This window comes from Suillus discolor, assembly GCF_016758755.1.
Source record: "Suillus discolor strain FC423 chromosome Unknown F5147scaffold_103, whole genome shotgun sequence".
NCBI lineage: Eukaryota > Fungi > Basidiomycota > Agaricomycetes > Boletales > Suillaceae > Suillus > Suillus discolor.
Window position 1 is genome coordinate 1 of NW_024541350.1, and position 143,213 is coordinate 143,213.

Genomic DNA, 143,213 nt, shown 5'->3' on the forward strand with positions numbered 1-143,213 from the left:
GCCATTGTAAATAGCAGCTTAAGAACTCTTCCATTGTGTGGCTCAGGAAGGAGATGGTTGAAGACAGGTATGGAACACTGCACATTGGATCAGCTCTATCCGACAGTGATAAAGATCAAATCCCACCTGGAGGAGGTCTTCAAAATCTCGAGCTGCCATTTGTTTCATCTCTGAGGAGTTGGAAATTTTTTTGTGAATGATAGCTTGCCCGAATGTCGGAGTCTGCCTGTATCTTGTAAAAATCAGTTGAATGCGGTGAGTATATTAGAATATATACTATACCTCCTGTCTAATTCATGGATGAGGCCCTTGTCCTCCGTGCAAATAATGTGTAACAGGTGAATGAAAAGTGCCTTCCAAACGCCAATCTCAAACTCATATAACAGATTGACTACAAGTGCGCGAAATATATTAAACCCTAGAGCACAAGGCGATCTGAAAATGCATTCTGAGGGATTGTTTAGCCAGTGTTCGTGACAAATATTCAAGGCTCACTGAGGTAGGGACCCAAGACTGTGGTTTGAGAATATGTTCCACCAGAACGTTGCTGATAGCGTAGTCCTCCTTGTAAATCATTTTGCAGGCAGAACCTACCATAACTTGTCTTCTCGAGTCGTTGCATTCCAGAGTTGTGTGTTGCCATCTATCCTGAGGCATTCCCATGTTCTGAATCCAATCCTTTCATATAAGGCATCGAGGACATGGACATCCTCCTAGGTTTCGAACTGTAGCAATAAGTACTCTGATGAAATAATAAATAAAGATATTCATCTCGCTGAAAGTGACGTACTTTTCTGGATAGTCTGCTGAGTAGGTAAAGATTCTTGGGTAGAATCTGTGCTTGAGACCATCACAGGAGGAGATCATGATACCATGCTCATATGCTGTAGGTGTACAACACAGAGTGGGGCTATACAAAGATGGCTCCAAACTGATATCTTTATGTTGTGGTCTTGCACTGCCTATCTGCTATACTTGTGGACAAGTGCGTTCGACCCAGGAGTCTGCGGTCTGGGAATAGTTTTGGGGGTCAGTGGGTGATGTGAGGTCAATAATCCGAGCGTGGGAAACAATGTCCGAAGGTATAATTATGATGTCAGATGCAAAAGCATTGGGTCCGATGTTTTTCGGGTTTCGGGTTATCGGGTTCGGGTTCGGGTGTATCGGAAACTAATAGTAACACTATAGCGAGCGTTGGGGAAGCGAGCGGTGTGCACAATGATAATGATGATGGATATGGATGGTGAAGGAACGATGATATTCACAATGTCAACTAAGAACTATGAAATATCAGGTTTGACCCCTAAGCGTCGGAGACAATTCTCCTCTACTCGGATGATGATGATGCTATGGGGAGTCCAATATTTAAGTAGATACATAAAAATCCGGAACCCTATAGGCGAAAGTAGTAGCGCAATATTTCGGATCCGATGTCCTATGTAATAAGACATGAGGTACTGCGGACTATGGGAATACATGTAATAACACAGTCGACAATGTTAGCGATGTGAAAACAAGTAACTACACACCTAGTGGGGCTAGCACAATGAGACTGGCCATAGGTAGAACAAGTGCGCGCAATATCCAATCGGCTGATGCGAAACCTGATGCGAAACCCGATGTCCGATGTCTGATGTCCGATGTCCGATGTCCGATGTTTTCGGGTTTGGTGTGTATTGAGTTGGATATGATAGGGAATGATTTGGGCAATGATTAGCATTCACATGCATCGGAAAATAGACCTCTACGAGGCCACAAGGACTCCAAGTCCTACAACGCCTCGAGGAACTTGTGATCTAGCAAGATCTTCCACTGTTCATAGAAGAATTCTCTATGACAGTGTGTTGCGCAGTCACTAGTCATGCCATTCCCACCTGTAAAATCCTTGAACGAGTCTGGAAGCTGCAAATGCAATACATAATTAAGTTATACAGTACAGCCGACAGTGTGAAAAGACATACCGTCTCGAAATATGCCACGTGAGTGCTCAGATTGCACGATGGCTTGCATTGCCGATACTTCGACTCGTTGCCAAAATACATATAGGTAGGCCACAGCTTAGAATTGCTGAATGAAGTAAGCTGTGTAGTGTCGGACCAAAACATAAGGCCAGCAACGATCCAAGGTAATTCACAGCCAGGTTCTGCGGGCAATTCTTGCAGTGCGGTATTGGCGTCGTAAAACGCTGGGGACATGTACGGGTCACCATATATTGAGACTTCAGCATCTAAGTGGGGAGGCGTCCAACGCAACTGGTACAGCTCATAATGAAACAGCTTGTCATCTCAGGGATTAGCAAGCTTCTCCCTCAAAACAGCGACAAGGGACCGATGATATAAATGGGCAGCTGCTTCATAAGTATGAGCACCTGGATTTTTGGTGGTGCGTGATGAAGGCACCTTGATGGAGATCAGGCTTCTACGCCATCCAGCATCTTCATCCTCCCATTCTTCTCCATCTCCCTCCTGGTACTCATTTGAGCCTAGAACATAATTGATGTTCTTCCATTTTGTGGAGCTCACATTGGCAGCGTTGAAAGAAGGACTGCCCAAAATCTCCAGCAATTCTTTATAGTCTCATTGTGACTTTTGCAATCCCCGATTCCAATACCAGTCACCAAGCTGAAAGGACAATTGATTAGGATAGGGGTAGTAACCACGGCTAGGAGGTTCCTGAGTTGCCTCAATGACTTGAGAGGTGCTAGGTATGAACGAGAGGTCTGTCATAGTGACGTACTCCTCCGGATCATGTGATGGTGGTGTTGCGGAGAAATATTGGCGAATGAGGCCGAAAATGTTTGGGGGTGTGCGAAATACTGTGCGCACAGGTAACATTGGCTGGACTGCTGCATAAACAAGATGTCCTACATATTCAGGAATTTGATCCCTGAGTTCAGCAGGAATGGTAGGTGGGGGTTGGGGAAGCATGTCCCTGAATCTCAGAGGCAGCTGTTGATTCTGACGCCTCGGCCTGTGTTGTGTTAAGCTTAAGTCCTCTCCAACATCGAGAGGCCTTACTCCCAATTCATCAATTTCAACCTCTGCTGGATGATGGAGGGATGGATTCGCCAAATCAGAACATGGTGAAGCATTGGCTTCAACGGTAGACAAAGCAGATGATAGAATGGTTGATGTATTGTCAACTGCAGCAACAGTCGCCTTCTTTGAGATCCGCAGCTTTTTCTTGCAACCAATGAAGTCTTTCAAGGACGAGATCGCCGATGATAGACACTTTTTCGTGGCTGAACATGAGTGCTGGTGTTGAGTGTAATAATTCTGAGCAGTAAAAGAGCGCTTGCAAATGCAGGTGTAACTGGACATGGGCCTGAAGGAATAAGACCATGAACACTGACGAATTAATTAGATGAACTTTATGCGATATGATGGTAATTACTGGATATGGCCAGGAACGCATGGCGCTGGGATGACCGGACACAAAAAGTGCAATGATTCCTGTATGGTTAGCAAGTCAACAGCACCTTGGATGACGGGATGTGATGGCGCAGGGATGATAGGATGCGATGGTGCAGTAATTGCCACCAAAGTATATCAATACATTGGACATATAAACCCTCGAGTGTATGAGGAAGCAGCCGCCTTCATCTGCTCTCAAATGTCTGAGCCATGTTCTCCCTCCTCTGAGGACTCGAGCCTCGAATCTGTGGAATACGTCACAGACCCCAATGTCTTGAAGATGTTGGTGGCAGTCTTGACTGCACATCACAGTATACTCCATTATCATGGCCAGACAGGGGAACTGACGACATTTCAATGGTTAGTTGCCTTCATGCAAAAAGACTACTCACTTACGTTGACTGGAGGCCAACCACCCAACAGGGACACAAGATACACCCTGCACGGTTTGAAGCTTATCGTGACGCACATATATTTCGCCACCCCTGCTGCCTTTGCACCACAGGAGGGAGATACATTGAAGTATCAGTGTTTCCACGAACTGCAGGAATATCCATTTAGTAAACATTGAAAAGTTCTTTGGGAGAGCATGCGTACCTGCGATGTATTATCCTCAGAGGTAGGTGTTCAAATCGGCACCAACTTAAAATGCTGATCACATTTTAGATGTGATACATGTGACTACACGCTTCAAATATACAATTAGAATTTTCGTCACCAGTGATGAAATTTGAACATTTAAAATGTACCTTATGTATTCTCCAGACTTGAGACATGCTTCGAATTCTGTCCAATCAAGGACAGGTCTCAATTACATCAAGAATCTATATTACCAATGTGAGACTTAAGCATAGCGTGGCAGAGGCATTATTACCTTTGTTCTGAGGCCCTGAGGTACTGATTTGAACTGAGCGGGTACGGTGACCAAGATCATGATCTTGGTAGACTTGTTAATACAATGACTTATACAACTACAGCTACAGCTACAGCTACAACTAATAGAGTATGGAATACATCATGCAAAGTCGAAAGAAGAGAGGAAAACAAGTGAGACAGATTTATATAGTGACTGACTTTTGAAATTAAACTCCGCCAGCATCACCCGAAATGGTCACAACAACGACTTGCAGTGGGTTACAATTGCAGTATGTGTTTTTCAACTAGGCACTGTTGCCGGCGATGACCTTGCTTTGTTTGGTGTTGTTAACTCATCTGTTGTACAATTCAATCACAAGCGTGTAGTCCAATCAATCATCCAAGTTCATCACAGCTGCCCATGGCCAGGCCACAAATCAAAATTCTTTCTGGCAGTGTGTTACGCACTCAAATAGATCTGTTAGGCAGAGCCCTAAGAGGGGCGTCGTCCGCTAACGTTCGTGACGTAACCGGAAGGATCCGGTATGGCAAGTGAGACTGGCGACGACGAGTCGGCAGCGATCACAGTACGCGCGTGTCACGTGACTTCGTAGACGGATGTCTTGAGAAGTCACTCAAGGTAAGGACAGTCTTGTCCGAACGATGAGGTCGATCGAGGTAGACTTAGTCGCAATGAGCAACTAAGAAAAGATACTAGAGACTGAAGCTGAGGGGCTTCAGAGAGGAGTATGTTCCAGGGAAGATTGAGTAGATTCAAGTTAGAGAATCTAATACAGTGTGACCGACTACTTATACTAAGTGGAGAGGGTTAAGGGCAAGGCTACCGCACAGTAGGTAAGGGTAAAGGGGAAGCGAGAATGGTATAGGTGCGCTGGCATCAGAGCCGGATTAGTGGTGGATGGTCGAATGTGGAATGAGACCGAGAAACGTTGGAACGGACCAACGGTAAGAATACAACGTGCGGGAATCCGCAGTCAGAGGAGACAGAAAGAGGAAAGCCATATTGGTGGCACGAGTCAGACCGAGTCAGAGGTGCGGGACCACCTTGGTGGTCGAATCAAGAGAGGAACGTGCGTGCACGTGCATAGAGGCGAATGATGCGAGGGACGGGAACGGTCCCGAGGATCCGGTCAACGGAAAGTCGGTAAAGGAGGACGAGCCGGTAGATGGTGAGGGCGAGGATGAGGGGAAAATGATAGGGGGGCCACGTGACCGATGTTACTTGTAACACAGTGGTCAGGAAGAGGATGCGGAAAATGCTGTTATTTGTAACTGTGGACAATCCGCAGAATTATCGGTTTGGCATATGACCTTGCAAGCAAGTTTCACGTTAGACTACCCGTGCTTCACTTCCACAACCGAGATGGTGTCTTGTTGCACCTCAGAAGTCAAGAGGACCCAGACAGTGCCAAGCATCCTAAAGCAGCTCGAGGCCATGGGCAACCAAGTTAAGTTCATCTCAACATACCTCCTCATCTCGCTGACCACATGCACGAGATTAAGATTAACTGGATGATTGACACACTCGACTTACTGTAATACCTTGGTCTCGTATTGGATCACAGGCTATCATGATTGGCCCGAGAACGCTCATGAAGTCAAAGTTCAACATAGTGCATAATTCATCGCCTCCTAAATGTCTCATTAAGCTCCAGCTGATGCTTGAGGTGCTCATCGCTAGGTTTCTCAAGGAATGCAGACAGAACTATAATCCACCAGGCTCGGTATGTAAGTCATTCACTGTCTGTCTTCAAAAGTGCTTGCTCATATGCCATAGCTCTCTTCAACCACAGTTACCATTTTTTTGTGACATTCCCCCTTTATGGAAGCAAGGGTCATTGGCTGAACGACTAGCTGAAGCTACAGCCTGACTTCAGCCATGGCAAGCTGTGATATATTGATGTGACTGGAACTTTCGACATATCTGCCATGGCCTGGTTGAGTCTCGCAGACTGTAGACATTTGGAGGGGGTATTGACATCTTATTGGTCGTGAGGCCGACTTGCAAGTATCTATTGAAGCACGCATAGTGTTTGGATGCAGGAGCATCATTTTGCGAGATCTAATATTACAGCTATTTGCATAATGGTAGCACACTGCATGTTGCCTAAAATTTTTGCTCGCAGAAAGGTAGCAGAAAAGTAACTTGGGCCTTGTTTCTCGACCACATTTCCGCCAAAAGGTTCCAACATCGGAGAGATGGCTGTTTTTTTGCCTCTCCACCAGTGTTTGGACAGCTTTCTGGACTCTGGGTATCCACCAGCTGATATCTTGGATCTGGACAGGTATATACATGCATATTATTTACCAGCAGCGCTGCAATGCTCTTAAAAGTTAAATGACAATTACAATTGTCTTAAAAATCAATAATATTAATCATGGATTAAATAACACTTGCAATTGAACTGGTACCACCGCTAGCACGCTGCACATCGACGTCATTTCATATTTGTTTGCTTCATCTGCACACATATCAGGCAACTTAGATGCACAATAATACATATTATGACCTGTGACTACTGTATTATCATACATACAAGTATATCCATGGGCTGATCCAGAGACAGTCGCTTAAGCACCATGGTGGACGTTTCTAGAGATGCACCTGAGCTCAGCGCTCATCAGTAGGACATATCAATAGATTGGTAGATGGACATACCTTAACATGCACTCCCCTCCAGCACAACAGCAACAAGAAACGTCAAACTGTCTAGTAAAGCCCGTTAACAAGATCTGGTACATGAGACACAAAGGGGGTACACACTGTGATAGCAACAGAATTTCCAGTATCATATTAGCTAACACGAAAATGAAAGGAACAAATGGCATACCTATGTGGATGCACAAGTTAACATAGAATCTATCTGTATTAAGTAGTCAGACATCAAAGCTAGCATGTGGTATGTTACTTACCAGTATTTTGCGAATACATGCATCTAGATCATAGACCTGTGAGGACCATGATCGAGTCAGACTAAGAGCCTACACAGTGTAAGGGAACACACCAGATTCAAAATCACAATCTCCCGCTGTTCGCTCAATGTGTGTCTAAGGTTATATGGGTTAAGTCAGTCACATTCCCTGCTTCTGTGCCACTGGACCCTTGTACACCAGAGGAAATAGAACAGTTTATTAAGACTGGAGAGAAGGTTGCTCCATATGTTCCATTTCTGCCATGGTTGTTCCTTTATCGCTTCTTGATACAATTTTGAGACCTCAGTGTCAGACAGACTATGCAATGGGTTGTATTACGGTACATAATTTGAACATCGTACTTGTCTTGCCAGCAATATGAAGTCTACTAGAGCTCATCACGGCAAAATTGACACAGCACGAGCTTACCCAAGCGACTTATTCCCAATGCATGTTTAGTCTTTGCCATGATTGGTCTGATCCTTGATCGGCACTTCACAAAAATGAGTTTCAGGGTATGGGAGATGAAACTGGAAGGATGACATGGTCTGTCAGGTTATGCAGCTGCAGGTCATGCAAGATAGGAACTTACTGATTGTTCGGCGACCACATTTTAAACCAAGCGTCTTCGACCAGCCTGTGAAATCTGATATTGTATTAGACACCTGATCCATTCATAGAAGGTAATGAAGATTCATTGACTATTACACAACCGATCAAGCTTATCGCTGCCGCCTGGCAAAAATCAAATAGACTGCTTGACTCACAATTCTTCTGCACCTGTCTTCCAGTGCTATAAGTGCAATAAAATACCTTCGAGACTTGATCCTGTTCTAGTGTTTTGATGACTTATTCAGGAACTCCCTCCAGCAATGCTCACTGAGTAAGCGATCAAGTTTGGGGCATTCACGAGCTATTTCGATGATAACCATGTCACATGCCTGATATTGAGGCGCCATAATGGGAATGGAAGGTCAGTCACATACACTGCAGAGACGATCCACACCACCACTTATACTGGGCTTGTAAAAGAATGTGTAAAAGTACTTAGCATCAATGCAGCACGCTACCCAACACGCAAAATCCTGTCTATCCTTGGGCAACTCCATGTTGCAATGACTGTCAAGGATGTAAGGGTGAATGACAGTGAGGTAGTGAGGTTCATCTTCTCCAGGAGAAGGGGTGGGAATACACTTTGGCATGGTGGAAAGACAGAGAAATAGTACATTTGAAAATGCAGGAGATTGAGTTATTTAAACAAAAAAGGATGGGCATGCAGCTAACGTGCTGAATCTGCATGTCAGTGGCGACTCTTAAGGATCTCCCTGGAAGAGTTCACCTGAAAGGGTACGAGTTGCTATGCTGTTCCAGTATAAAGAGAGATAAAAAGGTGAGGTCATGGCACTGGCCCTGATGATAATAACAAAGATTGTGTTCCTATGTTTGTATTAGTTGTCAGATCTGGTCAATCCCTGAATATAATGAACATTCAAACCAAAGAGATGTTATTGAAAGCTTGAGCTCAACAAGACTTTTCAAGGTTGGTGGGCATGAAATATGCAAAGAGTGCTTTATGAGATTGTAGACAGGAGTGGGTCCTCGAAGCCGAGAGAACAACTCCAGATTCGAATCACCTTGCTGATGTAAGACTGGGGATGGTTCGCCAGTCAGAAGCGAAAGAAGTGTGGTTGTTCCGTAACCTGTCGAAAGTGATTAGAATCCTAAAGCATCAGTTTCATGCGAATGTTGATGCACCATTGGTGCCTTGAAGATGCCAGCACTGGTCTTCATGGATGGTTCAATTTATGTTTTTGAGCACCTAGATCAATAGTGTCATTGAAATGGACACCATGAAGAACAGTGTAGTAACCTTGTGTGGTCCGTATGATATGTTTACGTTCTTTATGTCAACTACTGGCTTTCCATAATCAAGGGCAGACTGCAGATATGACTGAGTGGTGCTTGCCATTCTATGCTCAGCTCCCTTTGCGTGATGTTCTGCATCCTTGGACATGATTTCATCTTTGATACCTGTCAGGATAGTTTCGCCCATCACTAGAGCGATGTGTGAAATCTAGTCAGGAACAGGGTCCTGGATCTAGAGATCCATGATGATGTGTGGACTGCGAGACTCATGCAGTGACTGAAGGACATTCAGCAAGATTGGGTGAGTTTTAACATCAAGGCTGGCTGGATTAAGTACAGCCATTATACTTCACACTCATTGAAAGTAAGTTCAATCACTCACTTAAAGGTTTGTTGAGTATGAGGAGCTCCAGTTCAGACAAATTAGCCTTCACAATGCGTGCTCGACATGTCTGGCCATTTGATAAAGTGATCAAAGGTAGATCCAACAGGGAGGAAAGACCTAGTCTTGAAGTTAGGTCCTCAAAGATGCCCTTCTTCACTTCATTGTGTGCAATTTCAATGGGAGTCTTCACCTTTCCACCTTTTGGCTGGATGTTCAGAAAGTCATATTCTCCAAACATAATGTCCTGAAGGGTGATACATATTACCGTCTTCTTCTCTGACTGCGCCGTATTGGGAATTGTAGTTGTAGAAGGCACCACCTGCTGTGCGCGGCCGATGCACAAATGATACAAAAGCCACACAGTTGTATGGGTCGCGTGGAGGGTCTGAGAGAAAAGGAAATAGTCCTCCAGGTAAGGGTGGAGGAGGAGTTATGCATAGGTGACCTAGGAGTGTCTAAAGCGCTGTGAAGAAGTAATAGTGACTGGCCAGCAAGAAAGCTAGAGCACTAATGAATCCTACTGAGTGCGGGTGTGCTGTCTCGACCCAAGAGGATTGCTATGAAGCACTTCCTTCAAGTAATATGTGAAGGGAGCAAACGCAGAATGGAAAAGGACTAAGTCAACCTTGGAAAAGCGAGTCCGCTGGTAAGAGCGAAAGCGAGACCGCAGGTCCGGTGAGTGCGCGATGAGAAATGAACAAAAGCGAGAGGATCCTAGGTAAAGAGCGGCGGGTTTCTAGGTAAAGCATGGTTCCGCGAGTAGTGGCTAGGTATAAACGAGGTTTGAGGCCGAGGTATAACTAGGTATGAAGATGCTAAGTCGGAAACCGAGAGCGGTTCAGATCCATGCAGAGCCTAGGTAAGGAAACTTAGAGGCACGTTCTTGGAGCAGTCAAAACACGCGGGTTCGAAGTGAGAAGTGAACAAAGCTTGTCGATTGATCAATAATACTAGGAACATCTAAGTGACTCCGCAAAACAAAGGTAGTGTCTGAGGGAAAGGAAGTACTGTACTGTATGTAGTGTGCAAGACTTTATCCTACTGCGTGAGCATCCGGAACCTGTAGGTGAGAACTGTAGCGATGAAACAAGGCAGATAAGTAATATGTAAAGAGAGAGCGCGCAGAACGGAATATGTGGTTACATGTAATAACCCTTGATAGCGTTTAGTCAACCCGAGAGAAAATGAACATGCACCAACAGAGATAGGCGGACACGGAAAGGACATGGACAGAGGACAGATCCGAGTGCGGGTGTATGCCAGTTGGCTATTCGGCCGAAGGAACTTCTAGGGTAGGACTGGAATGACATGGATCCAACGAGTTTCTATAGACCTTGATATGAGTATCAAAAGACACTCAGTTCCCGCCCAGCGCACGGGTCCGAGTGTCACAGTGCAATCTGAATTGGTCAATGTAAACACTTCAGAATATCAGCATGACACACCTGATCTTTTGCTTTGAGCCTGACATCACAGCCCAGCTCTCACCCTCGCCAATAGTCCATTCAACATCACAGGAAGACCAGCACTGCGAAGTTTGGGTCACCAAAGCGAGAAATGTTGGAATGTGAAATCTGGACAATAGACTTGGTGTCTCTGTTTGCTGCTGCACGATCACTGTAAAGTGTAGATACCACATCAGAAGGAGGCCTGCGAATATAGTATGACCTGATCACTTGCCTAGCTTATTAGAAAGGCGCTTGCCAAGAATCTTCAATCTTGCAAAGAACAAGTTCTCAGTGAGTGACAACTTATTTGAATTCGGCGGTGCTTCTATTGATGTGAAAATTCTCGCATTTCCATCTGAATATAAACTCCTTGTTCTCCAACATGAGCAGCACAGCCCATAGTTCTCCTGTAACTCACTGGCAATAGCATGCTAATGCCCTCCATCTACCTTGGGAGATGTTTTCATTTTCCTCAATTTTGCTACCTACTACTTTCAAAATCAATACTTGTCCATTACATATGTAAATTGAAGGCTTGTGTCTGCCTGGTTGCCAGGTGTCATAAATAGTTTTCTCACTATCTCACTACAGCCCAAAGTGGCAACTGGCAGTGTACATGAGCTGTAATAGAAATGTCTAGGAAGATTATACTATTATACAGAATCTATTGCATCGGTTCCAACAGATATATCTGATCACAATGAAGAGTGACAGTAACTGTAGGTGTTATACTGATATTGACATCACTGCTTTTGATGCTACATAATGCTAAATGTCGGACAAGACCACGATGAGGCCCATCCAGAATAACGCACTCTTGATTTTTCTTCCGTGGAGGTGCAGGACTCAGGTAAATGGTGGGGATATGGTAGTGCTTGATTGCAGCACCTGCACTGTTTGATGTGCAGAATGCTGTGGCACAACCCTCGGGTGCGGGTCCATTCTCGCCGCAGAAAGGGTTGTGACAAGTGGTTGACACAAATCACTTAGAAAGTGATGCATCAAATATCAGCGAGACCTTCAACATCACGTGATATTTGAGGAAAATGGAAGAAAACTCTCTCAACCAAGGTAGTGGGCCTGAGATAAGTTAGTAGAGATTGTAATGGCCCTATTGAGAACTTACCACTGTCTTTGATTTTCTCTGCTCTAGCATCATTGTTGTCTTGGATGTCGAACTGATCGATAGTCCACGCCTGGTGTGTCGATGAGATGGGATTGACACTCAATGAAGGGTCTTGCATCACATCAAGACCCCCAAGCTTCCAGACCATGTGGACCATCCGCTGGATGACGAGGGAATGGGACCTATGTTGAACGCCAAGGAGCTGGATGGAGCTTTTTTGGGAGGTGGGGTGATGCTTCGAGATGATGGCGCCAAGTATGATTTTTTCCACATGTCACAGAATGAAATTAATTCCGGGCCTTTGAGGATTGCACCATTAAGCCTCTTTCCAAACCTGAAAACTGTAAACCTCACAGTTGATGTGAAAATGTGTCCTGTTCACCTGTTGACAATGTCATGCAGTTTAATTGTAGTGTGCTGCTGACTGTGCACAGCAACAGTGCAAGTCTCCGGGCCAAGACCATACAGCACCGCTCTGAAGCCCTTTCGGTTACCCCCAATGATGAAAACCTCTTGCCCAATATCCTTTTTGCAGGAATCCAAGTTAGCATTGCATACTTTGATGACAAACATAATCGGAACAGTGATCTATTACAAGTTAGAGATGCTCAAATCGAGGTAAATCATACTTACTATTGAATAGTCCCTGTCACATAGCAGGGTCAAGCAAGTGTTTGGAAAGTCTATGCTTTGCACGACCCCTTTCGTGCCATACTCCAGTCCACAGGTGACAGTAACGACGTCTCCTGGCCTGATATCATAACCCTTATCCTCCATGAATTGGAGCGTCTTTCTGAGGTCTGTCTACTGAACAATTCCAGCTGGAACTAAGATACTCCCCAATGTGCCATCAAGCTCTGTACTGTCTGCAGTGAGAATATCCCGGAACCAGAGACTAGTGTCTCCCTTAGCAAACCAATTCACAATGCCATGTCTCCCCATATGTTCTCCCTCCAGGACTTCTATATAATCCCCTATTTGAATAGAGTCGGACTTGGGGGGGGCTCGAAATATTGCTGCATCAGCAGGTGTGATTTCAGCGTGTGATTCAATGGACGCAGATATAAGTAGTATTTTGACACTTCGGCCTGCACACCAAGCATTAGACAGTTAAAAATAAATCGTACAAGACTTACCTGCTCGTTGGTAACACTTTGACAGGCGTGAAAGATATCACTAGACATTTGAATTATGTGTCCTTCCAGACCTAAGTATGAACTGGCCACCACTCTGACAGCATCACCAACTCGAAAAATGCGGTCTATGTCCTTCAGTCAGACTTCCATCTCTTTCAGACGTCCATCAAAGGCAGATTCCAAAACAACAATCCCAAGAGCGTGGTCGGTAGAGATAACCATACTGAGCTCTCCATGAAGAGAGCCTTCGACGACCCTTGCGCAATCACCCTGCCCGCAAGAATTGTTTCAAGAACGCAACCAGAGTTTTCTTCAGGAAGGGTTTGTTCCATCTGGAATCTAGGTGCATCCAAATGTCGTCAATGTGGGGGGACACGATAAGTTCTAATCAGTTGTGGGGGAAGGTTTTCAGTAGGAATCCCTTGTAGTAACTCTCTCCCTTGTACTTCCATCCTACTACTTCATCATCCTGAATGAGGTCATCCATGGTTTGGTTTTTCGGGAGGTGAGAATGCTCAATAAGTGCTCAAGACCCTTGAGGCATAGGATAGGGGAAGTCTTGTGGGCCAATCAAGACCATGACAGCACCATTTGGGAGATTCTCGAAAACCTGCGCAAGGTTGCCCCTGTACTTATCCTTTTTAATCCTCACCCATGCTGGGATGGGAAATTCAAACTGTGGACGTTCAACAGCCTCACGTTCTTCTTGCATGATACAGATATAATCTTTCATGGCAAGATAGAGAGATGTGGGCAGTGACTCAGTGATCGTTTTGGGGCTGTCCGCCACCACATACAGCTGACTTGCCACCCAAGCTGACATGATAACTGGAAATTCTTTCTTCTGAAGGTGCATGGCAATGCATTCAGTAGTAGTTCCTATGATACAATAAGTAATATACCATGCAAATCAAGAGAAACCTACTTTGAACATTGAGCAGATACATCCCGTTTTCAATGGTGGGATCCTGGTGACCTTGAGACGACGAGTTTTGCGGATTCTGTTCAAACCAAGTTGCCATATCATCGAAAGTTGTGGCCAACCTCTGTTTGGCCGATGGTCCTGGCAAATGCATAGCCTTTGGCGACCGCGCAGACGGACCAACTTCACCAACCTCTTCCTCTTCCTCATCATTCTCATCATCCTCCTTAGCCTCATGAAGGATAAACTTGTATGCAGCCTACATTTGTAGTTTAGTTTATTAAAACATAAGTTGGTTGAAACTTTAACTTACTTTCGATAATCTTTGTGATTTATGAATCTGTGACTTTGGCAAGTGGCTGGCTGACCTCAATGCAGGCATGCCCATGGAAGACTTTTCTGGTGGATCCGGTATGTACATCTTCCTGAGAACCTTAAGGTTCTCCAAGGATTTGGCATTGTCTGCATTGCCGGAGAACAACAGACATCTGGGTTCCACCCAGTCATCTTCAGAGTAGCGATCACCGAGGTATGCTTCAAGTGCGTCATTCATCTCAGAGAACGACATAGATGTGATCAGGAATTTCTCAAGGATATTTCAAGCACCACTATCACACAGCGCCTGATTTCCTGTAGTGTGCTCATGAATGAGCAATGTTTAGAATATCAATTAAGACTGCTTACCTTGAATTGTGCAATGATGCTTTGGCAGCGCTTTATCACCATCAGATGCCGTGCGCTTTGACATGATTCTGAGCCTGGAAGGTATGATCAATTCGAAAATATATAATGAACTTTGAAGCTTTCACATACTATGATATTTGATGGTCTAGTACTGTGTTATCTCTAGTACTACTGACTATCATATCCAAGTCATATTCGAGGTCATGGTAGGAGAAAGAGGGTATGTCAATGCCTGAAGTCTGTATTTATAGTGAACGACTATTTTCAATTAGCTAATACTACATACAGTGGTATGAACTGTGGGCGTGGACAGGCAAGTCGGGGTACAAATTATTGACATTATGTGACAGTGCAACAATAAGAATTGAAGGAGTTGTGGTTGAGTTGTGGACCAACGACCTAGCAAAAATACTAATTATGGTCAAGTCAAGCCTGACTAACATACTACATAGTACTACTAGGTGGCAGTGAAACATGAAAATTTGAAAGACCCTCCTGCCCACCATACACTATTAACTACACGGGCTGCATACACTGCCAGCCTCAGTACCATACTATACTTAATCACATGGGCGCTAAATATATCTAAGGCTACTGAAACAGAAAGAGTATATTATGTCAAAGGACGGTTGATATGATGAATGACTATATATTCAGACCCAGCTGGCAACACCCGATTAGTAAGTGTTTGGCGCCAAATGCCAGCTGAGTTCAAATATAGTTGTTCACTATATTAGCACGCTCCTTGCATGAACCGAACTTCTTTCCAGCATTCATCATACCTTACTACCTTACAATAGGCTAGCTACTATACTTTGACTTTTGTACTATGTACTCTGATGTACTTTGATACTGAAGTGGTCTTGACATCATGCAGTCTGTGTCGGTAATGGATAGTGTGATAATGCAATGTGTATAGCTGATGTCCCAGTGGTATCATTTCAGCCCCTCAATATCGCACATGTAGTAAGCATATTCTTAAGTATCTTCAGTATGCTACTTTAATTCAGAACTGGTCATTAGATATGACCGCACGGTCGCGCCCCCCATACCATAAGTGCTAACTGTTAGTTAATATTTTCATAATCATTAACTTCCTCGTTCAAGGACACAGCATCAGTTGTAGCAACATCAGTCGCTGAAGGTCTTGACTTTCCCAGAAGAATTTTCATTCTGTCATGCGCCAGCTAAGTTTCTCAGACTTTTAACCTATATTTGTTTGGACCCGCTACATCATATTGGTAGGGTACTATGTACAGTTGCACTGTCAGGCACACAACAAAACATCTATTTTTGTTGTTATGGTGCAGGACTGGTAATATGGCACACCTCAACTGTTACAAGGTTTTTGTTGACATGATTCATCTCCTGAAGCTTCAGCATCAAATATCAAAAACTCTGATGAGAAGCCGGGAGAAGGAGCAGCCTTCTTGAATTTGAGCAAGGTGGGGTATATTGATGTCATCCGGCATATGGAGCTCAAGGTTCTCGGTGCAGTGATATTCTTCCAGCCATCTGTGTCTGTACACCTTCACCTGTTCTAAAATGTATGCAATATTGATTTCCACATTGCTTAGCTGTTCCTTGACGTGACACAACTCAAATTCCAGTTCGTCCTTGCATCTATTGGTGCCTATGACATGTTTTTTTTAGATCTGCCATACGGTTTTGGGTCTCTGAATCGTCAAATCTTATCTGTGGCCTGGATTCCTGTATGGACCAATTGCTTTATTTCAAGGAATTGCCTGGAAGGTAATGTTAGTTGAGTTGTTTTCTGGAACCCTTGATTACTCACTTGCAATCCGTGCTGTGTAGCTTATGTACATCAGAGCATCTCAGCATGGGCATCGAGGAAAGTTTGAAACTGAAGGTAATTTCATACATTTGTTGCAGAATATCATTTAAAGAGCTTACTTCAGTGTGAAAGTGCTTTCAACGTGGGTGCGGGGTCGCGAACCCTTCGAAGACGGTGAGTATGACATTTATGAGGCCTCAAATGATGGGTTAGTTGCCTGCAGTGCATGCAGGCTTATATCTGCCTGCAGTGATGACAAATTGGTCTTTGTTATGACACCTATGGTGCTCAGTCAGAGAGGCTGTTAATATTTTAATAATTACGATACCTATGGCGCCTGGATGGGCAGGCTTTTTCCTACTATGGTGCTCGGATGGCAAGACTTTTTCGTCACATGTGATTGGACATTTAAAGATATAAAGTACCTCGTGTAGTTCTGGTATTAGAACCCCAGTTCAGTTTTATGAGCAGTGACAAGAATAATCCCTCTTCCGCCGATCTTTTGCGCAAGTGTAGTGCTTTAGCCCTTCATACAGGCCCACATAAAAAGGCATAAGTCTCATTCTGAAATATTCTAAAATCCAAACTACTACTTTTTTCTTGACCTGCCGCTTTCACCAGGGCTTCATCAAACCCACTTGTCCTTCATGGCTGACATTTTGGCCGCACAGTCTTTTCCATGTGCAACTATCCTGCTCTTCTGACTACTGGTATACTTCAACTTGAAGAACTGCAGGACTCTCACATTGAGGATTACCCAGCTGAGTGAGTACAATTCTGATAATTGCATGGCCAGGACTTGAAAAAAGGCTAATGTCAATCTTTGGCAGTGTTCGATGGGAACATAGGGTATTCATGAATTTAATAGATTTGTATCCGAGTCTTTTAGATCGTCTGACGAAGGGTGAGGAAGAAGATGTCATTCACATGGGGGAATTGGGTTTTTTCTAGTTTTTTTTTAAAAAAAACCCATTATACTCACTGTTTGCAGTTAGGTAAAGGAGCCTCTGGTGCATGAGGCGATGATACCAAGACCCTCAAATCTGCCATCCTCAAATAGCTTGTACCCAGAGGGCAGGTAGTCATACTGCCCCTCTCCCAGAACATTAAGTCTGGCCGCAGATTCAATCATGAAGTCACCGGTGCGTTGCTTTGCCCTGCAGGCCTTGACTGGTCAAATATAGAGTAAGTCTTTCCAGCTTCATATTAACTAAATCTCATACCCTTCCCAGAATAAACAGGGTCTGAAGAGTGGCGAAACCATGGTCAGTGGTGACCAATGGCCTGTATTCTTATATGCTGGGTATAAGTATGATTCTGAAGATCTGTGGAAGGGGTTACTGTGCAGCAAGATACTTATCTTCGTGAGGTTGTGCTTGTTCTATTAACGATGAATTTCTCAGTTCAAGTTCTTTCCAGGGTTACAAACATGTCTTTACGTCTCCAAGCTCAGTAGATAAGGAGCCAAAGGCCACGCACTCCGGCAATGCTTACCTTCATGGCATGAAATGTGTGACTCAAGGATCCTTAGCTTACATTGCTATGCAGGCACACAAATTTGATTGTACATGCTTTCCCTCGCTGATTGTTCCTTTAGGTACGGTTTTCGTTAAGCTCTTCATCGGTATTTTTGCATACCGACACAGTCACAGACTCCGAAAATTTCTACCATAGCATTCTTGATTTGTTGGAGGATCCTGATGAGAGTGAGGAGGTGGCTGACCTTATGACATGGTGGACTCAGTTTGTGATTTATCTCATCAACTTGAAGCTATCTGAGTTAACGCCTTACATAGTCTCATTTTTCCTAATTCTTCTTCTTCATTGTGCAGTATCAGTAAAAACAGTGCGCTGTCAAGGATCCAGGAAAAATGTGCTGCCTTGTGAGAACAAGCCGCCACTGGTACTAATTAATTTGTTTATTTTCGTAATTGTACTATATCCTAATGCAATTGATGTGGTTTCCCTACGCGAAACTATAATTATGAACAAAATGTCAGATCTCAATCCAGATGGTGGTTTCCTCCTCAACGGAAGCTGTGAATGTAATTGTAGACATCCTCGGCTGAATACCAGCACCTTGCTATGACTTCCTAACCTAATGTCAGCGCTCAGCCAAGTGTTGTTGATGGTAGCTCCTGCCATCATGATCAAATTGATAGGATATGATGACTCAATGTCATCCCCTGACACACTATCATAGATGATGTCTTGCGCCATCGTAAACTGCAAATGTAAGGGTAGACACAGTGGGTTGAAGACAGTTATCTTGATAGGGTTTTGCAACCCAATGTCAGAGCTTAACTCAGTGTCCTTAATGGTAGTCCCTGCCATCATGAGCTTCCCATGCATCACTAGATATATTCGGTTAAGAGTAAGGAACTTTATAGAGTATGATAACCCAATGCTACCTCCCCCTCCCCCTACACATTGTCATTGATGGTGACTTCTGCCATCAAAGGCTGCCTATGTAAAGCCAGACATGGTTGGTAATCAATCAGCATCTTGATAGGGCATGGTAACTTGATATCATCTCTGGATGTACTGTCAGTGGCTTATATACCTTGCTATTGGAAGCTGCCCCTGTAGCAGCAGACATGTTTGATAAGTAAATTACCATATTGATGAACCATGACAAATCCATATCACACCCCAACACACTTAGAAAATCACCAGACTGACAGTGCATTATAGGTCAATATTATTCATTTGTCACAATGTTACTCATTACATAATTTGCCATTGGAAGCTGCCTATGTAAGAGTAGATACATCTGACAACAACACACCAGACTAATGATGCATGACAAGTCAATACCATCCCTTTGTCACAATGTTACTCATTATACATTAGAAGCTACCTATGTAAGAGTAGATACATCTGATAACAATACACCAGTATGCCAGTATATTGCAATTTGATACCACAGGCCTGTCAATATTACAGCTTTGGCAGATTCCACCTACATAGTCTACCTATCTATTCCTTTGTCATGTGGTCTACAATTGTGATACATATTATTAATATTATACATTAGCTAAAGCTTTGTCATACTGGAGTTAAATATCTGATGAGGGTGTCAATATCAATGTATGCATATTTTCATCTGTTCCAATATGTGCTAATCATCCACCAATCACTAGAACTCCCAGGCATCCACGTACTGCAGCTGTAATTTGTGTGATCTATCATATTCATCCCCAAATCACCTGCAGCATTACTGTAGGACATGCAAACAGTGGTTCAATGAGTCCTGCTTGGAAACTGTTGCTCAGAAGATGGATAGGAAAATAAAGGCGCATCTACCATGTGATTATGATGCTGTGAAATTTGAAGCAGATTTTCTTTCAATGTTGACCATGCCCATTCAGCGAGGGGGCATTGCGGAGTGGTCGGAAATAGTGCTATCTTAATCAAGATAAAGACACCTCTGGATGAGGCGATGACTCTTGGCAACCTTCTGGCTGGATGGACTGACAGTTTGCAGTCAATAGGGGTGTCTACAGTCGGTGATTTTGTTTAATGATACTACTGCCCCGTTTGTAAACACATGGTGGTATAGTACCCTGCTTTGGATATACAGATCTTTTCTCTGCAAATGAAAATACAATGTGTGTCAATCTAATCCATTGTTTTTGGAACATGTAAACCTGCTGGCTCAAGGTTTGCATGTTACATTACTCCTGAGCCACTAAACAGAATTGCAACATGTAGATGCATGCTCTAATTCATTTCATTCATGCCAAAGATATTTTTGTCCCAAACATTATGGCAAGAGGCTAAAACAAATGCATGTAAACCTTGATTTTCATGACTATGGATTGCATACAGCATTTTCTCCGAATCCATCGGCTTCAAATATAGTATAGTACTACACTAGCTCACCTTAAACCTTTTAAATGAACATGATGTGATTAGCGCCGATCTGAACATGATTTTCAATTTCGGAGCTTAAATGACTTTGTGGAACCAATTTTGCAGCTTTTCGCTTCCAGGATAGATCAGCCCAGGTGTGATCGATGCCTGCCATGGGAATACCACATGTCGGTCTCCATGAATCCGCTGTGATGCTTGGACCTGCTGTAGCACTCGGATCGGCGTTGGGCTCGTATCCTGCCAATTCTATAGGTATCCCACACACATATTCCTCGACACTCCATTTAACTTCCGAGAGTTCCACGCGCATGTCCAAGTCATCTGAAGGTCATCCGTCCATTTCCGAGGCCTGTATACAGTTCCGATCCTCCATACCATGTCCCGTCCGTGTCCGTTTGACTTCACTGGTGCGTTCTTCACCTGGTTATCTGTTATTGATTATGTCTAGGGGCACATATGTCATCGGCCCGTCAGTTATACATGCCTTGCGCCTTATTACATGCATATCTCTGTAGCGGCTCGCCTTGAGTCTTATTACATTTCGGATGTCTTATCTCGCTACTGGTTTCACCTATGCAGTTTCTGGACTTTCACGCTGTAGGATATAATCTGCCTTGCTAGCTACTCGCACTTCACTTCACTTTTCCTGCTACAAGTCATAGTTAGTAGAGTCACTTTCGGATAGTCGTATTTTGCGCAATCGATCTTTGTTCATTTGGAATGATTGTTTTGGCCTGACCGCTGCCATTTCACTCTTCACTGTCTCTAAGTTCTCCCGATAGGCTTTGCTTAGTTATACTTCACGAGTCTTATACTTCGATACACCCGCCATACTTCTCTCGGAACACTCGCTGTTCATCAGAAGCTCTTCGGACGCTTCGCGCAACCTCGGACCTTTGTTTCTTGACATCGGACCATCTTCGGACCACCTTCAGACCACTTCGGATGCATCCTCGGAACATTGAGCATGCTCTTGGTACCTTTCCTTTCTCTCATCCTCGATCTTAACAAGATATCCCTTGCATTATATCAAGGAGTATTTCTATAGGCAGTCTCTTTGGGACGAGCATACCACTCGCACATGGAGTTCTGAAGGTAACACTTTGTAGAGCCCACACAGAATCAACTCTTTACACCGCGCTGGGCAGGAAAGAGTCTATTTTTATATTGATGTCAAGGAGTATAGAACACTATCGTTTCCCTATCCTTATCCGACCCTTGTACATCAAGTAACCCCTGTGCGAAGCTGAACCCGCACTTTCCCGTGCATCAGCCATATTGGACGCGCATTCCTGCGCTTCAGACACCTCAGAAATGCATTAGGAAGGTCCCTTGTCTATCCATAGTCCATCCAAACCCCATTGGTATGTGAATTTCCTTACCTTGAGGCTTGTAAAATGTGTTGCAGCCTTATTACATGTCCTTACATATTTACTATATTTCCTATCCCTTCCTTCTCCAAGTGACAGTCTAGACAGTATAAGTTGACCATTGCTTGGGACTACTACTACACTTCCCTCGTACTGGATACCTCTCCCTATAGGTTTACCTTCGAAGTAGTCCCTTGTAGTGTGCGCTTTTTAGCCCCTATTAGGTTCCTTATACCTCTCTATACCTAGACTTTCCTTACCTCACAATATACCTTTGCCCTCACTCTCTCCAAACCTCATTCCTTGACTTTCCTATACCTTGTCCACACTTTCCACACCTTTGGCCGCGTGTTCCTGCGCTTTGGATAGCCTTGGATACATTCCTACACCTCGCGCATACCTTGTCCGCTATTTTCCCGCGCTTAACACACTCTCGGGTTGCACATATCCATCATCATTCTAGTAGCAATTCCCTTTAGGGTCAAACATGTCTGTTTAGACATAGCAGCTAGGCATTAGCTTGACCCAACCTTTTCTTGCCACCCAGCAAGATTGTTGTTTCCACACCGCTGTGTCTGATCTGTTGATGGAGTCCACAAGATATGCATCGCTTGATGAAGTGCAAAGGCACAATTCAAGATGTTGATGGAGAATGTACCTTCAAGTTGTCTGAACTGTATGGAAAAGCTGCCCTCTTGCTCCACACTATCATATGCCCCTTCATGCACTAAACAAAAAATTTGGTCTTTACAGGCAGATTGTGGCCCACCTCGATGTTTCACCCCACACAAATGCTCCTTGCAAGTGTGATACATATTTGTTGATCATGGACTACATGAACAACATCCAAATTGGATTTATGCAGGATGCTTCCAGATCCCCAGATGCATTGCATAGTGACTTCAGGTCTCCAATACTTGACTATTACCTATGGCTGGATCACACAGTTGATGGCTTTCATGCTGGGTGCTGTCGAGCTTTGGAAGAAACCTATGGTATCACCTTCAAACACCTACAGAATGCAACGTGTCCTAACATTCTTGTTTTTCATTCGTATTGTGTTCATTAAGTATCACCAGCACTGACATGCACAATAGTTGATTGGCATTCTTATCACAATAAGGAATGCAATGAGCATGATTGCTGCAGTGCAGTGTAGACTGGTGGTGGTGGTGGTGGTGAGGATGTTCAGCACTTGCTCAAGGTGGTTGATGCCTCTCTTGATCCACCTCATCCCAAAGTAGACCCAGAACAAGCTATCGAGCCTATAAATCCTATCGGTATGGATGATTCAAATACTCCCATAGCGACTGAGTCAAATAATGCAGATGTGGTACATCTCTCTCACTGTACATTGTATTACTTAATGGTTATCTATTTCTCCTAGCCATCAAATCCATTTCCACCATTTTCACTTCCCTTTGATCAAAACTGCACAAGGATTGCTCTGCAGACTCTCAGTGGGCGTGCACGGGAGGTGCTTGTTGGCGGGTTTGGTAAATGGCTTCCCAGCCACATTGCCATGCAGTTGCGAGAAATCCAAGGATTAAATCACACTGAATCATGGGAGAATCTTATGGAGAATGGGCTTCTCATCATGGCAAGAAGTTATGATGAATCTCTTGAGATATTTGGAATGGTGGAGATGATGATCAAATGCCAGGACTTATGGGTTGACCGTGGTGGAATGGCATGGTTTTTCACCACAGCTGGTCAAGCACTGTACACATCTCGCCATGGTGCAGAATGCACCGTCGAGTATGGCCAAGAGTTTCCATTCTCAATTGCAACACAGGAACAATTTGAGACACTCACTTCAGTCAAGAGCGGCTTGTATGTATATTGTGGTGTAGCACGACACAACAAGGGTGTCCATCACAATTCAGTTGATGCTCAATCACAAAACAACCCAGAATTGGAGCAAGACACTCATACACACAATGGACCTAAGCTACACGAGCCATGGTAGATGAGGCATCTGTGCGTGGTGTATTACAAAGCATCTGGGTGACTATATTCACTTTTCTGTTTGGCGAATTGTTACTGAAAGGATACATCTCATAATTCAGAATTCCGATAATGGAAATAGTGTAACCGCAGTGCTTCAATATTTGCTACACTCTTCTCAGCCACATGATAAGGACCCATATGCGCCAGGGCTTCAAGTTCTTGACCAGTCAGAAGACGTTGTAGTCCTTTCATATTAAAATACCATATATAACAGATCCAAGAAACTACAAGCAACTACTGAATCCAAGTGGTAATTGACCAAAATGACCTATATATGTATAGATATATCTAACTACAAATTTAGCTGAATATAAATTTGACACGGGAAAACTTTAATTTTCTGCATAACACAAGGAATCTTCGTAAAGGACAAAAAATGCATAGATTGTGACATTTCAATTTGCAACTGCGGAGTGAACCTTTCACAAATTTTGCACAAACTTTGCAGATCAACATATTCAATGCAGCACCCATATGTATGTATTTGTGATATATTTATTACTGGTCAGTGCAATGTTAGTAATAATGCAGATGAGGAGTGGTCTAACAGCTACCTACCACACTCAAATCGAACATTTTAATAGCACGAATACACCTAAAAGCCATTTACAGCATCCCAAAATCTGATTGAAGCATGAAAAATCAGTTTTGTCCAGACAAGTCCTACAGTTTTTAAAGAAGTCGAAACATTGTGAAAACATGGTCATTTCAATGTATACCTCCAGGTATCTATGTCATTCTGTATGTATTGACTGTGACTGAATGGAAAAGCGATGGTCTATTTCTATTTGACAAAGATTTTGTGTACTTATGCGATACCAATGTCTCATTTTTGCTCTGCAGTAAGTGGCCACTGGTACCACACACGTCCGTAGTTGTGTGACCTGGCTCCATGGATCCAAGTTGGACAAGGAATCCCTTTGACAACTCTCTTGCATTCTAGACACATGTATTTCATCTTCGTTTCAACCCAGTGTTTCCCATAGTATTGCTTTCCATGGGGATGGAAGATGATGTTGTAAGCTGGGGCCTGGCATTCAACATTGAAACATCAGAAGATATCGAGTCCCCAAGGCCTGCCATCTTTCAGATTTGAAAATGCCAACACTCTGGTATCAACTACTCGTGTTCGCTTTTTGTTGATGTCATTTTGGATGTCTGCAAATGACAGGACCACTGGCAAGTGATTGAGAGTGTGCCTGTCCTCCCAAAATGACTCTTCAAGGGCATCCCATATCTTTATGTTGTAAATGTAGACATTTTCTATGGATCTGTTCAATGCAGGAACAACAACTGCATCCATGGTAGATATGCCTGTGAAAGCAAGCATGAAATCAAATATATCCCTGAAGGATCATCAGTTACAGTCGCCCTAGGCGCTTGAAATCAGATCACCTTTCAACCATACACTTCAACAGTTGGGCACTTTCCATGACCCTCCTAGTTGATCCACACGAACATATCACAAGTCCATGAATACATGGCCCTACTCCAGGTTTCAAATTCTGTTCATCGATATAATTGTCGAGTAGCTTGGTGTGACCCATTTGAGCTTTTGACAATGACTTGGACATATATGAAGGGCACTTACCTCAGTAATCGGCAATGTCATTGGGTTTCCTTCATTCCTGGACACAACAAGATTGCCAGATTCAGTATCAGAATGAGTATTGATGAATAGTAAGAGGTTCCCCTCATATTTGATGTCCCGCAGCCATTCAAAGTGTGGTGTCATGGCGCTCGGACTGTTGTTGCCAGCTTTCAGTGCCCGTGTTGCTATATGAAGCTGTGAATATTCAGTAAACATATTACAATTAGCTTTAATACATATTCATCATGTACCCTACTTGGGTTCACTCAAAAGTGCTCCCTGAGTGTTGATTGGACTATGTTGGAGGCGTATCGGCTACCAAATCCACTCCATGACAAAAATACTGCAAGAAGTGGGAAATAATTACGATACAAGTAGTCTTGTCTGACTGAATATCCCTGTACCTTGTACTGTTCAAATATCAATATCATGCAACATAGATGCAATATCAAAACCAATATACTCACCTGAATTGCTTCATTAGCAGTGCGATGACATTGAGGGCATTTAAAGGTCTGTTCCGTGACCTTCCTTTGCCCTGAGTGCTTATCTTCTGAGCAATTGATGCATCCATAGTCGCCCTGACCCTTACTGACACAAACTGGGATACAACAAGTTGGCTGAATGCACCTCCAAATGTATGATCCAATGTCATGACAATAAATACAGCACTGAAAAGAATATCAACAATAGTCTGGTGTGTAAAGTGCTAGATATCATACAATTGTAGGATCCTTCATTTCCTCTTTCAAGTTCTTCGAAATCACTGGCTTATGATTTTCTTCGTCAATGTCCATCGGGACCATCTGATTTCCAACAATTGGAGTCATTTCAACGTAAGGTGCAGTTAATGACTGTCGGTTTGGGTTACATCATAAGCCAGGTTTGGCCGGTTCTATCACAGCTGTTACAAACTAGGATAGTTCTAACAATGACAAAGAGAACAAGATAGTGGTTGTAACAACAGCTGCAGGTGGAGTCTGTGTCCTGGCAGGACATTTTGATGCCACTGATACATGTGTTGGTGCTGAGGATGGCGCTGGTGCAGGTGCTTGTACTGCTATGTTGCCCCCTATAACAACCTCCACAGTGTCCTCGCCATCCATCTCATAGTGATCCACTAAAAGCATATCTAATGTTTAAGAATCATTTCTGACTACACCTTGATGATTGGAATTGGAATCAGGATGAGGATTTGAAGTTAGAAAGATGAACATAATCGATGGCACATGACAGACACATGTATCTATTTTTGATTCAGATGTTATCAGCCAGATCATCAACCATGGCCTTCCCAACGTCTGACCCAATTGCTTTGGAGATAAAGCCTCGCTCTGAGGATGACATCAATCATATTCTATGTACATTCCCCATAATCAAGCAGAGTGACAACAAGAAGATATTGTTCATGAGTGATGCTGATGAATCAGTCAGTTCCGATTCAACATTCAGTGGCGCTACTGATTATCTGTATGTCAGGTAACGATTCTGGAAAAGTGTATCGATTGTGTTGATGTACTGGCACATCAGCTTCTCATGTATTGCGAGATTGCTTCTATATTGCTCAAGCTTCCCGAGTCTGCTATCAATGCCAGGCAGTCTAGATTCTATTTGTCTCTCGCATCATACATGAGTAATGTTCTTAATGCATTCATCGGCGAGGTAAAGCAAGAGGGACCCAAAGGTATTACATCAAAGTGGTGCTCTGCCCATCTCGACTTTCACATCGCCCTCACATTACACGACAGTGCATTCACTGTGGCACATCAAAAGATTGCCTTGAAGAAGATGAATTGGACATGGGCTCAGTTTAAAGAGAAAAAAGTTTACAGAAAAGTTCAATCGCATAAGTTCTTCAAATAAATATCGTTCATGTATTAATACTTGACATACATGATATATAGTGACATACAAAATGTTACACCAGGCATTGTGCATAGATGGGGAAGATATGTGTGGTGGCTTGTTCCTACACACAAAAAGCACAGAGGACATGATTGACACTCTGCTCGCAAGTATGGGGAAACCGAGGATAAAGCCAAGTGACCCAAAAAACAACGAGGAGGCTGCATCTAAGAATGGTTCAGAACAGAAATGTGAGGGTCACATAAGTCAATCACCTTGGTCCAAAACACCAGCTGCACTTCAGTCAAAACATGTTAATAAAGATGATGCTGACCACGGTTCTGCATTAGATGTTGAGAGAGGCACTCTCAAACTAGATTTGGAGTCTGACCACGAGGTACAAGATCCTGCGGACCTGAAATCATTTTACTGACTCTACGCAGATGAGTGATACAACACGCATGGCAAATACATTCCAGAGGTGGGAGGATGCGAAGAAATCACCAAAAGGTTGATGGGCACCACGTAAGTCAAAGTTGGTGAAAGGAAAGGGGAAGGCCACCAACAATAGCAAGGGAAAGGAATGGCGAAACACGGCAGCAGTGTTATTTCCATCCAAAGATGCCAAGGATGAATTGGAAAGTTCTAGTGATGATCAGCTAGACATTCCACTCTCAGCCATGAGTGATTCATTATTCTGCAAATAATCATGCTAAAATTTACCCATCGCCATCTCAGTCTTTAAACGTCGAGGTAAAAGACAAGGGCAAAGTGCGAAGAGAGGTGGCAGCACATATGGCATTGCCAGACATTAACAAAGATAAATTGGACTCCTCCAGTGCTATTGAGTCCTTTACTGACAAGTCAGATGTTGTCAGTGATTCTCCATCATTTAATGTAACACACTGACCTCTAAAATATCACAGCCAGCGAAAAAAACACAGAAACATGACATTATTGTCACAAATGTTGGTTGAAGTGCCAGGTCAGTATGAGATGGACATGCAGATTCACAATGATTCAGATGTTGAGTCATCATCCTCTGTGAGTTACATGTTCTTTTCCTGTTATCTTTGCTAAAATTAAATAAACATATAGTGTATGGTGTGGTCAATTCTTCATAATGTACAGATCTAAATGCTTACACTTTTCAGGTCAACGATGAAGACTTAGATCCAAATGTGCTCCCTTCCACGCTTCCGGAGTGGGATATTTGGACCAGGATAGCATTTGAACACAGCAACACACAAGTGTTCATGAAGCTTGGAACCTGGATGCTCCTATGATTTTGACAACTCACAATGCTCAACCTTGATGAAGATGTGAATGGAATCATGATTCCCAAGGATCTCAGAACTTTATGGTTTGACCACGAAGATCAGTTCCTGGAGGCGTTGGGAATGGAACATTTATATTCCGCAATTGTCCATATGGAATCACACCCTCTCTGTCTTACTCACCTGTTTCATGCTTTTAGCAGGGTGGCCAATGATACAGACATGGGCACCAGCAACCGACAATTCTGGCCTATACCCTCTCCACCACGCATGATTCCCAGGTATGTATGCAAATAAGACGTCTACACTAACCATATGATCAGCATGATGTCGGATATGAATATACCTTGGCTATCTCTGACCAGAGAGGATACAGATGTCGCAGATGAGTTTGACAACATGGAGACAGGTGGCGCTGATGAAAACAATAACATCGACCCAGGACTGAGTCCTCAGATGGTTGCAAAGTGTAAGCAAACACTGTCGCATGCCTCACCACCAAAGGTAAATTACTTCCTAGTCATTCATTGTATTTTATGTTGAAAGAACACAGAACGATGGTGGCTGAGGTCCGCCAAAATGGCTGAAGGAAATATCCTCTGCTTTGCCATCTGTTCATTCTGTGCCTCAAATCTCTCACTCTACACCAAACATGGCAACACCTGTTGATCTTTCATTCACATCGCCAGTTCCATTAGATCCTATTTCCTCTGACACTTTGACACGCAATGAATCGCATGAGACAACACATGCAAATGAAGATGTTTTGATGAATCCTGATGCTGACAATGCTGATCGCATTGGTCCAACAGCTGCAACTATTGAACCTTCGTTGTCACAAGAGCAAGATGTTTTCATGGATGTGTGCCCAACCATGGACAATGAGGTAGATAACAACATGTTCAAACATGGTGAAATAATCTTGGATTGTGATGTTGCTGGCCTGTCCTCTAATGCCCCAACCCAAATCATGTCACTAATACAACCTATTACAGACAGTGCAGAGGTAAGTACTTCCCACTCATTGTTGGCCCATGTGAATCATCAGACAGGTGTGGTTGATGAACATGACTCATACATCCTCATTATGTGATCCTGATGTATTCCGGCTGAATGGACTTCTTTACTACCACCTCATGTGGGTCTTTGTAATTCATACATATTACAATCACAATTGATTTTTGGACCCTGCCTAACCTGTGCGATCCTACATGAGTCCTGTAAATTCAATTCTCACATGATATTTCATTGTGAACATACATAAAATGTTTAATTAATTAATTTGTTTAATGCGTGCTCAGCTAGGACTCAGTTGATCAATGGATGTTGTCAGGTGCTTCCGGGTGGAGTGGCATACATCAATTTCATGATTCACGTTTTCACTGATTAACCATCAGTACGATACTCTGATTTGTACCACCATCATCCTGACCTGGATCTTATAATCGGAGTGTTAGGAAAACATGTTCCAAACACCAGTAAGACGATCACATGGAAGGATGGCCATCTCACAATTCTCCCTACTGTGTATGATGAATTGAACATTAATGTTTGCGATTCCGTGGACATCCCCATAATCAAATTCATTTCCCAATTTCTAATATCTACCCCTGCCTCCAAATATGTTATTTATCTCCCCACTGATACACTTTCTCATCACAATATACTTGATGCAGTTGGATTGGCGCTCAGTCAGAACAAACCTGTTGTTATCAGAGGTGTTGGGCCACATCAACCATGGACCAATCTCTCTCCCAAGTATCTTGACAGAATCTTTGCCCTCTCACCATATCGATTAGTGTGTATTCATGGTATTTCATTGAATTCTTGCATTCTTGATGTTTGCTCAATGATCAATACAGACTTGAAGATATGTTCACAAGATCATGTCAATCTCATGCTTTCTGGTACCATCGCTTCCTTCTTTGAATCCATGATAGATAAGACAAAGATCCAATGTGTCCTGGACTTACCGCTCGCACAAGTAGCCCTTCCGGAACCACTACAGTATGATATCCATGATTCTACTCTTTTTAATATATGTCCTTCATCAAAAATCAGAAACATTGATCATGGACTGGTTCACGGATGGAACCAAATGATGCACAGCATTCCAATTACATCCAAAGTGCACCCTGAGAACTTTACAGTTAAGGGATGGGGATTGCTGCACCACACTGGATTCCTCACATATCCCCATCATGACACTGAAGGGATGCTTACCTGGACAAGGATGGAAGTTGGTGTGAAATTCTGGGTCATTTTTAGGCCAAAGGATCAACAAAACAGTCATCTTCACTTGCAAAACTTCATCACAAATCTAGTTGACTTTACATTGCACAAGGGGTGGGTTAGGAAGAACTGCGATATCAAAGTAATTGTTCTTCATGCAGGTGATTTGTTGTATGTTCGCTATTATTTTTATTGAAATGTCTCACCTTACATTGACTTAGAATTCTGCCACCCAGTACGGTACATGCCATCTATACCCCGGTATTATCTGTTGCAACTGGTGGTCATTTCTATCATTACATGTGCATGCATCTTACGGAGCTCATATGTTATATCGATGCTGAGGTCACTGACTGTACAACTAATCAAGATCTCGAACATGCCCTTGAAATGCTTTGTCGGATGATGATAATGGTACCTTACCTTTCCCTATGTATAGGTAAGACATCGTTATTTAAACACTCATATACATCTCTGAAGAATATGAGTCCTGTACAGGAGATCACGAAGTTGCCTCAATATTGCGCTGAGGGTAGTAATGTAAGGTCTGTAGCAGCATCAGAAACTTCAAACCCAAGCATTGATGTCGCCAATTCAATTTTTGAATTTCTGGGCATATCAAGTAAGATGTGTCCTGGAGTCGCCTTGTACATGGGAAATCAGTTTATGCCTGGGTCCAGAGTAAACAGATATGATCTTTATAAGGCATTGAGACAGTCACTGCACCTATAGAATCACGTTTTCTCTTATATTCTCGATAGCCACCTACATTCTTCATTCAGAAATTGATTTAGTACGGTGCGTGTGTTACGAATATTTGTTGCAAACACATCTACATAACTATCTGAATGAGTGACGACACACTCCAGCACTGGCACTAAATGTGACAGCATAGCCCTATTTAAGAACATTGTAGCATAAGACAACCAAACTCATTATCGGCAGCCGTTCTGTCCCTATGACATGAATTTGAAGAGGACTCACATTTTGAACTTTACAGACAGAATAGAAAGAATCAAGCTAACATAGTTTATTGGTGGTACGTAGAACATGTTCTGAAATCTAGCAAGTAAGAGTCAGATAGACCTTGTACAATTAGGTATTGATGTACGGAGATATTCTGTTATGATATGGAGTGCAGTTGGGCATTACTTGGCAGGACTACACTGTCACATTTAGTGACGGTGCTGAAGTGTGTCATCACTCATTCAGATAGTTATGTAGATGTGTTTGCAACAAATATTCGTAACACATGCACCATACTAAATCAATTTCTGAATGAAGAACATAGGCGGCTATCGAGAACATAAGAGGATAAATAAACTGCATACTGTATATATTAATTGAGGTTTAGAAGCTTAGTAATATTCAGCATTCTCCTGTACCATACATTGTACCACATAAGGTTTCGAACTCCGGTGGTGTGTGACAATCACATGATGTAAAGTTCATATATTCAATTTTCTTTTGCAATTATTCTTTCTTCTTTACTTCCACTATCATGGGTTCCATGCCTTCATGGGTGCTTCATCATCACTGACGGTGGCCCTCTCTTGTTCGTCGCTACTTGTTGGTTCCGCACCTTTATGGGTGTCACACTGACGCTGTCAGTGGCCTTCAAGTGTGATGATTGCTTGATGTGTGGGAGCATGCACTTTGTTTAATTGTCGGTCCTCCTCGGTTCTGCACCTTAATGGGTGCTATGCTCATGCTGTCAGTGGCTTTGGGGTGCAATGATTCTTCCTTGTCTGGGACTTATGGGTGTAGACTTTGTTGGGTTGTCAGTTCTCGTTGGTTTCGCACCTTTATGGGTGCCACACTGACGCTGCCAGTGGCCTTTGAGTGTAATAATCATTTGTTGTCTGTGACTATGGCTCTATTGAATTGTTGGTCCTCCTTGGTTTTGCGCCTTCATAGGTGTTACACTGATGCTGTCAGTGGCCTTTGAGTGCGATAATTGTTTGCTGTTGGTCCTGCAGTATGATATTTGTGCACAGCTTCTGGCTTCCTTCTCTCAGTCTTGCACTCATTTGGATTTCAAGTTCTTTCTTCCTTCAATTGCATCTTCTGATTTCGGCTTGTTACAGTTTTCTCATTGGCTGCACGTTGTCAGTTCTCCTCACTCATGCTGGTCTTGCACATTGCCGTTCTGACTGCCAAGGTCCCTCCTGCACGCTGGTCTCGCACATCAGTGTTCATATTCCCAAGGTGCCTCCTGTGTGCATGCCTAATCACATCTGGCACTGGTGATGATTCTTTTCCTGTAGCTTTTACTCTGTCAGTGACCTTGATTTGATTCTGTGGTCCGTTCTGGCACATCTCGGTTTGGCATGTGTTTCTTCATACTCTGACACTGATGCTCGCTTGCCTCATTTATCTCATGGTCCCCCTCAGTAACCTCGCATTTTTGGTCTTACTGTTGTGCTTTAGTACACATTTTGTTGCCTGTGGCTATCTACCCACAACCTCCATGTTCTGAGCAATTGTATTATCTTATGTAGTCTTGCTCATGCCAAAGTTTTAACATAGTGTTGTTCTGACAAATTAGTTATTTATGATTTGTTGACTTTATCCAGCTTTGAATGCCATTAAAAATGACCATATCGACTGACATGCTTATAAGAAATATTGTATGTCTCAGATTGAATGTTCATATACTTATCAGTTGTCTCATCCTTTCCTTTATCACTACAATACACACATACTTATGATGATGGACAACGTGACACAAGTCCCTGGCTGTCCACATCATCTCTCAGAAACATTGCGTGGTGGCATTGTGTGTTTGACTGAAACAAACACAGGGCCGCCAACTTTCATATGGTCACAGGGTCCTGACTGGGCATTGCCGATGCAGGAGTTTCAACTTTTCAAATTCCGAATGCCATCCAGTCTCTGTGCAACAAGATGCTTCTACTACATCTCATCCATCACAAGTCATGCCCACTTTCTTTCCACTTGAGATCCAGCAAACAATTTTGACTCTTGCTACTTGCACCTGATCTACCGCTGCTGAATATCTGAGGGTATCATCAAGAACATATCCTTAGTAAGCTTTTCATCCTGTAATACATAGATGGACCATTACTAATACAGTACTGCTGTAGCATGGAACAATTGATGTACAAAAAGATTAGTCTTCATGGCGAAAAGAACGTCAGGAGATTTCTGGAATGTCTTTATCGACATCCCACACATGTTCAATTCGCTCAAAAATCAGTCGCATCCCTCTTTTTAGTGGGTTCTCTAGAAAAATTGACTTTGATGGAGATCATCTCTCTCTGTAATCATGTTACTTGCCTTGTACTAGTCTCATCAACAAACGACCTCCAAATAGATGGATCATCACTGTGGCGCACCTTGGATGCCCTCCCACTGCAATCCTTAGTACTCGCTATGGACATCAAATTTACACCCTCGATCAGCACATTCAATGTGTTCAAGAACCTCAGCCATCTTGATATCAATGACCATTGCTTTCTCACAGAACCACATCCAGACGTTGTATCCCTTCCAGCCTTGATGCACTTCTCTGCCATGCTGAACCTCTCCACCGCTGACCCAATTGTGATATCATCACTCATTAGCAATTCACGCCTTCATCTGCTTGCTTTTCACATGGATGTTGGGCATTACCAGGTAGAGAGATTCTTTAAATGCAATGGAATAGATGATCGTAGAATTGTCCTGCTGCCTATTAATCTAAGCAATTGAAGTGACCTGGGTCAGGGTGACATGCTGTTCTGGGAGTTAGCGGAAGAACAGGTCAAGCTTGCCATCACTAATGATTGTGAGTAGTTCAGTTCCAATCAAAACAATCCATGACACTCAGTACACAAAAAGAGGGTCATTGATGCATCTCACAAAGGAGTATTAAGAATGTATATGCTGATCATGATGACGTCCAAGAGGATCCAATATGGGAACCCTGCACAGAGCTAATGTGCATGCCCAGGACAGGGACTTTGTCAAGGCTAGGATGAAGGGTTGGGCCGTATAGCCATAGAAACATCTCAGACAATACATATTCGCCATATGCTCAATGTATTTGTTAGTTTGGTTATTTATTTGAAATTGATCAGAAGAATGGCATAGATGTATGATGATGACAAGAATCCAATGTATATATGTGTTACAGTAACATGGCACGAGTCCCCCGCCAGCAGACAGCCCTCTGCCACCGCACGGCTATAGACGATACTGGAGTCTCACCAGCTCTATGACGATAGATGACGACAGACGATGATAGATGATAAGCGGCAACTGCCGGCTTAGATAAGCAGTCTGGACCGCATATGACGACACATGACGACATAGGTCTAGAAGACCTATTTATGTTATCAAGATAGAAGGCAAGCCTCGTGCTGCCTCATGTACCGATAGAAGGCAAGCCTCGTGCTGCCTCATGTACTGATAGAAGGGTGCCGCATGGACCCTATCTACGATAGAAGCCCGCCTCATGGACGCTATCTCTGACTCATGTAGATAAGCAGATTAGAACCCAGCTTTAGGCTGAGCTTAGATACGAAGAGTAGCCTTATATAAGGTCGAAGATCAACAGTAGACGTTCCTTACTTTAATCTTACTAGGTTTACCCTTGAACTCCTTGTCCCGCTAAAGCTACCTGCTCGACATCGACTTGTACCTTCAGTGACGCCTCTCACTGTCTGTAAACCCTGCTATCATCTCAGCGTAACCCCTCATTAACCACCACGAGCTACGTTCGAGTACGCAACCTTTGCTTGTCTGTAAAGGCTGACGACTCTCAGCACTCGGTACCACTGTCGTGGTTGTCGCTGTTAGATTATCCTAGTCGCACACGACCGTTTGTCGTAACAATATGCCAATTATAATGACATTGAAATATGTCCACAATAGAATAGGTACTGCATCCAATTCATGCACATACCGAGGGTAGAGCCCATGGGGCAATACTAGAATAAAGTGTCAAGGTGCATAGCTGTAGATACATGTAACATCATAGATATTCGGTGTGCACCCCAAATAGTCCATGTGTCTTTATGCTTTGCACCCAGTTCATATAGAATAAAATTGTGATCCTTCGTACAAGGTTGTTGTACATTATATCTCAACAATACCATTCGTGAGATACATGAAAAAAACCCGGTAGATACTCGACCACGTGAACAGGAAACAAGTATATCTGAATTATGTCAACATGTCAAATATAAGATGATTGGTTTCGCACAATGATGAAACATTGATCAGAATATCAGAAACTATTGTCTATATAGCATTTGCACAGCGGCTGTGCTTGATGATGAATCCAAACAATGCACATTTTGAGTTGCTGACATAATCTTTACCACAATGGTACTAATTATGGCATCTTGCATCTTAACATCTAACCACCACCATGTCCGATATTTTCACGTTATACTGTTGGATACAAGGTACCGAAATCAACCAACCTGTCAGCTTAAAACTTTCACACTTTGACACTGTCGATGCCCTCAAAATAATGTTGAGGGATAATCGAGCTCTCGATGTGCCAGCTTCAACTCTCCAATTGTACAAACACACAAACTCTGTCCCTGAGCGACATGATGAGAACATTCATGGTCTTGTCTTATCGGAGCTTGGAAAACCATTACTAGCAATGTGACGACTATCACGTGTGTTTAAAGTAGCACCTCCCAAAGATCACATACATATTATTGTGGGTATGTAGCAGCAGTGATCAAATCATATCCCTGTGATTTATTCTTGTGCTCTATAGATACACCCAAACTTCTCATTCATTTCTGGCTACAAGGTAGCACCGGGGAGGATCGATTTGACATCTCAATTAGGTCAAATGTGTCAATGGGAGAACTGAAAGATCTGATCAGAGAAATGGAACCACAACTTCAAAGCATAAGCCAAAGTCACCTGCACTCATACAGCATATCCGAGGATGAGGACGACCTCCGAGAGACCCTAGATACCCTTAACGCGGGTCACTTGCTCGTGGTGACTCACAAAAAAGCGATATTTGAATACTTCATTGGTGTGCCAGTTCTTGAGCCTTTGTATCTTGTTGTCCAAGTGTACTCTGACATGAATAGTGCGTTAATTGTACATTCACATTGAATCATACTAATGTATGGTTGGAAGGGTCAACTAATCCTCCTTTGTGTGTGAAACATGTCATTGATGAAGAGGACCTGATCAAAATAGCACGGCAATCCTTCCTTGAAAATATAGACAACTATTCCAAAAAGAAGAAATCAAAGTCAAAGTTGAAAAGATCACACTCACCTTCAAATGCTTTGCATCCATCATCGTTTTGTGAAAGATAGCGGGATGAAAAGTTACAAATAGCTTGTGGCCATCCTCACGAGCTCAAGGAAACTATTCCTGCTACACTCCTGCATCCAGTGTTTGGCCAATTCATGGATGACAGCTGGACACACACAACAACTGAAGATGATAACAATCTCGTCCATGAACTTGGGAATGTGATGTCAGCATTTTATGAAACAGAAAGCAAGCGAGTGGATGCTGTCAGTGTAGTGCTCACAAGGTACAGCCCAGGTTTTCATCTGAATAGCAAGGTGCAAGGGACTGCATACATAACGGATGCAGATATGTCCATCGACATTCATAATCATCATCATCCTTATGTTATTGCCGAATTCAAGAATGAAGCTGCGACATCTAATTCAGAACCATACATCCAGGCTTTGTCGTACTACCTGGAATCAACGAGAATGTCTGTGCTTAGGATGTCAGGGTCTTCTTTACCATGTTTTCTGCTGATACTTTTTGGTCAGTTCTGATATTTCCTCTGTCTCAGAATATCAAATGGAAACACATATTTTCTCCAGGACCATATATTGTGTTTGCTGGGGCTGTTTGGACATTGCACCCTGCTGTACAGATCCTGTCAAATCCTCTAGCATTCAATTATTGTTCTACAGATATGGATAACAAGATCACCGCCGCACATCACATGGCTGCATTCAGCAAAGCGGTCAGATCCCTGGAGAAGTATTATGAAACACTCCCTCCTGAATCCAAACTTGCGAACACCCTATATCACTCAATAATCTTCCCTTATCCCACAACCTTCACATCTCTGGATGAAAACAGCACGACTGTTTTCAGTTACACGGAGCATCTCGAAGAAGAGAAGGCAAAGTCGAAAAGACTTATCTTTTTCAGGACCCTCACTGGAGGACATGTGGAGGTTCCGATATGCATCAAATTCATCAGATGCTATTCACAGAAAGCATATTTGCGTTGTGCCCTGTTAGGAGTTGCCCCCAATTACGGGGATTTGAACAGCTGCCTGGAGGTTGGCTCATGGTGGTGATGGATAGACTTGTGGCCTACAATGTATTGGCCGACTTGCCTCATATTGTTCACCTGCCCCAATCAGTTTTTGAGGCTATAAGAAAGGAACTCAAGACACTGCATGCTCGCAAGCTGGTCCATGGCGATATGCACGATACTAATATACTGGTGAAGACTAATGACCAGACAAAGTTCATGATCATTGACTTCGACTGGGTGGGTGTTGAAGAGGTCGTCCAGTATCTGCCATATATCAATTACACCGACATAAAGAAACCAAAAGATGTGAGGGATGAACTGCCTATCAAGGTGGCTCACGATATTGTGATGATTGATTTCATCATTAACACGAGGGTTCAGAAGTAATTATATACTATATGGCTATATATTATATATATCATCACACATTTTCCTATTGTTTTTGGTGTCCTATCTAATGAAATGGATCACTGGGATTCCATTGCACCATGTTTTAAGGAATTTGGTGGTCAGGAACATGAGTTATGCTCATTTTACTGAGTATCATCTCATGTTACTGTATTACCATATTGAGATGATGTAACCCAATTGAAACACCTAGCATCCTTCACAAACAACTGTATATGCCCTGTAGTGTTATAAATACATTATTTCCAGCCATTATTACAAAATATTAATATGGTATGTACTAGAGGAGGAGGAGGAGATGGGCTACAACCTTACAAAAAATTGTTAGTATCCCAAAACTTGGTCCATTGAATTCTATGACCTTACAAATAGTAGGGAGAAGCTTTGCTTGATGGTTGATGATGTTAGAGACCAATGGTAATAGAAAATTGCCAACTACTATACTTGCCAAGTCTGGTATCTCATAAAAAATTCCTAGTAGTTTACAACTTAGTGCATCATCTTCTGTGATCTTGAAAAGAGTGGGAAGAAGTTGATTTAGATGATTGGTGATGTTGGTAATCACTAGTTGTAGTTAACCCTTCACTAGCATATCCACCATGTCTACTACCTCATAAAAAATTCCTAGCAGTTTGTAACTAAGTGCATCATCTTCTGTGACCTTCAAAATGGTGGGAAGCAGATGATTTGGAAGATTGGTGATGTTGGTAATCACTGGTTGTAGTTGACCCCTTACTAGCATATCCACCATGTCTATTACCTCATAAAAATTTGCTGGCAGTTTCAAACTTGTTGCATCATCTTCTGTAACCTGGAAAATAGTGGGAAGCAGTTGATTTGGATAATTGGTAATGTTGGTCATCACTATTTGCAGTTGACCCCTCACTAGCATAACCACTATATCTAGTGTCTTATAAAAAATTCCTAGAAGTTTAAAACTTGGTGCATGTCATATCCCGTGTTCCGGACCCAGACCAATCTCACACATCATTTCCGGACTTCCGGATCTGGCCGACTTCTATCCATCGTCCGGATCCGACCCACGTCTAACTTCCGTGCCTTATCCCTTTGTACGTTCCTTCTCCAGTTAGACTATACTCATTTTCCGTACCTCGTTTCATTTCCACCTTTATTTTCCTATGTCTTCATCTCCGTCTTCATTTACTATTTTCCGATAGACTAGTGTTTGACTTTTCTATACGCTCCGTCCACAGCCTCGCATAGCTTCGGACTGTGCAGACTGACTCTCCATTAAGTCCTCAGTAGTATATAAACCCTGTAGAATCTTTGTACTTCCTCAGTTCGAATATTATCTTAGACTCTGCTCATTCCCTTCTCCGCCCGACTTGAGTTTCTCCTCTCGTCATCCTCCGCTAGTCTTAGGATCAATTCCTATAGACTTCTCACCTCCGCCTCTACCTCTGGTAGTCCTCTGCTGTTTCCTTTCTAGTTCGGACATCGTCCGGATTAGTCTTATCCCTCGTTCCCGAACGTCTGCCGGAATTCCCACGCATCGGACATCGGACTCCGGACTCATCCGACAACCTCCGGACATTGTCCAACAGCCCTCGGAAGTTAGGGGCACGTACTCGGGTAAGGGGCGCAGCGCACGAGCTGAAGCCAAGCCCTTCAGATCCGACCCTTGAGCACGTTCTTAACAGTGCATCATCTTCTGTGATCTTGAAAATGATGGGAGGCAGTTGATTTGAAAGATTAGTGATGTTGGTGATCACTGGTTGTAGTTGACCCCCTAACTAGCATATCCATCATATCTAGTATCTCATAAAAAAATCCTGGAAGTGTGCATCATCTTCTGTGACCTTGAAAATAGTGGAAAGCAGTTGATTTGGAAGATTGATGATGTTGGTGATTAGTGGTTGTAGTCGATCCCTTACTAGCATATCCATCATGTCTACTACCTCTTAGAAAATTTCTGAAAGTTCAAAACTTAGTGGACTATCTTCTGTGATCTTGAAAATAGTAGGAAACAGTGTATTTGGATGATTGGTAATGTTGGTGATCACTGGCTATAGTTGATTTCTTAGTATTACACCTACCCAGTCTAGCATCTTATAAAAATTCCTAGCAGTTTATGACTTGGTTTGTTATTCTGTGTAGCCTTGAAAATGGTGGAAAATAGTTGATTTGAATGATTAGTGATGTTGGTAATTACTGCTTGTAGTTCACCCCTTGCTAACATCTTCACTATGTCTAGTATCTCATAAAAAATTCATAGTAGTTTAAAACTAGGTGCATCATCCTATATGACCTTGGAAACAGTGAGAAGCATTTAATCCAGGTGATTGATGATCTTAGTGATCACTAATTATAGCTCATTCTGTACTATCATGTTTGGCATCTTATAAAAACTTAGTGTATCATCTTTTGTAAGTGAAAAGGAGTTTGTTTAGATGATGAGTGATATTGATGATCACTAGTTGTGCTGGACTCCATGCTATCATATACTAAGTCTAATATCTAATAAAACTTACTAAAATTTAACAAATAACTAACAAAACTTGATTCATCATATTTTGCCATCTTTAAAATAATAGAAAGTGGTTTGTTTTGGTAGTCAGTGATGTTGAAAATTGCCAATCACTAGCCTCTAACCAACTAGAAAATCCTAATAGTCCAAATTCTATTCAAGTCTGGCATGTCATAAAAGATCATTGATGGCTCAGTATTTTATTCATCATCTCCTATGACCTTTCCAATAATGAGAAGAAGTGTGTTAAAAGATCATTGGTAACAATTAACCTTCAATTATCATATCTATTGATGATATAAATGTCACATGGATTTTTCACTCAGAGCATGCATGTTCATGCTAGTGCTCATACATCTTGAATACAGACTTTTATAACCCTTAACTTGAACAAAGTTTGAAGATACATCATATATTCAATATGCATAATATAGTTTTTATCATCTTTCAGATGGTCTATGCTCTCATTGTCCAAGAAGGTTCTAGTGGACTTGGTGCTTTTGCTGCATTATCTACAACATCCTCCACTATTTCTGAGGCTGTCCTACAGCTTCTATGGAAGAAGCTATCTTCTATGCAACCTCTCATCTATTTTCTACCACATGATTTCATTCAAGAATACAAAAGTTCAGATGGAGTATTGAAGCTGGTGAGTGATTAATTATCATTTTACAATACTTTTGATTTCTTATAAGAATTGCTTGATATAGAGATTTCTTGGGACTCCAAGGCAGTCTGATCTAGAGAGATTTCACTCATATGCCACAAGTGTCAAAATGATCTGTGCTGTTGATGACAAAGCACTCCAGTCTAGTCACACACATGTTTTTCAAATCCTGGCAACCTTGTATGATAGGATCAGATCTGCAGGCTCCCTTTTTCTCTATCTCTATCATGTAGAATTGATGGACAAATGTGACTGTTTGATCCAATATCTGGATAGATTTTTGCTTCCAGGATTGCAGACTTTGATACTGCCTCCTCATATGATCTTGCCACCAGATATACAGAATCTGCTGCCCCATCTGCAAAATTTGGTCTACATCTTAGATGCATTTTATACAAGCATTATTTTAGACGCTTTGTCTAACTACACTTTCATGTGCTGCCTCACCCTATCCTATATCCAACCTTCCTTGATGACATCTTTAGCATTTCTTCACCAGCTCAACAGCCTAACTCTTGTCATCATTCCTGGAACATCTATTATGCAAAAGACCAACTCTATTTCCAATCATCCCATTCATATGGAGGTTCTAAATATTCAAGTGGAACCTGACCTACATCCTTCAAATGATGCACAATCTCTCTCTGTCGACACTGGTTTTTTAGCTATTATATCTCTTTTATCCAATCATCACATCACTTGTCCGGGCCTCAGTATTAATATCCACCAAGAATATTGCTCTACAGATCTTATTCTGGATTTCTTCAACATCCTAACATCACTTCCATCAGTAGATGATGATGATGATGGATTCCTAGCTTGGGAGAATCTGGCTGGTTTCAGATTGAATATGTCATGGAATGAAGATTTCTTTGTGCTAGATGAAGAGAGTCTTCAGATTCCAAGAAATGATTTGGAATCTTTGCACAGACTAGTCTATTTGACTGCTCTGGAGCTAAAGGACTTGAGAATCTGCAGGCTTAATGATGATGCTTTGCTGAATTTGGTCATTAGTCTGCCTCATCTTCAATGTCTTTTATTGGGCACAAGATCATTATGGAAGGAACCTTCAAGGGTCACTCTATAGGGGATATTTTTTATCCTACATTACTGTTCTCATTTGGAAATACTTAGTCTTCTCTTCAACTGCAGCTTAGGATATCACAGCATAGAATCTGCATATAGCAATAACTTTATCACCACATTGTAGGTTAGATTCTCACCTCCTCATAGTTCTTTCACTGTGGCAGCATTTTTTACTCATTCATTGCCTAATCTTGATACAATCATAGTAGAGCCCAGAGTATCTCATAGCAAACATTCCTGCAGTAGAACTGATTTTACCCTTGCTGATCATAACATTAGGATTTAGGAATAGGTCAGGATTCTGGAGTTGACCAAAGAGTTTGCAGATATTTGATTAAACCTATTTCATCTGCTAGCTATACTTTTCTATATATGATATCTCATAATCATCCAGTAGTTAGTTTTCTGCACACTTTACACAACATGCATATATTTTCATTAAACTCTGCTATCTAAATCTAGTAAGATTTAGTCATCCTATGAATCTCACTGTATTTTTCAGCTTATCTGATTAATTTCTCTATCACATCTCTACTGCAACTTCATGACTATAGAGCATCACTTTGATGTTCAACACTTTGACAAGTGGTGGCATGATTCAACTCCTGCTTATTCAAACTTGGCTGTCATTCCAACCTATTATCTTGGAAAATTCATACCAGACACAAAATCCTCCCAGCTGTTTTATAATCATGAACTTATTGTCATGATTCCTGCTCATTACCGGAATGGCCTGAGATTTCTTAATCACATTATTATTTGTTTTCAAGAACTTCTGAAGCAGCTAGAACCTTCACATCATTGGAATATGTTGTAGCTAAAGTACGAGACCTTTGGAAGAGAACTATTCTGAACAAGATAAGAGAAGAATTTATTCAGGAAGTCCATAAAGGATGTCTGTTTCATCAGTCTGAAGCATGGAACACATCATGGATATCATCTGTCCTGGATTCTTTTCTGGCTTATCAATATTACTGTAGATCTGTGAATCCTTGTCACAAATATCACATAATGAGTGTATCTATAGATGATCCTCAGACATACAGTAAGTTTTCATTAATTTTTTTGATAAAATAGACCATAGACTCATCCAACCATGACAGATTGATATAGCTGGATAGACAAACAAGAGAACTCTGGATTATGAGGAAGACTGCCTGAGCATCCTGCAGAATATCAGGAGGCCATGCTTACAGCTGCTAGAGCTAAAATTGCACTAGAGCCTAATACAGAGTCATCTGGGCCATGCTCTGAAATATAGTGTAAAGGCATTGTTAATATGATGATCCAAACCAGACAAAAAATCATCAATACCTCAGTAAGTGTATTATTTTTTTATTCACAATCATTAACCAATCATTTTCTTAGAACAAGTCTAAACCAGAAGTGCTTGAGTGAGCTACCATAAAACTCATTATTCTAACAAAAAATATTGTTGGAAATGATGTCCACAAGACAGTGAAGAAGGGAAGAGGATGCCCAAAAGGAGTACTCAACAGCAGTATCTTGGACCTTCAATTATCACTTCAATCTTCTATGAAACTTTATAACAAAAAATCAGCTGGATGAACATCCTTATCCAACAATGATCATGTTGTTTCAGACAAATCTATCACTAAGGGTTGGTTCATATTTATATGATGTAAATATCATTATCATCATTGATTGAATCTTGACAGAAATCAGTGATATTATTCAAGTTCCAAAAGTGCACACTTTTTCATTAGATGTATTTTTATAATAACTAATTATTGATATAATAATTTATGCAGACCACTTCAAGCATAGCATCAAACTCTCAAAAGAGAAATATCCAGACACTGTCAGAAGATGATATGCCTACTTTGGATCTATCAACTCTTTTTTGAAGCAAGCATTATCCAAGCTTCAAAAAATCTGAGTTGCTATCCAGAGTAAGAAACCCTACTAGTATCTCAGTATTATACAAATGCTTACTACAAAAATACAGCCCACTGCAGAGATTGCTATTATCATGAACCCAGAATCATCTAATCAAAAAAAGATGCAATCAAACATTACAGAAACTACTTCTTCACCAACTGATGCATTTGGTTAGTCTTTTACAGCTTTCATATTTTTTTAAATAATTCATTACCTTTCTTTGATTATGTAGAGCCATGGAATGATTTTTCAGATACCTACATGATGAGATTATGGATCTAATGATAAATGAAAACACTTTATTTGAAAATTTCTCATCACCATACTTATCTTCAGAGGCACTAGATGATGTCACATTTTTTTCACCACCAGGCAGTCTTACCTATTCAGAAGAATTAGATCATTTGACAACTGCTTTACCTGGCTTCCCACTTTTATCTGAAGATGATTTGCAGATCCAAGTTCCTACTTCCTTTTTCTCACCCATAACAGAGGAGGAGGGACAGTCACCATCTATTTTATCCTTATCTTTGCCTAGCCAAGAAGAATCAGCTCAGCCACCTATCATCAGCAAAACATCTAAGGGCACTTTGATTTTCATCACAAGTCTTAATAATCAATTTGTCTATGATTCTGTCACTTATGTGCCCAATGAACTCAAACTTGAATTCAAAGGAAAATCCAAGCAGCAGCCAAAATTCATTCAGTCTATTCAAAAGAATGCTGAAATATCTGTGAGTTTCTTATTTTGTGTGATATCAATACCAATTTTCTCATCTCACTTTCAGACCAGTGGATCAGACCAGAATCATCAAAGTCAAAAGCTATATAAAGAAAAGGTATCAAAATTTGCTAAATCTTAAACTCCTATCAGGGTGACTTAAAACAAAACATGGAAAAGAAAAAGGCAATGATCTCAGATGAGTTATCTGCAATTTATTCTGAGCCTAGCACAAAGTCCACAACCACCTCAATACTGCCTGCAAATATGTCAAAGGTGGCCAAGCATGTCAGAAATCTTAAGCTTCATCGAAGTCTGGGACCTTGATGTGGAATAAGAAGGTAAGGCTCTAATTATGAAACATAACTTTAGACTGAGGTCAACTTATTATAGTTTCTCAAATTCTTTTCATGTCTGGGACATGAATGGACTGGATCAGATGAACTGCAAGACAAAATCAAACAACAAATCAGTAAAGCCATGATGTCTAAGGATGTCCAAGTATGTCTGTTTCTATCATGCATTATCTATGTGTGTGAAGTCATTAGCAGAAGCAGATCAAGACCCACATACACACTATAGTCCAGTATGTTTATTTGATGAAATAACAGAAAAAATAGGACAAGCTTCCTAAGGACACAAAAGTTGGGTTTTAAGTGCTATTCAAACTTTTAGAAATAGGTTCTTAGTGTAACTATTTGTCCAGTCACTTGTGAAGTCAAAAACTCCTATATTTCAAATACAAATGAAATGAATAGATGTTTGATGATGCCCTAGTAGGTACAATATTATTTATAACCAATGTGTTGGACAGGTGGGACATTGATAATAGATTATGCTAGACATCTTTTTTGTAGAAATAATCCAATTAGGATCAACCTGATCCAAATGAATGATCCAGTCATAAGGAAGAGAATGACCTTTGATGACCAACTGTTAAGACCATGCACAAAGGGTAGGACTGATTCCAAGAGGCTTGGCTTCAGCTCATGCACTGCGCCCCTTACTCAAGTATGTGCTCTTAATTTCAGAATGATGTTCGGAGAAAATCTAAGAAAGTCCAAAGGACTTCCAAAGGAGTGTGGAAAACTTCAGAAAGACTTTCCGGACAAGTGTAAGTAAGTTCTGGAGGAGTGTGGGAAAGTTCTGGAGGAACTTCCAGAAATTACAATGGAAGTTTCGTCCTGATACGGATATGGATAATGGCTACTCAGGACACATCCTGAGTAGAAGCAAACAGAGGAAAGGCTGCAAGGACAAAGTCTAAAGCAGAATAGGTCCAGAGGACCGCAGGAAAGATCCAGAGGAACTTCCGGAAACTCGGAGGAATGAAGGATCAGATGAGCAGAGGAGCGGAGCTCTGGCCTAGGGAATTCCTCCCTAGGCCTAAGGTGGATATTCAGTAGGAAAGAACTAGTATGAAGACTTAGAGTGAGATCTAGTGCAAGGACTAATATGATATGCAGACTAAGGAAGTACAGGAGTTTCTACAGGAGTTTATATACTAGAGGCAAGTGGAAATGTATTAGTAAGTGAAACAGAACATAAGGAAATGAACTCAGAGATGAAATTCATATGGAATACATTATCAAGACGGAAGCAGAGATAACTGAGAGCCTGAAACACAGGTATATCCTAAATGGGGTAATGTGTAGGTGCGTGGGAATAGTTTTGGATAGGACCACAATGGAATCTGAAGGTCCAAAAGCCAGGGGTTTGGATAGGACATAGATGAGGATTGGATAAGGATTGGATGAGGATTGGATGGAGTATGGATTAGATGTGTGAACTGGATCGGGTGGGGATCATATGGATATATCCGGATACATGAGGATTTGGACAAGATATCATAGTGGAAGTGAGGTGTAGAATCTGTATATGACACCAACTGATGATACCATGCTCTTACTTGAGACATGGTCTATCCATTGCTAGATACACCAGCTGTGATGCCACGCTCAATAGGATAGCAGAGAAGGGCTTTGAAGAGTTGATCTGTAAGATGATGATATAATGATTGCATGTAAATACAGACCTGTGAAGCTTTTGGATGTTTGTCCATACAGATGCATTCTATGACTCCATACCATAAATCAGTCACATCTACTCCTTTGCGACCTTTTTTGGGAGTATATACTGAAACACTGCATTCAATCAAAATTAGCTCAATAATACTTATGTCTAAAATCAATTATAAACCTTATTTCAGAAGAGACTTACCTTTGTCCAACTTTGTATTCAATTTTTGACTTAACTCCTCTATCTGACAGAAGAGAATAAACTATTATATTATTCCTAAATCAGAGAAAAATCTTTGGACTTGGAGCATCAAAAAAGATTTACTCATAGCTCTGGTAGTAGGCAAATCATCAAATTTCGTTTGTGTCATGCCCTTTGGCAACTCTGACATTATGAAATCAAGTTTTGATTAGACTCAAAGTAAGACTCAAAGAGTATCTGGCTGACATGTGCTATTTCAGCATATACAAATACAGTTAGACCACTTATGGAAGCTTGTTTGATATCATCTAAATTAAATTCCAAACATTGCATTTTAAGACACACCTGATCTATTCATATCAATTTCCTACCAAGATTAAGTTGCAGATTAGTTTGATTTGCTAATAGGTAGAAATATTCACTATTTAATATTTCAAAGATTGATCTATCAGTCTCTATAGATGTCATGTCTCCATCCTCATCGCATTCAACATACCTCAAAATGACTAGACATGCAGCTGTCTTCTAATTCTGACCACCATCACACCTTTAACAATACAAACACCAACATCAAAGCACCATTAACCTCCACTTATGCTCCATTTGTATGAAGTATTCAATTAATAGAATATGAAAATAATATCAACTTTAAACTTTTTCAGATTCATCCATCTTTATTCTCTAACTCAGAGGACTTGTCTCATAGCTCATCTATCATTCCAAGCTCTTGGCTTCAGTTGCAACTATCATCAGATGAGAGCTCAGAAATGCTATCTAATGCAGGTTATGATGAAGAAGTGTCTAGCCTATCATCCTTTCGGGTATATGTGGAAGATACCAATGGCTTAAGTCAGCATGTTACTTATGATGATTTATCTCACATTCTGGAAGAATATGTCCAAAGACATGGATCATTATTTAAGATGGAAGGTTCATCATCTTAGTCAGAAGATGATGATGCTGATGATTATCAACCTGGGAGTGGAGAAGAATGTACTTCTATATGGGCCAGATCTTGCCAAGCTAATGATTCAGCCACAATTTTGGATATCCAAAATGATATTGAATCCTCAGGTAAATGATGCTAAAAATATCAAAGTCCAGACTTATTCAACTAAATGCTACAATAGATATTGATGCAATGTTAAACTTGGCACACCTCACACTATAGCTTCCTGCTCTGGAACAGCTTCATACATCAAATCCCCAGATGCATGTTGGAGAGGCAGTTCTTAATTTCTTCTTAATGACCAAGTGGTATCTCAAATATGGCCAAGGACCTTTGAGATATGCTGATATGGCAGCTGCATATCCTTCCCTAATCAACAATATGGCTAGGATGCCTGATCTGGCTCAAATCCAAATCTTTTAGCAAAGACATCTCTTGTCTTCTTCTCAGGAACATCCTACAGGCTAGGTTGGCTTCATTTTGACTATATCTCAACATCATTACATGGTCATCTTTGACTACCACTGCCAAAGTGCTCATATTCTGAGTTATTGCATGACTTCCACCATCCAACCTAGAATCAGTTCATAGAGCAACTGGAAGGAATGACATGGTTCATCATATTGGAAAAGATTGGTCATATTGCATGGATGATCCTATGGAGATGTTGCTGCTGTACATGTTCATGAGGATTTCAAATTCCACCTTTCACAAACACAGAATTGTGATTGTAGTCCCATCTCATGTGCCTTATTAGAGCATTTTCTGGAGCAGAGACTGAGTCATCATCTTGATGGAAGTTTGCAGCTGCCAGTGATACCTTGTGGACATACCATCCATCTCAGAATATTAGAGATAGTAAAGCTCAGCTGTAGATGCCAGTGGAGCAATTATCTCTATTCTGCTGGCAGTTTGCCAGCTTGTTAGCATTCAGCAGATCTCATCTCTTAGGAAACCTTAGCCATCAGATTAGAAAAACCACAGCAGATGGTGCATGATTACCAGGCCATCGTGACTCAACTTGCTATCCTAGTGTCCATACAACCCATCATAGATGCTGAAGAGATATGGTCTTCATCCTGCAACACTTGGATTAGTGGACTAGGATCTGCTATGCTCTTCAGAGATTATGGCTATAGGATTCTTCCAAGTTTCTCCCAGATGTTCTGGTTGGGCCCTTTATTGGATATCTTGGATTGCATGATGAGCATTGGTGTATCTAAAATATATAATTCTAGCTGGTAGGTTGGTTGATGGAGAAAATAAAATCACAATTTATTTAAACGCTCCATGTTTTGTGATGAGAGAAGAGTGGTTTTCAGTGATGTCAGAATCATAGCAGCATCTGAGATGTTACTGGATGCTCAGTGCCTAGCTTCAGAAATGACTGAAGTATATGAAACTATGTTTGTTCATGGAGCTTATCCCATTGGAGGCCAAAGAATCATATTGGACCTAGAGCTAGACATGGATGTTCCTAATGAAATCACTATCTCTATGGATATCGACAGCTATATCTGGGTTACTCCAAATTTTTAACCAGCACTCAGCTTAGGAATCTACTTGGCTCCAGTAATCGACCAGCTAGTACCCATCCATAAGCATAATCACATTTATATAGATATTCTTATTCCTCAAAGTGCTGAAGATCAGGGTCCAAATAGTACTCAAAGGGAGGAATAGTGGACTAAGTCTGTTCCTTTAAGCTCTATACCTCATGTCCCATTTAGTGTGTTGAGCACAGCAAATCATGCTTCTAATCTTCTGCTCTTCTTTCCATGGATGATCTATAATTGTACCAACTCATCTCTGAAAGCCACCCAAATTCCTATTGATGTTATAGATTTATTCTGGAACAAGGTGATCCCTCCTTTTATATTTCAAGAGGCATCCAGTTCTTCTCTGCCTTATGTGGATACCACAGTGCATGAGATCAGATATAAATCAAGAAAGGCTGGGTCAGGTCAACCTGGCAGCCAAAGACCGAAGGCCACTCCTGTCTCCAGAGTGGCATTTAAAAGAATTCAAACCAGTATGAGAAACAGGATCAAAGATCAGGCAATGTTGGCCCCTTATGGATCTTTCTTAAAAAGATATGATTTATTTCTGGTAATATGCTGTAGTGATGAGTTTAATTTGAACTTGAGCAAAACTTAGTATGATTTTAAGATAATCAAATACATTGCAAGGCAAACTCCAAAACTAAAACTAACTACAATCATTGTAATCCTCTACATTGGTGATTGATGGGGCCTTTCAACATTTGAGAGAATTCCAACTCAAAATCTGGAAGGTAATTGCTCTTAGCTTTTAAGATTCCAACTGAAATCATTGAAACTGAAATAGTATGGTGCCTCAGAGCTGCTGCTACAAGCAAAGTTTCTGACTCTATGTAATGGCAGCAAAATGGCTGGCCAATGGTGATTTTTGTATGTCTTCTTAGTTCAGAGTACTTGAAATTTCACAAAAACATGCAAATGTTTCTACTTTGAACTTTAAGTGAGTTGTTTCAACTAGTTCAAAATAATTTGCAATATACTATTTTCTGTTGATGATTGAAGATTACAATAGGTAATATTAATCATCAAAGTATTTAGTTTATAATCATTAACACAAAATACATCAACATAATACTATGAACTGGTGGAAAATAACAAAATGCTGCAGTCAAATGAATTTTCTCTGAGCTACATAGCTAAAGATCAGGAAAATACCAAGGTGTCAGAGTCAGAAATAATTTGTGGTTGTTACCATCATCATCATCACCACCACCACCTTCTTTTTTTTTCCCTTCCTCATTAAACATCAGGCTCTTGGGTATCAGCATAGTATTGCTGGCAGAATTATGGATAGCATTTTAATGGGCAGCAAGCATAATATGTCCAAAAAACTCTTGCAAGTCTAGGGCCAAAGAAACTTAGAAGAGATCTTGAATTTCAGTTCTCTCCAAAGCAGATTTATCAGGATAGATGCAGGAACTCCTCCCTGAGCTCTGGAATGTGCTGCTTGGGTGACTTGTTTGGTGATATCAGGAAGGTTGAAGTAAGAAATAGGATGAACACCCACAGCCAATACTACATCCACAAGATTCTCATCATGAGCTAGAACTGAATTCAAATTTGGCTGCTCCTCTTCACAAACCACAATATTTGGACGTCTAATGTCATGATGTCTAAAACTGTAGGTGAATGTTGGACAGTTTGTGCACATAGGAAGCCCATCTGAGAGAGACTGATCCAACAATATGGCTGATGGTGCCACATTGGTACAAGAAGTGCAAGACATTTGGTTCAAATGTCCTAGCAATGGAATGCATCTTGGACAATCAGGTGTCCCTATCTGAAATGACTTGGGAACTCCAAAGGATAATAGTCCAGTGGTCTTTTCTATGGCATCAATATTTTGAGTGTAGACCCTTAAAAGATTGCTACAGTGGTCTAAAGAGTGAATAGCCTGGTAAAGCAGGTTTTTGATAGGTGCTCTCTTTAGATAGTGCATCATGGTCTGAAACACTAATGATGACTTGGTGCAATCCTGAAAAAGAAGGAATATGTAATGTGTTCTCAAAGACATCTAGAAACTTTATATTATGCACCTACCATATTATGGGAAGTAGTAATTCAAAAGGATCAACTGGAAATGCAGATACAGCAGGAACAGATATACCTGGACCTATAGAGAGAGTGTGCAATGAAATAGAGTTTCTTAAGCATAAAACTTTTAAAAGATGGACCTGATCGTACCACAAATTACAATCAGATTTTTAGCATTTAAGATGATATCCAACACCTTCTGGACCTCTTCACCTCCAGAGGTCTCTAAGACAAAATTGTTTTGGGCAATATTGACAATAGATGATAATGAAGATTCAGCATGATCAACTGATGAAGGTGGACCACAGTTTTTTCTAGGACGGCGCTGCTGCATGACTAAGCTAAAGCTCCTGGGTCAGCATATTCATCTAGAATTACTACAGTTGAGCTACCAGAATTACCTGACTTACATGATGATTTTCAATTCAAATGCTTTTGTGGATCCCAAATTGGATCGGTGTACATTTGAGAAATCCAGATTTCAGAGTCCATTCATGGCCATTATAACAAATAGACCACAAGACCAGCTATCTTTTTGTTTTTGATCATCTGGTGGAATGTAATGAAGAACCTTCCAGTCTTTGAATCGGTGTTCAAGTGATTTGATCTCTGGATATGTTTCATATTTCAGCCAGTGCTCTAGGCCAGCAGCAGCATGCTGCAAATCCTGATAGCAAAATTATGATATTAGATGCCTAGATATTGTAGGTGGATTAAAAAATTCTACTAACTTTGTGAGCCCAAGTAGGATAGGTTTCCAAGCTATCAAAGAAATCTATTTCATGGACTGACCAGTCCACCCAATCCAGGACCCAGTAAGAGAGACTACCTCCACATAGAGGAAAAGCCCAATATCTGGAGTCAAGCATTCTTTTTTATTATCCAAGTCCAAGAAGTTGGAACCAGATCCAGTTTAATATAAATATCTGCATAAAGAAATATACTGACCACAGAAACAATGTTTTCTAGAGTTGTTCCATATGAAGTTTCTCTGCATATCAGGCGGAGGACCAGTGAGCTTATCAAGATATATCCAGCTTTAGTCAAAATACTGTGCTGCTTAGTAGATACCAGATTGGTATATGCATTCATGACTGTTCCATTGATCCGCTGGTGTTTATTTCATAGGTAATCCAGGTCTTCATCTATGACCTCAATGCCTCCTATGCAACATGATGATAATTGGAATGAGGTGTTTAATACTGTACTGGATGCTTGTGGGAGTGGGGGTATCACATCTTCCATTTCTGTTTCTTGCTTGATCCCACCCTGGTTTAGAGAAGTTGGAAAAGCTAGTGGACCAATATCTGGCATGATTGAGGAAGTCTTGAAAATGACAAGGTGGACTGAGATAGATGTATGGCTACATGCAACCCGTGGTTTAATGAAATCTAGTATATCTACTGACTAAGAATCCAAGTTTGGACATCTGCAAATCTGGACATGAGGCCTGAGGTTCTGAACATGATATAGTAGTGTCCTATGGTGTGCATTTTATGTAGGATCACATGTTTTGCTGGAAAAATACATAAATGCTGGGTTGAATAACTGGATCACTAGCATGTGTGTGTCAGCTGGTTTTTCTGTATTGCAGCAACCAGCTTATATTTTTGCAAATCCAGACTAGCCCTAGATCTCATGATATAGTACATATTTGGCAGCTATTGAAGGGCTGTGGCTGGTAATTCTTAACTGAAGAATTTTCTTCAACTCTTGTGGTGAGACATATCGACTTTGTGGATACAGACACTGAAGGTTATGACTGATTTGTTCAACCACACACGTTGGTCACATAATTATTACTAGCCTGACAAGGGCTGTATTATATTTGCTGTCAAACAGGATCACTATTGGAATACGACACTTGAAGATTTTCTATGTATGATTTCACATCCTACCTGAACAATCAGCAAGTTCCAAGCTTTCTGGCAATGATGTTATTTGATGCTGTGATTATATCCAACCCAATAGTGGGATTCAAAGCTGGCCTTGAAACTTGCTTGGAACTTCCCTGAAACATCAACAAACATGCAAACTTTTCGGAACCCTGGCAGCAGGTATTGGAGTCTGAAATTGAAACTTTATGCCACACGTGCACGATGCCCCCAATACACTCACCCACTGTAAGGCGTTCAGCACGCCTCAAGCAACTTTCTCAAATATCTGCTGGTCTAAATATGAGCGAACTACCACTACCACCACCCCCACAGCCGCCACAACCACCACAACCACCACAACCTTTGGAATCTTCACGTGGCAGAGGGAGGGCTAGGCTAGGGAGAGAGTGAGGGCTACTACTGTGACTTGTGGGAGGGGATGAGGATGAGGACGAGGAGGTACCGACCATCCAGATCCCCCCTAACATCAATCTGCAACCAATCTGGACAACAAAAATACTACAGGCCCTGAAGATTGGCCTACAACTCCTGGGGATGACACCAGCTTTGTCCCCGCCAAGATCAGGTGGGACACCACCAATGTTGATGGCACTACAATCCTTGTATTCTGGCTCGCTGCACATCCAGCCAACTGTCACATACTCTTCTCCAATAACAAAAAAAATCTCAGCATGGTGATCGGCACTGATCATCCTTTGGGCAAGAGTATAGCCGATATCTACCTTGTAATCACCAGACATGTATTTGAAAATGACCTGACATATGGGACCCGGTATGCTGTAGAAGTGAACCAGCTGAAGTTCAAACAAGCCATTACCAATTGTCTTGCATAGTATGTGCATCTTTCTCCTTACATGTGTATTCACTAATGAAATCTTAGTCTCAGGGGGAAGTATAAGGCTGCAACCAATCATTTTGGGATGACTGACACTGGTGTCAACCCTCTTGACCCTCTTTCTAAAGTAAATCTTCGAGGCAAGTTTTATTTTAAATTGTTTAAATTATCTGATCAAGTAGAAAAATTGCAGCGCAAGTATCATCTGAATTTCCATGGTTCGAAGACCTTGATGCGCTATGGAAGGACAACCCTGCCTTTGCCCCAAAGACCTTCTCCTCCATTCCTGGAAAAGATCGTGCTGGTGCCCTCCATGCGCTCACACAGCCTAAACACAAACAGACCTCTTGCCCTACTGGCAAGCAGGTTGCCTCTCATCCTGCAAATTCCAGCGCCACTGCAGATGATTCCACGGTGCGCTCACAAGCAAAGGGGAAAGAGAGGGCTGCAAATTTTGAACCCAATGATGCCCCTCATCCTACTGCCTCCCAAACTTTTTCCAATACCAATCCTAACCTCAACTGATATGCACGCCGACAATTCACTTGACAAAGGTGTGCCCCCTGCTACCTTTATTGGGGGCCATAACCCTCCATATGACCCTGCACTCGAGGAGCATGACCCCGGAAATTGGGATGACAGCAGCTGAGGAGATGGAGATGGAGGTGGATAACGAGGAACAGGATAACACTCAGCATCCAAGCAATAAACGCCCACACCAAAGGTCCCCCTCACCATCCCATGCCTTCAAGCCAACAAATAAATCACACCTGGCAGTATGATCGTCGTGAAGCAGCCTTCACTGGTAAGTCTCATGTTGCTTGTGCCATGGATCATGGCTCCCTTTGTCCAAAAAAGCCAGCGTCTATGGCATCCTTGTCGGCGAATACCCCCAGCTCATCCGCACGGACGCTTGCTTCATCATCCCACATGATATCACAAGACTCGCAGACCTCGCTTAGAACCGGCCAGAAAAAGACTGCGCACAAGTGCAGCCTTTCAGGGCGTGTTCAATCAGGAACGTTGGATGTGCTTGACCAAGTGGGGTCTCTCACCGACGATATGAGCTATATCTACTCTGTGAAGGAATCTGCCCCCAAGTACAAAATTGCCAAGGTCAATGCGCTCCACCATGAGCACAATATATAATTCCAATGGGAGCAGGGTGTAATTGAGCGCAGTGAAGCTGCTTCAGTACACCAGCGGTCACAGGAGGCAAAGACACTTGAGCTTCATCTTCTCGAAGCTTAGGCCAAAGTTCAGTCAGAGAAGGCTGGCGGCCCTTCACCTCAAAATTGAGTTGATCACTCTCAAAGAAGGGTTGTCATCGAAAGAGACTTGATTTGCTCACTTGCAGCGGTGGTTGTACTTGTTTGTGTTGGAGCTGTTGTGTTTGTTCATTTGCCATTTGCGTTGGACTCACTTGTTCAGCGTGTATTCATGTCCAAAGTCATGTGCATTCCCTAGTCTTGTTTTCAGTATGCCCAGTGTACCTTACATGTTCCTATTTCACTAATGTTATGCATTGTACCTTGTTCTTGCCTACCCCTGCCTCCTCTCGAGGGTTTCGAGCAAGTAGTCCAGTCAACCTGACCGCGAGATGCCTGTCCAGGTGTGCCATCATACGACATATCACCGACTCCATCCTCACCAGCATCCTCCTCTTGTTCCTCTTCAAACCTGTCCTCTCCTGTGGCCCATTGAGTAGTAGATATGTGGTGCTCTTCCTCGAATTGAATGACCATGTTGTGTAGAATCAAGCAGCACATGATCCAGTACGACATATATTCAAGGTGTTTCTCAGTTTGTATCAGATGCCAAAGCTCGCAGGAGAGATTGGAAACGGCCTTTGAGAGCCGCAAAGACATGCTCGATGTGAACACAGACCTTAACCCAACAAATCAGTAAATAGATGCAACTGAAAACAATAGTATACGTACCGTAGAGATATTGTAGTTGAATTTTTTTTGCACCCTGCTTAGTGCGCCATTGCACGGCTTCTTGAATGGCACGATGCACCACGGTTCCAAAGGGTAAGCGCTGTCGGCCCAGATCCAGTGGTTGTTACACACTCAAATAGGTCTGTTATGTGGAGCCCTGAGAGGGGCATCGTCCGCTAACATTCGTGACATAACCAGAAGGATCCGGTATAGCAAGTGAGACTGGTGACGACGAGTCGGCAGTGATCACAGACGCGCGTGTCACGTGACTACTAAGACAGATGTCTTTGAAGTCACCAGGCTCAAAGTAAGGACAGTTTTGTCCGAACAATGAGTGTCAATTGAGGTAGACTTAGTCGTGATGAGCAACTAAGAAAAGATACTAGAGACTGAAGCTGAGAGGCTTCAGAGAGAAGTATGTTCCAGGGAAGATTGAGTAGATTCAAGTTAGAGAATCTAGTACAGGGTGACCGACTACTTATACTAAGTGGAGAGGGTTAAGGGCAAGGCTACTGCACTGTAGGTAAGGGTAAAGGAGAAATGAGAATGGTATAGGTGTGTTGGCAACAGAGCCGGATTAGTGGTGAGAGGTCGAATGCGGAATGAGACCGAGAAACGTTGGAACAATCCAACAGTAAGAATACAACATGCGTGAAGCACAGTCAGAAGGGAACAGAAAATGAAAGCCATATTGGTGGCATGAGTCAGACCAAGTCAGAGGTGCGGGACCACATTGGTGGTCGAATCATAGGAGGAATGTGCATACATGTGCAAGGAGGCGGGCAATGCGAGGGACGGGAACGGTCCCGAACATCCGGTCAACAGATAGTCGGTATAGGAGGACAAGCCGGTAGATGGTGAGGGCAAGGATGAAGGGAAAATGATAGGGGGGCCACGTGACCAATGTTACTTGTAACAGTGGTTGTCTCCAAGGAGTGCCTCGTGGTCTTGAAAAACACGCGTAGAGTGGAAAGCGTATGCATCGTGCGTGCTACCGATGTGGCCGATCGAATAATCCATGATAAGAAGATTATGAGGCATTGCCACTACCTAGACGTATATTAGTTGAATGTTTCGAGAAAAAATGAGAAATACTTACCTGGCAATTGAGGGAGTAGTCAGATTTTCTGTTGAGAAATGTCTCTCCGTAGAGCCCCGGCTTGTTACATAGATTGATCATAGAGCCGTCGGCAGCAAAGATACCATTGCGCCATTGTGGGCAGATCTTCGAGATATACTCTCAGGCATGAGCAGCGTCATTAGAATTGAGACTCAGGAAGAAGATGAACTGGTCATGATGCTCAAGTAGAGCAATCATGACGCGATTGGTACAATTAGTGACCAATCCAATGCTAACACCCGCCCATTGGCAGACGTCTTCATTAGATATCGCATTGCCGTAGTGGCCTGCACGATTGAGAAAAATAGCTAGTTGCAGGGCAATGGGGAGCTGGTGGTTATTGGAATTGTTTTGAAAGATGGGATTGGTGCTGATACAGTCGAGGATGTCGTCAAAAATGTCAAGGTAGACGCGCAGTTTCTGGCGAAAAAGATCTGGGCAATGGGCAGCAAAGTGTGGTAAGAGCTGAATCTGCGGTGCGCGCATGGGGGGCTCGTCAGGGCGATGGAGGACTCATGCTCTTTCTACTTCATCACAAAGTGCCACAATATTCCCCAGGAAGTGGATTATTTGCTGAAACTGGCTGCAAAAGGAATTTGAGGCCCAAATGGGAGCCTCAATTGACATTCCTATGTGAGTGAATATCTCCCGTTCCTTACAGCCCTGAACTTACTACTGGGCCCTGATATGCAGTGAGATAGATTAGCTCAGTACCTATTCATAAAAACTTTGGTAATGATAACCAGGTTGGGGGCAAGAATCCAATGGATCTGTGTCTGTGATACTTATGTTTACTCATGTCCTTTCCATGCTCTTAGTCTTGTTATCTAGATTATTTTATTCAGAATACATATTATGGGAACCTGGTGCAAGTAGAAAATACACAGGCTTTCAGCCAGTGTGTTGCATATGGCTATCACTACTGCTATACTGCATGGGTAAATTCTAAGAGACAATTACCAAGATCGACAACTTCTCCCACTTCTGCAACTAAGGTACGCCATAGAGTCTCATCTATATATTGGGGAGTTTGAGTGGTGTTGCCTTGAATGACTTCTAGGGATCTTGAATTATGTATGTGGTGAAGCGTGTCATATGTAAAAAAATGACCCCCATGGACAAAAGCAGGATTGGGATTAAATTCTACATGTAATTGCCCTGGTGGTTGGATTCTATAAAGAAGATAATCATCAGGTAACCATCCTGGGTGCCACCCATCCACGTACTTACAACAAATCTTCAGAGTATATGGTCACAGTCTCAGCATCATAATCATTCAGATCGTGAGGACCATAGAGGGATTTTGCAGCTGGAAGGGGCACTTTGCAATCATTATTACTCTTATGGAAAAGAAGTTTCCGGAGTTGCATGTCCAATAACTGGAAAGAAATAGGTGTTCCTGCCTTCAGAGTCACAGTGCAGGAGGAATCAGTACCCCACCCTGGGACATTGAGGCAAATGGGCTGCCAAGATGTACATTTGGTCCTGGCAATGGACAATCCTTGGTAGTCCTGTGCCAGGCCATCTGACCCTCATCTAGGAGACTGGGTATAGATAAACAGCAGAAGCAGAGGTGACTAGATGTTACTTACACCAGTTCAAGGGGTAAACCTACCGCTATGGGGCAATCCAGAACACATCTTTGCTCATTTGTATTGTTTATACCAGAAATCAAATCACTCATGATGCCAGGAACGTAAGGTTGAGTGGGATTTTTTGATTGAAGTTCCATATCTGAGCAACCAGGATGAGTGGTGACCTTATATGAATATTGAAGGTCCAGAACCTTACCATGCATATCCACAGGCATGGTCCCATGAATGCCATACCACTTTTCCAGATACTCCATGGTTAGGCTTAAGGGCCCAGGCTTCACTGCCTCATGCACAATGATATACTTTTCTGCTGCAAGACTAGACCAGATTTCGATTAGTAATAACTCATTCTCAGTAAGGGCCCCATTGAGATGGGTCACAAATCTGGACCCCAGGTTTGGAGGCAGGAACTGCCACAATTTTTTTGGTGAGGTGCAGGTCCTCAGTCAATACATTCTGTCTATCACACATCACAGTGGGCAGTATGGTGGTATGGCCATCATCCCATGTTACAACCTGTGTCTCCAGAGGAACCTGTGTACCCAGCATACCTGAGGCCAGATTCAGTCCTCTCAGTCCTGGATTATTTGATGATTTCACCAAATGCCAGGAAAAACTGTCGGTACATGAATGGCTGTAATCTGTTGTTTGATCCTGGGCTAAAGGGGTCCAGGAAAATGCAAGCAAGAGTACTCTGGCTGAGGCCAAAGTGTTTGGTTCTACCAGTGCCTGGGCAGTGCTCCTGTGCTGATGCAATTTTTGTTTGCAAGTGGCTTGAGCATCTCGACATTTTCACTTGGCCTCGGGTGGTAGTTTGCTCTCATATCTACGGTTATATTCTTTTTTGCACTCTGGGGATACAGCACGTTGTGGAAACAACAACCTTGCTGGGTGGCAAGAAAAGGTTGGGTCAAGCTAATGCCTAGCTGCTATGTCTAAACAGATGTATTCGACCCTAAAGGGAATTGCTACTAGAACGATGATGAATATGTGCGACCCAAGAGCGCGCTAAGCACGGGAAAATAGCGGACAAGGAATGCGCAAGGTGTGGGAATGTATCTGAGGCTATCTGAAGTGCGGGAATGCATGGCTGAAGGTGCGGAAAGCACAGGAAAGTGCGGACAAGGTATAGGGAGTTTAAGGAATGAGGTTCAGAGAGAGTGAGGGCAAAAGTATATTGCGAGGTAAGGAAAGTCTAGGTATAGAGAGGTATAAGGAACCTAATAGGGGCTAAAAAGTGCGCACTACAAGGGACTACTTTGAAGGTAAACCTATAGGGTGAGGCATACAGTACGAGGGAAGTGTAGTAAGTAATACTTAGAAGTAGTCAACTTATACTGTCTAAACTCTCACTCGGAGAGGAAAGGGATAGGAAATATAGTAAATATGTAAGGACATGTAATAAGGCTGCAACACATTTTACAAGCCTCGAGGTAAAGAAATTCACATACCAATGGGGTTTGGATGGACTATGGATAGACGAGGGACCTTCCTAATGCATTTCCCAGGTATCCGAAGCACAGGAATGCGTGTCCGATGCGGCCAATGCGCAGGAAAGTGCAGGTTCGGCTTCGCACAGGGGTTACTTGATGTATGAGGGTCAGATAAGGGTAGGGAAACTGATAGTGTTCTATACTCCTTGACATCAATATGAAAATAGGCTCTTTCCTGCCCAGCGCAGGTCCGAGCGTCACATCCCATATGGACTTCAAATACTGACTGTCCCCAGTCAGAAGCAACTCTAGAATAATGATTTCCGAGCTTCCTAGGGCGCGGGAAAGTGTTGGGTTAAGGTACTGAATGTCTAGGTAATGAAGCTAATATATGAGGGATGAGGATAATTCAGCTGAGTCTGAGTGCGAATGAGTATGCGAGGGCGCACTAAGCATGGGAAAATGATCTGAGGGTATGCGTGGAGCACAGGAACATGTGTGCGGGTCCATAGAGCACGGGAAAGTGCGTCTGAAGCGGGTTAAATGCAGGAAAGCAGCCGAAAACAGCAGGTATGAGGATATGCACAAAATGCAAGTGAAGATAAGAATTGAAAGACATCATAACCATATGGCAGTATGAGTAAAGAGCAACCTGATGTGTGATATATCTGTCACCTCCATACTGGCATAACCCGTATAGGTGTCTCCAGGCTTGTCCCCAGTAGGTTTCCTGGAGCCCACTGGATGCATCTTGCCCCATTCAAATCGGCAGAACTGGCTGCCCTGTTTGATAGCTCTGGTTTTCTTGCTCGCAGAGGTGTCATGACAGATTTTCTCAAAATCCTCACCATGCCAAGATAGTATCGGGTGAGCTGGCATTGACCAATAGGGTGACATTCTGGCCACAATATGCTAGCACATCCACACACCGGGAAATCTTTCTCAACTCCAAGTCTGTTAGGGGAGCATAGTCAGCATGGACCACCCCACCCTACGATGAAATAATTTCAAGATAGGCAGGAATATCAATATCAAAATCCTCACCTTCCCTATGGGTGGAAGTCAATCGGGATCATTGGCAGGATAGGGTGTGACAACCTTCCCATGGATTTCTAAGTGGTAATTGGGCTCAACAGTCCAATACCTAATACACTTGAAATTCTCAGGCTGAAAATAGCATGCATGACAACCTCCAGTACTTGGATCTACATTTTTGTGGAACTTCATGTGAAAACCTTTGCAAAATTCTTGGCATAGGCTCCTCAGCTCAGCGGACAACTTCAGAACCAAAAGCAGTTCTTCATCCAGATGAAGGGCATCGAGATCAATGATAGAGAAAGCATATATCAGATGGAATAGTTGGTTTAGTAATGCCTTGCATATCTGTGGAATATGCTATGTACATGTAATCACCAGTAAAAAGGAAGAAGTACACTCACCCATGTCACAGATGGCACCATGGAAATTAAGGTTGGTAACATCCATCTAGCAGCTTCGGCCAGGAAGCATTTCTCAGATGAGAATACAAATACTGAGAAGTAATTGGACCAAAATGAATATGCATGATGCTGAGATAGGAGTTGCAGAAATTCTCAGGACTTTGCATTTGTACACTGGCTAGTCTTAATCCTGGGAGGTCAAACTCAATCGACCCATTTAAGCACACAACTTAGCAAACTTTCTTTTCAACAATATCATTGGAAGCTCAGGGACAGATAAGGGGTCTTGTTCTTCAAACCCACAACTGGGTTGACAATTCTGAGAATTTCATGACCTAGGTCAGAACACTGAGATGAGTGTCAAAGACCATGATAGGCCAATGGACATAAAAATGCAGGATTTACTAAGATAACTGATTCCATCCAAGACCTGTGTGTAGCACCTGCATGGTGGGTCCATTTCCTCATCTCCCGCAGTGCGGTTACAGCTGGAGCCTCCAGCTCCTGGAATACTTTGAGTGTTAGACAATTAGTTTTTTGTGGAATTTTTCTGAAGTCTGCATACCTCAGTTCCTTGGGCAAAGAAGTTGCTCAATGCAGATTTTTATCTAAGACAATGCTCCTCTGCATCATGGAACCAATTAGAGCTTAATTCTTCAACATCAATAGCAATAGTTTTCAGCTGAGTATCATCTTCAAATAGTTGGTCACATATGGTCAGCTGGAGAGTACTCAACATCATTTTGCAGTAGACAGAGGTACCAGCCTTCTGTTGGCACTCACCAATAAGCCTTGTAAGACAAAACCCATAGCTACTCCCTGTAGCAAAACCTTTATAGCCTCCTGTTGATGACACATTCTCATTAAGTTAAACTGGATATAAGCTCTGCATAATAGTGCATCTGGTAGCTCAACCCAATGTGATTGATGATGCTCTTGATACCAGGCCTTTGGTCCAAGTATCTACAGCATGAGAAGGGAACATTATTTAGGTCAGACTAAGATATGGTGGCGGCTCACCCCTGGGTCCTGACGTAGAAGTATAGACATAGTTTCATCCTTCCACCTAGAGGCTTCTAGTTCAGTGAAACATGGTTGTAGTACAGCCCTGGATATTAAGTAGTTCGTCTAGGTCATGATCCAAGATATAATACCGAGGTCCAGATAAGTCACCTATAACCTATGAACCCATAGTATTTTGTAAGCTGGGCCCAGTATATTGCTGACTAAGAGACCCAGGAGCAGATGGAAGTTTAATTCTTCCCAATCACCCACATGTGCCTAGATAAGCTTGAGGTTGCCATGCAAAGTTTTGCTGCTGTATGGGGAGGTTTGGATTTGACCAAAAATTACAGGTGAACCTATCACTTAAATGAAGTTGGATGGGCTGATCCAAGATCTTGGTGGAAGACAGAGAGGCCCCAGTTTTGTTCTACTCTTCCAGTTTTTAAATGGATCAGACAAATTTAACTTTACATTGCACATTTGAGAAATACATGTGGGCATTCCGTAGGTTGGAAGGTGTGCTTCTGATGTGGCTGGGCCTCTTAGAGTGCCAGGCTGCATCCCACGATTACAACACCATTATGCTATTGGATTCTGTCACCCGGGACGCCACCAAATCTCATTGTCCCCTGACATAATTAATCATTCCAGGGACAGGGCTTAATCCTAGTGATCCTAAACACATGGTTGTCAAACGCGAAGCCAGCGCCTCAAGACAATTCATCAAATATCCTTGGAATCAAAAGATGTTTGATGAAGCAGAGAAACGTGGAGAATATTGATTTTTCATGCAACCATATGTTCCAGAGTGGAATGAGGTAGGCCAGTGGCATTGTTTCATGGTTAACCAGGTCATTTTCTGTATCTTCAATCACCCTGGATCTTCCATGCTGGCCAACTGCAAATCACATGTCTCAGACCACAGTCTGTGGGAGGATGGGTGGAGTTTAGAGGAACTGTGCCTGTAGGAGTTTGTGCTCCCATCTTTATTTGTCGCATTGACTCCACTGTGCAGGCTCAGAAAAAAACAATCCATATCAATGCAATTACATGATTTGTGAGGGGAGAACACAGGCAGAAATTTTCCAGGCTCAGTCAAAAATACAGGAGTTTTTGGTGACCACACTTGGGGTGTTCATCCAAGGAGAAGAAAAGATGTTGGGCCATCAAGACCTCGAGAACAGATTGCAGCAATCGTCCTTGAGGGTTTCGGCACAGGTAGATATCTCCATCATCACTGATCCTGAAAGCCAGAAACTCCATTACTTTGTAACCAGTATCGCACGAGGCCCGGGCATGATGTTGTATGGCTCAGTCAACCTGTTAAGACCATGCACAAAGGGTAGGACTGGTTCCGAAGGGCTTGGCTTCAGCTCGTGCGCTGTGCCCCTTACCCGAGTATGTGCCCTTAATTGCAGATGACATCCGGAGGAAGTCCAAGGAAGTCCGTAGGACTTCCGAAGGAGCACGGGAAAGTCCGGAAGGACTATCCGGATCCGGATGAGTGCGAGAAACTTCCGGAGGGGTGCAGGAAAGTTCCGGAGGAACTTCCGGAAATTACTATGAGGTTTCGTCCTGGTACAGATATGTGTAATGGCTACTCAGGATGAATCCTGAGTAGAATGGATACAGAGGAAAGGCTGCAGGGACAAAGTCCAAAGCAGAATAGGTCCGGAGGACCACGGGAAAGTTCCGGAGGAACTTTCGGAAACTCGGAGGAGTGTAGGATCAGAGGAGCAGAGGAGCGGAGCTCCGGCCTAGGGAATTCCTCCCTAGGCCTGAGATGGATATTGACTAAGTCGGAGGACTAGAACTAGTATGAGGACTTAGTGTGAGGTCTAGTGCGAGGACTAATATGTGTAATATTCAGACTAAGGAAATACAGAAGTTTCTACAGGGTTTATATACTATGGAGGACATAACGGAGAATCAGTCAGCGCAGTGCAAGGCTATGTGAGGCTGTGGATGGAGTGTATAGAAAAGTCAAACACTAGTCTATCAGAAAATAGTAAATGAAGACGGAAATGAGAACATAGGAAAATAAAGGCGGAAATGAAACAAGGTACGGAAAATGAGTATAGTCTAACTGGAGAAGGAACGTACAAAGGGATAAGGCAAGGAAGATAGACGCGGGTCAGATCCGGATGTCCAGAGACAGGTGATTACCATAAGGGGATGAGCACTGATTTAAGGTTTGGGCTTCGGATATAAAGCATAGGTTGGATCCGGAGATCCTGGCAAGTGGATATCAGATTGAGTGTCCGGGTTTCGGATCTGGATGTGTAGATATGCAAAGGTACAGGGATCCGGGTGTACAGGCATCTTGACAGATAAACGACATGGACAGGGGGTCCAGAAGTCCGGATGAGGCATGGGAACATTGTCGGATGTAGGTCCGGAATACGGGATATGACACAACCCCAACACCATCTGGAGATATGCACTAGAGTTTGCACATCCTTTTGAATGCTAGATTGGTCTACGCGATCTACATCCTAAGATCACACCGTCGAGATGAGTGCAGATAGAGTGGGTTGTTTAGTTTATTTCTATTTGACCTTTATGCCCCTCTTTAGAACACATCATAATGCCCTAAGTTCCACATACATGTATTTAAGGACCATTATTAGTTGGTAATCTGCATTCCTTACTTACATCACCTCCGGAAGAATGCAGTTCAGAGGTGTTGAATGATCTTAGGCCTCACTATCAATTTCAATAAGGAAGTTCTTTGGAGATCCACCATATATTTACACTATTGAGAGTCAAAACTGTCATATCGAATGTATTGTGAGGGTAAAATATCATGCATGCAAGATTATCTAAAACTTGAATGTATGACTGAGGAATGCTGGCCGGGAGCATTGTTGGGGCAAAGACAAATGTAATCCCCCTGCTCTGCGGTGAGTGGAAAGTCATGAAAAAACATCAAATCACTGTCAGAGAACATTTGAAGTCAACTGGGTCTGGGTTTGTAACTGCCAGAATTCCAGCTGCAGCGATGATAGGAGAACTTCAAGAATTGGGCGCCCTGGCGAGGAGATCACATAGCTTTGATGTCCCCAGGCTTAGGATCACACACCTAGTTGCCGCATTTAGGAGCAAAGTCAAGTTGGCAATCTCCTTCTCAAGAGCCAGCTTAACAGGCATTCCATTGGTATAGACCTGTACTGCCACCCATAGCATGAAGGGCATGACCACTGAGGGTTGAACCGAATGAGCAGTGAAACTAATGATAAAGTGCAGTCACTTGCTGGATCCACAAATGTCATTTAAAAGATTCTAGGGCAGCAGGATATCATACCTAGATACCAGCAACTTAATATTTTCAAAATATAATGGCTGGGTGAACACTGGCCCACAAGCCAGCAAAATTATCCCTTTGGTGCCCCTCATGTCCATGGACCACTTCCGCAATTCTGGGCCCAAGTGGTGATGTAACACCTGAGATCTAAGTCAAGAAAAGAAACCAAGAAGAGCCAGCTGAGGCCCACCTCTGAAGATTCCTGAGTCCAAGCAATTCCATGTTTGTCGACACTATGGACCAGCTCGCCACTCTCATAATCGCTGTGGGTGTCCACCAGAACCAGTAAATCAGTCTCTGATTTGGCCTTCACCAAGGCTAGGGTGTCACAGACACAGATGTGAACATTGGGCATGCAAGCAGCTCCAGTAACCAGTTCAATGCTGGTGCAATGCAACTGCCACATGTTTGACCTTAATCCTATGTTATTTCAAGCACAGAGCATAAGGACAACCAGGTCGGACACATTTCTTCAATTGGCCAAAATCAGAGCAACTGCTGCATTTAGTCATTGCGACACCATCTTGCATCAGTGAATATGCCTCAAGGGCCAATGCCTGAGACCTATGATTAGCTAACCATTTGTTGCGAGTCAGAATGTGGTTGGCTAGATCATGCCAGTTAAACTGGACACCCACCAGGTAACACTTCTGTCCACTGCTGGATCAGCAGACAAGCAGAATATGACTGACATCAAGACCCACCTTTGGTGTCAATAGGCTTACTTCGACCATGAATGATGCATGGATCCCTAGTAGCTCCCAGAACATCACTGTTGACATCTGAAAGGGAGGTGTCAGCCACACATGCAGTACAGTGAGATCATTATATATGGCCTACCTATTGTGTCATCAACATCTGGGAGAAATTAGTTAAGGACTTTTTCTAGAATTTACTGTATCCTGGACTGACCGCATAGTATTGGGTGTGACCTTCCTTTCAAAGCCTGGCTGTTAAGAACGTGCTCAAGGGTTGGATCTGAAGGGCTTGGCTTCAGCTCGTGCGCTGCACCCCTTACCCGAGTATGTGCCCCTAACTTCCGAGGGCTGTTGGATGATGTCCGGAGATTGTTGGACGAGTCCGGAGTCCGATGTCTGATGCGTGGGAATTCCGGCGGACATTCGGGAATGAAGGATAAGACTAATCCAGACGATGTCCAAACTGGGAGGAAACAGCGGAGGACTACCAGAGGTAGAGGTGGAGGCGAGAAGTCTGTAGGAGTCAATCCTAAGACTAGCGGAGGACGACGAGAGGAGAAACTCAAGTCGGACGGAGGAGGGAATGAGCAGAGTCTAAGATAATATTCGAACTGAGGAAGTACAAAGATTCTACAGGGTGTATATACTACTGAGGACTTAACGGAGAGTCAGTCTGCACAGTCCGAAGCTATGCGAGGCTGTGGATGGAGCATATAGAAAAGTCAAACACTAGTCTATCGGAAAATAGTAAATGAAGACATAGGAAAATAAAGGCGGAAATGAAACGAGGTATGGAAAATGAGTATAGTCTAACTGGAGAAGGAATGTACAAAGGGATAAAACACGGAAGATAGATGCGGGTTGGATCCGGACGATAGATAGAAGTCAGCCAGATCTGGAAGTCTGGAAATGATGTGTGTGATAGGTCCGGGTCCAGAACGCAGGATATGACACCGGCCCTGGGCCATAGGTAGCTGTTCTGTGGAGCCCCCCCTAGCAAGTCCTCTTCCACCCCTTCCGCCTCTTTCACCTCCTCCACCTCTTCCACCTCTTCCAGCACTTCCACCTCTCCCTCCTCTTCCGCCTCGTGCAACAGCAGACATTGTAGCTGCAGCTCTGCTACTGTGCCTGCTTCCTGCTCTCCTGTTATTACGCTTGTATTCATTGTTGTTGTTGTCATCTTTTTCTTCATTATCGTCATCATCACCATCATTTTGTCCTTCATTGTTGTTGTCATCTTTACCATCGCTATCACCATCACTGTCCTCCTGATCCCGATCCTAATCCTGGACTGAGTTTGAGTTACTGACACCAGGACCGGCATTGTTATGGGCAGTACTCAAATGTGCATCCATGTTGATCACATGACCGTCGCCAGGATTGGTGCCAGGTGCAGGCTGCCAATTCATCAGATCTGACATTGTTTTGAGCTTCCGTGTAATGGTGGAGTAGTATTTGGTAGTAAGTAGTTAAAACTGAACTGAGCAATATAATATAATGGAGATTGACCTTGAGGTCGGTTCATCCAAAAATTAATTAAATGAAATGATGAAATTAATTTGGAGAGCCAAAAAATTGGAATCACACCAGGGACAAACACAAAAATTGGAGAAACTAGTTGATTGATGGTATGTAGCTAAAGTAGCAAAATACATCTTTATATCTAATAAATATCTAGTCTCATAAGTGCTGGTATTGTATGCTTGAGAGCATGTATGAGGATGTGACTTTATACTGGCAGCGCATTCATGGTACTGCCAGAACTCCGTTAGGACCTAATGGGTTGCCTATATTTAAATATCTATTACATAGCTGAGTGAACATGATTTGGTCATCCATGCTCACAATTTACTCTTCTTTATTTCTGTCTGTGATACTGACAAGGTCAGTCCAATGTTCTCATCAGTCAGTCTGGCGTCTATATACAGCAAGTAGGTCCAAAGGTCAGTCCAAATTTCACATCGGTCAGTCTGACATACATATATACAGCAAGTCAGTCCAAAGGTCAGTCCAATGCCCACACTGGTCAGTCCAATAGTCCCATCTGTCAGTCCGACATCTATATACATCAAGCTAGTCCAAAGGTCAGTAAAATGTTCCCACTGGTCAGTCTAACATTTATATACAGCCAGTCAGTCAAAAGGTCATTCAAAAGTCCACACTAGTCAGTCTCCAAAGTTTACATGGATGTCAGACCGACTGGTTTGGACTTTGGACTGACCTTGCAGGCTGAACATGGATGACAGATTGCCCTCATCTCCGGAAAAAATCTGTTTCATTCATTTTGGACATGGATTCAGCATGAGGTTGTATCATTTACACATCCAGAGAGAGAGCTAGAGTGACAAGAAGATCTTAGGAGATATTGCCAGCAGAGATGTAGTCATTCATGCATTCTTCCTACCCCATTGATATGAGCATGTTAATGCACAATGGACAGGAATTCAGATGAAGCCTGAGAAGCGCAAGATGGCATGCACTCAATTGTTGTGTACCTTGGAAACAGTTTGGCAGGTGGATTAGTGTGGTGTGAGCCATTCATCAAGCTTGTCGCTCAATCTGTATTGTTCTAGTGACTTATTTGTCAGAGGGAAAAAAAACAACCTTGAACATGAAGGTGAGACATTGAGGAAAATGTGACAAAGGAGAAAAAGAGTCAAAATTCCTCAGTGCAAATTCCATACCAGTCTTGACATCCTACAGACATCAAGTCAGTCCGAATATCAGTCTGAAGTTCATCTAACATCTATATATAGTAAGTCCATCCAAAGGTCAGTCAAATGTTCACATCAGTCAGTCTGACATCAATTATACAACAATTCAGTCCAAATTTACATCGGTCAGTCTAAGATCTATATACAACAGGTCAGTCTGAAGGTCAGTCCGATGTTCATCCGGTGCGGTCAGTCTGACATCTATATACAACAGGTCAGTCCGATGTTCAACCAGCATAGTTAGTCTGATATCTATTATATAAAAAGTCAGTCCAAAGCTCAGTCAAAAGTTGATACCAGTCCTTCTGACATCTAGCATATCAGTTCAAGTCCAAATTTTATATAATTCAATCCTATAACATAACTCTACTTCCTCTGTGGTTTTCTCACATTATTTGCATTCTTTACACAACTTGTGAAAAATTGGTGTTACAAGCTACAGGAACTGATCATGGCCATACAACACTTGTGATCCCAGTGCCCACTCATCTGATCCACAGTTTTCTCAGAACTACTAACCAACTCAAATTTTTAGATAGAGTCTCAACCCCACCTAATTGGGAATTATGGATATTCCAATTGTTAGTCGCCCATACCCACCCAGATGGACACTCCCTTGGGCAATAATGCTGCCAGGTTGCATGGTCCCCACAGGTTGGCGATTATGTGGATCTCAAGCGGGGTAGCCCAAAGTATCTGATTTTTCTGATATGGAGTGGTTTGTCAACCCACAGGCTTGTTGTCTGACACTCCCTTGGGTGATAATGCTGTCAGGTTGCATGGTCCCCACAGGTTGGTGATCATGTGGATCCTCAGTAGGGTAGCCTGGAGTATCTGATATTGCTAATGTGGAGTGGTCTCTCAACTCATATGCCTATTGTCATCTAAGCTAGACATGTGGCAGATTCTATGTCTCCATTTTTTGGCTTTCTATCATCCTTTCAGGAAATGCCACTGACACTGCCTGACTTTGCAACAATATTTGCATCACTTCCATAGATGCCAGTAAACTCATTACTGTTCCACCAGGTTTCTTCCTGATGTTTATATTGTTTTCAGCGGTCAAATATGAGTCAAGTCTTCTGTTCCATCTTATGATATCATATTTTGATGACTGTCCAGTCCTGATGTGATGTTTCCCTAATCATGTTTTAGCATCCTAATATCATGACAATGTGTGTAGATTCTAATGCCTTTGTGACTTTTCATCTCCATTGATACCTGGATCTATGTTTTTGTTTCCTGTATTTCAAGTACATCACTCTGCTACTCTATGAACTAGGTCAGTCATTTTGTCTCTTTTCAAGCTCATATATCAATAGGTCTTCTCTTGCTTGATGTTGTACATCAGATCCAGCAAGTACGTCATCAGACCACTCCAATCAATGTTCTTAACTGACTCAGTGAGATATATGATGTGCATATCAGCAACCATGATCAGATTGAGTAAGCCCAGAATATCAATACATGCTATATTATTGACATTACATCACATCACTCCTTTGTGCCCTCTGGCACACATCATGCTAAGCAAGCATGTCAACACTGAGACTCTAATGGCAGAGGATAATGATTGGCTCACTAGCAGCTGAAGACGCCATCAGTTATCACACAGCAATTTTTATACCAGCATGCCTTATAGACATAAATTAAGCCTATCAGGTCCACAAATATAACCAAAATCAATCATTGTCGTTAAAAAAATTTGATGCCTGTCGAGCACTCTACCAAATCTGCAAATACCAGTCGTAAGCATGGAGTCCAAGGTATGAAAAAGTGCTTACTAGGGTTGCCGCAAGGTAGCCCCAGGGGATTTATTACTAGGTTGTCAGAGGCGACAGCTACACTAGTCATCGCTGTGACAGATATGATCATGGTGGTGAGAGAGGTGAATATCAATATCATCCCTAAAAGCTAATGATGTTATCTGAGTCAAAAGCTATGTTGGCTTTTATACACAAGTAATGTGGGGCTGGCCGATCTGCATGTGGCCTGCATTATTGGATAGACAGATTCCAGCTCACACTCTGTGACATAAAGGTCCATCATGAAAGCTCAGAATAACACAGGCGGATGCAGTGAGCGAGTTCGGTCTATGATCATAATAATTTATTCAGCAGATTTTCAGTCACTCACTACATTTCAAACCTAGTCTGTGACCCCAAGCCTGCTGAAAGCTGCCTTTTTTGGCTGTAAAATGTGAAGGGGACGGGGTGGGCGCTGGAAAACATGTGGATGATGGTGACTGGAAATAGGAACACATGACAAACATCCAGCTTGGGATTTTGCAAAATTCGAGCCCAAGTCTTGTGCAGGCTGTGACCTGGGTTCAGGACTTAGCTCAACTTATTGAGACATGGCTTAGGATTGGCAGCTGTAGCATGTTCACCTTCATGAGGAGCCACCTGTTGAGTGATCTAGAAGTGGGGGTGTAAGCCTATGCTTACTGTGTGACTGACACTTCACAGTTAATTAGACACCATATGCTCTGTATTTGGAGCGACAGAAACGAATAATCACTTATATGTATGAGCACAGCATGATGCACAGCCTGAAATTATGCTGAAGATTTGGTGACATTGAGTGTGAAGTTGACTAGAAGAAAGATGTGAGATGGAGAAGAAATATGGCTTCTCATCCAACTTTGTCACCATCATCAACATAGTCCTGTAAGTATGAGATGTAAATTATACCATGGCGAGCAGTTCATCTACACCACATTTCAGCCCTGAGGGGAACACTAGGATGACACATGGAATATATATGTTAGTACCTAGAATGAACAGATGCACAACACAGCTTCCACAACTCTAACGCCCACTTTGAGAGACTGTCGTATTGGATGATTGAGTTGGTCTGAAAAAGTGTCTCATGTGAGTGATACTCTATGTTGTATAACTGACCACCCACTTACCAGTGACATATATAGTCCTGGAGCCATCCAGACTGGATGCATGTAAGCAGGCGCTCTCTTCAGCTTTTTCCTCATGGTTCAATGACAATAACAGGCCAATTGAGTCACTGATCATCTTGCCATTGCTGATCTCTGTGCGCTTTGTTTGTGCACATCATAGATGATCTACCATAGTTGGGACATAGAGCCATGTCATTCACAAACAATAAATAGCCAAAGGTGGTGCCTTATTAGACTATACAAGGCCATACTGAAGTTGTAGGAGATGTTGTGCACCTGCCTGGTGGACATCACATTATCACATGTCTGTGGGACAGGTCACTCCGACTATGGGACCTTGATAGTGGTGCACAGATAGGTGATGACTGGTGAAATGGGGCAGATGAAACAGCAGTGTCTGGAATGGCATTGTCTCCAAATGGCAACACTATAGGAAGCGGAAGCTGGGATGGGACGGCGAGGTTGTAGGACATTAAGACGGGGAAGGGTCATTACCATATGGAAAGGGCACACTGCTAGAGGGACAATGTGCTGGAGTGGAGATCGTGAGCGAGTCATGAACAGATTCCTGAGATGGGATGGCAAGAGTATGGGATGTCAAGAGTGGCGAAAACAATCTTGGGTCCAATCAACACTGGGCACCACTGGGTATCAACAATGATATACTCACCTGACTCGACAAAATTTTCAACTGGAGGATTTAGTGAGAACACAGTCAAAATCTGGCATGCAAAAACCGGTGAACTCCCCAAAATAATCAAACACCAGTCTTGGGTTTTCAGCTTGGATGTCAGATTCAGACAGAAACTCAGATCTCTGCATCAGTAGGCCCAGCCTGCTTGCAAGTGCATCATATAATAAAATAGTGCATCTATGGAACCAGACAATTCATCTCTGCCTCTCTTTTACTACTATGTCTCACTTTTCACTAGGGACATCCAACCCAACTGAGAGTTGTGCACCCACCAATCGTGAGCAACCTCATATGTCTTGTTAGACCTTTAGCTTTAACCCCTGTATTGTGTCTAATCAGCAGTCCAAAAAAATGAATTAGCAAGATATGTCAGTGTACTTTCTTGTACTTGATCTTTCTCATCTGACACCAAGATACAGGGCAATGATTTCTTTGGTGACGAATCAGACCACTCATCTCAGTCAAGTAGCTCCTTCTGCAAGCTCGTTGTCCCCTGTTCGTTGGCGTCATTTGCTCACTTCTATACATTTCGGCACACAACTTCTGAATACATCCCAATCAATCAAACGACAGTCCCAACACTGGAATTTCAACTTCAAGTTGTTTTCTGGAGGACTATTCCATGCACACCATCAATGTACCTGTTGTTCCAGATGAAAATGTGAGTGACTTGTCGTCCCTCCAATTTTGTTGAATTGAAATACAATACAGAGATATGGCATTGTTGATGAGACTGATACAGAAGCAGGCCACAGCTATGCAATATATGAACAGCAACCCAGTCAACAGTTCAACTGCAATCAGGCCAACCAGCTGGTGCACAACGATCTTAAGCACAACCAATCCAAACCATCAGTCAACTAGTGGGACGGGAGAACTTTCAGTTACCTGTTGCTGCTGCAGAATTTACTTTGGTTGTCCTTCCACTTTGCATCAGTCATGACATCATCTAGAAACCCTGTTACTCAATTTTCTCTCATGCATCATGTATTCTACACAATACATAGTTTGCTCCGTCCCATGTACAGGCACATAAAATTGATATACTTCTACACATGGATTGAAGTGAGCATGAAGTTGTACCAGCCTGAGTGTACCAGTGTAATGACCTACCCGCTCCCACATAGAATATTCGAATGGCACATGAGGTCGAATACAAATAGGGTGTGCAAAAAGATAAGTACTGAATGACGATATAATTATGCATGGATGGTGCAATTTGTCGTAGCATACATGATCATGTGCAGCAGCTGAAACTACAGTTGTTAAATAGATCAAGGACATTAAAATGCTCCACCCGCCCCATGACAGACTCATCTGGTAAATCAAACATGTAACGAACTCTACTAAACCCCCACCAATCATCTTGTACAGTCCAAGCCTTGCTCCATGAACACTGAGTAAACCACAAGACAAGACATCACACCATGACATTCACAAATGACATGTCGGACAAATGAACCATGCTATCAGAGCGACGTGAATGTTGGTTTGTCTGTCCAGAGATGGATGTGCATGCACACTGCAAAAATAGCAAGGGTCAGGAACCAGAAACTGCACGTGGGTATGCATTTCGAGTGTTATTAGTAGGAATACACAGTAGGATGAAGAGGTGCATACCCATTCAAAATGGTCTGGTAGGTGTCATGGGGAGCAGAAAATCAATGGTGCATCATAGAAGACCTTTAGAATATTCATGCACCTGGAGGAACAGCAATGTGAACATGTTCATTGTCACCAACACTTCAGGATACAGAATTACCATGGATGAGCACAGAAAAATGGCACATACAAGCATTAACTCACAGAAAGCACTAGCATAATAGAATATGTTATGGTTCACCAGGACAACATACAGACAATATGGGGTTCTCCGCCAGTCCTGGGGAGAATGTTTGTTAGCATGTATTTGTACATATATATGCACTGTGTTACCCAGTTCAAACACAGAAAAGAGAAGAAATAGGATAAAAATACGGTCAGTGGTTGTTGGACTTTGGTAGCATCCTGTGATGCCTGGGATCGGGCTAGTCGCATCTATGAAAGTGAACAGAATGTTTCAGTTATGATGGAACACTACAAGGAAGGTGAGAGTGCATACATGCTGCACAGATGCTAGCATTGATGGCAATGCCGATGGTTGCTGTGAGAAACAACTGGTTGATGGATCTATTACTGGCTTGTGTATGGTGAGTAGACTGGGAACTCACGAGATAGGTGCCCAAGATGACCATTAGCAAGATTCTATTTCTATCCCAGAGCACGTACGTCCTGAGAATGAATAGGATCAGCAACATGCATATCTTAGGAAGGAAGGAGAGATACACTCAGCGCAAACAGCTACTATAATGCCAAACTCTGTGAGAGAAAGTGGGCTGCCCTCAGCAAGACTGTACATAGATGAATGCACCATAGTGCACATACCTGAGCTAATGTTAGTCAACATCCCACATTTCTGGTGAAGTCATGGAGTAAGTCGCTAGTTCTCATTAACTCTCCACCCTATCACATACACCTGGGTTCTCATTCATGGTAAAGCTTGCTGAAAAACAAATGTTAATTAATTAAAAATGGCGATGTGTGCTGGAGTGGAAGGTACTATATAGATCTGTGATGAGAAGGATAAAGGGAAGGTATCTTGTAACAGTATATAAGCCTTTCATCTTCCTCCAGTGTGATCAAAATGACAATGACCACTTCACATATCATATTGTGGTCATTCATCTGCCATGCGCATCTTGCTGGACCAGTAAGTACTAGTGATGCAACAAAATATTTCCCATGTCTATCCTCTTACCACTATCACCAGGATTATTTACCAGGCCTCTTATTGCTCTTTGCAGCATGATCATTGACTCCCATAAATATGTGGCTGTTGGTGCCAACAAAAAAAATACACCAAGGAACACAACCAAGCCAGTGCTTGCAATTTCAAGAGCGATCATAAAACATTTTTGGAAGGATGTGGCGATGGCCAATTCAGTATATCAGTTTGGCTCCAACAAACGCCTAGGCTCTCAGAGCCTCATGCACCCAGGACAGCTTATTGACAGAAAAGAACTTGCGATTTGTTTGCAAGAGTTCACAGAATTGTAGTTTTCATCTCGGTTGTAGTATTTGAAGCCTATGATACCAGTGAATATATAGTTCTTTGTGACTTTGGTTTGGGCGATCTTTGAATTCAATTGATTAAACCACCTTCATATAAGTACAATAAAAATTGACTGACCTATGGGCTCATTTCTTGGATATAGATGTCATACTGACTTATGTGATGATCTTGGATAAATATAACTTCCAAAGACTGAGCTTTGGACTGACTTGTTGTATATATGGCAGACTGACAGGTGGGAACATTGGACTGACATTTTGATTGAACGGCTGTATATAGGATGTCGAACTGACAGGTGAGAACATTGGACTGACATTTTGTATATACCTCGCATCGATTTGCTGGAAGGTCGGTTGTAGGTATCCAATGAGCATTTCATTGCTTACATTTAGGTCTTACACTTATATAAAATTCTGAATAAACCGTTGGATGCTACATGGCCATATAGCAGACATATGGCTAATAAAGAAAAATGACAATGATTTCCACATATTGATATCATCAAGCTCAACACTACAATGACCAGTACTAATGTAGCCACTAATGGCCTTCTTGCATCTTGCACATAGCTCATGTAAAATCAGAAAGGCCCTCTAGGAGGAGCTCTGCCAACAGTTATCCAACCAACCCCATGGGGGCGCAGTGTTATGGACAGAGAAATGAAGAATAAGTACAAGGTCTCATAAAAGGCCTTAGGGAGGAGCTTCTGCAAGGTTTGCCCTATGGGCCTCATAAAGGCTCAGTGACATGGACAAAAAGGTGAAAAGGTTCAAGGTCTCAGGAAAGGCCTCAGAGAGGCGCCCTCCCAAGGTTTGCCCCACCGGCCTCATAAAGGTGCGGTGACATGAACAGAGAAGTGGAAATAAAAAGATTCAAAGTCTCAGGAAAGGCCTCAGAGAGGCGCCCTCCCAAGGTTTGCCCCACCAGCCTCATAAAGGCGCAGTGACATGGACAGAGAATTGAAAGAACAACAATAAAACAAAACCACCCATATTAGAACAATCAGACACTCCAGGCCACCCCACTTAAGATTCATACGATCACCAACCTCTATGCAACCTGACAGTGTTATCACCCCGGGTACTCTCTCCCTTGCCCTGTAACAACACAGTTGTCACGTAAAGTCAAATAAAAGATCACCCCATATGAGAAAGATCAAATACTCTGGGTTACTCCACTTAAGATTTACACAATAACCAACCTGTAGACACCTAGCAGTATTATCACCCAAGGGAGTCTCTATCTGAGTGAGATGACGGTCAAAGAATGTCAAGTCAAGAAATGAAAAGATGTGAAGGTAAAATCAACCATGACCAAACAAATACAAATATAAGTCAGTCTGATATCATTGTGCATATTGTGACTTGTCAGTCTGAAGTTAAGGTGAGAAAGCTTACATAATCCCTAATGTGTCTAGTCTTTTAACATTGATTCACTCCTTGTAAACAACTTGAAGGTAACATAATTTACAATGCACAATTGCTCCACTGATCTAGTGAAGTATGACTTCCTCTTGGACCCTGTGAGGTATGTAGCCACACTTGTGAGTCTGATTAATAGCAAGGATTTAAAAATATGGTTTTGCAGCCACAGTCCTGTCCTTATGGAATAATAACAGTTTCGTTTCTACAAAGCCAACTTGTCCTTACTTGCCTCATCAGATCACGATGCTCACCCCTCATACACCACCATCACAGAAGTCACAAATACTACCACCAGATATAGTTCTGTTCATTCATCATACCTTACAAGCTGATTATTGCACAGGGGATCTGAAACTGGGCCCCATTGCTGTTCTTGCTGATTTGGGAAGGTATCTGCAGGTTCCGTTTGATTGTCTAGTCAAATGTGTTGGGGCCATACCTTCCCAGCAGGATCTGCAGTGGATCTGCCACAACTTGACCAATCAAGAGAGCAAGATTCTTACTGACAGTGAGAATGGCTTATAATAGACAGACTTTACACCACCTGCCAAATTGAAAGGGTCCAAAGAGAATGTATTTAAACCCCTCAGTCGCATCATCTCTGCAATTTTGGCAGAAGTCCTGAATCATGGAGTATCCTTCCTAGTGAACCCAAACAGGATGCCCATCTCACAGCACAACAATACTTCTAGGCCTGATGGATACCTTGTAATTAGCAGTAAAAAACTGACCCCAAGATGCATTGGTTTGACATTACTGTGCCATTTGAGTTCAAGAAGGAACAGGATACCAAGTCTCTCTAAGATGTAAGTTGTTATATATCTTGTCGGCATCCGCTCACAAAGCCTGTTCTAGGACGAACAGAAGATAATATGGAGCCTTCACAGTATCATGTGTGAGGATCCCTGTCATCAGTTTGCATATGGGATCACAATCAAGGACACACAATTAAGACTGTGGCTCAGCAATCGTACGTTCCTCGCAGTTACAGAACCTATCAACTTCTTCAAGGTACACAAATGTGTCGCAATGTGTGCCAGGTACTAACAGGCATCCTACATATAGAACATTGATGGTATTATCTCTCTCTTTTATGCTCTTGGATCTACATCTGCATCTTCTACTATGAAGGAGCTCAGATGGGATCCCACTGTTGAGCAGATCTGTGATGGGAAGACAATCCAATATAAATTCACTGTGGGTGACGAAGTGTTCACTATGATATGCGAGCTTGCAACCTATGGCACAGACTCTATGGTCAGGCATAGAATTTGCGTGTATGAAGCCACAGACGCCAAGGGAAAGAAGATTGCCATTAAAGATTCATGGAGAGAAGTTGAACATCAATCAGAAGGAGATATCTTAGAAAACATTTTGGCTTCCTGTGCGGAGAAGCTGCAAGCGGAGGAGTTGGCGGATGCCAAGAGGCACTTCATTGGCATTCAACTCTGGAAGGATGTCATAATTGACGATACCTCAGATAAGACACTGGATCCAATGTTTGGAGAAGAGCATAATTGTACCTAGGAGTGGGTGCCCATTGATCTCAAGCCTGTCCTCTCCACAAGACCACATTTACCTAGCACAGGCGACATACCTGACTCTGGTGAACTGTCTACCTTTTTTCCCACACACTGTATTGCATGAAATGACACTGATATCCCATGCAGAGTCCATACTCGCACTGCCTTCTATGATGTTGGTGTTGCTGTCAAGGATGTCACCTCTTTGGCTGACAACCTGAATTGCTTGTCTGCAGACTTAAGGGTGAGCAAACCGCTGTCACTCTCCTTTCCTCAGTCTCTCATTAAATCTTAGCCCTGTATTATATGCACAAAGCAGGCTGGGTTCATTGTGACTTCAGTATTGGGAATGTGTTTTGGGTTGGGGGTATAGGGAAATTGGGTGATTTCAAGTATGCGAAAAAAGCAGTGAGTGATGTGTCCCTATATGACACTATAGATGCCGCACTCCACAATCCAGTGTCTCCTTCTGATATGTGTATTCACGATGGACTGTACTACACCTAGTAAATGATGTGGTCTTGACTTACAGAATGTATTGCGAATATATTGGTATGGACTTATAATCCATGATTGCTCTGTTTTTACTCATGGAATCACAAAGACACCTCTAGTTTGAGTAAATGTATGACATGCATGCCTAATTATAGTGCCCTTACGTGGGAATCACAGGTGAATTTGCTTGGCACATACTAGTACTTATGTATGAATCCTCATTTGACTCGCGAATTGGTAATGAGTCCGGGAGTAATAACACTTAAATTATTGGGATCTCCTTCAACTTTTACAAGTCTCGCATAGTAAACCATCGAAAACTAGTGCCATATTACCAGTCACCATTTTCTTTCTAAACTCTCATTCTTTTAGTACTTATGGTCATCAGCACAAAGTGTGACATCTATGCTGGATTTTTCCCAGGCATAATGATGGGAGACAGTTATCAGTGCAATGAGGGTGGCTCCAGCTTACACTCACCCATCTTCGGGGCTCAATTTCCTCAGCCACATGGATACAGTATATGTAAGTCCTATTGTCTTTTCAAAACAATTTTAATCATCATTTCACATGTCATCCACAATAAAGTCTATCATCAAGATCAACTAGATATACAACATGTGGCAGGCATCCTAGCCTCTCAGTTTGATCACACCAATATCAAAATCTAGCTGCACCCTCAGCTTCTTGAAACCCCTTCAAATTTTCATTCAAATCAGCATCTTCACTACCATAATTCATATCAGTCTGAGTTTCTTCTTCTGCAAAGGAATCATCTCAGCCTTGACACACCACCCCATGCCTACCCTAACACCTGCCTTCTGCCCCCTCCAGCTCATGGTGCCACCATCAATTTGTTCTACTAATGCCCCAAAAACCAAAAGTATTGTGCCGAGGACTTGTGCACACCATCTCACTCAGATGGTTGCTCAGCACAATCCCATGTCATACAAACTCCAGAACGCACTCGATCTTCTGTTCCAACATTAGAGTTAATCCCTCAACTCCAGCCAGCAGCATCTACATCACAGAATTTGCCTAGCAGGAAATTTTCAAATCAGGTGATAGCTTGTCAGCAATGGTGCGTTCATTCTTATTCTTATTTCAGGCTGCTCATTTTCATGGTTGCTAAGTCATGCAAGGAAAATTCGATGTGATTCTGCAAGACCAATTTATCATAATTGTGTGCGCCACTAGAATGAATGCCAATATGATGCAGCACCTAAATAGCGAGGGCCTGATAAAAGGCCAGGCACTCGCCAGCATTCATGTAAGAAACATCCAACTGATGGTTCATCCCCTATCTATTTGGTCTGATGGGTGCACTCCTGTAAGCATCACCCCGTCACCCTGTCTGCAAATGGAAGTCCATCACATGAGTGGCTGTCCATTACTCTCCCTTTTTTCCCATCCACCATTTTTGCCCTTGGCACTGTCAGTGTCACCCCTTCTTTTTCCCATGAGGTGTCATAAGTGGCTGTCCATCACCCTTGCTTCTTTTTCCATCCACCAATGTGTCATCTTGGAACTGTCCCAATTCATTTTCCTTCTGCTTGGCACAGTACTTGGTGCTACAAGTGTCACCCCATTACCCTCACTTATTTAGACCTCTAGGTGTCACCCTATCACCCTGCCTTATACAGTATCTTAGGTGTCACCCTCCCTTATTTAGATCTATAGGCATCACCCTGTCACCCTCGCTTATCCAAGTGTCACACCATCACCCTCCCTTTTGTGGGTGTCACTCTGTCCGAGTCGCTTCTGGATGTGTCATCCTGTCATCCTGTCACCCTTTCTTATCTAAACTTTAAGGCATCACCCCATCACCCTCACCTATTTATAATCAGGTGTCAACCTGTCATCCTGGCTGAGTCGCTTGTGATGGACAATATTGTGAATCTCCAGCAGCTTTTCTGCAAGCTCCTGCTGTGAGGGCACTCTTTCTACTTATATATTTATCAATCTTAGAATTAGCACCCACAGCTTTCATGGCTTGGATGACAGCAGGATCATTTCAAAACTTGCCTTCTTATTGCTATCAGCACTTTGAAGAAGATGATCGAGGCTGTGAATGCTTCTTTTATTTCATTTTGTCCACACATCACCAGTGACTTTAACCTGCATATTTGGATCATGATATACCATAGAGCCTTTTTGTACTGTTTTTGTCCATCACTGTCCTGATGTGAATTGATTTGAAGTTATGAATTGTATATGATTCACAAAAAAAGATCATTTCATTCTGTTGCATCTATCACTGACGATTCAGTCAGCTCCAGGTATCATACAACACAAGTCAAGAACAGCTGGGCACTGTCACTGCAGGCATTTTCCCATTTTCCTCCACCAAACATCCAAAAAACATTGATTGAGAAGATAGAAATTTCCCCTCATGTTTCCTGTCAAAACATTGAAAAAAAGTAATTCATGTTTCAATGATGTTCTGTGTGTGGGACATGATGCAAAAATGAATCATGTTCCTTCAAGGATAATGTTGGATTTTTGATCTATTTTCTTTGAAATAATAGCTTAAAATAATGTTAATTTTCTTCTCTGTGTTCTTCAAATATACTATGTTTTTCAAATGTTCTGTGTATATTTGAAAAACACAGAAGAAAATTAACATTATTTTGAGCTGTTATTTCAAAGAAAATAGATCAAAATCCAACATTATCCTTGAAGAAATATGATCAATTTTTGCATCATGTCCCACACACAGAACATCATTGAAACATGAATTATTTTTTTTCAATGTTTTGACAGGAAACATGAGGGGAAATTTCTATCTTCTCAATCAATATTTTTTGGATGTTTAGTGGAGGAAAATGGGAAAATGCCTGCAGTGTGTGTGAAAAAGCTCAACATATTCTTATTCAATTGTTTCATGTTGGACCATCCTTGATTTTAAAGACCATATATGACTGCAGGTGTTAGCTAGCATGTCTTGGGAATGTTCCATCACATGTCGACATGCTTATAAACTATACTGGTGTTCTACATGAGCAATGAAAATACATATGTAAGGTCATTAAACTCATTTTTATCACCTATGCACCACAGAATATCAGTTCATGGGAGAACACATCTGTATGCATATTCCTACCTTATTTTCTCTATGTTTTTCTTTTGTTTCTTTACCTATATGATTCATTGACATCCCAGATGCCTGTCATATCCCATATTCCGGACCTACATCCAACAATGTTCCCATGCCTCATCCAGACCTCCGGATCCCCTATCCATGTCCTTTATCTGTTCAGATGTCTATACACCCGAATCCCTGTACCTTTGCATATCCACACATCCGGATCCGATATCCGGACACCTGATTTCATATACACTTCTCAGGATCTCCAGATCCGACCTATGCTTCATATCCGAACCCAAACCTTAAATCAGCGCTCATCCCCTTATGGTAATCACCTGTTTCCCGACCCGGACCAATCACACCCTCATATCTGAACATCTCCGGACATCCGGATCTGACCCGCATCTATCTTCCATGCCTTTTCCCTTTGTATGTTCCTTCTCAAGTTAGTCAATACTCATTTTCCGTATCTCATTTCATTTCCGCCTTTATTTTCATATGTTCTCATTTCCGTCTTCATTTACTATTTTCCGATAGACTAGTGTTTGACTTTTCTATATCCTCCGTCCACAGCCTCGCATAGCTTCGGACTGCGCTGACTGATTCTCCGTTATGTCCTCCATAGTATATAAACCCTGTAGAAACTCCTGTATTTCCTTAGTCTGAATATTACACATATTAGTCCTTGCACTAGATCTCACACTAAGTCCCCATACTAGTTCTAGTTCTCCGACTTAGTCAATACCCATCTCAGGCCTAGGGAGGAATTCCCTAGGCCGGAGCTCCGCTCCTCCGCTCCTCTGATCCTACACTCCTCTGAGTTTCCGGAAGTTCCTCTGGAGCTTTCCTGTGGTCCTCTGGACCTATTCTGCTTCAGACTTTGTCCCTGCAGCCTTTCCTCTGTCTCCATTCTACTCAGGATTCATCCTGAGTAGCCATTACACATATCTGTACCAGGACGAAACCTCATAGTAATTTCCAGAAGTTCCTCCAGAAGTTTCCCACACCCCTCCAGAAGTTTCTCACACTCATCCAGATCCAGACAGTCCTTCTGGACTTTCCCATGCTTCTTCGGAAGTCCTACAGACTTCCTTGGACTTCCTCCGGATGTCATCTGCAATTAAGGGCACATACTGTTACGCTGACCGTCGGTCGGCGTGTGCGAACTAGGATAGGTCTTCTCAGCGACGACTCGAGTGAGTCTACTGAAGCTGAGCGTGGTCTGGCCTTGACGGAACATTAAGGATTCCTCCGGCTATCTCGGTAAGACGGCACTCGTCGAGATGCAGGGCTAGCGGATACGTGCTAAGTCGTATGGGGGCGACTTAGAAGTGCGGTCTCACACAAGGAAGCTGTTTAAGGCTTAGATGAGCAAGTTCTGGGGATGAACCTAGTAGATTAAAGTAAAGTCTAAGTACAATAATCTGTGTCTACTTATAGGGAAGTACTACAAGTATTCTAGCTCAGTCTGTAATCAATAGTATATCGTGAATCTATGATAGCCAGACATGAGGTTCAGATAAGATACATGAGGCTTAACCTCTGATCAAGCATGCTGCGCCAAGGGCAGCTGCGCATAGGTACAGGAAGCGCCAAGCGCGCTCCGGATCTTCATGAAGCGACATGTGGTATACATGCGCTGATCTAGGGTGTCCATGAGGCGTACAGCCTCCATGGATCAGGTACAAGGCCGTCTAGGCCAGGGGCGGGGTCATAGCGCCAGGCGGGGTCATAGCGCCAGGGGCGGGGTCATAGCGGTCCAGACCGCTGTCTTTCTAGGCGCAGGCGGCGCACCGCCGCGCGGGGAGTCTAGCAGAGCGGGGGCAGGCGTAGGCAGAGCTGGGGCTCTTGTAGGTGTTACAGATGCCTGTAACACATACTCGGGTAAGGGGCGCAGCGCACGAGCTGAAGCCAAGCCCTTCGGAATCAGTCCTACCCTCTGTGCATGGTCTTAACAATGCCTCATTAAATGTACCTACAGGGTATGATGTCATATGGCTCCACAGATAGTTCTGGCTTATTCTGTTGGTTTCTCTGATGTCACCCATGATGTCATGGTGATGTCATTGGATGCTAGAATGTTCTGCTCCACCTGGCTCCACAAATGCTCTCCAAATACTCGACATTGCTCCACAATGAGGTCATTTATGATGCAATTCTAATGCATTTCTCTTTTCAATCTTATTTCTCGGTATTATACAGTTTCTCCTATCTCACGTATAAAAGGAGAGCCAATCTCCACCCAAAAATACAAGAATTTATTTCCCTATCAAATATCTGAAGGAAACTCCCCTCACATTCTTCCACTTTCTCTGACATTAACACTCTTGTGTTAGCCAGAAAGTGCAGACCAAGTAACTAGACTTGCTCTGAGATCATACTACTCTTTTCTTGATTGTACCTATACTATCTAGTGTGCATCTGACATACATTTTAGAGGACTGGAAGTATCAAGTCAAGTCATTTATCTGTGCCCACAGATTCCTTTGTTGGATTATCTGCATACATATTTCTAGTCGTATAACTCCTAGTTGTATACATCTATTGTATTATTGTAGTTGTATAACACATGGTTGGTTATACACTATCATCCTATTATTTTGGATACATCCTTTGTACTTTACTTCAAGGGAGCCCAAACCAGCATCTTTGATTTGTGTTACACGGTTATACAAATATTGCTAATTCCCATCAACAAGTCCTTCATATTTATGCAGGGGAAATTCTAGCAATATCTGCTACATCCAGTTGCAACTATTTGCACAACAGTATGCACATTACATCACTTATCTGTCTGGTTAACAAAAGACTAGAGAGACTTATTTGTATTAAGCATTTTCCATCTAGCCATAGGAATCATGAGAAGCCAGAGCATGTCAAGCTACCAAAAGCAGGTGGACCTCCTGTACAGATGATTGTATCCCCAGTTAAAGGTTTTTCATGCACTGCATCTGCTGACTACATGTATGCTATGAAGGATTTAAAAACCATTCAGTGCCATAGTAGAGAGAAGCATGACGCCATTGGCTTAAAAGAGATTCAGCATCAGTCTTGTCAGGTCCAACACATCTTTACTACTATTGGAAACTCCTATTTTGAGGTTGGGCAGAACATTGTCTCATCTGCCAGATCCAATGTCAAAGCCACCCTGAAGGCTACATTCCTACCTGCAGTTGTCCTTTCATTGATTGTTCCAGCCAATACCGAATGGAAGAGGACTCCCTTGATGCACTTCATGAGTTGGGACAAGTTTGAGGTAGAAATATGGATGAATCTGAGCCAGAGGCAGGCAGCGGAACTAGGGTCAATCATTGGAGGCCTATGTCGGATGAAAACATCAAGTATCCAAACTTCATTGTTCAATTCATGAGGAATATCAATATCATGCGCATTCACCTCAGATTCCCATTGAATTTCTCATTCTAGCTGTCTGCTATGCAGACCTTGTGTCTCGAGGAACTTGTAATTATCCTGGGCAATGAGAATGCCTCCCCATGAAAGAGGATGATTTTCTACCATAATTTGGCATGACAGATGCATTGTGTTGACAGTAACATCTCATTAGCTTTGTAGGTATCCGGTGGGACCCTGCTGCCTCATCCAGTCCCAGTGGGTACAATAACAACAGTGGTGAGTCTGAGCTCCAATGATGTGCAATTTCAAAACTGACTGGATTCTTCAGTCAACACATCCCCTATTGTTGTATCACCTACCACAAGCAGTTATATTCAATGCAGAGCAATGTTTTTGGACTTCCCAATCCCATTAATGTCGATAATAAGCATCTCACAGACCAAATACATAGAGGGGTCCACAATATTCTCCGATGTGGTCGTAACAACGCATCAGGCCAAGTTTTCTCCAATAAAGGATTGCAAAGAGAAGGGCAGAGCTTATGAAACACCAGAAGAGACATCATCACAAGCACATCATATCATCCACACAATGAATTCATCTGTTGATAGTGTTATGTCCTCATCGCTATCTCCAATTACAGACATCAAAGGAAAATGGAAGTGTAGGGACTATGAGAGTGTCCATTCCCAAACATTCACCAATCCAGCTAGAGCTTTCAGAAGAAAACATGCACCTCGTAGTGTCTCACAGCACCATTCCATGATATCTATGCACATTTGCAAGTTGTCTGCAGAGGTGATAGATATCTTCAGTGACAGGCTCTGATGCTCAACACCATAGAGGAAATCCATGGCAAGGTGAGTATGTTTTATCTGTTCAAATTCCATGTGATTATACTTACTTGTTTTGATAGACAAAATCGCAGCAATGTCCAGGAAGGGCCGTACAGATTGAACCTCCATCGAATCACTTCCCAGTGGATCTAGTACATTTGCATCAAAACACCTCACTTTATAGTCATCTATCTAGCACTGCCTGCCTGGACAAGTACATGAAGGTCTTGAAGGACAAGTGTCCATCACACTTTAGTAATGATGGTTGTCTTGTCCTAGCAGCAAACCACAGGTACACCATAGACTCTGTTCTTCCAATGGATTTGTATGGAGCTTTCGAACTAAGCTTCTCATTTGAACACTACACTTATTACTTTTAATGCTGCCTTCCTCAATTGTGAAACAGAAATGGGGAGGAGCCAGCATGCCATGCAGATTTTTCTTACCAGAAAGGTGAAAAATGTTCATTCACCGGGTTCATTTTCAAGGCGGTATTTGCATGTGGCATAATCTAGGATTTTGAAAGTTAATGATAAATGAGATCAGTGAAGGAGCATCTTTAGTGAGGTATGAGGACTTCGTGGCATGGATTGTCAAAGATTCCACAGACACAGGAAGGTACAATAATTTACATATGTTTTATACTGTTTTCCACCATTGAAGCAGTTCCAGGAGTTGAACATATATCACACCCATTCTGGTAGATCTATGGACCCTTATCCTACAATATGGGATAGTATATTTAGACATTCAATATCTGATGTGCTATCTGCACTGCTATAGCATGAATATATCATGTATTGGTTAATGTAATAGTAAAAGAGGTTGTGTACTAAGCTATGGAATACTTTTTGAGCAATGGGCTAACAACCTGCAATACATTCCATGAAGTGAGACATCTGAAACAGTTTCATCTCCTTTGGTTCTTATTTTATAATGTCTATGAGTTCACTATCACCTCATAAGATTCATGTTTTCTCATTGCATCTATAAAAGCCTCTGGTATAGGTATGAACTGAGTTGTCTGAACAAGCATCCTGAATGACATCTATGGCAGCATTTGTCTGAAATCAGTTGAGCTCATCGGCTTTGCCTGCACCAAAATCTCAGCAGATCACAATCACTTCATAAGCTTCATTCTTTCTCATTACATCCACTGATGCCTATAGTGTAGTGTAAACAGCTAAGCTGTCCTCTGATATCAAACTGTAAACATCATATATATGTGATTTTAATCAGGTCAATTCAAATATGCACATCACATCGGAGTACTAATATAGTGGCTCAAAAAGTGTCCCAATGTTTGTATGTTTTCATGTAATTGGTTCATTGTGTGCCAGGGCATTGGAATCTGACTAGGTTCAAGGGGAGTGTCGGAAAGCCTCGCCTTTTGGCTATAATTTGGTCCCCCATATTGTGGGAATCCAACAATACTGTGCGAGGATATGGCTATTTTAATTAGGTAACTCATTGTAACACTTTTTTGAGTTTGAATCTGATATACACAATCTCTACAATTCTAGTACTTAGTGTTTCCCCCCTTAGCTTTAATGACTGCTGCTATCTTCCTAGGCATACTTTCTATCAATTTCTGATATTCCTCCTCAGCAATTTTCCCCCACTCTACTACAACTCTCTCTCATAAATGAAATAGTCCATTAGGTGGGTTTTGATAGGTAGTAAGCGTTCTCTTGAGCAATTCCCAAAGATATTCAATGGGATTGAGGTTTGGAGACTGTGCTGGCCATGATATGACAGTAATATCTCTGCACTCAAGCTTTGCAACACCTGCTGACCAAAGCCTGCTCTAAACCAGGCCTACTCCCACTCTGCCTCTGCTGTCACCAAGCCTGCCCTAAATCTGCTGATGCCTGCTCACTCCAAACTGAGGCCAAACAGAATACTGGTGTAGAGATACAACAATTGCTGGATACTAAACATACCCACTAAAAATACCCCCCCTTAACATGCTTGGTCCTTTGTGTTCATTCCTTGAGGTGGTCATTTGGACCCTGTGATGCTACTGTCAGGCAGAAACTAGTAGGTGGGGATGGAGATTGCCTCTTAGTATTTGAGAATAGAATAGACCCTTGCCCCTCATGCTCTAATTAACATCACAGTCTGGAAATAATTGATGATGCATGATGTCTGAATCTTGCTTGGTTGAGTGTGTTTAACTGGGACCCACCTGGGTTTGAGACCTTGAGTGGTTTTCTTTGGCTTCCATTCCACCAGCTGAGCTATACCCTGAGGAGTGCATGTTAGAGGTCCAACCAAAGCTGTTATTAATGTAATCACAGCATTACCTATAGATTCTATTAGCCTATTATATCATTGTGACCAAATAATTTTGGATACCATAATGTCATGAAAGACTATTCTGTTGCATCATTAGATACATTTCACATAGTGATCGTGTACTCCAGTCTATTACAGAATGATGTTATAAAAGGATGCATCATAGTGATAATGCATATTGCTAGTCTATTACAGAACAATGTCATAAAATTATCTTGCACAAGTGATAATGATATAATCTAGTTGTCTGTTACATAATACTGTCACCAAAGGGTTAACTAAAAATGCTGATGACAGTCCAGTGTCACACATTCTAATTTCCTTTATTTACTGAACCCACCTTCATCAAACTCGACAAAACATCTATTCTTCCACACTCACATTGTCTATTCTATTTATATATATATGCCATATAGCAACTCTAATTCAGCTAAGGATGCAAATATGCAACCACCATTGACTCTACAGGATCTTGCAGTTCTGCAGTCCTACATCAAATAATGGGAGTCTGCTTTGGTGGAAGACCGGAATCAGGTATGGAAGGATGTGACACTAGAGGCTCGACCAAAGGCCCTGACCAAGGACAAATAGCTACTCAAGAAACAACAACAATGACCATGCTGCGTCTCTTTAACTTGGTACATAGAATTAAATTACATAACAATCATAGTATAATCATATCTACATGTAATTACTGCTTCCTAACCACTTTTTGAAGGACCTTCACTAAAATGTCCAGCAGATTCATTATTGCATTATGCATATGTATCAGGTGTCTCCTTACTCTTGAGGGACTATGAGATAGTGAGAGACCTTAAATGGCCATCTACACTATGAAGTGCATTTGTTGATCATTTTGAGTTAAATATAAATAAATTAGTCACACTCAGACTGATGATAAATCTCACTCATCATCTGTATGACCTAATGCATTTAACCTCTGGAGAGCCTGTGTCATAGCTGCTTCCACATGCTAAATGATGTTGGGGGTAGAATTAGCTAGTTCTGGCTGTGAAATAGAAGTGATAGATGCCACAGATGTATTTGCATCCTCGTCACCTGTGTGAAGGTCAGAGCCAAATGTCAGTAGACTTAAATAAGATTCCACCTGCCACTCTTTGACTTGCTCTACAGAAGCAGAGTCGTTGCACCTGAGGTCATAAGCCTCATCAATATTGATAGCTGAGGGAACTGCAAGATACTAGAATGAAAACAATATATGAAGGTCTCTAGCTTGTTAAGTATGAGAACCACTCGGTCATACCGGCTTGTTGTGAGGTGCTTCTGAGCTTCAAATTGAGCTCCTTGTTTACCAAACATTGAATCTGTGGATACTAGGCAGTAGGAGATAGTGAATAGTATTCTGAGAAAGCTCAATATCAGTGAGAATGGCTAAACCATCTATTATGTGGGAATACATGGACTGTATATCTATGTCATCCAGCTGGAGCACTTCTAGTTGAACACCAACTGGTATAATCTGTGCTTTGTACCTCTGACAGACTAATGGTAATGAAAAGATCCTGAAAGCAACATGAGCACCCATATTTGATGTTAGTAAATGGAGGACCAACCTCCTAGCTTATATTACTCAATCCATAGCATTCAAAATATCGACAGGCTCATTAGCACTGATCATATCAAGGTCGGATGGTCGATTACCAAAAGATCACATTTGAGGTGTTAACTTCAGTGGTTGGGCATTGGCTATGAAGACAGACTGAGGATACTGAGTCTGCATTGAAAATGCTGTATATTTTATTTGATGCGTGCTGTAAGAAACATCCCACACTTGGCTGACATCATTGTCAACCACAGTTAGACTATTGAAGGAAGAGAGATTGAACAGACTATTCAGAAAAGACTACACAGCTTTGGAACCTGAAAATCATCAATACTGTCCTAGCTTTTCCTCTAGACATTATCCAGCCTTTGATGACCTCCAGCACTTCCAACTGAAACTACATCATATGGAGATAACTGTTGGTAGAGGGCTGAATAGTAGGCCAATTATATAGGGTCAACTTGGTCTTATTCTTGCTGGCTGGCACTCATATTGTCACTATAAGTGAACACAGTCTTAAGGACATGCAGATCAGTTTTGGTGTCTACACATCAGCTTTTATCGATGTTCTAGAGTATAAATCATCATACAATTTCATTCAATAACTATGCCAAACTTCAGGCTCTTATTAAATAATGTGTGAAAATATTCTTGGTTCAGTTGAGCACACAGGAAGCTATATCCATGTACTATGGCAGTCTCTGATTAGCAAATACACAACAAACAGCCATGTTGCTTACTTCCTAGGGTTAATGACTGCAACTGAGCGCAGCACTTTCGAGCCACAGACTCAGGAGTCTCTTGATCATTAACTAGAGTTCAAAGAGTTTGGAATTCCCTTCATAAGATGTTGATCTATACCTTGAGATGTGTGACATACTATCACACTGAATTACTCTTTCTGCCTATTGAGCTTAGGAGAGAGCTGTAGGTGTACATTACACCTGAACTTGAACACCTTATAGATAGGTACTGATTATATCTAAGTATATGAGCAGAATATGTGAAGAAAGGGTAGATAGAATCGGATAATGAGAGCTCATGTTTTCAAAGTAAAGAAAGCTCATGAATATAGCTAGCAAAAAACAACAAATATCAAAGTCCTTTTAATAAAAGAAGGAAATATCCTGGTTAAAGCGACTTTCACATTCCTGTGATCATCTGGGTTGTGGCTTGTGGCAAGGAAGGAGAGTTGGAATGTAGTAGGATTCAAGTCTTGGCATCTCTGTTTCCACCTATTTATCCAGTCAGGTGGCTTTTTATCCAAGATGATCACTTCATCATCCAAGTCTTGCTCTCACCTTCCCTTGTTTGACTTCTCTGACTCCATGTTGATCCAATCAGCCTATTTGTGCTCCAAGATGATCACTTCATCTGAGGAGTCTGAAGATTCTGACTTAGTGCCAGATATGTCTGTCTCGGTGTCAGATGCTTCTGTCTTGGTGTCAGATGCATAGGTGATGTGCTGTTCTTTGGACACTTTGGGACCTGATATATGAATACATAAATACTCCTCAGGAAAATAAGTAAATAAGAACTTACAATTGCTGTACATGTTACGGTACACTTATTCCCCTACCTTTTCCTTTATTACCGGACAATGGTCCTTTGTCATGTCTGTTACTGAATGTCCGATTACATTCCAGACTCTTACTCATATAATCGCTAAGCTCACTTTCCGTGCCTGTAACCATCACCATGCATAGCCCTTATCTCCCATCAAGCGGGCTGTCCGCACTATGTTTGCTATCTCTCACCGCTTATCTCTTATCTCCTGCCAAGCGGGCTGTCCGCCTTCTATCTTGATACACCATTTACAAGCTCCGCTTGAACAATTGCTATATAGACACATAGTGTACCGATTGTATTCTGCACTTTAATCTACTGGGTTTTACCTGGAACAAGTCCTTTAGCAAGGTCTCCAACCTTGCTATCTAAGAACCACTATTCTAAGGGAGTCAGCGACACTCGCCTTAGCCAGAAACCTTTGACCTCTCACTCGAGAGAAGAACCACGTCTGTCTCGCCGACCAGACTCCAGTCCATTCGGACTCAGACAGCTCGACTCATCCCAGTCGTAACAGTACAGCTGTTCCAAGGAACACTGAATGCTACATCTTTTACATGTGGATTGAGGATCATACAAATAGCATTATTGATTTTTAGTGATGCAGAATTTACATCCTGGGTCTCTCAACCTCAATTGTGGTACTGAAAACATGAATGTGTGATGGGATAGTGGTTTTGAAACGCAAAATGGGCACATCATTTTAATATGCAGAAGAGTAATAAATGTCCATTGTGGCCATTCTAAATCCCTCTATTGTATTATCGAGCACACAAATATCCACAGGGGCGGTTCCAGAATGCAACACCTGCATAAATGTCATGAGAGTACTTAAATTTAAATTTATCCATGTGTATATAAAGACCTTATTATTTTGCAAAAATTGTCCCATGTGGAGAAAAGAGGGTGCCATTTTATAGGCAATGAATATAGTCTATAAGGAGCTCTAGACAGTGATAGAGGTTCTCAATACTTGGTTGTCTTGGTTTAGAGTGATGCTAAGCTACTCCTGGTTTGAAGGTTACAAGCAATAATTGAAGATACTGGCAGCTTTACAAGGAATTAAATACCTTAAGAACTTTATATAAGACACCACACTTATATTAGGCCCATCCTATGATTGAATATAGTATGTAGAATGTTGCCAGATGTGGGTGATAATTAAAAGATTAAGGTATTAGTTCAATGTTGCTTATCTAATACATGTTTGAGGGCAATACCAAACTTTCCATTCCCTCATTCCTCTCCTTCCTGATCTACAAACAATATATAACCATTTATATTCCATATTCAGTCTCATATACCAATCAAAATGTGCTTTTCTGCATCTAAACATACCACAGACACGAATCTTACCTCTACAAAAGCCAGCAAATGGATGTGCATTCATTTAGATTTGGCTGAAAGGACAAAGATAAGGAATTCAATTACCATGGTTCTGCAGCCCAAAAATGCACCATGAAGGAGTATGCTCATGCTCTCCTTGAAATGTTGGAAATGCTGGAGTATCACATCAAGAATGTGGAGGCAGATATGTCCATGGATAAACAGGAGTTTAAGGAAATCCACATTAGGCATCTTGACGAGATAGACAAAATGTACATGACACATAATGATGACCTAGAACAACATCAAGACCATATTGATGAATTAGAAGAAGAGGTGCAATATAAGCAGGTGATGATTGACTTTCTCGCTGAAGATGTTGAGTGGTTAGAGGAGGCCACAAATTGACAGAAGAAAGACATGGACCAGTTGATTGAACAAAGTGTTGAAGATTGTCATATCCCGCATTCCGGACCCGGACCAATCTCACACATCATTTCCGGACTTCTGGATCCGGCTGACTTCTATCCATCGTCCGGATCCGACCCGCGTCTAACTTCCGTGCCTTATCCCTTTGTACGTTCCTTCTCCAGTTAGACTATACTCATTTTCCATACCTCGTTTCATTTCCGCCTTTATTTTCCTATGTCTTCATCTCCGTCTTCATTTACTATTTTCCGATAGACTAGTGTTTGACTTTTCTATACGCTCCGTCCACAGCCTCGCATAGCTTCGGACTGCGCAGACTGATTCTCCGTTAAGTCCTCAGTAGTATATAAACCCTGTAGAATCTTTGTACTTCCTTAGTTCAAATATTATCTTAGACTCTGCTCATTCCCTTCTCCGTTCCGACTTGAGTTTCTCCTCTCGTCATCCTCCGCTAGTCTTAGGATCAATTCCTATAGACTTCTCACCTCCGCCTCTACCTCTGGTAGTCCTCTGCTGTTTCCTTTCTAGTTCGGACATTGTCTGGATTAGTCTCATCCCTCGTTCCCGAACGTCTGCCGGAATTCCCGTGCATCGGACATCGGATTCCAAACTCGTCCGACAATCTCCGGACATAGTCCAATAGCCCTCGGAAGTTAGGGGCACGTACTTGGGTAAGGGGCGCAGCGCACGAGCTGAAGCCAAGCCCTTTGGATCCGACCTTTGAGCACGTTCTTAACAGTATATTCAAACTCACACCTTACCGAGTATACTTACATTCATGGCACCTACAACCACTCAGACCAACCTCTGCGCGGCGGGCTTAGTAACCGCCCGACGTGATTCTACTCCCATAGTCGATGCATTCACTAGCTTCTCACAGCATCACGCTAGCGCGCAGGGCGCTGCATCCAGCATCTCCCAACTCATGAATCATCCACACCCAGAAACCCCGACTCGCACACCGGCCGGATTCCTCCCGGAAAATGAAGATACTCCGGGCGGAGATCCACCAGATGACGGGGGAGGTGACCTGGACGATGAACCTCCGGAAGACCCGACTGACGATGAAAACGAAGGTCTCGGTCCACAAGACTTGGTCTTCCTCTGCCTGTCTCAGGCAATCCGGACCTCCTTTTGGATGATCTCACGGATCGTCCGGAATGGATGGATGACTACTCCGAGTTCATGTTAGAACTCCAAACTAACTTCGGACCTCATGACCCGGTCAGAGATGCAGAAATGCAGCTGGAACAGCTCTATATGCATGACAGACAGCGCATCAACAAGTATGTTGTAGAGTTCCAACGGCTCGCTTCCCAAGTCCACGGTTGGGGCAATGGAGCTTTGCGCCGTCAGTTCTACAACGGACTTCCGGCTCACATCAAAGACGAAATCAGTCGTCAAGGAAAACCCACCACTCTGTCCCAATACAAAACCCTCGCCCAGACTATCGACGCCCGATACTGGGAATGCAAGGGAGAAGTCTCCCGCGAAACCAAACCCTCCGTATCCGCCCCTCCTGCCAAGCAATCAGCTCTGACCTCCAACCGGAAAGAGTATTCCGGCGGACGGTCTGGAAATGCCTCGGCTTCCTCCTGTTACAGGCATCCATAACACCTACAGGAGTCCCCACTCCGCCTACACCAGTCCCCACTCTACTAGACCATGAACACGGCAGTGCACCGCCCGCACCTAGAAGAACAGCGGCCTGGACCGCTGTGACCCCGCCCCTGGCGCTATGACCCCGCCCCTGGCCTAGATGGCCTTGTACCTGATCCATGGAGGCTGTACGCCTCATGGTCACCCTAGATCAGCGCATGTATACCACATGTTGCTTCATGTAGATCCGGAGCGCCCTTGGCGCCTCATGGTACTTATGCGCAGTCGCACTTGGTGCTGCATGCTTGATCAGAGGTTAAATCTCATGTACCTTATCTGAACCTCATGTCTTGTTATCATAGATCCTCGATATACTATAGATTACAGACTGAGCTAGAATACATATATGTAGCACATATAAGTAGACAGATTATTGTACTTAGACTTTACTTTAATCTACTAGGTTGATCCCAGAACTTGTTCAACTAAGCCTCTCAGCTTTCTTGTATAAAGACCACACTTCTAAGTCACTCCCCGCTTCTTAGCCGTATCCCCTAGCCCTGTATCTCGATGAGCGCCGTCTTACCGAGATCACCGGAGGAACCCTTGACGTTCCATCAAGCCGAGAACCACCCTCAGCTTCAGTAGACTCACTCGAGTCGTCGCTGAGAAGACCTATCCTAGTTCGCACACGCCGACCGACGGTCAGCGTAACACCTCCTCCGCCAAACTTCCGGACTTGACGTCCAAGCTTGGAAAAGATGGTAAACTCACCTCCGAGGAACACCAGAGGCGCATGGAGAAGAAGCTCTGCCTCTTCTGCGGCGGACCCAGTCATACTGCCCGGGACTGCCTAAAGTCCACTTCCCGTGCGGCCAAAGGTCGTGCCAGCATGGTGACTCCGGAAGCCAAACCAGAGGTCTCGGAGGAGACAAAAAATTAGTCCGCAACCCTCTTGACTCCGCGCAGGGCGAGGGTTGCATTGACTCAACCCGCGCAATGGAGCTACGTCTCAATGCTGTTTCTCTTTCCAATCCGAACTCGCTTATGCCAAATATCTCTATTTCTACTTTTCCTGATATCTCTGGCAATGAATATCTTTACCCTCTTCTGGTAAAGATCGGTATCTTTGTTTCAGTGGCTGAAAGACTGGCTAAGGTATAGCAAACCTTTCTCACAACACGCATCCAGAAGAACTGGCTTGACTCATTTTTTTAGCTTCACCCCTATGCAAGTATTGCATATTCGATACTGGCAACAAGATACGAGGTTTGAGTGCACCATTTCTATTGCTTATGTTTTATAAAATCATTGTTTCGTTATTAGGTCATCAGACAACAGATCACCCACGAAAATGACATGATTTGGCTGATGCATACTATGCAAGAAACTTACAATCTTATTATGACCATCAATGCCCTCCCGTATCTGTATTGACGAAAAAATGTTATTGAGGCCATCATGCAGCAAACAATCAAATGCGCGTTCTTCATTTGCGATTATGCGAATACTCAAGGCAGCCGTAAGTCTTCCAGGTGTAGTAGAGTTCTAGCTGATGTCCGATGCCATTCATAAAAGTTGCGCAAGTGATCAAGAATTCAGTACTGAATGTGGAATCTGAGATCAAAGAATTCGAAAATGCATTCAAAGACCTTCAACATAGTTTTCAGAGCCAATTGGCTGTCTCCCCACAATTCACTGTGCTCAAAATATTAGAAGATGTTCAAGATCTTGGTAAGTTATCCTATTATTTCCCCGCTTCTATCTTCATGCTGTTTTAAATAGGCACACAAGCAGATTTTTGTGACATGCGTTATGCCATAGATGCTAGATGTGCTGCATCATATGCCATTTATCTACTGGCTAACAGTGCGGTGCCCCCGGCTGACCTCACAACATCCCTGCAGAGCTGGGTTATCAAGGACAGCAAGGAATCAGAGAGGATCTTAGAACTTGAGAAGTTAATGAATGTCACCCCTTCTTGGTGTACTGCTCGTGTGTTACCTACTTTATCTTATCATTGTACTGCGCTAATTCTCTGCAGGGGCCCGAGGGCATACAATTGCATATTGGTGGAGTATGTCGTGAGGATCCATTCCATGTGCTCAGTCTCCTACCATCATAACAGGGAAGAGACTTGGGAAAGACATTCTCACCGAAACAAACAATGAAATTCAAAGGTACAGCAATGCATTGGATGTGCTCATGCAAAACTTCACTCTCCCAGATCACAGCCTACCAGTGCCATGCTCACAACTCTGACGATAGACTTACTGCCATCTATCAAGACATAGAGGTGGACATGGTCACATACACCATGTGTTGTTGCCACAGGACTCCCATTGTGTCGCCATGGCAAGAGTGCAAAGTGACTCGTCACTGAGCAGCAGAAATATCTTGACCAATTCAAGTGCCAGAGATGGAACCATTTGATGATTACACTCATGAACTTGTCATACCGTACATCTACTATGTTGTATTAAAAATATCCTGCTCGCTCGTCTCTAGCAACTGCATGCCAATATCATAAACATGAAGGTGAGGCATAATGTAGGTTTAAGGCCCTAAGCTGAAGGCTTTGAATAGTAAAAATATTATGAAGGCAGATCATTTCATCCAAGAAGAAATTATACTTGGTGGGAAGCATCTTCCTGCAGATTGCATGATAGCTACCAAGCCAAACATTTATTTGCTTGGCAACTGACCGTCACTCATCCCACAATGACCCCACATGTGCGAACAGCAGTTTGCTTATTATGAGTTCTCTGTCATCCAAACTGCACATGGAATTTTCTATTACCTGTGTCATACTTTGCATTGCATGGCTCTGAGCTGGCTAGGGCTATATCACTGAGTCCCTCATCCCCTTCTTCAAGTACTCTGACAGAGCCAGGGTTCTTCTTGAACTGATAAGACACTTGACCATCCTTGATGGTGTACCACTCAATGTTCTCTTCAACTGTTGGACCCAGGCTCACGCTCACATCTGGCAAGTCAGCTGGAGCTTCTGTGCCCAAAGCATCATCTGGATATGACACTCGGTAGCGGAGCAGCTGCTCAGACAATACAAAGGCAGAAGTTGCTTTTGCATAGTGGAGTTGCTCCATCTGCTGGTGATCACGATTGTTGCATGTCTTTGCATCCCCACATCTGATTGGACGATCACACCCAGTAATATGGCATGTGTTATGCAAACTATGGTGTTCAGCACAGAAATGGTCGCGGTTATTTTGTAAAGGCTGTGTGCACCGAAAGACACCACAACATGCATGGCCTAGAGTAATTCCATTGCTGACAATTGGCTGGCATTTTTCTGTAGCATAGATCGTTGATGTAGTACATGATGCACATATTACAGGGATCATTAACCATGCGAAATCTCCCCATCTGAGTGTTCAACTTCATAAACACGCATGCGCCCGTCACAGATATGGTTAATTTCTGGCTGCCCAATACACACAATGTGCTCGTTTCTCTCTTCCATTGCTGCTTTAAATCAGTCCTTTTGTATGCCTTAGTGTGGCACAGTCAGGCACACTGTATGTTCATCATAGTCCCGAAGCAGTGCAAGGAGCACAAACACATCCCAGACATTTTCAGTGCTGAGTTTGGACTTGAAGGGCCACACAATCTCATCAAAGGCTTCCTGAGAGATGCTGGTGAGAGAAAGCATGTAGATACAGGCACAGTTCATAGCAGAACACCTCAATAAACAGAAGTGTAAGCCTCACAATCACTTATGAGCCTAACAAATGCTGATTGGTCCAGAGCTTCACAAGACGGATGTCGACAAACTGATGTTCTGCCACTTGAAGGTAGTCTGGGACACCTGAATAATATGTGTGATGCTAAGCACTACCATAGACAACATAGTTGTGATGATAGTGGCGATGTCATTCTTAATTGATGAGAGTTAGCACAATGAGTTGAATTGGACTTGAGCATTAAAAAATCGACTTACTCTTGCAGCTCAAGTGAATGGCCCATGCAGGTCAAGTGCCTTGATCAAGCGTATAAATAATGATTTGTCTGGGCTCTGCCCGCTTCAGCGCAGCAGTATTCAGGCAATCAGAGTTTGTACAGTACTTCGAGGGTGGGTACAGGGTGAGAGACACTGCAATAATATGAGAAATGTATACAAGTGCAAGTTTGATGCAACTTGGACAGCAGCAATGATGCACTGATGCCAAGGTCCCACCCATGGACTCTAAAAACCTCTGCTGCACGACCCTAGCGCTGTCTATCTGGTCCTGTGGTCCAAACAATGTCTCTCAAGGCATACCAGCACTCCCCAATGAGCTTTAGTGGGATTTTCATTGCACACGATAGGAAAAGAGCGATGGATTCTGGTAAAACAAGAGGACTTGATGTATCGTCTGATGGCTCCTTCAGTGGGTGGTGAAGTTTAATGCTGTATTTCAGGTTAGAGGACACTTCAATGAAAGAAATAAGCTGATGGATTGACATGCAAGACAGCATACTATTGTGCAAGATCGCCATGAGGGCAGACAGTGAGTCCATCATCAATGTATCAATATATTGATTGCTACTACCGAGTATCTACTTTCATGCAGAGTTTGAAATGGTAAGCATCTGGTTTGCAATAGATGATCGCTGCACTGATCGTTAGTCCAAACCCCATCCTCAAACACCGGTAATCTGATAAACCAGACGTCCTCGCATATGCCGCTAAAGAGACTAACTTGCTACAGCATCTGGAAGTGGCTGAGAGAAACTGCAGTCATTATTTGAACTGTACAAGAAATATAGATTAAGGTGGCTAGAGGAGAACTGGTAGGTAAACATTCTAGAGAAGTATGCACCCACTGATGTAGACTGCTACAGTGCAGCTCAAATGCAATGGGATGCACCTTTACCATGCTTAGATAAGATTGCATATTCAATACCATGTCCAACAATTGAGATCAAGTTCAACAGATGATTGGGAAGTAGTCACTTAGCAACTGCTCAGTCATGTGGAGACAGAGTTTCGGCTTTCAACTCATGCACAGAAGAATTTATAGTAGTCTGTCAATTAATGACAATAGTGAGTAGCTCATCAACAACACCATAGAATTAAGGAGGTGTGAAAATAGAAATAACAGCAGAAAGTCCATCTATGAGGTCTAGCTGCAAAGTGATTGAGAAGAAGTGTAGTATCAATATCTGCAATAAGAAAAGAATGTTGCGGTTAGCAAAGTAAAGGAAAGGGTGGGACTTACAGAGTCAAGAGTCAGTCTCACCGGAGGGTGGAAGTTATTGATACTGCAAGTATTATCAGCACAACAAGGGAAATAATAGAGGTACTATGGTACAAATAACTTAGATCTAGAATCACATCTCTGCTAGGTGGCACCTCCTTCAACTACATAGAAGGCCAGAAGACCTTGCAAGTATGGTACAACAAAACTTAACAAAGAACAATCTTGTGTCTTAAGTCCAATGACTGGGGTGGCACTAGATTGGACGCAAGTGATGGGGACACCAATTAGCAATTACGAGGCCAAAGTAAAACCTTCATCGGAGAAAGCAAGCTAATGAGAGGGATGATTAGTGGTTAAGAAGATAATAACAAGAGCTATGTTGGTTGTTTATGCCTTATGAAAAAAGGTAGCAGTTGACCTATAGATGTTGGAGATACCAGAGACTTGAAGGAAAGGCATAACAAGTTGGCCTATCCATGATCGGCAAAATCTGGTTTGAGCTCATCATTGTCAGGCATCTGACAATGATGAGCTCAAATTCCCACTCAAACATAGGTGTTGATGTTGAACCAAGACACTGTAGAAATTAGATATGGGGATCAATAGGAATTTGCTCTTAGTATGTCTACAAGCCAGGTTGTAAAATTCAGTGGTTAAAACAGTTCCGGGTGCATGACAATGTTGAGCTGGCCTGTAGTGAGAACATTTACATAACATACATGCAACATAAGTACATATAATAGAATTTAGTCTTCTTTCTGAAAATATGGTACTACCCCTGCTTGAAAACCATGCCAAACCAATGGTGCTAAGATACCTATCACAATCAGGAGGCAGTAAGTGCATGTAATCAGGGCAGGTGTGGAGTGCTCAGTGTCTATGAATGCACTGGCAAGAAATTCAATGCTGGACCATGCAATACTTGAGTACATCTTTTGTGAGCAAATGTAAAGGGTATTAATCCAAAAGTTTACTTGCCCCATGATACAAAAAAATCTAGGTGCACTGAACACCCCAATGACAACTGTTATCCCCTGATCCAGATAATATGCCTGGTTGGGTGGTAATGTCAGACTTATAGCTGTAGAATAAAAATTAAAACAAACCATGAATATCAGCTTTTTCAGTTTCTCTCCAAAGTGTTGCATGAACATGCCTGTGAACATGCAGCCCACACAGAATATAATGGATCCTTTCAAGATAGACTCAGCCACTATTCCTGTACCTACACCTTGGAAAGCAAGGAAACCAGCATCAATCACCATGATGACCCCTGCCTGTTACGCATGAATGAGTCCTCATTCTCTGCCCTTATGTCACTCACCAGAGTTATTTGTGCTGTGATCTGGGAGCTGAAGTCGTCAACAAACTTCTTGATGTCAAGGGAATTGATAAGGCCGTTCACATAGATTTGGTTGAGGCATTTTTGGACCAACATAGGAAGGCACAACATAGCTAGCATAGCTATGAAGGGAGCTCTCTATTTCTAGGCCTGCGGCCCATTGAATGTGACTGTAAAAGACGCACTTTAGGTTGTCCATAATAATTTAGATACTGGTGGTAACCTGCATCATCATATTAGTCACAATATGTAAGAGAGATGACAAACATATGTAGCATGTGATATAGTCTGCCTGATGGTAACAATATAAACATTCATGCTGTCTTATTTTCAAAGCAATTACTCACCAAATGATGCAACACCTGGCTCTGTTATATTTCCATTGGAACCTGTCAGATCATCTGCACTTGCGTCATGAGGATGCTGTAAAGAGTAATGCAACTTTATGTACCCAGACTGACCAGTCCGGTGATGATGTTTCCCGTTACTTCTCTGTTAGAGAATATGGTGGCTGAAGTGGAATTGTCTAAAGTCAATGCATCTGTGCTTCACTCAGATCATTCTATTCAGCACTGGAATGTAATAGAACATGTCTACATGAAACCAATCAAGTTCTGAATGCAGCTTTCTTAAAAGGAAGTGATCCAGCTTGAAATCGTGAGAAAAGAATTCTACATGCTTTCTGTTGAGCAGTTCATTTGAATCAGGCGATTATGCTGATATCAATGATCACTCACCAAAACTAGGCCTCGAGCTCAAGTCCTGAAAAACAATCTAGTCTATAGATCATGACACTAAAATGTAATGCACTTTTATGGTTCCATTCCTTGGCAAAATCACATTCTCTAAAAGGAAGGGTACTATCCATAGGCTCTAGCCAGCCAATGATGTGTGCATTTGGCGCCACCAGGTAGTATAAATAGACATCACCATCTACATTCTGAGTCCTGGTTGGCTCAGCGACTATGGTGGGATCACTCTTTACCTTACCTCTCATTGACAATATCCATGCCTCAAAGTTTTCTAACTAAAGCTTTGGACAATCTCTTATATTGAATCCAGTGTATGTTTTCTATTGCAGTGACATGAGTGTACTATTAGTATTCACACAATCACACGCACCCATGTCTTATTGTAATAATAAGTGGCTTCACATGGGTGAATGTGATCCTCTCATTCCCCATATACATTATGCCTGTTAATGTAGGTTACAGGGTGAGTCATGGTCAATGAGGAAGGGTATCCACCGAAAGTTTTTGAATTGCATTTACTTCACCAGGAAGTCAGGAGCTGGTGGTGGTGCTTTGGTTAAATTAGCTAGAATCCAGTAATATTTGATGATTATTGATACATGCCTCACACATATGTAGTACTTGATTTATGTACTATCTCCTCTTCTTCTCCTTAGCCATTCCCTCATGATAACTTTTTATTGTGCTGTACTTTGTAGCTTATGTAATCTATGACTACTAAAGTGCTAGATGTATTACATACATTTCCAGCTTGCCTGATGCCTCCAAGAAAGATGGCCAAGCCTCAGTAGTATCTCCCTCTCGATGAAGTGAGAGAAGCACATGAGGTGTTGGTGGTCATGCAGTGCAACTGAAAAAGACTGGGGAAATATTAGCAGCCCCAACAAGGAAAGGATGAATGAAGCCTGCCATTAAGATGAGCAATTCAGATGCAGAAGAAAATCCTATGGCTCCATCACAGCTTCAAAAAATGAAGATAAATGTAATGGCTCATTTTTATAACTGCTATAAGCTAATGTCATGTCCTAAGCAGCATTTCATTACTGTTACAGTCATCTGCAACATCTACAAGAGCCCCTGCTCTGCCAGACTCCCAATGCGGCGGCACGCCGCCAGAACTTAGAATGACAGTGGTCTGGACCGCTGTGACACCACCACTGGCCTAGAAGGCCTTGTATCTGATCCATGGAGGCTGTACGCCTCATGGACACCTAGACCGGTGCATGTATGCCTCATGTCGCCTCATGTAGATGCGCAGCAACACTTGGCGCCTCACGCTTAATCAGAGCTTAAGCCTCATGTATCTTATCTATCCTCATGGATGGCCTCATGGACTCTCATCTCATGATGCCATAGATCCCAGATATACTATTAGATACAGACTGAGCTTGAACCCTTATGTACAGACAGTATATAAGTAGACAGATTATTGTATTAGTTCTTTACTTTAATCTACTAGGTAGATCCCCAGAACTTGGTCTTTAGCTTGTCTAATCCACTTGCTTCCTTGAACACCTTGCTGCACTTCTAAGTCGCTCCCCGCGCCTTAGCCGTATTCTCGCTAGCCCTTCATCTCGATGAGGCGCCGCCCTTACCGACATCGACGGAGAGACCTGTAAGATACCCTCAGCACGCTTCGAGCGACAGTTTATTCGGACTAGTGTTGAGAAGACTTATCCTAGTCGTAACAATTACAGCCAACAACCAAGTTAGGCCAGGATCTCAGCCCTCTTGCACTTCTCAACCAACCCTTCACACTACTTAGGCTTTGGAGAGGTTTGGATTCAAGCTTTCCATGTCCAGTATTTGGAAGACTGGTGCTACCCATACAAAGGCATACCAAGTAGCAGACCAAGACATCACAAAAGACAGGGATTTCGAATGTGATGGGGATTTTGACTTAGAGCACAATAATCAGGATGAATCTGACGGTGCTAGCAAAAACAACAACCAGGGTCCAGATGATAATTGCAGGAAAGATGAAGACAGTCAAATGTAAGTGTTCTACTTCTATACCTTTATTGTCCTTCATTCACACCCATCACAGAGATCAGAATCAATCCATGGGTCAGCAAAGGAATGAAGTGGATGGTTTTGATAATGATCTCAAAGATGGAATGCATGATTTTGATCAAGGTATCAGCTCAACAGAAATCACAGGAAGGTGTATGAAGTTTTCATAATGTTCACCTAGTCACATTTTTTTAGGGTGTCATTGATCTCCTCGAGCTTCATCAGGTAAAGAATAGATGGCACAAGGCTCCTTCACAGGCTTCCCTCTTAAGAATGAAATATAGTCAATGTCTACACTGCTCAAAGTCACCTTGTTGACCCTCACCTTGATGTGCTTCTCCTGCTTGAGTATAGCATAGGTACTCACCCCTGTGTCGCTCACATACTTCTTCCACTCATTCAAGGTCTCATAGGCATACAAGATCTCCATGTTCATGCTCTCCATCAGCTTGTCAATACGGACATTAACTGTCTATGTGTGCTTCTTCCTTCTGTATACAGTCTCCTCTTCAGTGTTCTCCATCTCAGCCAACCCAGTCCTCAAATTGCATATGGCCCTCCTTCCGGATACACTCTTTGTCACAGTCCTTTCCTAAGGACACTTCTCCATCTGATCACATAACATCACCTACTTTTTGTGGTCACTCTTCTGGTACCATACCCAAGCCATATTCACATAGCAGCAAGATTATTAGAGAATGAAAGATTAAACCAACTCAAGAGGACTCTGCAAAGCTTGGCTTCTATCCACCTTCCTGGCAAGCATTTTTGCAGGCAGCAAAGGTGGAAATGCATCTCTAAGCTGTCCTAACACATTCTATTCCAGAACATGGAGATGCTCAACAACTTGCACAAGAAGTCTTGGATGCTGAACTCTGGAGGTATCACAAGAAGAAGATCAAAATGGATAAAGGTAAGTGATTATTGTGCCACCAGACCCGATGTAGAGATTCAACAATTGCTGGACACTACATGAAGTAAGTGTTTAGCAATATAAAATGTGTTATGGTCTTGCACAGCCTAGTCTGCTATCACTGGGGGCAGGGGCCTATTTTCCCACATACCAATTATTAAATACAGCATGATCTCAGACAGACTTGGGTCACCCTTAATTCTTGTATAAATTATAGTAACAATTAAAATTTTCTCAGAACTTGGCCTATTTTATATTAATATGAGTTGCATTTCCACATAGAGATTATGCTCAGTGCATTGGCACATTATAACCAGATAAAAAAAATGTTATGTTGCATGTTTGTGTTGTCATCTTGCCTTGTAGTTGCATGCTGATGATATTTGCAATAACTCTCAAGCTTTCATTGTAAGTCAATTTTAACTGCAATTACACTATGTGTATCCTCCTTTCATTAGAATCAAACTGAGACAGTTGTATTTCTGACTGCAAGTAACATACAGCTTCCATTCTGATCACATTCTGAGTAGATTTTAATTTATATCATGCTGTATTCTGTTTGTATATATATTTTTCTTCCTCTTGAAGATCATGAAAAAGATAGTGTCAGTTGAAAGAAAAGAGTTTGACTGAATGTGGAGACAATTTATACTTTTCTCTGTAAACAAAATCAGGAATACAATAAAATTTGATTTTTTTTTGTCATGAAATATAAATTTGACCAAAGTCGACATCAACAGTTGACAGTCGACAGTCGACAGTCAACAAGTCAACAAGTTAATCAATATACAACCACTTGTCGACTGTCGATTGTTGATGTTGACTTTGGTCAAATTTATATTTCATGACAAAAAAGAATCAAATTTTATTGTATTCCTGATTTTGTTTACAGAGAAAAGTATAAATTGTCTCCACATTCAGTCAAACTCTTTTCTTTCAACTGACACTATCTTTTTCATGATCTCCAAGAGGAAGAAAAATATATATACAAACAGAATACAGCATGATATAAATTAAAATCTACTCAGAATGTGATCAGAATGGAAGCTGTATGTTACCTCTGATGCCATAATGTTTGCTGTCTTGACTGCCTCAGACCTAGTCAGCCCTTAGAAAATTATAAAAATAGTGACTTATGTTCCTTGTATTGGATGTCAAGCAATCTGATAAGTTATTGGCCAAAGGATCCGAGAATGGGACAATGAGGAAGGAGGACAGTGCAATTATTATAAAGAGCAGGCAAAAGACATACTGGATGTTAAAGCCTCAAAGGCTTGACTGGCCAGGTTATACCAGAACTCTATATAATTCTTCATACTTCCAGTAATCTGTTGTCAGGTGTAAGAGATAGCAGGGGGAGAGTGTAGCAAACAATCAACTGACAAGAATCACACTGATACCAGAACATGTAACCCAAATGAACACCAGGACAAGGAGTATCAACCATATTCTACTGATTCTCCAGTAAATTTGTGAAGAACCCTATATATCATCAGTATGCTGCTTTAGTAATATATGATATTAGTCACATACTGGAACATTTTTTTGAAATTGTTACATCAGGAGCTTGTTAAGACCGTGCACAAAGGGTAGGACTGGTTCTGAAGGGCTTGGCTTCAGCTCGTGCACTGTGCCCCTTACCCAAGTATGTGCCCTTAATTGCAGATGACATCCGGAGGAAGTCCGTAGGACTTCTGAAGAAGCATGGAAAAGTCTGGAAGGACTATCTGGATCTGGAGGGGTGTGGGAAAGTTCCGGAAATTACTATGAGGTTTTGTCCTGATACATATATGTGTAATGGTGACTCAGGATGAATCCTGAGTAGAATGGATACAGAGGAAAGGCTGCAGGGACAAAGTCCGAAGCAGAATAGGTCCAGAGGACCGTGGAAAAGTTCCAGAGGAACTTTCGGAAACTTGGAGAAGTGTAGGAGCGGAGGAGCAGAGCTCCAGCCTAGGGAATTCCTCCCTAGGCCTGAGGTTGATGTTGACTAAGTGTTACAACCGCTATCTCATACTTTTATATTCTTACGATATGCCTTCCTTTCTTGAACTTGTACTTACTATCTCATGATGACTTGGTCTGTGCGCACATATGGATCTATTTAAGCACATGTATTACGCTTGTATTCTTCACTTGAATCTTACTAGGTTTTACCTGGAACATCCTTCGCTTAAGACCTCCAATCTTAAGTCGTCCTTGAACCCGATTCTTAGTTGAAGCACTCCTTTAACTAAGTCTACAAGAACTCTCTCTTGTCTGAGAGACTGAGAATCTCAACGACCGAAAACTCTGTCGAGTTGTCGTTGTTAGAACTATCCTAGTTCGTAACAAAAGATTCAAGTCGAAAGACACCACACATCTGTGTGTGTCCGATACCAACAGAACAAAGAAGACGAACCGAAAAACAAGAAGAACTGCTGAGCAAAACAGCCAGCACGAACAGCAGACCTGACATCACTCACCCCAAGACTACAGGCCTTGAACCTTGGTACTTCAGTACCCCCGCTCAATATGTCGACATCAAACACTAGCAGCGGCAAAGAATTCGAATACAAGATAAACCACCCTCCCATATTCAATGGAGATAGGGATCTGTCTAGATCATTTCTCCTATCCTGTAACGCTTACATGGATATCAACGATAAACTCTACAAAGAAGACAAACATCGCATCATTTTCATCACATCGTTCATGAACGAAGGAAATGCCAGATTATGGAAAGAGGAATTTCTGGAAAACGCTCAATTCATTGACTCCTCCGGACAAAAGAAAGGATATGGTACCATGAAAGATTTCTTAGAAGCTTTCAATAAAGCATTCTCTGCAATCGATCCTTCCGGAACAGCAATGACCAAGCTGGGAGCTCTCAAACAAACCGGAGATCTCCAGACTTATATCGCCGATTATCAGAGGCTGATCGCTCAAGCAAAAGTCAAAGAAGAAACCGCAAAAATCTTTCACTTCCAACAAGGACTCAATATAGGAATCCTTATCAAGATGTTCAATGCTGGAAACGTCCCAAAGAACTTCAATGACTACATCGCCGCAGTAGTCGACATCGATAACTGCCACACACAGTTACAGTCCATTAGATCCTGCTTCCCTGTACAACAGAAGAAGAAAAGATTTGGGGATCAAAGATTTGTACCCACAAGGGATCGCGATGCTATGGTGATTGATCGACTCATGGATGAAAGTCGCCAAGAACACATGCATGTTGGAAAGTGCTTCACTTGCCACCAGATCGGACACCGTGCTCGGGAATGTCCGCAGAAGAAAAAGGGACCTCCCTTTGTCCGCAAAGTAGAAGAAGAGGAAGAAGAAACTAGGCGCATTCAAGAGGATTTTTGAAACGGAGAAACATATCGACGGTGGAATCTCCAATAGAACCTGTACGTTTGATACGAGCTGTCAATGATAAAAAAGAACTTCGCATTCCCATTACTCTCATATCTCGAAAACAGGAAAATGTCGAAACAAGCGCGGTAATCAATTCTGGCGCTTCTGGAACCTATATCTCCGAAAGCTTTGTGAAAAAGCTCGGGATAAGAACCAAAAAACTGAAAAAACCATTCAATATCCGAACCGCAGACGGAAGCTATTTCCGCAGCGGACCAGTAAATTGGTACTGCACCCTTATCATCAAAATTGATGAACGAACCATGATAGGAAAATTCAACATTACCAATTTAGGAACACGAGACCAAATTCTCTTGGGAATTCCGTGGCTCCAAAAGATGAATCCCTCTATCAACTGGGCAGAATGAACTCTCTCACTTCCTTGTACCCCAAAGTCTATCGAAATCTCGGAAAAAATTCGAAAACTCAGCACCCCCCCCCGAACAAAGAAAGTGGACAAATTCCAAACTAAAGAAACAATCATCCAACTTCTCTGCTTCTATCGAGGAAATCCCCGAAGATGTACCGCCGTTGCTACCAACGGAGGATGACGATCTTTTTGACACTCAGGAAGACGTTTGGTGCGCTCCACCGGTGCAAGATGTCTCTACCTATAAGCTAGATGACGGGGAATTCCTGGTTGAATACGGTGCTGATGGAGAATTCGTTCGAATTATACAAGAGATTTCGCTCGACACTCCTCTCACGAAGGATGGAACATCCTTTTCAGAACAAATTCCGATCATCACCCCTCTTAAAATTAGCAACAAGGCGCAAGAGTTTGCAATGGAAGAAAAGGAAAAACAAAAGAAACCCTTCGAAGAACTCGTGCCCGCTTATCTCCATGAGTATGCAGATGTATTTGCCAAAGATGGACTAAAACAACTCCCCCCGGAACGACCAGGAATAGACCACCGTATAGAAACAAAACCTGGGTTCCTTCCAAGGACGTCTAAAGTGTACCCTCTCTCACCAAAAGAAAGGCTTGTGGTGAAGAAATTTATTGACGAAAATTTGGAAAAAGGTTTTATCAATCCGTCAAAATCCCCACAAGCCAGTGGTTTCTTTTTCGTAGGAAAGAAAAGTGGAGAGCTTCGTCCCTGTCAGGATTATCGAGGCATTAATGATCAAACGATAAAGAACTCTTATCCCCTTCCACTTCCGGCAACTCTTATCGAACGACTACACGGGGCAAACTTCTTCACGAAAATGGATATTAGATCAGGATATAACAACATCCGTATCCACCCGGATGATCGATGGAAAGCCGCGTTTACCACGGAGCACGGATTATTTGAACCAAGTGTAATGTTCTTCTGGCTATGCAACTCACCTGCCACCTTTCAAGCATTTATGGATAATGCATTCCGTCAGGAAATCAACGAAGGATGGCTGGTAATATACATGGACGACATCCTTATCTTTTCAAAAACACTTGAAGAACATCACGAACGGACAAGGCGGATCTTAACAAAGATTAGAGCGGAAAAGCTATTTCTGAAACCAGAAAAGTGCACATTCGACTCTCAAGAAGTCGAATTTCTTGGCATGATCATTAAACCAGGATCCGTAGAAATGGACAAAGCAAAAACCAACAGCATCAAGGAATGGCCCGTTCCAACTTCTGTTTAAGAAGTTCAGTCATTTTTAGGATTCTGCAATTTCTACTGATCATTTGTCGCTCACTACTCGGATATCGCTCGTCCCCTTATCGATCTGACCAAGAAGGATACCATTTTCTCTTGGAACGCTCAACATCAGGAAATGTTCGACCAGTTGAAAACCCGTTTTACCACCCATCCTGTACTCCGCAACCCAGACCCCTTAAAACAATTCGCTATTGCCACAGACACTTCTTTAGTGGCAACAGGAGGAGTTCTATTACAAACTGACGAAAACGGTGTCTATCACCCCTGCACCTATCTATCGCAATCATTCAATCCAGCCGAACGAAATTATCCAATTTTTGACCGAGAACTCCTTGCCATAATTCGTGCGCTAACCGAATGGCGACATTATCTTGAAGGACATCCCTCCCCGATTATAGTCTTCACAGATCACATGAACTTGCTCTACTTTAAGAAAGCTGAACACTTATCTCGTCGACAAGCACGATGGCAGATGCTTCTGACTGACTTTGATCTGGAGCTACATCACGTTCCTGGTTCTAAATTAGCTGTACCTGACACCCTCTCTCGGCGATCAGATCATGATACCGGATCCTCCGATAACGATAACACCATCCTACTTCCCGATTCCATGTTTGTCCGACTCATTGATGACGACCTTCGCGCTACCCTTGCCAGCTCAGATGCACTTAACGACCCACTATTCGCCACTGCCGTAGACGCCCTCAATGGTGTCTGTCTTCCCCCCATGAAATCCACTTTAAGTGATTGGAAAGTAGATTCAGGGATATTGTCTTACAAAAACCGAGCGTATATTGCTCCTGATCATCGCAAAACTATGTTGGCTCGATACCATGACCATCCAACTGCTGGTCATCCCGGACATTTTAAAACCGAGGAATTGGTCAAACGCGAAGCGTGGTGGCCAGGTATGGGAGCCTTCATCCAGAAATACATTGAAGGATGTGCCACCTGCCAGCAAATGAAGGCCGATACACATCCTGTTACGCCACCTCTCGTCCCCATTTCCTCCCTTGCCACCCGCCCCTTTTCACAGATCTCAGTCGATCTTATCACGGATCTTCCCATTTCCTCTGGTTTTGATTTTGTCATGGTTGTGGTAGACCATGGGCTTAGTAAGGGGGTGATAATTACTCCTTGCGATAAAAATATTACCTCTGAAGGGGTAGCCAAACTATTCCTGAAACACGTATTCAAACGCTTTGGATTACACGACAAAGTAATCTCTGACCGAGGACCCCAATTTCTCTCAAAATTCTCCGTGGAATTAGCGCAACTCCTCGATTATTCTATCGCCCCTTCCACCGCCTATCATCCGCAGACTGATGGACAGACTGAACGACTCAATCAAGAACTAGAAACATACCTACGGATCTATTGCAGCAATGACCCAACTAATTGGGTAGAACACCATCCCATGGCAGAGTTTGTTCACAATCATAGAAAGCATGACGCCCGAAATGCCTCGCCTTTCTACATCATGATGGGTTATGAACCTAAAGGAATCCCCCATGTCTTGGCAGACTCAACAGTACCAGCCGTGGAGGAACGAGTTCAACTTCTTCAAAAGATCAGAGAAGAAGCGATAGCCTGTCACAACATCGCTATGCAATGGATGGCGGAAAGATCCTTCGGCCAGAAGTACCAACCATGGAAAGTAGGCGATAAGGTGTGGTTATCTGCAACCAATCTCCGTCTAAAACTCCCGTCTCGGAAACTCGCCCCGAAAAGATATGGCCCCTTTTCCATTTCTGCCGTACTATCTCCGATCACGTTCACACTCCAACTACCTCCGCAATGGAAAATACATCCCACGTTCCATGCTTCCCTATTATCGTCCTATAGCGAAAATGACGTTCACGGTCCGAACTTCTTGGAACCACCACCTGACATTCTGGAAGAAGAAGAATACGAAATAGAAGCCATACTGGCTCACAAAGGTACCAGCAAACATCGCCGTTATCTTGTATCATGGAAAGGATATTCCTCTGCTAGCAACGAGTGGATCCCGGAAGAAAACCTGGAAAATGCCGGAGAAACCCTTTCGATCTATAAAAGAAAACACTCGCTGTGATATCTTCCCATCAACATAAACATTATGTCCTTCCCAGTTTCTTACACTCTCCCCTATGAATCCGCGTTCGCCCCAATCGACCTATCCTCCAATGAAGGAAGATTTGAATCCTTCATCTCAGAAATCGAAGACCTTACTCTCATCGAAGCCGCAATCCTTTGTCCCCAACATGCCATTGAAATCAATAAGATCCTTATCAACCGAAACACCTTCTCCGTCAATCTCCTCGTTAACGTCATCAGATCCGCCGAACTCATTGAAAGACTCGTATGACATGTGGAGGAACCACGTGTTCAACATGGCATCATGCATTTACAGAAACGCATTCGTGCTTACACTCTGCGTCTTATCCCTCAGGAGGTTAGGGCAGATATCCAGGAAGCTATTCACATCGTTGCTGAATGAGTCACCGGAGTCGCTCGCCCACCATCTCCACAACCAGTTGAACGAACAACTGCGACTCCACCACCTTCCTATGACGGTGGAATTCCCATTCCTCCTCCTCATGTGTCTGATGAGTTATTGGCTGCTGTTAACAGCCTCACGGAGATTACCAATGCCATGATCGTTAACCTACAAGAAGAGACCCAACTTGCGTTACAACTAACCTCCACGGCATCCACAACCACGTCTGATACGGTCGTTGCTCCAGAAGAAACTGTAGAGCACCCGGAAAACCTTTACGCTGCCTTCTCTTCTACGCACAAAGAGATAACCATGGAACAGTCGATTTCTCCTCCCGACGAAACCATTGCGCTTGCTGAAGCACTCAAAGTGCTACACATCCATCCACCAATGACTATCCCATCCATGCTTACTCCACCAACATTCGTAGATTGCCTTGTCCCAGTACAAGCCCTTGGACCTACCGCCCCTGCAGAGTACGCTGAGCTAATCGCGGAAGCAGAACAAATCCCCATGCCATTGTCCTCCATCTACGTACTCGCTAAAGAAGACATAGCCCAGATTAAAGAATCTTCCCGAAGAAGAAGAAGGTCCCCTAAACATGGATACTGAGGCAAGGGAAAGAAAAGAGCCTCTAGCGATGATGAAGCATTCAGTCACCGTCCCGCTCCTCCCATCATACACCCTTCATCCTCAAACCCAGACGAAAACCGGGTTTGCAGATATTGTAAAACCCTTGGCCATCGCCAAACCAACTGTCCCGATTATTATTGCAGGATATGCAGGGAACTCTCCCCTGGACATCTATCCTTGTATTGCCACCAATTCACTGGAAGCTCCCCCACTATGCTCACTTGGAAGGACAAAGGATTCTACCAAGAACTCTCTCATTGGGAGAAAAGTTTAGATGAAGCTTACATCAGCCAGTGCCAGGAAGAAGAAGCCCTCCGACAGGTGGAGTACCTTACTGGAGGAGGCGATCAGTTTGACTATTCCGACGACCCTATCTATTGGGCAAACCAGGACGACTCTAACCATTGTGAATACCAAGATTATGAGTAAAGTCGGTGACTTCACGCTTAGTAAGGGGGTAATGTTACAACCGCTATCTCATACTTTTATATTCTTACGATATGCCTTCCTTTCTTGAACTTGTACTTACTATCTCATGATGACTTGGTCTGTGCGCACATATGGATCTATTTAAGCACATGTATTACGCTTGTATTCTTCACTTGAATCTTACTAGGTTTTACCTGGAACATCCTTCGCTTAAGACCTCCAATCTTAAGTCGTCCTTGAACCCGATTCTTAGTTGAAGCACTCCTTTAACTAAGTCTACAAGAACTCTCTCTTGTCTGAGAGACTGAGAATCTCAACGACCGAAAACTCTGTCGAGTTGTCGTTGTTAGAACTATCCTAGTTCGTAACACTAAGTCGGAGGACTAGAACTAGTATGAGGACTTAGTGTGAGATCTAGTGCATAGACTAATATGTGTAATATTCAGACTGAGGAAATACAGGAGTTTCTACAGGAGTTTCTATACTATAGAGGACATAATGGAGAATCAGTCAGTGCAGTACAAGGCTATGTGGGACAGATCATGTGGAATGCCTAACACTGGTGCATCGGAACTTAATAAAATGAAGACAAAAATGAATCAGGTACAGAAAATAAAGCACAGTTGGTTATAGGGATAACCGGATGTCTGGAAACAGGTGATTACCATAAGGGGATGAGCGCTGATTTAAGGTTTGGGTTTGGATATGAAGCATAGGTCGGATCTGGATGTGTGGATATGTAAAGGTACAGGGATCTGGACAGATAAATGACATGGACAGGGGGTCCAGAGGTCTGGATGAGGCGTGGGAAAATTGTCAGATGTAGGTCCAGAATACAGGATATGACAGAGCTACTATGAAGATTCATAGATAATAAACTTACCAGATAGACTTGCCCTCCATATCCTAACATAATTCTCGGATGAGGCTTCTGATGAGGCTGTTGCTATGAACCTTCCCTCACTTTTGCAATATACCTTCCCTGACAGATCAGCACCAGTTCAAACTGCAATATACCATGACAAACAAACCAATGCCTGAATTATGTCATGCTCTAGTCCAAAGAGACATCAAAATTAGTCCACTACCAGCAGGAACCTGGTTCATACCTCCATGTCTCAACACCTGGACAATGTTCTTCATATTTCCAGAATATATTAAAACATATCCACAAGAACTTCTACACAATATGGATTGATTATCTTCAATGAATAGTGAAGATGATGGAATGTTGTAGATGATCGGAGTTGGGAGGTTAGCCAAATGCTTGCCATTGCTGGTATCATAACAATCGAAGCCATCAGAGAGATTTGACATGAGTACATGCTTCCCATCAGCAGAAAAAGATGCTCCTCCCCTGATAGGCTGTCTGTATGGTCTATTATAACAATGACAGAATAATGAACTTACACATGCTTGCTTTTAGGCCAGATAGTCCATTCTGGTTGGAGAGATTTTACTAGCCAAGAGCTTGCATAATGATTAATGGAATGTTAAGTTCTGCCAGTGTAAAAAATTACCTACACAATACCATGTTGAAAATACACTGCAATAAGAGAGCGTCTGTTGTTGCTGAATTTGAAAACGCGAGGTAAGGGTAGTGAAAGTTTGTCATGATCAGCCTTTGGCGGCAGCGGGATATTGACACCAAATGTCCAAGGGTCTGTAGTATGAATTTCAGCCATCACATTTCTTATTTTCAGTGGAATCAGTTCCTCACCTTCAGGATGGCTGAATAAGATTATGTCTGCCCCTACTGTGACAGCAAGGTGCCCATTATAGGTGTCATATGCCAAGGTGTCTGCTGGAGCATTGACTCCAGTGCGAAGATAATAGGCTTCAAGGTGCTTGAAATAAACATCAAATGGGAACCCAATGATATCATTCTTTTACTCACTTCAGCATGAAGGTTCATAACTGTAATGTTTCCCCTTGCATTACCAATGAAAATGACACCAGGCTTGTTTGGATGCCATAGAAGTGATGTAACAGCAGTGACAACTCTCACCCTATGCAACTCCTTTCCTAGTTGAAAATCGAAGACCCAAATATATCCGTCATCATCCCTGCTAGCAAGTAAACGACCATCCCGTGAAAAGCAGATAGCATTGATAGCAAAACAAGTGTGCAGGAAATCGTACAGCAAGTGGTACATCTGTGGGTCTAACAAAGGGGAGGGTAGCTACATTTAGCCATAAATGATAAACAATTTTGAATTGGCTGACTATAACCCAGGTACTAAAAATATTGTCAGGTCGTTAACGTCAAAATAAAGAATCCTATGAAGATTAATATGGATGCAAATGCTGACAATGAATCAGTAGTGGATCAGATACACATGCTGAACTTTTCCGACATGATTTTGTCGTATGCCTGTACATACTCCAAATTTGCCCTGCCAAGCAGATACTTGCAATATGCCACATTTGCACAATCTTTGTGGCCAACATGCTCAAAATTTTTCCTGATGGTTTAATTGGAGGTACAGTTCCAAGGTAATATCAGGATATGTGCATGGGCCAGACTGAAGTGTCATTGGCGAACAAGCGCCATGCGGAATACAAATACACTTCTGTTGTTTGATTAGTGGTTTTTGCCTCACAAAGAAGTATGGAAGTTGTATTGAGCACTTGCTGCAATGACCTGTTGTGCATTTCTGCAAAATGACATTTGATAAACAAATCCAAGCGCTCACATCCAAAATGGCGGTATGGCGATGTGTTTCCTCCCATACAAGTGAAACAAAGGCACTGTCTGATTGCCGTGATCTCGCGTAGCTGTACCAGCGCCAAGTTGTACAAGGTGACTACTGCAGCAGGGGTCTACCAGATGATTAGTTATCTGTATAAAAGGTCAGATACTGACCGTGGATAGTACAGTTTGTCGGACTAAAGTTGAGGAAGCAAATGAAGTAAAGATGCTTGAGGAGATGGTAGTATTTGAAGATGTTCACAAACACGATCATCTCATTCGTGATCTCAGGGACATTGGCCTCAAGCATGAGCATCTTCATTCCTTCGTGAAGTAAGGTCTTCAATTTGTGGAATGTACCCGAGAACTGTTTCAAAAAATATCACTAGATGCATTTGCGGGGACCCACCACAGTCAAGTGCAATGTCAAGTCCTCCCCAGGAACTTCCTATCTCAGGGACCCTCTGACTAACATCCTTGACCTTGCCAAAATCAATCACTTCACAACCCTGCTCATTTAAATGCTCCAGACACTCTAGACTTGGTATATAGCGATGCACCCTTCAGTTTGCCCAGTGAGTGCACCATCATCCAATGTGACCAAGATCCTACTTGGAGTTAAGTTGAGAACTTGTCAGAGTGAAGATACTAAAACATATTCCAATGGTCGTTATCCTCCTGCGCGCCAGTGTCAAGGCAATAGTAACCATCAGAGAGGTACAGGGCCTCTTCTTCTGAGACATCATTTGGAATAGAAAGAAAGTTGACATCGACCAAGGGCACATGGGCATATTCTGATTGGCCACTAGGGAAACACATCTGTGAAGTGAGAGTGTCCAAAGAAGCCAGCATTGCGCGTTCTATACATGTAATAATTCCGCAAACTAAGGAAATATCAATACATCAGTGTGAAGCAGAAGCAGGTTATGAACATTGAGTTGTTGATATTGTCGCAGAAGGACGAGAGTTCCTCCTTACAATATCAACATTGTACGCATGCGATTTGGAAGGAGGCCACAACCCCATGATCTGAGCACTGAGTAGGAAGGGTAGGAAGTACTGAATGATTTGTCATCAAAAAAGATACAACCGTTAGACCCAAGTTAGACCACTGAATCGCTGTTCAACGTTCAACGTGTCTGTCCACCTTGACAAGATAATCTTGCAAGAAGTACTTGTATCCTAACTGGACAATCAACATTATAACTACATTACCTGCTCCCTAGTGTAAACTAACCACTATTTCTTTGACTTAAGCTTGTCAGGCCCAAAGAAATTTAGAGGACCACCACGGTTCAGTGCCCTCCCAGCCTTGTTTTCAAAGTCCCATGTAAGGAGTTCGTCTCCTTGATCTTTGAATTAACCTATACTGGTGTGTGTGAGGAATGATAGCTAGATGAGAAGAAGTGAAAGGGTGAGAAAGGGTGAAGTGGGGTGAAACTCAAATAGACCTCTGGACATGAGTATATTATTCGGCCCAAGGGGATTGCTACTGAGAACGATTCCTCCAAGTAAAATGTATTGGGAAACTTGGAAACTAGTAAGAGTAACTGAGAATGGAAGAAGCGTGCGACGTTGTGCTGATGCGATGCGAGCATGACCAAGCTGCTGAAGGTGTGATACGATATGCGACCGAGCTGCTGAAAGTTTGACAGAGCGTGAAGGTACGGAGAAAAGCCGAAGGATATATGAGCAAGTCTTTAGTGGAGACATGAAGGTGATGCAATGCGACGGTGAAACGGGAGGAGAGTTTGACGATAAGTACGATGAGCGAAGTGCGAACATTTAGTGTGACCGTCAATGCAGCGTGCGATGTAGTTGGCCGAAGGTTTTAGATTCTTAGTCTGAGTATTGCGTGCAAACAGATGATAAATTCGGTGGCAGGGAAAGAAGATACATGAAAAATCTAAAGTACTAAGTATATATGATAGTGCATGTAGCGCTGTTTAGAGCTAAGCAGATAGCAGTAATATGTATCAAGGGTCCATAATGCAAGTAACGAGAATATAAGTGATATAACTTTGGAAATATAGTCAGTCTAACACAAACAAGATAAAATACACACCAATAGACAAGCGGAGGACATGGATAGGACAGAGGGAGGATGCGCAACGGAACCAATGAGAAGCGGATGTGAACCGAAGTGCACACATGAGCCGCAGCCATTGGCTGACGATGGAAAAGAATGCACGCCATGGTAGTGATAGCATGCACTGTGCTAGGACCTGAGGGACACTGCAAAAATAGCCTCTACGAGGCTACAAGGACTCCAAGTTTTACACCGGCTTGTCCCCAGCCTTTTCCTTCAACTTTGATTCCGCCTTTTTCTTACTTTTGGACTTCTTCGCATCACCAGGCGCAACTTCCACAGTTTCATCTTCACTGACGGATTCATACAAAGAGTAAGTATTCTTCCATGTCTGGAAAAACCTGATGAGAAATGGTGCGTTTATCACTTTGGAATGATAAACATACAGCAGGTATAGTCTTTGGCATCAGTGGTGGTGCGATTTGTCATGACATGCCTTGCGCCTAACCAGGACCACTTTCTTGGATTTCCTCTCTTTCGCTTCCTCAGGCACAGCTTCCCCTTCGCTAATGGATTCATATGAAAAACAATCTCCTGTTTCTGGGAAAGCATCATGAGAATAGCACATTTATCACTCAGGAATCGTGAGCGTATGCATCGGTGGTGTGCAACATTTTAAGATGCAACATTTTTTCAAACCCTTGCACCTGACGAGGACAACTTTCCTATATTTCCTCTTCTTAGGCCGCAGCTTGGCCCTCTTCCTTTTCCTTGCCGAGACTAGATATCAGAGCGTCGATGTTAGTTTTGTTGACCTTGTCATCAACATCGTCTACCTCATCATTGGGGTGACAAGAGGACAAGTGTGATGCCCTGACAACTTGATCTACTGGCTGATTAGCATAGCATCAGGGATAGTCTGAGAACCGACCATCATCAATATCCAAATATCCATCATTGCTGCAAGGTTCTTCTCAGAGCCCGAAGTTGACCGAGTGATATTTTTGTGACTTGCTTGGGACCTCCTTATTCTGGTCATCAGACAACATGACACCCCTTTTCACTCTGCATCGCCTTCCTATCTTTGGGCATTGGCTTGTGTTCGACATCTACCAGAATGTCAGTTTTCTTACAATCCTTGTTCATTCAATAGCTATTTGTTGTGCTTGTATCAAGCTTTATCTTTGTATATAATCTTATGTAATTCAGTGGATTTTTGATCTGATTTTACCAATTATATCCGGTCATATCAAGTTCAGGTTGATTTCCTGATGAGAAATAACATTACTGACGTGCCTTTGGTTCTACCTTTGAAATTTGAAATAAGCTTCTTCATTGATTGCAGACGCATATCACCAATACCGGACAATTCATCAGTTAATTTTGCTAAAAATGACGATGTTTTAGTATCCTGTTTAGATTAAGGCTTGGCCTTATCCTTGACACGTTGCCCCTGGTGTGGTGTCCTGCTCCTTATCCTTCCCCTTACTCCAATCTAGTTTACCAGTCAGCTTGGGTTGTTCTTTCGTTGCAACAAGTGGGTTTGCATGCTTATTGTTTCTTGACACTTCATTCCACTTACCCTCAGTTGTCGTTTGCTCTAATTCTGCGGTAAAATATGTAGTTGGGGGATAACTGGCTTTTGCGCATATTGTCTTTGATGGTGCTGCAAAAACATCTTCAGGTAATCCATTCCTGGTCTATGTCATCATGAGATCATGAAGAGACACTAAAATATTGATAAAAACCTCTTCACATGTTCACTGATTATCTTCCCATCAAGCACAGGATTGTCCTTTGTGTCTGTATTCCGGACACATTTTGGATGCTACTGTCTAGGTGCAAATTTTGCGCCAGGTAACACACAACTTGCATGCGACCTCCAGATCTGCCAGACCAGATGACTAACATTGTTAGAAACATCCAGAAAATATAGAAGTTGCACACTACTCACCTCCGATGCAACATCCATCCTAGCCTTCTCTAAACACTTGCATTTGTGTTCCGCTAACCTCTTGTGAGTCTCCTCAATATCCTTCCTCTTCTGTTCCTCCAAGTGTTTCTATTCCACCTCTGCCTCTTTGCACTTAAGTTCTTCTTCCTCCACCTCTCTCCGAGCATCCGCCTCAAGCCAGGTGATTTTGGCCACCATTTCCGCCTGTCTCTCTTCAAGAAGTTGCTGGGCGGACTTTTTGTTGCTGGAAGTAGAGTTAGACATGTTAAGCAGTAATAGGAGAGTTTTAGATGTCTCATGGGCACCCTGGTCCTCTTATATGCCCAGTTCTATTTTTACAAGCTCCGCCCATCACCTCGTATTCATCAAAGTCAGGTTTGGACTTCTGAATCAGAAGCCTCATGGGCTCGGCCCTAAGAGGGGGATACTGTCATATCCCGTGTTCCGGACCTGGACCATTCATGCACTCATCTCCATATGTCCAGATCCGACCAGCTTCTATCTTCCACTTCTTTTCCCTTTTGTATGCCCCCTTTTAGTTAACCCCTGTTTCCGGTCTTCCGGTTATGTTCATATCCGACTGTACTCATTTATCCAGACCCTATTCATTTCCAACTCCATTTTATTATGTTCCGATACACTATTGATAAGTATTCCATATGCTTTGTACATAGCCTTGCACTGCACTGACTGATCTTCTGTTATGTCTCCTGTAGTATATAAACCCTGTAAAGTCTCTGTATATCCTCAGTTTGAATATCATCTTAGATTTTGCTCATTCCTGCCTCCGTCTGACTTGAGTTTCTCCTCTCGTCATTCTCCGATAAGTCTTAGGATCAATTCCTATTGACTAAACATCTCCACCTCTACCTCTGGTAGTCCTTCACTGTTTCGTTCTAGTTTGAACTTCATCCGGATTAGTCTTCTCTCTTGTTTCCGAACATCTGCCGGAATTCCCACACATCGGACTCCGGACTTCTGGACATCATCCTATAGCCCTCGGAAGTTAGGGGCATGTACTTGGGTAAGGAGTGCAGCACACAAGCTGAAGCCGAGCCCTTCGGATCTGAACTTTTGAGCACGTTGTCTTCTTAGATAGATGATCTATAGATAAACACCTACAAAATCAAATATCTCCATAGTCAGTGATTCAGAGAAATACCAATGACTGATAATGTGGTTGTTCATGGGCAGCTGTTTACACTTTCCCAAGCTATGTTCAGACAAAAGTACTTCTGTGAGGTCAGTAGCAATTCCAGTTAATCCAACAGTATGGATGCAATAGAAAATAAACAGAATGTAGTCAGCCCAACGGTATGGTGATGACAAAAGAAAATAAATCACTCCAACAGTATGGCAGTGTTTAGAGAACAAAGAAAAGTCAGCCCAACAGTATGGTACTGATAAAAAAAATAGATTGATAAAAGAAACCCTTCCTTCAGTAACAATGCTTCTCATAATAAATTTACTACAGAAAATTGTGCAAATTTATAACAATCACCCCCTCAGCACAAACAGGTAGAATCAAAGGTCAGGACTAATCAATGGTCAGTAGAACTCTTAGTTCACTATTGAATCTGCTGCAAAGGAACTCATGATGAGTATTAAACAGAATCAGGAATGGACGTCCTTGGATTTCAGTACCAAGTCCCCTATTCAACAACTAAAGTCTAGCAGACAAAGAAAACCCTGGCTCAGTATCACTATCAACTTCTGAAGCCTTCCCACTAAGCCTGTGCTTAGATGGACGTAAAGACAACACAAAGATCCTGGAATAAATTCAGAACAATGACACTAGTATGTAAATGAACTGAAAAGAAAAACAAACAAACAAATGAAAAAGAAAGAAAAGAAACTAGAGGTTCACCAGTAGAAAATCAAAGAAAAAGTTTGCTCACTATTGAGCACAGTGAGCTCAAGATATTTCACAGTTGTTGACGATAAGCTAAAGGTATTGCTGGATGTTGCTCACAATGACCTCTCAGTTAGTTGCTTAACAGCTTTTGTCACTGTTGCTGATACTGATCACACTTCACACTCAATTTTATTCTGTGGGGCTTAAAAGCTCTCTGTGGGCATATTTTTATTGGCAAAAAGTGAGGTCTTATATAGATAAATTATGGTGGCTGTGCCATTATTTCCCACGCTCTAAGGAAAATAGGCTTGGTCAGATCATACCAATACTATTTACTGTTAGTCATGTACATTGTAATTTGTGTCATCAGGTTTTAGTTATCTCAAGAGGTTGTTTTGTCATGATTTTGTTTAGGATCATAGGTCACCTGACTGTTAGAGTCATATGACTTAGTATCATGTGACTAATATCAAGTAACAAACTGATTATGTTATTTGTTGGTGTCCTATTATGATGTTACTTTATTGATCATATAAATGTCGCAAGCCGTGTATTTAGGGTTTTTAAGAAAGTTCCCACAAGGCAACTCATGCAAGAACTATTTTTCACTGTTACCTGACATGCGTGGGATTCAGTCTGAGTCATTGTTGTTGCTGACTAAGCAGAATTTACTGCAAAATTAAATATACAAAAACATTCAGCCCATCTGAGTCTATCTGAGAAATGAAATGAGAATATTGTCTGAACTGTAGTAAAGGAAGATTGTTTCATAATGATTTCTAGGGTATCAGGCTCATGGGAGAGGATTAGTCATCCATGCACCAAACCAGTTTGGTGCAGGTCAACGTTCTTAAAAATTTTCCTGCAATTAATCAGATACTGTCAATCTGTTATGAATGGAAAGAAAGGGGGTTTTCATGAGTTGCCTAGTTTAGCTTTGAGTTCTCAACCAGTGGCCAACCAACCTGAGCTGATACCTTTTGTGAGTCTTATAGTGCCATCACTTGAGGCACTACTGCAAACCCAAGAATTCCAACCTAGAATGAACATTCATATGCCAATTACAAAGCCCTACAAAGGGACAAATATCAATGTCACAGCTTATGATACACAATCTCCCAGGAGCTCTATTGTACCATTGACACCAATCTCTATGCTTGGGCCCAGTATCTCCATAGCTGTTGTCATATTATTGATATTTGTCTAACTCTCATTGTATATAAACCATAGGTGAAACAATATGAAAGACATGTGCCCATGTATGTAGTACTGCCATGATCCAGTTTAGTCTAGTTCAGAGAGTCATGGAGGAGAATCAAGAATCAGACCACAGAGAACTACTCTCTGTGGTCCAGTTTGGTTTTCTTAGGGTCTGTGTTATGTACTCAAATAGGTCTGTTATGCAGAGCCCTAGGAGTGGCATCATCCACTAATATTCGTGATATAATCAGAAGGATCCAGTATAGTGAGTGAGACTGGCAACATTTAGTTGGCAGTGATCACAGTCATATGTGTTATGTGACTTCAAAGACAGATATCCTTGAAGTTACCAGACTCAAAGTAAGGACTAGCTTTTCTAAACAATGAGTGTTGATTAAAGTAGATTTAAGCACAAAGAGCACTTAAAAAAATATACTAGAGACTGGAGCTGAGAGACTTTAGAAAGAAGTATGTTCGAGGGAAGATTGAGTAGATTCAAGTTGGAGGATCTAGTATAGGGTGACTAACTACTTATACTAAGTAGGAAGGATTAAGGGCTAGGTTACCATACTGTGAGTAAGTGAAAAGGGGAAACTAGGAAGGGTATAGGTACACTGGCAATACTGCCTAATTAGTAATGTATAGTTGAATATGGAATGACACTGGGAAACATTGCATTGATCCAATCACTGAAGGGAAAAGACAATGTCTCCTAGGAAAACATTCTGAAGATATTGTGAGGAATGGTAGTATTTCTTCAGTTTCAATTACCCAATATCATCCTAAGATAATTCAAAAAGTACCTAGTTTATTATCTATCTTATGCCCAAATGTTTTTTTATTATACATTTTGCTTGTCATTATCAAAACTTCAACCTTATGCAGAAGTAGACTTTGTAGCTGATTTCTCTTTGTTCTCACAGTTGAGTTGGAGGATAGATTGTACTCTCATTTAATTAAATTTTGTATGTTTTTTTTGGTTTTCCAGTCTTTATTTTTCCCATATGACATCACTCTAAGGCAGTCAACAAATTTTTATTTGTCATCTCTTTATTTTGCCCTTTTTCCTCTTGTACTCAGACAGAAAACAATGTCAATATCACCAGATGTTACAACTACTATCTGTTTTCTCTTGTACTTATACAATATGCTTTCCTTTACATTTCCATACTTTGTTATTTCACAATTGTCTTGGTCCATGTGCATATATAGGCCTATTTAAGCATAAGACCCCCAATCTTAAGCTGTCTGATACTTGATTCTTAGTTGAAGCACTCCTTCGACTAAGTCCTGAACTCTCTCTCTTTTGAGAGACTTAGAATTTCAATGATTATAACTCTGTCGAGCTGTCATTGTTAATAACTATCCTAGTTCATAACAAAAGATTCAAATACAGATATATACCACTTGTTAAAGTGTTATAACTGATACATGAACCAAGACTACAGACAAGACCTGGCTGAGCAAGACAGCTAGTGCAGGCAAGACAAACTGACATTGATCACTCCAAGATTACAAGCCTTGAACCTTGGTACTTCCATGCCACCGCTCAACATGTTGAACACCATGAACACCAAAGAATTCAAATACAAGATAAACCACCCCTCCATCTTCAATGGAGACAGAGAATTATCCAGATTGTTCTTGCTCTCTTATAATGCTTATATGGACATCAATGACAAGCTTTACAAAGATGACAAGCAATGCATCATCTTCATTACCTCATTCATGAATGAAGGAAACACCAGGTTATGGAAAGAAGAATTCCTAGAGGATGCCCAGAGTGTTGATTTATTCAGACAGAAGAAGGGATATGAAATAATAAAGGACTTGTTTGAATCCTTCAATAAAGCCTTCTCTTCCATTAACCTCTCTGGAATTGCTATGGCAAGAATCAGAACCCTTAAGCAAGGGAATAAAGACCCGCAAACTTATATTACTGACTATCAGAGGCTGATTGCCCAAGCAAAAATCAAGGAAGAATCTGCCAAGATCTTCCACTTCCAAAAAGGACTTAATTCCAGAATACTCATAAAGTTATTCAATGCAGGCGGTGTCCCCAAGACCTTTGATGACTTTATTGAAGCTATTATAGATATCAACAACTGCTACTTATAGTTGCAATCCATCAGATCTCGCCACCCAATGCAGCAGAAGAAGAAAAGATTCAAAGATCAAAGATTTGTACCAACCAGAGACCATGATGCCATAGTGGTTAATTAGCTCACCAAAGCAGAACACTAAGAACACATGCATATTAGAAAATGCTTTGTCTGCCACCAAATCAGTCATCATGCTCGAGAATGCTCTCAGAAGAAGAAAGGACTACTCTCCATTCGAAAGGTAGAAGAGGAAGAGGAAGAACAAGCTAGGTGCATCCAATAGGATTTTTCAAGTGGAGAACTACGTTAATGGTGACACCTCTAGAAGAACCCATATGTTTGATACAAGCTATTGGTGAAAATAAAGAACTTTGTATTCCCATTACTCTCATTTCTTGAACATGTCAGGAAAATGTCAAAACCAGCACAATAATTGATTCTGGAGCCTTAGGAACATTCATTTCCAAGGACTTCATAGGAAAACACAGAATAAAGTTGCGAAAACTGAAGAGACTCTTCTCTATATGAACCGCAGATGGAAGCTATTTCAGTAGTGAACCAATCAACCAGTATTGTACCCTTATCATCAAAATTGATAAACGAACCATGATAGGAAAATTTAACATCACCAAGTTGAGATCAAAATATCATATCCTTCTTGGAATCCCCTGGCTTTGGGCTATGAACCCTTCTATCAATTGGACCAAACAAACTCTTTCCCTTCCCAGTACTTTGAAATCCATCGAAATTAAAGATAGCATCAGTCAATCAAGACAAGTCAATGGACTTCTACAGACATCTCCTACCAAAGAGGAATAGGTAAACTCCAAGTTAAGAAAGGAACCATCCAAATTTTCTGTCTCTATAGAAGAAATCCCCAAAAAAATAGAATAGCCTAGTGTCCCTCGTTACTTCCCACTGAAGACATCTGGATAGCACCACTGGTATGTGAGATCTCCACCTATGAACTTGATGATGGAGAATTCATGAGGATAATAGAAGTCTCCCTCAACACCCCCCTCACTCAAGACGGAATGTCTCTAGCAGAACAAATACCTGTCGTCTCCCCTCTTAAATTTAGCAACAAGGCACAAGAATTTGCAAAAGACAAGAAGGAGAAACAAAAGAAATTGTTTAAAGAACTTGTGCCTGCTTATCTCCATGATTTTGCAGATGTATTTGCTAAGGATGGACTAAATCAACTTCCTCCAGAAAGACCGAGAATCAATCACCATATAGAAACCAAACCAGGTTTCCTCTCTAGGATGTCCAAAGTATACCCCTTATCTCCAAAGGAATGTCCTGCATTTAAGAAGTTTATTGACAAAAACTTGGCAAATGGATTCATTACAAAGTCAAAATCTCCACAAGCAAGTGGATTCTTCTTTGTAGGAAAAAAGAGCAGAGAACTACGCCCTTGTTAAGACTATTGACTTCTTAACAATCAAACAATCAAGAACTTCTATCCCCTTCCACTTCCAGCATCCCTTATCAAATGATTGCATGGTGTAAACTTCTTTACAAAAATGTATATTAGATCTGGTTATAACAACATCCATATCCATCCTGCTGACAGATGGAAGGCCGTATTTACCACTGAATATAGACTTTTTGAACCAACTGTGATGTTTTTTGGACTATGAAACTCCCTGGCCACTTTCCAAGTATATGGACAATAAATTCCGACCAGAAATCAATGAGGGATGATTGGTAATATATGGATGACATTTCAATTTTTTTAAAGACACTTGAAGAGCACCATGATCAGACCAGATGGATTTTGAAGAAAATCAGAGAAGAAAAGTGATTTTTGAAACCAGAAAAGTGCACTTTTGATTCTAATGAAGTCGAATATCTGGGCATGGTCATTAAACTCAGACATGTGGAGATGGATAAAGCAAAAACCGATGGCATAGACAAGTGGCCTGTTCCTATCTCTATCAAAGAAGTCTGGTCATTCCTTGGATTTTGCAAGTTCTATAGAACCTTTGTTGCCTATTATTTTCTGATATTGCCCAACCTCTCATTGACTTAACAAAGAAAGATGTTGTTTTCCATTGGAACCCCCTATGCCAACAAATGTTTGACTGCCTTCAAACTTATTTCACGACCCATCCGGTACTTCATAACCCTGATCCACTTAAACAGTTTGCCATTGCCACAGATGCTTCCTTAGTTGCTACAGGTGAAGTCCTGCTGCAAACCAACAAAAACAGTATCTATCATCCTTGTGCTTATTTCTCCCAATCTCTTAATCCAGCTGAAAGAAACTATCAGATCTTCAATCATGAACTCTTGGCCATCATCCGCGCCCTTACTGAGTGGCAACACTATCTAGACATTCTGTAAGTCTTAATCTCAGCCATGTGTTGGATGTCCAAAGGTTTAATAGATTTGGACAGATTAAAAAGCTTCATTTCCCTATCCCAGTCATGACACATGTTGAATGGACCTGCACAGTTGCAGGTAATGAGGTAGGCCAACCAGAAGTAAGATTGTAGGTCATGATGGAACTGTATGGGTTCTCTAATGATCGATTAATTGAACTCAAAGGGAAGTATCTCCTGTCTGTTATATCAGTATTGAGATAAAAGATCAGAAAGTGACTTACCATGTGTAGCAGGTGCTCCTCTCCCACAAGATTTGTACAGTCTGTAGCAGATCCTCAATTAGATGACATCCCATCTCTCATAAGGGTCCACTCCTTAGGTGCTTTTTCAGGACATGAAGAGATAGCAGATTTGGCAGAGATATTATGCACCAGGAACATGGAGTTACCATCACTGACATCATAATGCAATACCTATCGATGTTTATAAGCATTGAGATGACCTGAGGTGAATGTTAGAAATGATGATTCTAAATTAGCAAAATTTATCTCACCAACTATGGCACCTATGATACCATAAAACATTTCTCATGCAGTTCCAAACTACAAAATGTTGACTCCATAAGTAGTGAAAGTAGTATGGTATCGATGTTGTTCTTCAAGTTAACGATCTCCACCTTCTTAAGATGAAAGAAATTGCATTGAGGGACATGGTTGGAATCATATTTGCTCCCAGTATCCATGTCTTTTTTGCCCTCAGAATTATTTATATCTGGCTTTACAACTTTGTATAATGTCTCACTATCTCCAGGTGCTGCATTTTGGTAGAGTGTTTTCCCAACCTTCTGATGTTCATTAAGAGAGATATTTGCAGTTCTTCTATAGTGATACTGGATACAATCCATATAGCACCACCACACTTTGCATGCCCTCCTCTGTTACTGGTCCGAGAAAATAGCAAAGCCAACTCTTGCTATTTCCTCATTGGTGCTATCAATATTTAATTACTAATTGTTTACATAGGTCAGACATATATTGGCCATGACTCATTCTTTTGCAGCTGGATGTCAAATATGTCCATTGCCAATGGATTCATGTTTCAATATAATTGTGCTTGTTGATCTTGTTCTTCTGATGTTTCTATCATGACAGAATCTGTAGTTTCATTGAGTTTCCATAATGCTATCATGCTTTCTGATACTCCATTTACTATGTCTCAATATTTCAGACATAGGAAACCACCTGGAGAGTATCAGTATTAGATATGTAGGGATAGGACATTCTGTTTGTGAGCCCTTGAATTGGCATATTGATGATGTGATTGTAATCCAGACTATTAGGATGATTGTTGTGAGAGCTGGAGATGACCTCTCTGTGTCCCTGCCCTCAATATGGACTCATCTTAAGCAGAGTTTGAACTTGCTGACCAAGGTCATTGAACTCAGTAGTTCATTCTCTGAATGAAACTTCTATGAGACTCTTCTAGATGTGTTTGAGTTAGCTTCCTGTTTGGTGAGTATGGTTAAGAGTTATGAGGCAATTTAGATTGTAGGCAGTTGTACTCTTCCTATTGCTGTAATAGAATTGGAGCCTGAACAGACAAATAAGACTTTGCATCTCCTTCAACCTATTTGAGTCTTGAATCTATTGACAGTATAATGCTTCTTTTCTTACCTTATGACTGGGTTTCTCTGAATATTTTTCAAGATAAGTTTGAAGACTTTTGTCTTGTTCTTTGCATCTTAATAAGTTTCACTTCCCTCCATTTAACCTCTGCTCTTGTCTCCTCTAGGTCTCTCTGAGTAGCATTAGTTTTAGGCTGTGAAATACCTTTTCTTAGGTGGTATTGAGAAAACATGGAGTAGTGGGTGCTTTTGTTATCTTAGGGTCAGGATAGAGAAGCTAAGCAGTATGGAGGCAGTATGTCAGAAGTTTAAGTCTTAATGGGTGCATATTGAAATTGAAGCAGAGCAAAAGAGACAGGAGAAGGAAGTCTAAACACAGTAGGTGAGTTCTTTCTTGGTATGGTTAAGATTATCATATTGACTTCTTGCAGTTGTGAGAAAAACATCAAGCAGAAATAGATCAATTGCTTGCCAAGAGTCAGGCTGATTAAGCCAAGAATGATGGGTTGCTAGCAAAGATACTGAGTTGGGAAGTCATTCTTAAACTCGACATTGACTTCTTTCACAAAATGCAGCACATTAATTACACTTGTACTGTTATAACTGGTTTAAATCTAGAATAATATACAGGAGCTATGCATGTTCCATAGGCATTGCTCATCTTATATTTCAGATCCCTATTGTCAGATGATTAATATCAATGACAACCAAAATGCATACTAGGCCACTGTTGGAGCTTGGATGTTGTTGAATACTGAGAGTTTGTACATAGTGGTATACAGCAAAGAACATATATCCCAAAAAGGACTTATCTGCCACATAGACAACATTCTATGTTTGACCTTGTTTCTCAGACTCACTTAGAATACAATGAATTTATAAAATAGGTACATATAAAGAATTATCATGATATAGATTCCCTGACAATAGATGAGGGATCAAATATGGTCAGTATTCAAGCATCATATAGTAAATGTATGGTTATTTGAGAGAATAGGCAATTATAGATGTAATATCAACATATAGCATAATAGGAAGAATGGATCAGGCATTTCAACATAATCTATCTATGAGACCACTGTTGTTATATATAGTTGGAGGAGGAAAACCTGGCAGCATAGGTAGGACCTGGGCTTAATTAAAGGTCCGGCCTAGTCTATGAGAATGTCCAGCCTGAGTAGGCTAAGGTCCATCAACATGAGTGCTGCTCCACTTCCCTGATAAAGGGCCATATTTTTGTATATGAGAGTAAGGACATCAATTGTCCATAGAGTCACCCAAGTTCCTGCTGGCTTTTGCCAATACAAAAGGTGACCTCATAGCTAATGTTATCATAGGAGTCTCAGAATATAATACTAGATGCTTTTTGTTGAAGATGTTATCAACTAATGTATAGGAACAGTGATATTGCTGTGATGGCTATTTATCATGCTCTATAGTTAAGCAGCTGCTATGTTCGCCACTGTTAGTCTAGCTGTAGCTGCTATTTTCATTCCAGTCTATCTCATGGCTACAATCGACTAAATCCTTTCCAATAACAGAATTTAGGTAGACTGTAGGTTAATCTGAGTCCCACTCCACAACTGAGATAGTGTCACACCTTAGCTAGTTGCATAGGGTGCCTCCTTGCTTATGGTGACAGATTGTGACAGTAGCTCTGTGTTCTTGTGACACTTATGTAAGGTCCCCCAAAACTCATCATCAGCGTCAACTACTATAGATTTTACTTTGCTTCCCTTATCCTTATACTGTATGGTTGATCTAGTAGGAGATACTGGGTCCTTGGGGGTGGGTTTGATACAGGCCTCTTTTTTGTTAGCTTTGTTTCTTCCAGTAGTTTTGAGATCAACAATTATAGCATTGTCACTGTCAATAAAGTCATCTAACTTTGGCATTAATGCACCAACAGAGATCAAATCTCCCATGATGCTGCTATCATTGTCAAACATGCACTCTACAGAAATGCTCATCAGCTAAGGCTCCCTTAGTAGTTATGGTAAAGCCTTAAAGAACATCAAATGTCACTCACCTTAGATATATTATATTTCACTCATCCATTGATGGTATAAATTAGGTGATCTCATTATCACAGTAGGCAAGTCTGAAATGAGTCTTCTTGCAGAATCACTGGGCTGTAGATAACTATTAGTGTATACAGCTGTCATAACTACCATATTACATACCAATTTTTCCAGGGAACTTGTGTGCTTCCTGTAATGCTCTCTATAGTGAGCAAGACATGTGATTAAGCCAACTGCATGCATAGTTTTCCCAACTCCAACCTCATCCATCAGCATCACTAGTTCATTATCCAATGCTGTATCAACCAGCCTCAGAATACTAACCAGTTGATGTCACTGAGGTGTCAGGAAGCACCAATCATACCAGTAGCTACCATTTTAGATATATGCTAAGTTTTGAAGGTTCTTCAATTACTAACATTTGGAATGTCCTAGTTAATTCTAAAATGTTGTTTGTTAGCACCAAAAGTACTGCATGAAAAAATACTTAAACAGTAGCTATCATTCTGGGTATGTGCTTGGTTTTAAAGGGTTTTTTCATATTCCTGAGAAAAGTATGGTCCCATAGGCACTTGTGATTTTCTGAAAATACAATGTATGCCTATTTTGATCTCTCTTTGACAAAAGTTGGGACTTTACGATGGAATGAACCTAGTGGTTCATTATAATTGAGTGTCTTTTGTGCCTGTTCCACATTGACCTATAGATTTCAGTAGCAATCAAAGGACCATGAAGTATACTTACCAGATGCAGTGACTACAGCTAAGGCCTAGCTAGAGGTATTATGTTGCTAGTGAGGGATCTGTTTTCATTCTGCACAGAAGTTTTGATTTCCTCAGGCATATTATTGCCATCTGGATGCTCAATTGATCTCATCCTGCATGTGTATATTTCAAGTTTTGTAAGCTACTAATGGAGGCGAGGATAAGTCTGCATTTATATTTGAGTGCTCCAGGATCTCCATGCATGCTAAAATGCAATGCGCCCATTTTAATTATGAGCAGCTACAATATATTTTGCATTAGATTTGCGAGAACAGATTGGGTTGGTTGCATAAGAATGAGTGTTTTTGTTGAGGTGAATATGCATTTCTTGCCTGTGCAATTATGAAGATGATGATTCAATGTAAGAGTATGCTAGCAGACACCAAAGGAGAAGGAAAAGAAATGGCAGAAATGAAGATATGACAGCTATTCATGACTCCTCTGATGACAGCAGCATCAGCACTCCTTAACCCAGTGTCTGTTCTTTCTGATGTGTCAGAAACATAAATCTTGCTAACCTAGTGAGATTTGCCTGTTGATTGACAGTTTATTTAGTCTACTCATTGCTATTGCCAATGAGATAGCATGTGGCTTGGGATTGCTAGGCAATGCAATTGTTTATAGAAGCCAGAAGTAATGTAAGTAATGAGGGAGAAATAAACCAATACAACTCAGAAGCCATTCAAGTTGAGTACAAGAAGTGTCTGGGATCTCTGATTTCCCAATATCACTGGCAGCTGAGGAAAAATAGAGGCGTTTTATAGAGGGCTGGAGTAGTTGATGATATACCAGGTGTCAATATTGATGATGAGGGAGGATAATCCAATGGACAAGATGTAGTTCTTAATAGCATACAAAATAAAACATTTCCAGAAGTTCACTAAGAATGAGAGGTTTTCTGTATCCAAGAAAAGGGTTGCTCAGTGCAGTGCATGAGATGAAGTGAAGGAATTAGTTTGTCTCACAAATATCCATTTGGTGATATGCAAGTTTATCTTCCTGGGTTGGTTCGGTGATGGTCATATAATGAGGACTGTCTGACAGAAGATGATAAATAATTGGATTCAACAGAAATAAGTATCACTTATGAGTTCCCTCTATCAAGCTTCTCCACTGTACTCTTAAAAGCAAGATGTGCCATAGCACCATCTGATGTGGGATCTGCAGTGCTGTAGAGAGCCCCAATGTCTTAGCTAACTGCACCTGCGTAGTTATCATTGCTAGGGTAACATTCAAGCCAGTTACATAACATAGCAAGGCTAGATGACTTGCAGTGCATGGCATCCAGATTGGCGGCCAAATAAAAATTTATATTTATATCTTCATATTGCTTGGCCTCCCTCCGCAATGCCTGACACTCCTTTTCGAAGCTGAACTGAGTCAAAAGACAGGGAGGAGATGAAACATAGATACTCATATGGTGTCGAAAATTGAGCTGTGGGCAAGATAGAGCATTCCATTTTGTCGAAGGATATAGCACTAGGTATATGTCAAGTTAGTATGCTCTCTGTCTCATAACGATGTGAATCAAATACTTTTCTTAGTCCACCTTGAATTGATTCAACACCTTTCAACCTATTGACTGCCTCTGTCTACCAGTGATATGGCCATAACCTTCTTTACATCAATACACCCGGTTTGTCACCTCAAGTTCTTACTATTGCTATATCAGTGCTATGCACAGACATATATAATCCTATCAAATGATTATCAATTCTGCTATTCCATCATTTCTGAGTCTATTTTAGCTTCTTCACTCACAACTACTTTTATTCAACCTCCATGCTACACACCTTCCACATGGATTCAGAGATGCAGGCATATACTATCATATTATTAAATCTTCAGATGATAAATGCAATGTATGACTAGGTAAGTAGGTGCATATGTGTGCTCCAATTCATAGTCATGGCAAGCACTTAAAATTTTGCATAAACAAACACTTTGGTGATAAATGCGACTAGTTGAATGCTGAGACACATTCATTAGCCAGATCGGAGGTACATCATAGAATGGAAAGGTGATTAAGAAGGTGGTGCAAGCAGCTGTCACTAGTGCAAGGAAGGGTGTCAGTTTTAAGTGTGTTTCTGTATTTTGTATCAAAAATACACAACTGACTTGTGCTTACAAATTGATTCCTGACATAGATCATACCTAAAATATGCACTGTCTTTGTTGACATTAGTGTTAGCAGGCAAAGACTATCTCTGCGCATTTGTTCTTTGTACAAGTAGGTGCGTAGTATTTGCATATGATACCTCTGCGTGCTATGGAGATGTTGCCAGTGTGTAGGATGCTTGGTGCTGGAATGTGTGCAAAACAAAAGAACATCCACAGTAGGAAAGGTGAAAATAAAGATCTTTCATGTGGTTCAGTGGTGATAAACCAGTATAAAGATATTCAAGTATACAATTAAGCCACACACAGTCAAGCAAAAGGTGTATAACACAATTTATTGGAGTGCTGCAAAAGGGATAATGGGGAGGGCAAGATCTAATGAACAATCTAATAGGGACATTTTAGCATTGTCCAATCTGTCTGAGTCTCCCAAATAATGTTCTTTCATAGGCTTGCTTCTTTCCTCAATCAATCCAAAGTCCACTCTCATTGATGCTATCAGTATTTTTTCCTCTGAATTCTAAAATGACTGGGACCACATCAAGCCATGTTATGCAGCTTCAACACCTCAAGAGCAAGTCATGCAAGACTCATTATCCGCTTTTCATGTTAGGCTTCTGGAAAAGAGCTAATATTGATTATAGTACTATTACTATGACACATATGAAGGAGACAAAAGCTTTAATATATAGTTGCTAATCTAATCATGGTGCAGGCCTTGAATTATGACTATCTCTTTGATAGCTCTATATCCATATAGATGTGGTCCTGAATGTAGGCTTTAAGTGTGTTGTAGATGGGCTTGAAAGCCTGAGCTAAAAACTTGACATCAACAAGTTTCCCTCTTAAGAACTCTCTAGGTCTATGATGTAGTGTTGATACTTGAGTTTTGACACCACACCTAGAATAATATCTCAGATCACCTTATGTTCAAAGGCATACTGTTTACTGGTCTTTTCATTCTCTCTGAAAATGAATTTTAGAGAGAACATCTCATTGGAGATGAGGCTTAGGATCTTAGACTGCTTCAGCTTTGCTTAGGAGATACATGAGAAAGCCAGAGGATGTATATCAGTAAATGTAACACTCATAAAAAGTCATCATCCAATATTGATGATGGCAACCAATATACTATTAGTTACCTTCCTTCTGACTCATTTTGTTTTTCTTCTATCATATTCCTTAGTATTCTTAGCTTTACATACTGTGGGAAGTATCTATCTCACTCATCTCATCCATACTATACATACTGTCCTGGCCTAATTTGGCCATTCAGAAATATTTCAGAATACTTCTGGAATTCATTGGAACTTCAATTCTTACCACCAGTAGGACAGAAAAGATAGGACTTTTAAATTTTCAGGTCACCTCACATTCCTGCATTATGTTAGACCTGGACCAAACCTTTGGTCTAGTTTGGAATGATATAGGTTCAAACCAAAGTTTTGAACTGGATTCCAGTAGCACTACTGCTGCCATGTACATGTGGATTCTGGCACCCTCATAGATATAAATGCAAGTATTAATATGGATGACAGACAATTGTACCAATGCCGACTTCTGCATTGTACCTTCCTCTCACCCTGCCCATAGTTATGTAATTTCTCTTGTTCATTTTACTCTCTGCTTGTCTTTTTCTTTGTTTCTTCCTTCTCCTAAGATCTCTATGCACCACTTGAGCATTCCATCTGCAGATGGACATTCATTTACATAGACTCATGCTCAAATCTCAAAACAGGCGGCATACACTCTCCACAAAGTTCTTTGCGCCACCACCCACACCTAGGCCCTCTCTTGTATGTCTCTTTTGGTCTCTATATCTGCTCTTAGTTCTGGTAGTGGCAGAGTTGGATAAGGAACTATGGATATTAAGTGAGACCTGCATGCAGAGTTGGAGCCTAAATAAGGTGTTAGTGGGTGAAGTGGGTGTTTGGTGAGATGCATTTAGATCATGTTAAGTTAAATTTCAGCTAACCGTAGCATTGGCAGTGATGGAACACTCGCTGTCCTTGTCTTGTGTACTGGTTTCGAGCCTAAAACAGCTGCAATGACACTTGACTGGGATGGGCCAGAAGGATTACCCACTTACTCAGATCTTTGAGTAACTCTTCAACTATATTTTCTCTCTCTATTTTCAAATGCTGCACCTTATATTTGGTACTGGCAACAAACAAGTTGAACTTTGATATAGGAGATTCACCACTTACTGAATCCAATACCCCCATAACCTCCACTAATACCATTACAGTAGGTAGTCTGGCAGCAATCACCAGCAGCTGAGAAGCAGAAACAGTAGATGCTGGCATAGGTGCTAAAGCACTATGATCCATGCATTGATATCTAACAGTCTTGATGAACTGCAGGTGACCAGTAATATATAGGTCATCCATGTTGACTGTAGACCAGTCAGATAGAGTAATGATTTTTTGCATCACAGGGTTGCTGTGGCCACAAATCTCAGCTGCACAAAACAGCAGCATGTGGAGAATGAAGTAGAGGCCTTCCCATGCTTCCATAATAATCATGCCTGCAAGATACCCATAATTAGTTATTGGTTACAATATAATTTAATGTAGAAAACTTATAATGATTTTTGTGATCTCATGTATGAACACCATAGTGTTTGAATGACCAACTTGTGACTTTATGGATCTTACTATTAAGTGTCAGATGTCTTCTATTGCAGCATTGGCAAGGAAGAGCGCTTGACACTTGGCTGAGATTAGTGAAAGAAATATTGGTAGGCCAGCCTTTGATGATCACTTGGTAGAGCTGGATGTCATTATGGAAATACTTAACTCAGTGTATCTTCACATTTTTATTCTTAGTGATTTCTACTGGAAGATGTAGTCATTAGAGTAATATGAAATAATATATTCAAAAAAACTCACTGAGTCCCTTGCTAATTTTATGGTAGATTTATGAGCAAACTATAGAATACCGCTTTTGATGATTTTTTGTAGCACCTAATGAGCATTGGAGATTAATGAAGGAAAAGAAACCTAGGCAGGACAAATGTATCTTTCATGCCTTGGACAGCAAATCCTTCTATATTATGGACTAAATCTTAACTGTTAAAATTCATTACAGACAATATAAAGTCATCTACACCTTCAGTAGCAAAACTGACACCACAGAGAGGGAGGTCTGTAGACCTACACATTACATAGAGTATCATCTTAGTTTAGTACAGCTCCTTAAATCGTTCAGCTGTAAATAATATTAGTGAATTGAGAATAATGATAAGATAGACAGAAAACTCACTTCATTCTTGACAGCCTTAAGAGTGTGAGTGACATCAGCAATTTTTGACTTGGTAGAAATTCAGATGCCTGAGGCTTTCATTTCCTTATGCCTGCTGTACTCAAGTAGAAGACCTCAGGTTTCACATTTTCTTTGGGTTCTTCAATTTGTGAATCTTCTATTGAGTTTTTGAGCTGCTGAGGTATGTTTTATTAGTAATTTTTGCTTGTGCTTCACCTCAGCTGGCAATGCATAAGGCTTATCACTGTTAAAGTCTGCCTCCAAATCTTCTCATGATTCTTCAACTACCTGCTTTATCTTTCTTACTTGTACCTGGTATTATGGTACTTTCTTGGCAACTGTTTCATCCTTTGGGCTACCAGTGAAATTGTCATTCATTCAGTCTGATATGTTCTTCTCCTGAGCTGTTTTCCTTGAAGAAGAGGTTTTATCATACTGTATAAGCATCTGAAATCCATAGGCAAGAGCTGTAGTAATGTAAATGAGGCAAATGTGAAATACTTATATGTAATAAGTGAATATGCAGAATGACATACATAGATACATGTAATAAGCCTTGCTATTATTTAGTCAATCAGAATGAGTAAATTAAACAGTAGAAATATGTCAGCCAGATCTCCCTTACATATTATACAACAGGGTTGGCTCATGTAGCCCAAATTTAACTTGTGGCTGGCTAACCTGTTTCTGCATACTGCAGAGGCAGGCAGAAGCATGTAGGCTGGCCCCTTCCTACAACTCTGATATTTCCTCATATAAGGAATCAGCCTGCTAGGGTTCTACAGCATCGTCTGAGCCTAGTTCTACATGAATCAGCTGGTATCTGGTAGTCTGCATTTTGCAGGCAAATGTACATGTCCTATGACAGGGTTCTACAGTAGAAGTGACTGAAGGGTCTGGTCAGGACCTGCATTAGGCATAAGAAAGTTGAGGATCTCTCAGTGAGAAGGCTTATGCCAGGTGACAATATGGCCTGGCAAGCCAATCATTAGTGCAATATTCACATGTTACTACCAAGGATCCAGGTATTAATTATTAATATGCTTAAATACTTTATTGAGGGTCATATATCTTACAGCCAGGACCTCTCCATCATGCATAGCAGTGTTCTTCTTTCCTTGTAACTTATGAAAATATGCATCTTTGAACTTATCCTTTTCCTCCTCAAGTTTTGTAAGCAATAAGATTGCAAGCTTCTCTAAAACATGCTAAGTAACATTAACAATATTGAATATGAGGGAGCTAGTGGATGTTCTGGCATGGGTTAAGGTGATATTATAAGAGGTGAGTCATCTATTTCTTGTTTCAGGCAAATAACATATCATTGTAGAACAAGGACAGTGGTTGTATATAAGCACTGAGTTCTCTTGAGACAATCCAATCTGAGATGTGTCTTTAGATGCTGCAGTGTATAATCTGGGGAAAAAATCCTGATGATGTACTGCTGTTCCACTTTCCCTAAAGGGATGTTGGGAATTTTGTATATGAGGACCTGGATCTCGGCACCCTGGTTCAATATGGTCAGGATCTATAACTACCACTAGTCACTTCATTGGATGTATCTTACTTCATCATTGTATGCATGACTCTTGAGATGGTTGTCCTTAATAAAGGAGGAATGAGCCAGACCAACAATGTCATTGTATAAGGCAATGGACATGATACTCCAATGACAGAGTTGATATCATGAGTGATAATAAACTTAGGTCGAGGAGTAAGTTAGGGAATGCTTTGCTAAGCATTCAGACTAATGTAGCACTAGTCAACTTCTCCATCTGCCTCTGCCTTTGGCCTAAGCCTACCTGCTAATACTAAATGAATAAAATCAATTTCTGACTGAAGATTGTCTCAAGGAGTCGAATATATTCAATCTCATTTCTACATGCTAGGAGATCATATCATGAAGAGGCCCTTTGAAGACCTTCCTTGAAGTTTCAGAAGTAAAGATATCCCTCACAGGTAAGAACCTAACCAATTCAATACTAGGAATAGATACATCACAAACCCACTCCACATATCAACATGATAGCACCTCTCAAAATCATAATAAGCACCAAGGGACTATCATATCCCCCACCACAAACACAGAAACAGATCATTTACCAACACTGGAGACAAACTACTTCCATTAGGGTCAGCCATTAAACTAAATGCCTACTGATAATACAAATAAAGACTAGAAAACTAGAGCGACACAACTGTGCTTAGCCATGCTTTGTCAGCCAGAGTCTCATATCCATCCTAAATGGAAAATACAGCATTATCTTTGAAGGAACATGATTAATTTTTCAATATTTTGACAGGCAAAATGAGAGGAAAATTCTATCTTCTCAATCAATGTTTTTTGGATATTTGGTGGAGGAAAATAGAAAAATGCCTGCAGTGACTTCATTGCTGTGTCCACAAATTTTCAGGACTACCTATCACTAAATTGTCTCTTCAGCTCAAGACATGTCTATCTTACAGGTATGCTAATACTCAACTTTTCTCATTTGCAATATATTGACTTGTTCAAAGCATGCAAGTCACAATCTTGTATATGGTTAATGGCCCTGCCCACCAAGAATCCTATTTACATAAGTTCTTCAAAATGCAGCAACTATGTCCTAAAGACTAAAGATGAAGTAATATGAATGGTTCAAGTTTCTGGAATATAATGATGAGTTATAGTTTAGTCTCTAACATAGGTATACCATAAAACTACTGCCTTAATGCTGACGGTGTTGGAATGCAGTGCATATTAATGAACGACTCAGACTCTTCCAAATTCATATTACATAGGACATCCATAGCATGAGGTGTTATTATTGACACAGAAGAAGGATAAAGTGATGGTTCGCATACATGTACATCATGAGTTGTATGATTTGTGTCACCAGCTTTAGGTGGTATAGCTATGATCTTACATGAGTCATGGCTTCCTAAGAGAGCCTTCTTATGATCATCTAAATGATTTGACAAATATTATTGGCTGCTGGTACAGGGGGAAAAAGGAAATCCATGGGTGTATATTGATGAATAAATTTCCATTTCTTATGGAGAAATGTGCTGCTCACTACCTACATGCATAATATATACAGGCATGAGATGTGGGACATACAGAAAGAACACAAAAACAATATGTACCTTGGTGCCTGTCTGACAATTTCAAATAATGATCTTGTGCTCTCTGAAGCACTGCATTTACTGTATCAGGTTTGACCTTCTTCAAGATCCAATCACACAACTGGCAATCTTTGGCATCTGAAATAAAACATTGATTGATGCTGCAAAGAAATTATTTGATAGCAGCATTGGAATCATTTGGCAAGTTGTGTAGGTAAACTCACACTGCAATTCCTGCATTCAACTTAAGAAATGGAAGATCAGGATCAACACTATCTGCAAATCAGGGTATTTAGTTCTACATATGTGATGTTATGAGTACACATATCTAGATCCATAGTATTGACATGCTGATCCATCTTAAAATGCATCTCATTGGTTACTATATTGCTGAACTCATCCCACATCATTTTTCCTTTGATGAGCTAGTCAATGCATAATGACCACTGGTGTTGTGCCTTATTAATAATCAACATGTTCAGATATTACTCCAAGTTGTCTCAACTAATGATATCTATGACATTCATATCCACATCTCTGGTTGCTCCTTCTTAAGTTTTAGTCTCTAGCTCCTCACCTACCATATCTGTTCTCTTTGACACTAGTAATGCATTGTTGTTAGTTCATTCAAATGCTTTATTGTGGTTTTGTAGATATTGCTGACATCTTTTCAAGTTGTCTCAATTAATTATATCAAATATGCACATGCTATTGATCGTCCCTCCTTCATTAGCTCCAGTACCTATGCCTTCATAGATAGCTAGGGGCTCTAGGGTATAGGATGCACTGGTAATTTGCTTAAAAAATTTTGCTCTTGGATTTATTGATGCTGAGGTTAAAGGGTCTTGTTTGGCATCCATGTAGTTTACTAGAAGTGGCCACAAAAAATATCTTCAATAGTATAGCATATAATTTATCCAAAAGCAGCTGGCTTTGGAGCGAATTATAAAAACTATAACTAGTAGGTGAAGGAACCAAACTTTAACCTAATAATCTCTTGCTATCAGAATATAATATTCTATTGATGGAAAATCAATCAATTCAGTGACATGATAATAGT

At 41.9% G+C, this 143,213-nt stretch overlaps 27 protein-coding genes across 27 annotated transcripts; 14 read left to right on the plus strand and 13 right to left on the minus strand.

Annotated features, from left to right (window-relative positions):
* Positions 1-2,285: 2,285 nt before the first annotated feature.
* F5147DRAFT_780282 (uncharacterized protein) lies at positions 2,286-3,320 on the minus strand (the record flags this gene model as incomplete). The annotated part of the gene is made up of 2 exons (XM_041442434.1): positions 2,286-2,566; positions 2,618-3,320. 2 exons carry the CDS (start codon positions 3,318-3,320, stop codon positions 2,286-2,288), a joined length of 984 nt encoding a protein of 327 aa, XP_041286216.1.
* Positions 3,321-6,337: 3,017 nt separating this feature from the next.
* F5147DRAFT_787195 (uncharacterized protein) lies at positions 6,338-8,577 on the minus strand (the record flags this gene model as incomplete). Its single annotated transcript, XM_041442955.1, has 8 exons — positions 8,189-8,577; positions 8,083-8,115; positions 7,970-7,995; positions 7,795-7,839; positions 7,295-7,337; positions 7,203-7,238; positions 6,949-7,052; positions 6,338-6,566 (listed from the first exon to the last, which is right to left on the minus strand). Exons 1-8 carry the CDS (start codon positions 8,402-8,404, stop codon positions 6,338-6,340), a joined length of 732 nt encoding a protein of 243 aa, XP_041286217.1. The 5' UTR covers positions 8,405-8,577.
* Positions 8,578-9,021: 444 nt separating this feature from the next.
* F5147DRAFT_787197 (uncharacterized protein) lies at positions 9,022-9,691 on the minus strand (the record flags this gene model as incomplete). The annotated part of the gene is made up of 2 exons (XM_041442956.1): positions 9,022-9,233; positions 9,451-9,691. The coding sequence occupies 2 exons, from the start codon at positions 9,689-9,691 to the stop codon at positions 9,022-9,024; spliced, it is 453 nt and encodes a 150-aa protein (XP_041286218.1).
* A 1,119-nt stretch (positions 9,692-10,810) lies between these two features.
* On the minus strand, positions 10,811-14,833 carry F5147DRAFT_658146 (uncharacterized protein; the record flags this gene model as incomplete). The annotated part of the gene is made up of 16 exons (XM_041434387.1): positions 10,811-10,853; positions 10,899-11,027; positions 11,320-11,386; positions 11,488-11,522; positions 11,717-11,789; positions 12,028-12,209; positions 12,382-12,409; positions 12,453-12,615; positions 12,661-12,827; positions 12,864-13,115; positions 13,164-13,179; positions 13,388-13,502; positions 13,697-14,042; positions 14,089-14,344; positions 14,399-14,619; positions 14,770-14,833. The coding sequence occupies 16 exons, from the start codon at positions 14,831-14,833 to the stop codon at positions 10,811-10,813; spliced, it is 2,157 nt and encodes a 718-aa protein (XP_041286219.1).
* A 2,410-nt stretch (positions 14,834-17,243) lies between these two features.
* Positions 17,244-18,451, plus strand: F5147DRAFT_748222 (uncharacterized protein; the record flags this gene model as incomplete). The annotated part of the gene is made up of 8 exons (XM_041440038.1): positions 17,244-17,329; positions 17,395-17,482; positions 17,625-17,706; positions 17,728-17,749; positions 17,817-17,928; positions 17,984-18,112; positions 18,162-18,307; positions 18,361-18,451. The coding sequence occupies 8 exons, from the start codon at positions 17,244-17,246 to the stop codon at positions 18,449-18,451; spliced, it is 756 nt and encodes a 251-aa protein (XP_041286220.1).
* A 4,225-nt stretch (positions 18,452-22,676) lies between these two features.
* On the plus strand, positions 22,677-23,779 carry F5147DRAFT_780286 (uncharacterized protein; the record flags this gene model as incomplete). The annotated part of the gene is made up of 3 exons (XM_041442435.1): positions 22,677-22,805; positions 22,970-23,143; positions 23,198-23,779. 3 exons carry the CDS (start codon positions 22,677-22,679, stop codon positions 23,777-23,779), a joined length of 885 nt encoding a protein of 294 aa, XP_041286221.1.
* Positions 23,780-24,871: 1,092 nt separating this feature from the next.
* F5147DRAFT_780287 (uncharacterized protein) lies at positions 24,872-25,555 on the minus strand (the record flags this gene model as incomplete). Its single annotated transcript, XM_041442436.1, has 3 exons — positions 24,872-25,166; positions 25,216-25,352; positions 25,412-25,555. The coding sequence occupies 3 exons, from the start codon at positions 25,553-25,555 to the stop codon at positions 24,872-24,874; spliced, it is 576 nt and encodes a 191-aa protein (XP_041286222.1).
* Positions 25,556-26,696: 1,141 nt separating this feature from the next.
* Positions 26,697-28,233, plus strand: F5147DRAFT_658149 (uncharacterized protein; the record flags this gene model as incomplete). Its single annotated transcript, XM_041434388.1, has 6 exons — positions 26,697-26,840; positions 26,891-27,235; positions 27,339-27,507; positions 27,607-27,653; positions 27,995-28,129; positions 28,183-28,233. The coding sequence occupies 6 exons, from the start codon at positions 26,697-26,699 to the stop codon at positions 28,231-28,233; spliced, it is 891 nt and encodes a 296-aa protein (XP_041286223.1).
* A 324-nt stretch (positions 28,234-28,557) lies between these two features.
* Positions 28,558-32,031, plus strand: F5147DRAFT_658150 (uncharacterized protein; the record flags this gene model as incomplete). The annotated part of the gene is made up of 13 exons (XM_041434389.1): positions 28,558-28,814; positions 28,857-29,002; positions 29,103-29,539; positions 29,839-29,866; positions 29,931-30,344; positions 30,396-30,540; positions 30,595-30,879; positions 30,987-31,110; positions 31,246-31,310; positions 31,498-31,563; positions 31,795-31,804; positions 31,907-31,957; positions 31,990-32,031. The coding sequence occupies 13 exons, from the start codon at positions 28,558-28,560 to the stop codon at positions 32,029-32,031; spliced, it is 2,070 nt and encodes a 689-aa protein (XP_041286224.1).
* Positions 32,032-36,142: 4,111 nt separating this feature from the next.
* F5147DRAFT_586684 (uncharacterized protein) lies at positions 36,143-36,391 on the plus strand (the record flags this gene model as incomplete). Its single annotated transcript, XM_041431939.1, has 1 exon — positions 36,143-36,391. One exon carries the CDS (start codon positions 36,143-36,145, stop codon positions 36,389-36,391), a length of 249 nt encoding a protein of 82 aa, XP_041286225.1.
* Positions 36,392-36,591: 200 nt separating this feature from the next.
* Positions 36,592-38,430, plus strand: F5147DRAFT_748223 (uncharacterized protein; the record flags this gene model as incomplete). The annotated part of the gene is made up of 6 exons (XM_041440039.1): positions 36,592-36,832; positions 36,883-37,056; positions 37,090-37,536; positions 37,596-37,908; positions 37,933-38,026; positions 38,056-38,430. The coding sequence occupies 6 exons, from the start codon at positions 36,592-36,594 to the stop codon at positions 38,428-38,430; spliced, it is 1,644 nt and encodes a 547-aa protein (XP_041286226.1).
* A 5,273-nt stretch (positions 38,431-43,703) lies between these two features.
* Positions 43,704-45,971, plus strand: F5147DRAFT_658152 (uncharacterized protein; the record flags this gene model as incomplete). The annotated part of the gene is made up of 10 exons (XM_041434390.1): positions 43,704-43,737; positions 43,989-44,010; positions 44,061-44,086; positions 44,465-44,514; positions 44,662-44,764; positions 44,931-45,328; positions 45,383-45,433; positions 45,709-45,816; positions 45,857-45,901; positions 45,936-45,971. The coding sequence occupies 10 exons, from the start codon at positions 43,704-43,706 to the stop codon at positions 45,969-45,971; spliced, it is 873 nt and encodes a 290-aa protein (XP_041286227.1).
* Positions 45,972-54,176: 8,205 nt separating this feature from the next.
* F5147DRAFT_780293 (uncharacterized protein) lies at positions 54,177-55,335 on the plus strand (the record flags this gene model as incomplete). Its single annotated transcript, XM_041442437.1, has 4 exons — positions 54,177-54,330; positions 54,480-54,807; positions 54,856-54,954; positions 54,993-55,335. The coding sequence occupies 4 exons, from the start codon at positions 54,177-54,179 to the stop codon at positions 55,333-55,335; spliced, it is 924 nt and encodes a 307-aa protein (XP_041286228.1).
* A 71-nt stretch (positions 55,336-55,406) lies between these two features.
* F5147DRAFT_780294 (uncharacterized protein) lies at positions 55,407-55,959 on the plus strand (the record flags this gene model as incomplete). The annotated part of the gene is made up of 3 exons (XM_041442438.1): positions 55,407-55,534; positions 55,588-55,615; positions 55,669-55,959. The coding sequence occupies 3 exons, from the start codon at positions 55,407-55,409 to the stop codon at positions 55,957-55,959; spliced, it is 447 nt and encodes a 148-aa protein (XP_041286229.1).
* Positions 55,960-58,795: 2,836 nt separating this feature from the next.
* On the minus strand, positions 58,796-59,719 carry F5147DRAFT_658154 (uncharacterized protein; the record flags this gene model as incomplete). The annotated part of the gene is made up of 5 exons (XM_041434391.1): positions 58,796-58,934; positions 59,101-59,249; positions 59,348-59,414; positions 59,463-59,604; positions 59,662-59,719. 5 exons carry the CDS (start codon positions 59,717-59,719, stop codon positions 58,796-58,798), a joined length of 555 nt encoding a protein of 184 aa, XP_041286230.1.
* Positions 59,720-63,833: 4,114 nt separating this feature from the next.
* Positions 63,834-64,952, plus strand: F5147DRAFT_658155 (uncharacterized protein; the record flags this gene model as incomplete). Its single annotated transcript, XM_041434392.1, has 5 exons — positions 63,834-63,966; positions 63,994-64,110; positions 64,150-64,266; positions 64,358-64,740; positions 64,761-64,952. The coding sequence occupies 5 exons, from the start codon at positions 63,834-63,836 to the stop codon at positions 64,950-64,952; spliced, it is 942 nt and encodes a 313-aa protein (XP_041286231.1).
* A 1,329-nt stretch (positions 64,953-66,281) lies between these two features.
* Positions 66,282-68,765, minus strand: F5147DRAFT_658156 (uncharacterized protein; the record flags this gene model as incomplete). Its single annotated transcript, XM_041434393.1, is given in 8 exon segments — positions 66,282-66,373; positions 66,423-66,571; positions 66,647-66,786; positions 66,837-66,964; positions 67,285-67,306; positions 67,351-67,428; positions 68,375-68,635; positions 68,655-68,765. 8 exon segments carry the CDS (start codon positions 68,763-68,765, stop codon positions 66,282-66,284), a joined length of 981 nt encoding a protein of 326 aa, XP_041286232.1.
* Positions 68,766-75,017: 6,252 nt separating this feature from the next.
* On the minus strand, positions 75,018-76,375 carry F5147DRAFT_724646 (uncharacterized protein; the record flags this gene model as incomplete). The annotated part of the gene is made up of 10 exons (XM_041439065.1): positions 75,018-75,300; positions 75,369-75,409; positions 75,473-75,548; positions 75,594-75,703; positions 75,768-75,822; positions 75,877-75,937; positions 75,994-76,024; positions 76,091-76,121; positions 76,180-76,208; positions 76,369-76,375. The coding sequence occupies 10 exons, from the start codon at positions 76,373-76,375 to the stop codon at positions 75,250-75,252; spliced, it is 492 nt and encodes a 163-aa protein (XP_041286233.1). The 3' UTR covers positions 75,018-75,249.
* A 2,718-nt stretch (positions 76,376-79,093) lies between these two features.
* Positions 79,094-79,729, plus strand: F5147DRAFT_658157 (uncharacterized protein; the record flags this gene model as incomplete). Its single annotated transcript, XM_041434394.1, has 2 exons — positions 79,094-79,213; positions 79,268-79,729. The coding sequence occupies 2 exons, from the start codon at positions 79,094-79,096 to the stop codon at positions 79,727-79,729; spliced, it is 582 nt and encodes a 193-aa protein (XP_041286234.1).
* Positions 79,730-97,741: 18,012 nt separating this feature from the next.
* Positions 97,742-98,542, plus strand: F5147DRAFT_787202 (uncharacterized protein; the record flags this gene model as incomplete). Its single annotated transcript, XM_041442957.1, has 5 exons — positions 97,742-97,802; positions 97,859-98,014; positions 98,066-98,275; positions 98,325-98,357; positions 98,409-98,542. 5 exons carry the CDS (start codon positions 97,742-97,744, stop codon positions 98,540-98,542), a joined length of 594 nt encoding a protein of 197 aa, XP_041286235.1.
* Positions 98,543-105,373: 6,831 nt separating this feature from the next.
* On the plus strand, positions 105,374-107,019 carry F5147DRAFT_658159 (uncharacterized protein; the record flags this gene model as incomplete). Its single annotated transcript, XM_041434395.1, has 9 exons — positions 105,374-105,573; positions 105,626-105,742; positions 105,787-105,816; positions 105,898-105,950; positions 105,996-106,067; positions 106,093-106,175; positions 106,418-106,504; positions 106,871-106,912; positions 106,963-107,019. 9 exons carry the CDS (start codon positions 105,374-105,376, stop codon positions 107,017-107,019), a joined length of 741 nt encoding a protein of 246 aa, XP_041286236.1.
* A 9,124-nt stretch (positions 107,020-116,143) lies between these two features.
* F5147DRAFT_586683 (uncharacterized protein) lies at positions 116,144-116,449 on the minus strand (the record flags this gene model as incomplete). Its single annotated transcript, XM_041431938.1, has 1 exon — positions 116,144-116,449. A coding segment is annotated over one exon (306 nt), but the record flags the coding sequence as incomplete, so codon positions are not given.
* A 3,614-nt stretch (positions 116,450-120,063) lies between these two features.
* Positions 120,064-122,034, minus strand: F5147DRAFT_780308 (uncharacterized protein; the record flags this gene model as incomplete). The annotated part of the gene is made up of 5 exons (XM_041442439.1): positions 120,064-120,207; positions 120,263-120,274; positions 120,325-120,416; positions 121,399-121,516; positions 121,888-122,034. The coding sequence occupies 5 exons, from the start codon at positions 122,032-122,034 to the stop codon at positions 120,064-120,066; spliced, it is 513 nt and encodes a 170-aa protein (XP_041286238.1).
* A 7,223-nt stretch (positions 122,035-129,257) lies between these two features.
* Positions 129,258-129,449, minus strand: F5147DRAFT_586688 (uncharacterized protein; the record flags this gene model as incomplete). Its single annotated transcript, XM_041431940.1, has 1 exon — positions 129,258-129,449. A coding segment is annotated over one exon (192 nt), but the record flags the coding sequence as incomplete, so codon positions are not given.
* A 7,064-nt stretch (positions 129,450-136,513) lies between these two features.
* F5147DRAFT_658160 (uncharacterized protein) lies at positions 136,514-138,309 on the minus strand (the record flags this gene model as incomplete). The annotated part of the gene is made up of 7 exons (XM_041434396.1): positions 136,514-136,685; positions 136,727-136,750; positions 136,927-136,988; positions 137,035-137,043; positions 137,405-137,472; positions 137,874-137,925; positions 137,992-138,309. The coding sequence occupies 7 exons, from the start codon at positions 138,307-138,309 to the stop codon at positions 136,514-136,516; spliced, it is 705 nt and encodes a 234-aa protein (XP_041286240.1).
* Positions 138,310-140,369: 2,060 nt separating this feature from the next.
* Positions 140,370-140,525, minus strand: F5147DRAFT_586682 (uncharacterized protein; the record flags this gene model as incomplete). Its single annotated transcript, XM_041431937.1, has 1 exon — positions 140,370-140,525. A coding segment is annotated over one exon (156 nt), but the record flags the coding sequence as incomplete, so codon positions are not given.
* Positions 140,526-141,423: 898 nt separating this feature from the next.
* F5147DRAFT_586689 (uncharacterized protein) lies at positions 141,424-141,681 on the plus strand (the record flags this gene model as incomplete). The annotated part of the gene is made up of 2 exons (XM_041431941.1): positions 141,424-141,514; positions 141,566-141,681. Coding segments are annotated over 2 exons (207 nt in total), but the record flags the coding sequence as incomplete, so codon positions are not given.
* Between the last annotated feature and the right edge of the window lie 1,532 nt (positions 141,682-143,213).